The 144,179-nt window shown below is 36.6% G+C and overlaps 4 protein-coding genes and 2 long non-coding RNA genes across 11 annotated transcripts in view; 4 read left to right on the top strand and 2 right to left on the bottom strand.

Annotated features, from left to right (window-relative positions):
• Positions 1-600, top strand: part of LOC128236964 (BTB/POZ domain-containing protein 6-B-like) — a 26,197-nt gene extending 25,597 nt beyond the window's left edge. For both annotated transcript variants that reach the window (XM_052952106.1, XM_052952108.1), the window contains exon 5: positions 1-600. This exon is cut by the window's left edge and continues 718 nt beyond it. In XM_052952106.1, coding sequence (XP_052808066.1) covers positions 1-375 — 375 coding nt within the window. In that variant the 3' untranslated portion in view covers positions 376-600.
• Positions 601-6,742: 6,142 nt separating this feature from the next.
• Positions 6,743-8,559, top strand: LOC128236598 (uncharacterized). 2 transcript variants are annotated; one of them, XM_052951570.1, is made up of 3 exons: positions 6,743-6,859; positions 7,529-7,681; positions 8,313-8,559. In XM_052951570.1, the coding sequence occupies exons 1-3, from the start codon at positions 6,810-6,812 to the stop codon at positions 8,416-8,418; spliced, it is 309 nt and encodes a 102-aa protein (XP_052807530.1). In that variant the 5' UTR covers positions 6,743-6,809; the 3' UTR covers positions 8,419-8,559. The 2 variants fall into 2 exon arrangements, with proteins under 2 accessions (XP_052807530.1, XP_052807529.1); XM_052951569.1 differs by lacking the exon at positions 6,743-6,859 and adding an exon at positions 6,922-7,116.
• On the bottom strand, positions 7,818-9,557 carry LOC128236600 (uncharacterized). The gene is made up of 3 exons (XR_008261388.1): positions 9,362-9,557; positions 8,650-9,019; positions 7,818-8,409 (listed from the first exon to the last, which is right to left on the bottom strand). It is a non-coding gene; the product is annotated as an uncharacterized LOC128236600 (long non-coding RNA).
• Positions 9,558-27,176: 17,619 nt separating this feature from the next.
• LOC128237368 (homogentisate 1,2-dioxygenase-like) lies at positions 27,177-115,943 on the bottom strand. Of its 4 annotated transcripts, none has more exons than XM_052952834.1 (17): positions 115,886-115,911; positions 113,205-113,677; positions 105,968-106,039; positions 94,629-94,717; positions 78,833-78,938; positions 69,458-69,517; positions 69,026-69,117; positions 57,430-57,464; positions 56,398-56,477; positions 56,210-56,309; positions 55,731-55,852; positions 49,956-50,060; positions 48,739-48,865; positions 40,123-40,175; positions 39,796-39,924; positions 33,339-33,483; positions 27,177-29,960 (listed from the first exon to the last, which is right to left on the bottom strand). In XM_052952834.1, exons 2-17 carry the CDS (start codon positions 113,235-113,237, stop codon positions 29,932-29,934), a joined length of 1,377 nt encoding a protein of 458 aa, XP_052808794.1. In that variant the 5' UTR covers positions 113,238-113,677; positions 115,886-115,911; the 3' UTR covers positions 27,177-29,931. The 4 variants fall into 4 exon arrangements, with proteins under 4 accessions (XP_052808794.1, XP_052808796.1, XP_052808795.1 ...); XM_052952836.1 differs by lacking the exon at positions 113,205-113,677 and adding an exon at positions 115,050-115,133 and having other exon boundaries at positions 115,886-115,899; XM_052952835.1 differs by lacking the exon at positions 113,205-113,677 and having other exon boundaries at positions 115,886-115,943.
• An 11,437-nt stretch (positions 115,944-127,380) lies between these two features.
• LOC128239397 (uncharacterized) lies at positions 127,381-129,297 on the top strand. The gene is made up of 4 exons (XR_008261871.1): positions 127,381-127,433; positions 127,789-127,884; positions 128,482-128,630; positions 128,868-129,297. It is a non-coding gene; the product is annotated as an uncharacterized LOC128239397 (long non-coding RNA).
• Positions 129,298-129,855: 558 nt separating this feature from the next.
• On the top strand, positions 129,856-134,675 carry LOC128237837 (uncharacterized). The gene is made up of 3 exons (XM_052953418.1): positions 129,856-129,940; positions 133,530-134,456; positions 134,494-134,675. Exons 1-3 carry the CDS (start codon positions 129,856-129,858, stop codon positions 134,673-134,675), a joined length of 1,194 nt encoding a protein of 397 aa, XP_052809378.1.
• Positions 134,676-144,179: the final 9,504 nt, after the last annotated feature.

Genomic DNA, 144,179 nt, shown 5'->3' with positions numbered 1-144,179 from the left:
TCTCAGCCTATCGTTCTTTACGGTATCGAGGTCTATGGCGCTGCCTCCGGAAAGGAAACTTACAAGTTGAAAATATTAGTGTATGACGACATAACTCGTGAAGAAATTCGTAAAAACGACTCTACCATATTCACAAACAACATGAGAGATACGTATGACGTATTTTTGTCCCGCCCGTTACGCATTCCGCCCAAGCGCGTGTTTACGGTGGTCGTGTGTCTGCGAGGGCAGCCAACACACAAGGGTGTTGACGGAGAAAAGACGGAAATCGTTGACGGCGTAACATTCGAGTTTTCCGAAAGTAACCGGAGCTCGAACGGAACAGGCGTTAACGTCGGCCAAATACCGGCACTGTTGTTTAACAAGACACAATAATAACTTTTATTTCAAAGCTTTAATTGGAAATATGTATAACAAGTGGCTAATGCCGACACCGTATTAAAGCCGGATTCTTCATTTTGACAATTGTGATTTTGCAGCAGGAAAAAGTATATGCTGCTGAGCCATAACAATTCACTGTTCAGACCCAAATGTTTTTCTGACCCAATATGATCCAAATTCACACTGGTTCTAAATAATTAAATGCTGAGAAAAATTCTGACAAACACTGTTACATTTATGAAAGAATAAATTTTGTTTGACTTAGTGACCCAGTTTTTGACCCGAGATAACCCGTATTCGCGCATTTTTTATTTGACAAAAGGACCAAGTTTTTGACCCGAGAAATGAAAGAAATACTCACACTGGTCCTAATGATCATGCTGAGAAATATTTTGACTGAATTTCTTGAAGAGTTGATAAACACTTCTGGGAATAGGAATCTTTAGCACCAAAATATGTCTTAATATTTAACCTAGTGACCTTGGCAGTGATAAGAAATGACCTATATTCAAACTTGTACTATCCTGACAAGCCCCATATCCACTGCGTCAATAGTTTGTCAATGAAACATCTGGCTAAATATGTATGCAGTTTGCATGCCGACATAAATTGACAGTATCCGTCCAAAATAACTTTTTGGCCCTTGACTTAATAGTTGTATATGTGCTTGTCTTTGGTTCGAACAGAGCATGTATTAAAGTGACACTCTTATTCAAAATCAATCGATACACGTGTATAACAAACATAATTTTGAGTGATACACATTTATAACTCCTTACTAAACAATTCATGTGTGGAAAATATTAATAACTGATAACAAGATTGTAACCGTGTATTTCATAGCTGAAAACGAAAAATAAAATTAAATGAATCGTGAGAACTAAAAGATTTACTGTGATCTACTATAGTCTCATACACAGGAATTTGAACGCCGGTCCTTTCTTTAATGATAGTATAAGTGACCAGTTCTTCGTCCGAAATCGTTGTTTTGGTCATATAATGAAATATATCATTTTAGACCAAACACTGAGTCAAATTCCTGTGGTCTCATAAGGTAGAAATACCATGTTTTCTGCACCTTTCTTTTCAATTAAATCTCGTATCCTTCATAAGGACCATCCAATCGGAACTCCTCGGCTAGTATCAAGATATGGCCTCGGATATAATACGGGTCGTAAGAAAATAGTCCATCATGACCGACCAAGAAGATGTTCAAACAACCAAGAGATATGTTAGACCAAAGACAGAATGAGGAGCGTAGTTTTTACCATTTATTTGTGTGTAAGTGTTATTTTTTATACTTATTGTATTTTATCAAAAATATAAAAATGGTTTTAAAAGAGCCCTAATGAGAAACTAAATGGAAATGTCATTAATTCTTAGTGGGTGGGGTAAAGTCTTCTTCCATTTGACAGATTCTAAGATATACCGAAATTCATTTCATTAACTTGATTTTTGATTAAAATTAACATTCTTTTAACCAAGGATGTATGGTTTATATGTCCGTGAGTGTTTGTATCGAACAGCTTAATGTAATGGCACAATGATGCCTGTTCACTAATATAGCTCTCTAAATAAATTAGATCTTCATTCAAGTGGTTTAGCAGAATGAGTTTGAACGCATAAACCAGCACACATTTCTTTCTAGCTTGGAGTAAGATTACTATTATTGGTCCCAGTTTCAACTTCATGGTTAAATTCTATAATATCCACCGGTGGTGGTGATGCAGAAACATTGAAAAATGCTTACATTTTTACTGTGCCAATGAAATGCAGACATCATTTGAAAAACATGTAAATTCTCCATTTAAATCGCTCGGGAATCTACCATTTAGAATATGAACGTCAAAAATGCAGCAAAAATTAACTAATGTTAATCTTCAAAAGGCGTTTGATACCGTAGATCACAAAATTCTATGTCAGAAGTTAAAAGAAATTGGTGTGGATTCAATTGATTGGTTTCAATCATATTTATCTGGACGTAAACAAGTTGTCAATGTAAATAATACAACGTCTGAATTCATGAACATCTCTTGTGGCGTTCCTCAAGGAAGCATACTTGGACCGTTGCTGTTTTTATGCTATGTCAATGATATGAGTATAAGCATAAGTGAAAAATGTAAATTAATATTATATGCAGATGATAGTGCTATCCTTTTCTCACACAAAGATCCGTCTGTTATTAGTAATGTACTCGGCAAGGAACTTGAAAACTGTAGTAAGTGGTTAGTTGACAACAAACTGTCTTTGCATCTTGGAAAAAAAGAATGTATTTTATTTGGGTCTAAAAGAAAACTAACAAAAGTTGATAGCTTTAATGTAAACTGCAATGGCCATATCATAAAACCTAAACAATCTGTTAAATATCTTGGAAATATACTGGACAATGATCTCAGTGCTGCATCTATTGTTAACAATATTGTCAGTAAAGTTAATTCTAGGCTAAAAATTTTATATAGACAAAATCGTTTTTTAGATATGAATCTAAGAAGATTGTTATGTAACTCCTTAATACAATGCCATTTTGACTATGCATCGACATCTTGGTACAGTGGTATATGTAAACAATTCAAGAACAGATTACAGGTCACTCAGAACAAAGTTGTCAGATTTATTTATGGCTATGATTGTAGAACTTCCCTGAAAGTCTCGGCTTTCAGTGATATTGGATGGCTTAATATAGAAAATAGGATAAAGCAACTACGACTAAACCATGTACATAAAATCTTTAATAGCAAATGCCCATCATACTTACATGAACATTTTACTTTAGTCTCATCCACACATTCTTACAACAGTAGACATAGTGCTGGAAATTTTAAAGTGCCACAGGCTGACAGTTTTATATTAAATACTTTCTTTTATCAAGCAATCCAGGACTGGAACAGTCTTCCAATAAAGTTAAAAGAATTGAAAAATAAGAATACTTTTAAAAAAGAAGTGAAATCACATCTCATTGTTGGTATGAAATGTGCAGAAATGGAAGATTTCCTTTTTTATTGTTATTCATTTAATCTTGCATATCAGTCCAAAGATTTTTGTCATATTATGCTAAAGTGTCATATGGTTTTAACAGTCGGTTGCATTATAACTGTAAAAGTTCGATATCAAACATTTAATCATTCTTTAACTGGTCAAGAGTACATGCATGTTATTTTTGTATAAGTAAACCTAATTTAAACAGCTTATAACTGAGATCTTGGCAAATAATTATATTTGTCATAAGGACCCCATTGGAAATAAGTTGAATAACTTTAATGGGTTATCCTGTGTTATATATTTGTCACATTGAATTAAATCTTTGTTAACGCACGTATGTATCCAAAGCATTCTAATGATGTTGTGCTTTAGTATAGATACCGGGAGCGTCTTATCAACGGTCGTAGCGTAAATCGTAATCGTAAACGCATCGTAACACCATGTTACGATTTTCCGAGCGTCTTACTAAGAATCGTAAGTAATAGTAACGTTACGATTTCGTAACTTGCGATTGTAACTTTACGATTGGGTTAGCCTTGTCGTAAGTATATTAAAAATGGCCGCCCTGTTCGTTGCGAGGAGACAAAATGCCCGACGACCGCGAGTTTTTAAGGAAAGGGTGGTCGCTATCGCCGATGTGCCCGATTGGGAATGCGTTGGGCGTTACAGGTTGACGAAAGACGCCATTTTACGGCTGGAGGCAGCACTGCACGCTGATTTGGAGCCTTCCACGAATAGAACTATGTCAGTGTCATCAATGACGAAGGTATATTATAATTTAAAAAATGTTTGTTTTTTAACAAACGGGTCTTCCAACTGTATATAGTGGTATCTCTCCGTTATATTATTATGTAAAAGTATAATGTAACCTTTTTATCTTTTTACTGTACCATCCAGTGACCTTGACCTAACTTGTCAGTGAAAAGAAAGTAAACATCACAAGTTCAACAAGTTTAACGTTGGGCGGTTTAACATTAAATATGTTTATACCTGAAATGATGTGCTTATTCAAGAAGGAATTAAAATATTTCTTGTCATCGTACTAAAAATTTACTACAGTAACATACGTTTGAGTTAATATGTCACAGTTCACTGTCTTCAGATCAAGAGTTGAAACATGAAAGTTTAATATTAAACACTGTTAAATATTCTTGGTCGAATATTCTGATAATTATTAAGTGTATGTGTTTGATGGATATTGATAAACGCCTATGCATTTATCTTATGGACATATCATGACACCAAGATGGAGGCAAACACAGGAAAAAATGGCGTTATTGAACAAAATACTGTGCTGAAAGTGGAAATTCTGTGGAGTAGATCTAAAAGCTTTTCCACGAAAAAACATGTTTTACTATGAACATGATTTCTCATGGTTATGCATGTACTACAGATGGAACATAAAACTATGTCATAACAGAAAGGAAAGTGATAACTGTTTTCAATTAAAGTAATTTACCAGTCAATTGTAACCACGCCCCCCCCCCCCCCAGGTCCGGGGTATACATCGGGGAAATGAACCGTGTTTTTACCTTTCAGGTGGCCCCACATGTGTTGACATTATTGACATTACCGGTAAGTTGCATGTGTTACTTACAGATCATACAACTTATCTACTACATAGAAATGTATCTTTCATTAAACTACACAATAAATAGTTGTTGTAGTTAATAGCAATAGAAAAACACAATACCTCAACATTTTCTCATCATAGAGGTTTTAAGTCACTTAACCCTTGGTTAATTATAGAGTATTATACATGCATGAGCATCTGCATACTGGCATTATTTGAGAAAATAAAAACTCAAACATGCAATTTACTCATGTATCTATAGTGCCCTCAATTTTAAATAAACAGATTGTGTACCTTATTCAAGCGGTTGTTAGGAATTATATTTAAGGATTAAAATTTGACATGTTGCATTTTATTGGGGTATGGTATGCAATGGGGCTGTTCAAAATGGACAGAGTCCGAAGGATGACAGGACAAAAGTAACAAACAAACGCATGTGATTTTGATGGGAAATTCCATAGCACTTTATACAGAAATAATGTGAAATTGATAAACAACAACCATCATTTAGGAATGAAGTGTTAATGTAAATATTGTACCTTCAAGTCGATCCATTTTTTCTTCACTTCTCCAGCGTCCCGGCCATGCCCACCAACACTGTTTACACTATAAAGGTATAACAATTTCCTTAGCAGTGGTCAAAATTAACACAAGCCTGCAAGCCCTGCACTGGTAAAATGGTATTGGGCTTGCTCAAATTCTGAATTGTAAATAGCAGGGCTTGTTAAAAAAATGATGCCAAGCAATAGTATAATAATTCGGGTTTGTTGATCCCAAGGTCCAATTTCGATGACTGCCTTAGTTCAAATAATTGTACGTTGGCAGATTTTTATATTTTTTTTATATGGCAATGTTTTTTTATATTGGAATTATATATCAATTACTCTCATTTAATTTTAAATGTGATAGAAATATCATCGAGACTTCAGTTGACATTTCCACTATTTGTCCTCGAACATCACATATTAAGTTTACCTATCACTTTGAATTCACTTTACATGAAAAGGACTTACATTTCAGCCGCTTCCTTCCATGATACCGACTGCGTAGTCTTCGCGGACATAATCATGTCGATTAAAGCATTTCGCTCTAATTCAGTCCAATTCTGTGACCTTTTTCTTGATGTCGCCATTGGGATTGTTTACAGACGATAACGATTTTGCTGTAAAACCTCCTTTTTGAAGATCAAAACAACTACAGTGCGCATGCGTACTATTCTGTTTACGACATAGTAGGTTACGATCTACTATCGAATTTACGATGCGCTTGATAAGACAGTCGCAACTTAAAATCGCAAGTTTCGTAACTTGTGTTTACGATCGTTAAATACGATACGATTAACTATTGTTGATAAGACGCTCACACCATCACTAATACTTTGTTAATCAGTCTGTGTTATAACTTTATGAGATATTTGGTTTGTTACAATGACATATATATGCACGAATAAATCTATCTATCTATCTATCTATCTATCTATCTATCTATCTATCTATCTATCTATCTATAATGTTTTTCCAAAATTATTCCCCCGAATCATGTGAGCGTCTTATCAACAATAGTTAATCGTATCGTATTTAACGATCGTAAACACAAGTTACGAAACTTGCGATTTTAAGTTGCGACTGTCTTATCAAGCGCATCGTAAATTCGATAGTAGATCGTAACCTACGATGTCGTAAACAGAATAGTACGCATGCGCACTGTAGTTGTTTTGATCTTCAAAAAGGAGGTTTTACAGCAAAATCGTTATCGTCTGTAAACAATCCCAATGGCGACATCAAGAAAAAGGTCACAGAATTGACCTTACGACAGGATTTGTTGAAAATCACTAAGGGGCCGAAACGTCTCGAGTCATTTTAATTAAGGGGACGAAATGGCAGGGCCGAAACGTCTTAGGGGCCGATTTGGTAGTAGGCCGATTTGGTAAGGGGCCGATTTGTCTTGATCCCGCAATTCCTCGCCTTTTTAAGTATTATGGTAAAATGTGTTGTCATGGCACTTGTAATTCGGTTACAAGGTAGCCAGGCCGTCTAAAGATGGCTTCTAATTCGTTCCGTATTCGAAACCAGCGAGTTATTTAGAAAAATGCAAGTGCTGAATCAGACTCGGTGGAAGACCTCATCAACAGCTGAACTTGGAAATTTTGAAAGATCGTTCAAAGGCGAAACATCTATACGTCTGTACAAAAGTATTTTTTGGAACAAAACTACTTATTTCAATCCACTCAAAATTTATTTAATACTGAAATTGTCCGTGCATGACCTAAATAAGTATTACTATTTTTAAACTATAAACATCGTACATTTATGCTTTGGCTTGTGTTGTCAAATCGGCATTAATGGCCATTTAATATCAGGTTCAACATGGACACGATTGATTTCATTCAAGATAGAGGTATTTTTGTTGATACCGTTATGTAGTTTTTATAAACTGCTTTGCTTTCAAAGTAAATCAGGAAATATCGTACAACTAAATTTTTGTCCGAACCATCGCATGCTTCCGAATCTCATCTGCTCGTATGGTTCCTATGTAAACAAGGGCTTTTTAGCTGTCATTCCGACACATTTCATAGATTTTTTATTTTCATATCAGCACTTTGTCGACGGGAAATCCAATCAAGAAAACCCTGACCCTCAAGCAGCTACTGTATTTGACCAGCTCACATCAGCTAGGCCTCCTCCAAAATTCAGATAAATATTTGAGCCACCAAAACAAAACGAGAACAGATCGGTCTGAATCGTTAAGGTATTATTTTCTGTATAAAACAATTTATTTCATTGTATATATTTAAATCAATTATTATGTTCATAAGAACTTGATTCTGCCAAACATGTGCTGTAAAGACTTAGACTTATTATGAATAAAGAACAAGTCAAACATGTACATATTTTCATTGTTATTCTTATATTTTGGGCCATTTACGTAAATCTACAATATTTAATGATAGTTCATCCAATGTTCAGAGTCCGGATCACATGCACACTCGATTAACAGTATTCTTAAAGTTGCACTCTCACAGAATTCTAGTTTGACACTTTTTGTCTCAGAATCGGCTTATTTTGGCATTCTTTAAATTAAGACCTAATATATAAATCACAAAGCAAACTTCTCCGAGCCAAAATATGATAAATGCAATCGAATCCTGTGTAAGTTGTCAAAGTGATCAATCTGTGAAAGTGCAGCTTTAACAGTGAAAAATAACTTCTGCTAATGCTATATATTTTAAAATATATTTGCCATTGCAATAAAGAGATATTCACCTACAATATCATACATAAACACCAAAGAAATATCAAAGTTTAAGTAATGTTTGCAAAACAACAATGTATTTAATAAATCTGATATTAAATATGCAACAACTGGTGTTATATTCCAGAACTGGAGCTAACATCATAGAGGTACATCCTTCCAAGAATCCGTCAAAACAACATGCTGAACAACTTCAAGAACTCTCTTCAAAAGACCACACTTTCCTGAAATAAATAAAAGATGCCAATATTAAAATAAATCAGTTACATGTATTGTTAAATATTTTAATACTAGCTGTAAATGCTACTGCCTTTGATGTTTGCTTCCTACATGTATATCATAATGAAATATTGACAAGATAATAGCTAATGTTTTGTGGTTGTTTTTCCCTGGACAAATAGTCCATTACTTTTGTACAGCAAAGTAAAACTAAATGTAATAAAAAGCTTTAAAATAGGTCCTACCGATTATTTGTAAAACTTGTCATCACTGGTTTTCTCTTGCGGTTGACATTGCCTGGACTGGCAAATATCGTGTGTGTGTGTGGGGGGGGGGGGGGGGGGGGGGCTAGGTCTCCTGTGGCGGTAGGCTTGTTGAAGACAATCAGAATACTTTAATGGTGTCAACGGTAAATAGCAGGAGACCCTCCACCAGCCTTAACCGGTAAATGGGGGCAGGGTAGTGTGTGTGGGTTAGAACCAGCTGCCCGGTCAGCTTAGTTGGTTAGAGTGCCGGGCTAGTGTTCTGGTGGTTGTGAGTTCGAGCCCCACACTGGGGGCACTTTTCCTCCCAGGTCTACTTTTACAGCCAGTGTGTGAACATGTTCCACAATTTCTGTAAGAACAAAAATCAAAGCATGTGAATGTTTGAGCAATGCAAAAGTTACAGATTGGTATCACCCACGATTGTCACTTGTCAACTATTACATTATTATTCATTAGGGAGAGTGTTCAATCGCTTAGAACTGAAACTTTTTATGCATAACCCCAATAAACCATTTCTGCTCATACTATAGAATACAAGGTTATACTGTATAGCTGGCATGTAACTGTTATTTAATGTCACTTCCGGGTTCCCCATTCGGGCCGTTTATGATTTACTCATATTGTGCGATGATTTAATCTTTGTTTCAACAATACTGTAAGAAGGACCGGTGTTATTAAAAGTTAAACTTACCCTTGTTTGCATTTACAGTATGCGTCACACACACGCTTTTCCTTTGTATCGATGTCAATATTGACAACATGGCGGCTATCCGATTTTCTCTGACTTGGATAGATTTCACCCCGTAAATGTTAGATATCGTCATTTTCTAAAGATATATCGAGCCTTCCGATGTAGCAGCCAGTTACAAATTCCTTTGACTTCTATTTTTTTCGCATTGTAATGTCACATTTATGATAATTTGTCAGGAATATCGGAAAGCGAAACGACGCGAGACGCCATTACTTCCTCGTTTGTTTGACGGACATAGACAGAGTTCGCTCCCTTGATATCAGGGGGCGTGGCTTAGAAGCCGCTGTCGTAAGGACTGAATAAGAGCGAAATGCTTTAATCGACATGATTATGTCCGCGAAGACTACCCAGTCTGTATCATGGAAGGAAGCGGCTGAAATGTAAGTCCTTTTCATGTAAAGTGAATTCAAAGTGATAGGTAAACTTAATATGTGATGTTCGAGGACAAATAGTGGAAATGTCAACTGAAGTCTCGATGATATTTCTATCACATTTAAAATTAAATGAGAGTAATTGATATATAATTCCAATATACACAGGGATGATAAAATTCCGGATTAATCCGGAATTCCGGATTTAAGGCCTCACGGATCGATTTTGAGATTAATGTAAATCCGTTGAGTTTTTTCTAGGGGGGAGGGAAACAGGGAGCGATTCGAGCTCAGTTCGAACAATATGGGTACGAAAGGTGAGTTTTACGGAAGTGTAAATCCGGAAATTAACGAACCTAATTACGTCTTGGCAATCGAGCTTTATGATTGGTTAAGATAGCATCCGGTGATTACGGAAATTACCGATGGGACTAGAAGACAGTATCCGGATGGTCGTATCCGGATATGACAGACGACGAAGACGAATAAACGGGTATTGGAAAATAGAAAAAAAAAACGACCACCACCAACTTCTAAAAACATCGATTCGTCGATTTTAAGGGTATATTTGCCATTTATTTTTAAGAAAAAAACCCCGAAACGTTTCTCTTTGAGTTAATTGAAATTGATCAAACTGAGAATGAATTTTGCGCATGTAGCATTATTTCGGACATCCCGATTCGGATTGTGTCATAATAATTGATTTTTATTTTACAAATTTTATTTAGCCGATTGAAGTTTACGCTGTAAACCGTTTTTTTTTATTATTCTCATAATGTTTGAAGCATTGTTGACCGTAATGGGAGGTTCAAATGAAAATTGGTTTGGTTCAAATTTAAAAAAAAATGAATAAATATTTTGTAGTAGTAATATTTATTACGTAGAGGCAGTCATTTTAATATCTATTTGAGAAAGTTCAACAAAACTTCTTGAGGACCCAGTTTGAGTGAGATTTAAATCCTTTTGTTGTAATTTGTATTTCCAGGTATGTTTACAAAAGTCAGGGATGAACAGACACCTCAGCCAGTGCATCCAGTTGTTCCTGTCAATGACTGACAATTCATTCCAGAGGCCATGATACTTGGATTTATGGCTGAACATGCTCCCTGGCACCACAGTAGTGTGTCTTATTTAAGACACTTGCCAAAGATACAAAAGCTCTCAGCGAATTTAAATTCAAAGGTGTACAGCATCATACAAGATGACTTACGGAGTGGCTAGCCATTTCAATGATGAACATGTGGAGGAGTAAATGGATCTCGGTTTTGTTTCAACTAAGACAAGTCAACAAACACAAACACTGAGAAAACTGTTGCAGCTATTTTTCTGGCATAGAATAAGAAATAGTGTTGAGACATTTGGCCTCCTTAAAAATCACAACTTGAACTGCTGTGGGACAATCTAGTTTGTGTGCTATTGGACTCATGTAATACCATGAGGGGAAAAAATCTGGCTTGGGGACCAGAATACGTCAAAGTCCACCATGTCCACAACGGCTAAGCTGCCAAAGCATTTAAGTTCCGTTTGGATATTACTTGTAATAATATATATAATAATTCATAACATTATATTCTCATCAAATGTACAGAAAATGGAATAAATACTCTTATGATACATAAAAATTGAATAAATAACACTTCAATAAACATTTGCAAGCATGATAATTGATATGTTGTTCATTATTATAAATCAAACATCCCACAGTGTAGACTGTTCATACACAGGCATTTGATCATAGCCAGTTGAGTTTTATGGGAAGTGGACAACTGAACAAAAATGTCAGGTACACGTCTAATGCCTGTGACTTCAGGTAAAAAAAGAGTAAATTTAACTTTGTTTAAAGACAACTGTGTTAAACTTCACTGCTAAGATTCCTGATAATTGTTCTGATTGTAGATGTCTCGTGTTGAACATAATTTTATCTACCAAACCGAAAGATGTACTCCTTGAACACTATTCTAAGGCAAAAAAGGGTATTAGAATCCCTGAAATACGGAAAGCTTCAGGGGGCTTCGCCCCCCATTTCCCCCCACCAGGGCTTTGCCCTGGACCCATCGGGGGCCTTAAGCGGCCCCCTGAACCCCACGCAGACATTTTCAGGATTGGCAACTTGGCTCTGTTATCATCCCTGTATACAAAAACATTGCCATATAAAAAAAATATAGAAATCTGCCAACGTACAATTATTTGAACTAAGGCAGTCATCGAAATTAGACCTTGGGATCAACAAACCCGAATTATTATGCTTGGCATCAAATTTTTTAACAAGCCCTGCTATTTACAATTCAGAATTTGAGCAAGCCCAATACCATTTTACCAGTGCAGGGCTTGCAGGCTTGTGTTAATTTTGACCACTGCTAAGGAAATTGTTATACCTTTATAGTGTAAACAGTGTTGGTGGGCATGGCCGGGACGCTGGAGAAGTGAAGAAAAAATGGATCGACTTGAAGGTACAATATTTACATTAACACTTCATTCCTAAATGATGGTTGTTGTTTATCAATTTCACATTATTTCTGTATAAAGTGCTAAGGAATTTCCCATCAAAATCACATGCGTTTGTTTGTTACTTTTGTCCTGTCATCCTTCGGACTCCGTCCATTTTGAACAGCCCCATTGCATACCATACCCCAATAAAATGCAACATGTCAAATTTTAATCCTTAAATATAATTCCTAACAACCGCTTGAATAAGGTACACAATCTGTTCTGTTTATTTAAAATTGAGGGCACTATAGATACATGAGTAAATTGCATGTTTGAGTTTTTATTTTCTCAAATAATGCCAGTATGCAGATGCTCAAGGGTTAAGTGACTTAAAACTTCTATGATGAGAAAATGTTGAGGTATTGTGTTTTTCTATTGCTATTAACTACAACAACTATTTATTGTGTAGTTTAATGAAAGATACATTTCTATGCAGTAGATAAGTTGTATGATCTGTAAGTAACACATGCAACTTACCGGTAATGTCAATAATGTCAACACATTTTTTCTTTATGCAGTCTGTAGTGAAAAAGAAGGTCATGGGGCAGCTTCACGGCCACAAACAAACTGGAGGTGGCGAGCCCATTGAGATGAACATTCAGGATTGGGAGGAGAAGGTAAGACATGTTCATGATTGTACTCTTCTGTATTGTATAAAAAACTTTAAACAGGGCTTACTAAACACAAAATGAAGCAAGCAAGTGATAGCCTTCTATTTTTCAGTTAATGGAAATCATTGCCCTTTATTTCTTGACTTCTTGTTGAAGTTTTGTTTTCCCAACAAGATGTGAATGGGTCCCTTTTAAGCAAACATTATAGTATCAGTATCATAATTGTTTCTTACTAAATATTTTAGTGAAATAGTTTCATTTTGAAAAACAGATTTCTCCTTTCCAGGTCCTTGCAACCATACCAAAGGTGTCTGTTTCGGGGATAGAAGGGGGGGATCGACACTAGTGGTAAGTTTGTGTTACAAAATAAACAGCATGCCCTGAACTGATAAGTACCTCAATGAAAAACGGAAATATATTAACATGTATTTGTTATTGTGACAACATAAATATGGGTTAATTGTAGGGTACAGACATGACAGCATTAGCCTGTTTTGTATTTTAATACATTTATTACTACAAATAACTGACAACCACTTGTAATTCACCATACATAACAATTGAATGGCATCATGTCTTCAGAGGTCCCGGCAACTTCACTTGAGGTCAAGACAGGAGAGGTCTCATCACGAGAAGGAACAGTGAGTGGTAGGTTGAACAGTTCCAATAAATGAATTCAAATCCAAAAAGCATATGACTTAAGAAATACCAGTCGAACATCAGTATCTTGTTTACTTGTACATGTACAATTGACTCATCTCTCTGTATTCACTTGCAATATGTTTTGTTAACACTTTAAGAAATTAGAACTGGAACTTTCATTGTTTAAAAAAGAGATGTTTCATGATAGGAAATAGGAAGACTTAAGGAATTCGATTCCTTATGACAAATTCAACAATATTTAAAGTTGCACTCTCACAGATTGGCCATAGTGACAAAAAAGTACTATTGATATCATGAAAATACTATATGGTTATGCACCAGTCAATTGTAACCACGCACCCCCCCCCCCCCCCCCCCCCAGGTCCGGCGAATAGCAAGGACTTTGACTTTTGGTCCAGCCAACCCGGCTAAAAACAGAGGGTCAAACAGATGGTAAAATTCCCCCCAAATGCCCCTGCACCCCAGGGACACTAGGTAAGGCCCATTCCCCGCTATATTTAAAGCGAATACAAACTACCGCATTCACCCGGCATTGCGGGGCCACCTGAAAGGTAAAAACACGGTTCATTTCCCCGATGTATACCCCGGACCTGGGGGGGGGGGGGGGGGGCGTGGTTACAATTGACTGGTGCTTTACTTTAATTGAAAACAGTTATCACTTTCCTTTCAGTTATGACATAGTTTTATGTTCCATCTGTAGCACATGCATAACCATGAGAAATCATGTTCATAGTAAAACATGTTTTTTCGTGGAAAAGCTTTTAGATCTACTCCACAGAATTTCCACTTTCAGCATAGTATTTTGTTCAATAACGCCATTTTTTCCTGTGTTTGCCTCCATCTTGGTGTCATGATATGTCCATAAGATAAATGCATAGGCGTTTATCAATATCCATCAAACACATACACTTAATAATTATCAGAATATTCGACCAAGAATATTTAACAGTGTTTAATATTAAACTTTCATGTTTCAACTCTTGATATGAAGACAGTGAACTGTGACATATTAACTCAAACGTATGTTACTGTAGTAAATTTTTAGTACGATGACAAGAAATATTTTAATTCCTTCTTGAATAAGCACATCATTTCAGGTATAAACATATTTAATGTTAAACCGCCCAACGTTAAACTAGTTGAACTTGTGATGTTTACTGTCTTTTCACTGACAAGTTAGGTCAAGGTCACTGGATGGTACAGTAAAAAGATAAAAAGGTTACATTATACTTTTACATAATAATATAACGGAGAGATACCACTATATACAGTTGGAAGACCCGTTTGTTAAAAAACAAACATTTTTTAAATTATAATATACCTTCGTCATTGATGACACTGACATAGTTCTATTCGTGGAAGGCTCCAAATCAGCGTGCAGTGCTGCCTCCAGCCGTAAAATGGCGTCTTTCGTCAACCTGTAACGCCCAACGCATTCCCAATCGGGCACATCGGCGATAGCGACCACCCTTTCCTTAAAAACTCGCGGTCGTCGGGCATTTTGTCTCCTCGCAACGAACAGGGCGGCCATTTTTAATATACTTACGACAAGGCTAACCCAATCGTAAAGTTACAAGCGCAAGTTACGAAATCGTAACGTTACTATTACTTACGATTCTTAGTAAGACGCTCGGAAAATCGTAACATGGTGTTACGATGCGTTTACGATTACGATTTACGCTACGACCGTTGATAAGACGCTCCCCATATCCTTATTGTTTCGTGGCATTTCAAAATAACTCCCCTCATATTCTACATCGCCAAATACATAGTTAAGATTATCATTGGGTATAAAATCTAAGAAGTCTTTAGTACGAGAATTAAAGTCACCTGACAATAATAATAAAGTATCTGCATAATCGTGTCTAATAATTTCGAAATGCTCAAACAACTGTAATATGCCATTTTTATCAGTTTTCCTATCGTAATATGTGGAACCCTCTGGCGAAACATATGCGAAATACATAATAATATCATTACATTGATATAATGACGATAAGTTGACATGTAAAACAACACAATCTTCAAAATGCTTAAATAAGCGTTTGAATATGTTCAATGTATACAGAGAATGCTTAATAAATACACTTATTCCCCCGCTATTACGTTAAGCATTACCTATCATACATCTAACGCTATCAAAATGAAAATATGAATCTAAAAAACTATCGAATTCGCCTGTTATCATGCTCCATGTTTCACATTAACAAATGCTATCAAATGAACTTAAAAACCGCTTTACACTAATTTTATCATTATATTTCTTTAGTCCACCAATGTTCCACGTGACAATGTTTACATGTGTGGTTCCACTTGAGTACGTATTCAATGTGCCTCGGCCTAATTCCTAGTCCGTGGTCGAATCGGAGAAAATATCATCATCGGTATGACTAAGTAGAAGGCATTTATACCAAATTTTCAATCTTGAATATGAAAGACTGTGATCTGATATTATGTCAGCAGTCTAATATCACTGGTTTCCATACATTTGCACAATAATCGCCAATTGGCTCGTTAAAAGACAAAAATAAAAAGGTGGCAGAACAGTAAAACTGTGAGGATGCAGCTTTAAATTGGTGTTGCACTAAGTCTTAATAGTTTGTGAATACTTTTCTGTTGTTGTACAGGCTTTTAAAATAATTGATCTGAAAATATAATTCCTATTATTTCTGTTGTATTTTATGTTTTCTATTTCAGGCACTGGAATCCGAATGAAATCAAAAATGCCATTGTATGAGGATTGACCTTCAATGCATGGAAATCATCTAACACAACTGCAACGCATCTTGTCATCTCAAATATTTGATGACTCAATACTGATGTGAAGTTGCAGATAAAAGTCACCTGTTGGCCCGTGATTATTAGATACACCCAGACACATATTTTAAAAGGGTTATATGGTAAAGGATTTATCTACGCTTAAAGTGGTTTTCCTATAGTAAGGAGGGAAGATAACTACAAAAACAGAAACAGATGGCATTGGCAGACCAAATACAGGAGAACAATTTTGTTCAGTTAAATTTTTAAGACTTTAGAAAAGCCTTTAATAGGGTACATCCTTGCCAATGCCATATTGAAAACTGGGCTCTTTAAAATGTGAAAAGGTGAAAGTGGTCTAGAGGATATGCCTCAAATCCAAGGTTGCGGGTTCAAGCCCCTACAAGATACTTTCTCATGACCTCAGGAAAAGGATGTCCGTACTTGTTTCTACTTTGGCAACAGACTTAAGAGTGCTTCTGTAAGCTTCCAGCTTGCATAGCAATCTGATAAGGCATAAAATAAGATACAAGCTGAATTGCAAACAGTTTTTTCCATTTGTGTTGATTTGTTTTTCAGTCTGTTAGAATGTTTATTAGAAGTGATGAGCATTGCTTACCGCAACCAATATTTTATTTCTTTATTAATTTGAATTTAACAAACACTTAACATGACTTGTGATTTTACAGATGCATATTTATTTTGTTGATTGTAGGAGTTTATTTTCTCAAATGATGTAATAAAAGTTATTCTGAATGTCCTTTTTTTGTTTGAAGAAAATGTATTGAGACTTTGGCATAGCATAGTGTCATCATCATCATCATCATTGTTGTGTGCAAATAAAACATTCAAAACAATGAATTAAAAACCAAACCGTCAAGCCAAGTACTCAAAGAGGCACAAGATTATTGCTAAAGAGACCGGTTATATATTTAGACAAATAAAATGCATAGAAAGATCTATACCTCTGACACATGGTAATGCTTTAGTCCTCTCATTGTGTGTTTATGGTTAAGACTGAGACTTACAGTATCTTTTATAATGAAGACTTAAATTTGTATGGCAACTTAAAGCCATATATATATATGGGGATTAAATGCCAGAAAGATTGTGAAGTCTCCCAAAATACTCGATGCACTTAAAAAGGCTGGGCACAGAAATGAAAGTAAAAATGGGAGCAAAAACTAATTTTTCATTAATTTTACATTGGATTGCATACTGATGGCTCTGTTTTTGCTTGACTTATATTAAAAATAAAATTAAGGAACATGTTGATCAAAATTGTAATTATTCTTGTTGGCATTTTATGGAGTTGGACATTAAAGAGTCATTGTGTGAAGAGTGATCTAAAGGCTTATTATTCGAAATTGATTAAGTATTAATGGTATACATTGCTGAAAAGCTTAGTAACAAGGCTAAAAAAATCAATTCAGTATCTTATCAGCAACTGTTTTGGTGTTGTTGTTTTTAATAAAAATGACAATTTACTCAAAGATATTGAGACTTACAATTATTGATTAAGACAAATAGAATGTGTAAAGAAACTTTTAACGAGTGCCTAGGAGGTAAAGTGAAGCATGACCTGCCGTGAACAAATACTATTTGAAGACAAGTTCTGTCAACTTAGTGCACCAGTCAATTGTACCCTCCCCCCCCCGACCCCAGGTCCGGGGGTATACTGGGGTTAAACGAGGAAATGGGCCGTGTTTTTACCTATCAGGTGGCCCTGCAGTGCTGGGTGAATGCGGTGGGTGTGTCTTCGCTTAAAATATAGAGGGGAATGGGCCTTAACTTGAGTCCCTGGGGTGTGTGGGCATTTTGCAGGAATTTTACCATTTTATCATCAGCGCATTGGGGGGATTTTAGCCGGGGTTGGCTGTACTGAAAGTCAAAGTCCCCACTATTCACCGGACCGGGGGTGTGTGGCTACAATTGACTGGTGCATAGCCTCATGACCATTGTATGGTACTACCAATTGAGCTTACTGGGTGGCTATAGTCACCGCCCCACCCCAACCCCACACTGGCCACAGAACTGCTTAGACAAAAACATTCACTTTGTAGCCCAAACCAAATTATGCTGAAGTAAAGGCATGCATGGCTATCAGCTGGTAAAGCTGACTGGGTGCAAAGCTCAGAATAGTAATGTTGTTAGAATGGCAAAGCATGGTGTGAAAAATAACACAAGCAAAGTATGACTTAAAACTTACATTTCATAGGGTAATCGTATGGCTGTTGTGAAAATGCTGACATTTAGTCCATGCATGCATTTAATCCGATGTAATGATTCATGCATGCCATGAACCGTATGATCATTTCAATTACTGTCAAGTACATTTTCTGTGTGCTCAAGATTTTTCTAGTGGAAACAGAGTGCTTCATGTATAAGGAAACATCTAAATATTCATAAAACGAACATTGTTTGAGGTTACAATTAATATTTTCTCTTAAACAAGCACATTTGATTTAACACAATCCATTTCCTTGTTGTTACAATGGGCCTTCTTTACGCGGATTGAAAACGGTGTTAATTGCCGATAGCCGCATCGCACTTTCTTATATCCTAACTACTATTTACGAGGTCTATCTCGAAGCTTGCCGGAGATGGCCGAGTTGTTACGATTGAAGAACCATCGTTTTCGACATTAATTCTGATTGTTGGTATATCAAAACAATTACATACTAATTGTGGTAAATCTTATTTCGGAGTTAAATTGCATCTTAAATTACGTTGCGAAATAGGCGCACGTGCGACGTTGTTTACTGACGTTGTGAAGCGTAGTTACTTAAGTAGTAACTATATATACTATTGACGTCAAAGAATCACGTTTTAGATGACGGCATAATGTACTTTTCCTTAACCATACAACAAAAGAAATAAGTGGCGCGTTGTTGTGCCTGACTTATCTTACAGCACTGATCACATAACCCGGAAACAAACACATCCTTAATTTCACTATTTTTTGTGCATTCGCCAAAATGTTATTCGAAAAATACTTACGGGTATGATTTCTTTACATGTAAACCTTTTAAAAATAAAAAAAGACAAAATCTGAATCCCCAACTACTAAATAGTTGGATATTCGAGCACAAACCAACCGAAAATGTTCAAATAAGCAATAATTAAGCTATGTTTTAAAACACAATTTTATATTGTTGCATATACGGAACGAAATATACGGAACGAAATATAGAAGCGTCAATAAAACAGAAGTCCTATAGCTACTACTAGAAGCACGGATAGCTCATAAGAATTACTAAAATCTACTTAATTTGAGGTACTTAAAACATAACTAGATTTAAAAAAAATAACAAATCGACAAAAATGTTGACAAATTAAAAAATGGATTTTAATCTTTGCAACGGTTAAGAAAATGTGTATGAAAAGTGAATTGAGTTAGTAGGTGAAGTAGCATATTGTCTACGTGTTTAAGAATGTTTTTAATAAAATATTATAAGCAGTAGGAAAAGATGTATTTCATACCAGAAAATATTATATAAATATACATGTATGACACAGTATTAAATGGAATATCAAAGTGACGGAATAATAGCCACATGAATACAGGGTGAGGAATCACTTGACTTCAACGGGTTCACCATTTTTATTATAAAATAAGCATGTTAGGATAAATTTGTAAAGCCTGCAGATTAAATATAGATAGCCTTATTCAAGTGAGAAGAAGTTCACGTTAAAGACAGCATATATAAAATTCTCGTTAACAACAGCGTTTCTAATAAATTTGATATTTATTGAAAGAACTAAAAGATATTTTACGAAGAATTCGTTTTAGGTAAGTAATGAACAAAACTAAAATTTCAACGCATGTCTGACTTCTTAAATATTACTTATAACTAAGAAATGCGTACACAACAAAGAATCACGACGCATACAGCGTTGTTGCATCGTTCTACAATATTCCGTCAAGTTGAAATTTTGGCCAATGATTGCATCGTTAAAATACAACCAAATCTAAAATATTCCACGTGTAGAAGCAGAAATTAGCATAGTCTTTCATAGACTAAGAAATAGTTTTATATCTTTTCTCTCAAAAAAGTCATTTAGGAATTAATGTCACTTTCTTGCTTGTTTACATCGGTTTTGAACCGTGATTATTATTGAATAACTTGACATTTATTTTGTTTGACATATTTATTCATGGTGCAGTGAAAACATGTTTTTTTTCCTCATGGTTATTTAAATTTAGAATTGATAGGAGGGAACATCATTACGTAGTTTCATGTTCATAGTCAGATCAAAACCCATGTACATGTATAAATGAGCATTCAAAAATATCAAAATGGAACTTGTTGTATGTAGTGTAAGTTAATTAACATAATAAACAAAAATATTTAATAAATTTCAATTTATTATGCCCCCTTCAAAGAAGAGGAGTATATTGCTTTGCACATGTTGGCTGCTACGTCCGTCTGTCTGACAGTAGACCAAAGCTTTTCCTGGTTGATAACTCTACAATTCCTAGACCTATTGTCAAACTTGACATGAAAGTTTGGTTTAACCAGTAGATGACGCCTTTTGATTTTAGGGGTAATATGGTCAAAGGTCACAGTGACCTTGAACAGGAAGATGTCAAAGAATGTCTGACTGATAAGTTGACAATGCCTGCACCTATGGCCCTGAAACTCAACATGGAGGCTTAGCCTGACTATTAGATGATCCTATTGATTTAAGGGGTCATTGGGTCAAAAGACAAGGTCACAGTGACCTTGAATGCTTAAAGGTTGTACTAATAATGACTGGACAAAGCCTGCACCCATGGCCCTTCAAAAACTTGACTTTGGGGTTTGGCCTGACAAGTAGCAGTAGGTGAGCCCTATTTACAGAGACATTGAACGCAAAAAGCTTGCCTGTGTGACAACTCGACAAAGTCTGCACCCATGGCCTTCAAACTTGAAATTTAGGTTTGGGGTGACCAGCAGATGACCCCTTTGAATTTGGAGGTCAAGGTCACAACTCCAATATTGGTCATTAAAACTATGTCATTTACTTATTCCCTGCTGCTAAGAGGATACATGTTTATCAGCAAATATCAGCCATCATCTGAATATGATTGAAAACTTTACCAACTACCCTCATACTTTGAATAGCATAATCTTAAAACTGCTTCTAAGGCATCTTTAGTCAATGAAAAACCAGCTGTCATTTCGGTCAATGCATATTTCATTCAATTGTCCAGACATTCTTGACAGCATGGCGCTAATTAATGCTGCAGGTTTAAAATTTAAGACATTAGTTTTTTTTCTTCAGTACCATGCAGATTTATTAACACTTTTATAACAAGAGGGCCAAATGGCCCTGAATCGCTCACCTGTCATATACTGCACATTCTTCCATTATATACAAATATTGAAAACCTAAGCCTATGAAAACGGGGCGTGGCCAATTTTGACCACAGGGCTAAAGTTTGAACAATCTTAATAGTGGTCCGATGCTTCATACCAAATATCTAAGGCCTTCGCCTTTTGGTTTCGGAGAAGAAGATTTTTTAAGTTTTCATCATATACATATATAAGGAAACCCATGACCGCCCGGGTGGGGCCATTTTTTGACCCCAGGGCCAAAGATAGAACAATATTGGTACAAGTCAACTAGATGATATATCATGCCAAATATCTAAGCTCTTGTCACTACTTGATTTTACGTGTGTATCTATATATGTATATTTGTTATTAATTGTTGTATGTGGCCCATATTGAAAACTGGTATGTGTACTAAATATGTTATCCAGTTTAAATTAAGACGTTACTTGTCTTTGTGAGTTCGGAGAAGATTTTTTAAGTTTTCACTATAACACATATAGAGAAAACCCATCAGCCCCGGGGTGTGGGCAATTTTGACCCCAGGGCCATAATTTGAACAAACTTTGTAGAGGTCCACTAGACGATGAATCATGCCAAATATCTAAGCTCTAAGCAACGTAAGTTAAGAGGAAATGATTTTTTAAAGTTTTCACTATAAACATATAGAGAAAACCCATGACCCCCCAAGGGGGCGGGGCCAATTTTGACCCCAAGGCCATAATTTGAACAATCTTTGTAGAGGTCCTATAGACGATGAACCATGCCAAATATCTAAGCTCTAGTCCAAGTAAGTTCAGAGGAGAAGATTTTTTAAGTTTTAACTATAAACATATAGAGAATACCCATGACCCCCGGGGCGGGGCCAATTTTGACCCCAGGGCCATAATTTGAACAAAATTTGTAGAGGTCCACTAGACGATGAATCATGCCAAATATCTAAGCTCTAGGCCAAGTAAGTTCAGAGGAGAAGATTTTTTAAGTTTTCACTATAAACATATAGAGAAAACCCATGATCCCCCGGGGCGGGGCCAATTTTGACCCCAGGGCCATAATTTGAACAATCTTGGTAGAGGACCATTTGGTGATCCTACCTACCATATATCAACGGCCTAAGCCTTGTGGTTTGGGAGAAGAAGATTTTTAAAGTTTTTCCTTTTGTTTGCCATGGCAACCAGAGTTCTGCATGGAATTGAATTCTTTGAACAACTTTGATAGAAGACCACCCAAGGAACATCCCTATGAAGTTTTATTAATATTGGCCCAGCGGTTAAGGAGGAGATGTCTTTTAAGTAAATTGTTGACGGACGCTGCACGATGCACGCCGCACGACGCATGCCGGACGCCGGACGCCGGACAAAAGGCGATCACAAAAGCTCACCATGTCACAAAGTCAAGATATTGTTTTTTTTCATGGTATGATGCCACAGCACCATGCAGATTTGTTTTCACTTTTATATCAAAGAAAGTAACTCAAGCACAAAATTAATTTTGTAGATATGTGGATTCTGTTGATAGAAATTCTGGGAGGCATTTTTAGGCTTGAAAGAGCATCATTTTAAAGTTATATTTTTATTTTGTCCCTTGAATCTTGGGTATAGTTTGTATTGTATTTGCATTTTAAAGACATTGGCTTCAACAGACCCTAATGAAATGAAGGAATGTAATTGCTTACTGAAACTGTTAAAAGCGACGTCATAAATTGAAGCAATTTTAACATAAGGAATATGCATTTAACTAATTTAAAGCGGTTAAAACTTAGGAAACTTGAATTAAGAACCTTGTAGGCCATTGGATACATGATTAAGTAGGGCCAATATATTTGTGCTTATTATAATCACATTTATCCTTCTTCATCTTCCTTAAAGAGTGTTCATCATTTGTATAAAATCATTTGATCACGTTTCATTTGAAAGAACTTTGCGGTAGTGTTTGCTTGCGTCAGATACATCACCGACAGTCTTGCAGCGCTTTGATTATTTTAATCACTTAAAGCATTATGGGTATACCATACTAATAATGATAATAATATTTATTTATTATTATTATTATTATTATTATTATTAAAACACGTATAAACTTCATTTCTTTTTATAATAATAATTCAACCTTTTTCTTATTCCCCAGAACAATCAAGGATGAAAGTTGAAGTATTTCGTTATCATTTTGCACTAAAATAGATATTTGGGTTTGAGAATGATATTTAAAATGGCTAAACGTTTACACTTCTTGGTACCTGTTCAAGATGAAAAAGTGTGAAATGGCGATCTAAATGATTTCTTTAGGCATGAAAACCAAAGTTATCCTCCTTCAATATCAGATTTTGGCAAACTAAGGACGGGAAACAAGGCAGATCTACTTCACTTTATTGAAAAATTAAATACCACTGTGAACTTGCAAGAACCACCTCAGTAAATGCGATTGTCATTGATCGACCAGCAGCTATCAATATGATGAAACCATTAGGATGCAAGACATTTGATGATTATTCAAAATCAGTATTTCAACCATACATTAAAGGGCAATTGGAATCAGTGGATAGAGTTGATGTATACAGATCTGATAGCTTTAAATCCACGACAAGGATAAAATAAGGAAAGGGAATTCGTAGATTTTTGTTATATTAGATTGTCTCATCACATTTCTGATCCTTAAATGTTATTATACGTGAAAAGTAGCTGTGTTCCAAAAACAGAATATCTTAGCAAACTGTATAAGCTTGGGACTCAGCATGTAGCGGCAATATTGGATTTAGGAATCATATTAATACATCCATAGTGGGCCCTAACCCTAGCCCTTGAATAAACAACTTATTGACGATTTCATAAAAAGTAAGCTGGTGTAAAGGAACATACAATTTGAAATTATGTCCTGCTATTCTGGACACAAATACATTTGAATTACCATTATATACAAGAAAAGTATACAGAAAATCTCAAATGTTGTTGCATTTTTATACTTTGACCTTGAGATGACCTTGACCTTCACCTTGAAGTTGTCAAGGATAAGTAATGTTAAAGGTACATTAAGGAATTAAGCAATATATTGTAATCTGAATCCCAATCTTTTCGAATGTCTGTCATGTTTATGCATTAAAAATAATGCATATTTTTTCACGGAGGCCATCTTGAACGCCATCTTGGTGTTCTTGTTTTATTACACCAAGGTAACACCAAAATTAGGTTCAGAAATCTGTTGAAAATCGCAAAGACGTTTTACTGATGTTGCATTTCATTTTCTCCTTTGATATTTAAATAAACATATTGATATATATTGTTATTTGCTCCCTAAAACAGTAAATTTATAAATTTCAAGGAAATTATGGTTGCCATGGCAACATCAAATAAAGTTTTCGTGGATTTTTTTTAATGAATTTTGAAATAATTCACCTTAATATATTAAAATTCAGTAATGACAACAAAATTATGCATTTATTCAGGTCACAGTAGATACTACAAATTATATATTAACATAAGTAGCGTTATGGCGGCCATCTTGGATTTTGGCGGTCATTTTGGATCGATCCTGAGTGGGTCCTGAGCTTTTTTTAATCATATTCATATTTTCTTCAAATGTACCAAGTTTCAAAATTTTAACGCAAAGTGCACTATTTTTTCACGATATGACTGGACTATTAGGAATATTATTGCTAGATTAAGATTGTCCTCTCATATGTTAAATGTTGGAAGAGGCAGATATGTTAATATTGAAAGAAATCAACGTAATTGTGTTTTATGTGTTCATAATGATATCGAAGATTAATATCACTTTGTTTTGATTTGTCAAAAATATAATGACATTAGGAAAAAATACATAACCAAATTTTACTATGCAAGACCAAGCATGTTTAAATTCATTCAATTATTAAACTCGGAAATGATGCATGCCTACGAAAACTAACATGCTTTTAAGCTACGATATACTGCTTTGAATAATAATGCTTAACTTTTAACATGTTGAAATCATTGATAGTTTATATATGTATATATGTATAATGCACTCTCGCATTTATCAACTATTGCCATGCCATGTGTTATGTTATTGTAACAACGATGAACTGTTTATGTTCAAGTTAACAATAAATGTTCTGTTCTGTTCTGTTATTCATAATTGATTAATCATGTTTTGACTTCCTGTTTAATCAATATTTTTATCACCTTTCTTTGCATGGTATAGTCTGACACCTAGACCTTCAAGTTTTTAGAGTAATTAACAAGTCTTACATACTAATAATATATATTGTAAGTTATAATTGGCCATAGGACCCTTCCCATATTTTGTTTAAGGACTTTTTATTGGTCAAGTTTAATTATGTCCCCTCCTACTAATTTCTTATTGAAGAAGACTTTTTATAAAGGGGTACTTATGGAGAATATACAGCAGGGAGACCATCTCCCTGGCCTAGTGGTTAAGGCATCCGCCAAGGGAGCGGGAAGTCGTGGGTTCGATCCCTGGCCGTGTCATACCGAAAGATGTTAAAAGTTGCTCCCTTGCCTTGCGCTCGGCATATAAAGGGTATTGCTTGGAAAAGTGATGTACTCAGTTCTGGTTCAACCCAGGAAAGTTGTATACCGTGTATCGGTGCTTTACACCGAGCACTTTAAAGAACCAAGAGGTCTCTTCGCAAAGAGCTAGGGTATTGCACATAGATCTCTTGTATCTCACTCTGTTTCTTCAAGTCTTCCAGTGTCTGGATTTGACAGTGAATTGCTGTCACTTCTATCTCCTGTCACTTATGGCATTTAAATCCAATTTAAGTTGTGATGGAGTCACAACGGGGTCAAGCCATAATGCAGCCAATGGGTCGGGCAGACCTTGATAAACTAAAATAAACATATACAGGAGGGGTCTTTTGAATTTCAATTGGGAAACACGGAAATCCATTTAAGTGGCATAACCGTAGCCACAGTGGTAATACATAAGACTAAATAGTCCAGCCACATACATGTATGAGATTTTATATGACTAAACATGAAAAAAAAACATACTGGATTTGCAATCAGGTTGATGTTATTTCTTATTTGAAATCTCTGATTTGAAAGGAACGTTATTCATAAAATAAAGGAATGGAAACCTTGAACTAATCTCTGTGTTAAAAAAACTACATCAGCCAAACTCAATTACTCTAAGGCTGACCAACGGTGTCTGTCAGCAGAAACCGACAAGGAGGCACAGGGGCTACCGAGCTATTCCCCAATCATTCGAAGTACCCCCTGTGACCGCATCAGCAGGTTTGCACCCAAGTCTTTGCTAAGGACTGTGCATGAGTGTAACCCTCCCCTACTAGCAAGATCGGCTGCCACAGAACCTGACTGGCGACCTGCCCTGTGACAGGAGGTAACAGCTTGCATATACATGCCACTGTAAATGCCATTGACTTATATTTATTTCGAAAAAGCCACTGGCACATGCAAAGATTATGTTCAAGTTTATTCTGTGTTTCATTTTTTTTCTTCTTTCCAAATACTGCACTATGGCTGTTATTTTATGTGTGCTATTTCACACGCAAAATTAAGCACATGTATACTTAAGCATAAATCAATTATTTTCATTTCATTTTATTTATACACATATATATATATCCATGTATATAAAAATATTCATAATTGCCATACACCATTACCATTACCACGTATATCTTATGTAAAGGAAGCAATAAAGTATTTAAGTGGAGTTGAGTTGAGTTCTAAGAGCTATTCTTAGAGCTACTTAGAATTACTAGCACTACCGTATTATTGTAAATATTCTAAAGAGTAAGACAGAATCGTAAGTTTTGAGTAATAGCCCTTTAATTGTTAGAATTGCTTTCTGTCTAAGCCAATCATTTTTCATCCAATCATCACCAAATGTTGAGATATGTTACAATGTTTATGGTTGTAATATCTTGGACAAGTTTGATAACAGTTCTGATTGTGCCGACACAGAAGTCAAACTGCCTTCCATCAACTGTGCCACAGATGGTACATAATGTTACAGAGTTTACCATCAACTGTGTGCCACAGGTGGTACATAATGTTACAGAGTTTACCATCAACTGTGCCACAGGTGGTACATAATGTTACAGAGTTTACCATCAACTGTGCCACAGGTGGTACATAATGTTACAGAGTTTACCATCAACTGTGTGCCACAGGTGGTACATAATGTTACAGAGTTTACCATCAACTGTGCCACAGGTGGTACATAATGTTACAGAGTTTACCATCAACTGTGTGCCACAGGTGGTACATAATGTTACAGAGTTTACCATCAACTGTGCCACAGGTGGTACATAATGTTACAGAGTTTACCATCAACTGTGCCACAGGTGGTACAGAATGTTACAGAGTTTACCATCAACTGTGTGCCACAGGTGGTACATAATGTTACAGAGTTTACCATCAACTGTGTGCCACAGGTGGTACATAATGTTACAGAGTTTACCATCAACTGTGTGCCACAGGTGGTACAGAATGTTACAGAGTTTACCATCAACTGTGTGCCACAGGTGGTACATAATGTTACAGAGTTTACCATCAACTGTGCCACAGGTGGTACATAATGTTACAGAGTTTACCATCAACTGTGTGCCACAGGTGGTACAGAATGTTACAGAGTTTACCATCAACTGTGTGCCACAGGTGGTACATAATGTTACAGAGTTAACTGTCTTTCCATTCTCTATAGCCAGTCACTGATACATCCTCACATACACATGGAACAACTAATCACAAAAGGCACACTGGCATTTAAACATTGAACTCCACATTCAAATTCCAGTGCACCTATGAATTCAATCTTCATGTACAAAAGTAGCAAAGTTGAATTAACAGTGATAGTAAAAGGCAATAAACCAATGAATTGATTTTTGAGATTTCAGATATTTTATGCATAGATATAACTCAAAAGATACCATATCAACTTTAAGGTACTGCCAGTTTGGACACTTGCTCTAGCAAGGGTCCTGTCTAGCTACATGTACCTGTAAACACCTACACCTATCTTAGCGCTTTACAAGCATGTTTTGAGCCCCAACTTACTGGTAATGACACCTGAGTGTCACCATATCAACAAGAGCTGTCACAGAGACAGCGCGCTTGACTATTCCGCCGCTTTTCAATGTAAGGATTGAAACATTTTGGCGAAACATGCATGGATCACTGTTAAATTAGATTTCAATGCAATACATGGTGTGCTGAGATATTAACATAAATGTGGTTCCATGCAACATTTAACGAGAATTTCTAAGTCTAATAATAAGAGCCATTATTTGCAAAATACAGTTATCTAACTTGGTTATTCAATTAAGTTGGGTGGTTGACTACCATTGTATCAAGTATCAATGCAATACCTCCAGTAGTTGCTGAGATATTAACCTATGTGTGCTTACACGCAAAACCTTAACCAGAATTTCTAAGTCGAATAATAATGGCCTATTATTTGCATTATATTCAAATAATTGTTATCTAACCTCATTAATTTAGTATATAAGATAGTTGAGAATACATATCCAAAGTTTCAATGCAATAACTGATGTATTTACTGAGATAATGACTTAAAGGTGCTTACATGCAAAACCTTAACCAAGGTGTGACGCCAACGCCGACGCCTCCGCCGCCGACGCCAGGGTAAGTAGTATAGCTCTCCTTATTCTTCAAATAGTCGAGCTAAAAATATTCTTACAAGATGACACCATCGTGTCTACCAGATATATATGTATATGATATTTTCAGAATTTAAGAGAACTTACATGTATTGCAATAAAATTAGGAATGAATGTGGGTTATTTGTGCTAGGGCACAGCATTGGTAAGAAAGACACACCTCACCAAATCTTGAATCTTACAAATCACATAATGCAAATCCAGACAAAACCCTATTCCAATGATAATGTACATTTTTCAAACTGACACAAATTAATACTACAATTACTCTTAAGAAAAAAAAATGGAAAAATATTGTTGTCAGTTTCCTGACATTTTTAACATTAAACAATATACAATACTGTACAGGGATATATCACAAAAGAAGCACATGTACAATGCATTCTCATGTCCTTTAAATGGTGAGCCAAGCAAGTATTTTAAACAATATAAGACATACAGTATATTCCCTAAATGTTATATTGTTCAGTATTGTTTTTGCATGTAGTACATGTATTTAAAATATATCAATACAAAATGGCAAGATAAGAAGATCTATTTTTGAGCAATATATAGTCTTTGATTCTACCCCAGTTTTCCACACTTACATAACATTTCACAAAGATAACCTTGACACAACATCTTGAATGTGGAGCATCTCTAGGCTGTTCATCAAACTTTTCTACTTTTTCAGCTTCTTCTTTGAAGGCCCTAAAACAGGTAAAACTATGCTTACAACAACTTCATTAATTGGCATAATAGCATAACAGAAAAATGGGGTACTTTAGACAATTTTTGCATGGCTACTTTACTTCATTCTTCTTACATTTGCTTTGATGATTTGTCAGACATTAGCTTAATGATATAGATGTATAAAAACAGTTTAAATATTTTTTTAGTTTGTTTAAGTGCAAAATCGCCTTCAAAATGGTGTCCACTAAGAGTGAAAAATATCCTCTTATTGATGGGCAATTTAGACCATACAAAGTTCAACATTTCATTAAAAATTGTCACCCAAATATATATATTACTTCTAAATATGCATGTTTCCAATGGTATAAGAACTAATTGAATGAAGGGTATAGAAGTTATTAATAAATATCCCAACCTGCCCTAAAACTAAACCTAAGTTCCAAAGTCAATCAGAGGCCATAATTTATACAAAGGATAATATGGAGTTATTTAACCTCATTATGTGATGGCCATTAACAACTATGTAAAGTATTAAGGGAATTGAATGAAGGGTATTGAACTTATAAGTGAAAATCCCAACCTGCCCTAAAACTTTAACCGGAAGCCGACGATGGGGCGAGTAGTAAAGCCCTCCTTATTCTTCTTAAAGTCGAGCTAAAAATAAAACATGAACAATGTGGACAGACAGACAGATATCTGGACAGACCAAGGGAATAATGGACAGACGGAATAATGGACAGACAGACAGAGCATTACTATAGGGCACCTGAAAACTTTTGCGGGGGCCCTAAAAAATAAAGGTCTATAATATGCATTTAATTGGAAATATTGTTATATTTCTTCATTTATTAAGTAGGTTGGATATTATATTATTATTATTAGACCAGATTTGTTGAGCGCCCTTTTCATAAAAAAATACGCTCAAGGGCGCTTTACAATTAAAAATGTGACATATCGCAGATATGTGGAAATCACCAAAAGTGACATATTTTAACATATTAAACCAATTCAAGTGAAACTCATATGTTGTAAAACAACACACACACATAAAGTGTCTTAAAATGCTATATGCAATAAAATAAGCATAAAAAAGTAAAATAATAATAAGAAATCAACAACATGAAACCAAATATATATATACATATAGTTACTGTAGTTCTGTATCGTAAAAATAAGTAGGGATAAAAACAGTCACAGTTGTTATCTATACGTTGTAGGAAGTTTTGAAAAGTTGTGTTTTGAGAGCTCTTTTGAATGAATTAAGTGATGATTCTTTTCTGAGAGTGTCCGGGAGAGAATTCCATAGTTTTGCGGCAGCAACTTTGAAACTCCTATCACCGTAAGAGACCAGTCAACATTTTTGTGGCACAAGGGTGGTTGCTGCACTTGCTGATCTCAGGTTTCTAGTTGGCACGTAAACCTCTACTAAGTCGCTCATGTAAACCGGTGACTGACCATGCAAGGTCTTGAAAGTTTGAATGATAATTTTATATTTAATTCTATCTTGTATTTGAAGCCAGTGAAGGTCTTTAAGGATTGGTGTTATGTGTTTGCAGTTTGCTCGTTGTTGATTTCGGCACGCCATACAAGAGAGCATTGCAATAATCTAACCGTGATGTCACAAGCGAGTTTATGAGAGTCTTGGTGGCATCAGCGGTCAAATATGGCCGAATGTGACCAATCTGTCGTATCTGACCATAGCATGTTCGAGTCACCGAATTAACATGCTGGTCCATGTGCATGTTCGAATCAGGGGTAACACCAAGGTTTCGAACAGTTTTTGATGGTTTTATGCTCGTATCGCCAATTTCCAGTTCTAGATTTTCAACAAGTTTGGAGTGTTTTTGACTTGAAAAAAGAATTAATTCAGTTATGTCTGCATTCAATTTTAACATGTTTGAATTCATCCATGATATGATTTCTTTTAGGCATTGTTCAACTTGCGTGATTGTGACTACCTTTGATGCTTGGTCTGTTGGTTTAAACGAAAGATAGAGTTGCGAGTCATCTGCATAAAAATGGTGGTTTAGACGATGGTTTTTACAGATAGACCCGACCGGCTTAGTGTACATCGTGTAGAATTTTGGGCCCAGTACCGATCCTTGAGGAACACTGAATTTCATAAGGACCGGTTCAGAGAGTTTGCCGTCGATGCATACCGTTTGGTAGCGGTCTGTTAGGTATGATGCAACCCATTGACGAGGTTTATCTGCAAATCCAAAGTCAGATTCGAGTCTTTGAAGAAGGGTGTTATGGTCAATGGTGTCAAATGCAGCCGTCAGGTCCAGCATCACGAGTACTGTTACATCACCTGTGTCTAATGATTCAAGAATGTCGTTTTGAACTTTTACCAATGCCGTTTCAGTTGAATGAAATTTCCTGTATGCTGACTGGTTTGTTTCATGTAATTGATTGTTTGTCAAATGTTCCTCAATTCTTCTGTTTACCACTTTTTCGAGGATTTTTGAGAGATATGGCAAATTTGATACTGGTCTGTAATTCTTGAGTATGTTTTTGTCAAGACTAGGCTTTTTTAACAATGGCCTTATTCGTGATGCTTTAAATGATTTAGGCACGATTGAACTTTGAAGCGAGCTGTTAACAATTTTCAGCAAAATTGGTAGAAGTTAATTTATACACGATTTTAAGAGCCATGTAGGGAGAGGGTCTAGTTCACAAGACTTGTTAGCTGACTGTTGAACAAGCTTTTTCACCTCCTCCTCTGTTGCTGGAATGAAATTATCCATTTGCGCAATATTACGTACTTCTGTGCATCGATCTTCTGGTACTGATTCACTCTGATGCTGAGATGAAATGTTCGTTCTGATTGTTTCTATTTTATCTATAAAGAAATCGCTGAACTCCTGTGCTAGAACTTCTGGTTTCTTACCTGGTGGAAGTGCAACTTCGCTGGGGCCATTCAATAAATGTTTCGTTAATTTGAACAAACTGGATAGCAGTGAGCACATATCTAAAGGTTCAATACAATACATGATGTATTTGCTGATCATGCAAAACCTTAACCAAGGTGTGATGACAGCGCCAGGGTGAGAAGTAAAGCCCTCCTTATGTTTGAATAGTCTACCCAAAATACTGAAGCCAGAGTTATTGTTCTCTTGCAATGCACTTCTCCAAAATGAGATCTATCTGTACATGAAATTTGAAGTAAATACATCAAATACTTTTCGTGTTGTGCTCTGGACAATAAAAACAACCCAAGTATAAAAATGAACAAAGAGCAATGTCTAAAAAGATACAGCAGCCAGTGTTATGGTTCCTGTGCACTGCGCATCTCAACATACACCATTACTATATCATCTTTGCTTTCTGCAGGGGATAGCAACAAGCTGAAACAAATCTAGGAATCATAAAGACCTGCATTGAGACAACACTCACCTTCTTGAGCCTGCACTGCGGAGCTGGTGGGTTGGGTAAAGTGTTTCTTTAGCGGCTGCCAACATGTATAGTAGTTCTCGTCCACCTTTGTCTTGTTCGCCCAATCCGTCACACGGAAACTCAATGACGACTCAAACATAAATGCCTGGGAAAAAAATCTTTTTTTTTTTATTCATGGCCATGATTATTCACAGCTTAAATTAACCTATTTAACTGACACAGTGAAATTTAAAAAGACCTTAAATATTGTTTTGCTACCATAAACTGATCAAACCAGTGCTTTAACCCAGACAGTGTGCTTGACTATTTCACAGATTTTACCAGTATTACATTGTCAAATAATAAGGAACATCATTTTAATTACATGCAAGATAAGTATCTGACTTAATAGTAAGTTGAGCTAAGAAGGTTGGGAGCCCTTGTACGAAGTTTAACTGCAATAATGCAAGAAGTTGTGGAGATATTGACTAATACATGCAAAATATAAAGAAACAAGAGATGTTTGTCAAACATTATGCCCCCGTCCCCCTGAGCACCATGTTGTCAGGATTATATATATGTTGTCAGAATTATATGGACAATTGAATGAAATATGCATGGACCTAAATGACAGTTGATTTGTCACTGACATTGGATGCCGTTGGGGCAGTTTTAAGATTATGACCATTCAAAGTGTGAGGATAGGGTGTGTTATGACCATGACCTTTGACTCTATGACCTCAAAATCCATAGGATTCATCAGCTGGTCACCAAAAACCTAAATATGAAGTTTGAGGGCCATGGGTGCAAGCATTGTCAGGTTGTCGCACAGACACGCTTTTTTCTTTCAAGGTCACTGTGACCTTGACCTTTGACCCCTAATACAAGAGCTGTCACAGTATGTGACGAATGCCCCCGAATGTGACATTGATCTATGAACAAGGTCAGTACATGAAAAGTTATAGATCAAACAAATACATATGGCAAGTTATTTTAAATTGCCTCTGATCATAAAAAAATACCATCCATACTTGACAACCTACATTTTTATGTCCTTATATTCAGCATTACTATGTGAATAAACACAAAGTGTATCTTTCACCTTAGAGGTAGGGACACGGGTCTTGCACGTGACACGTCGTCATGGTATGTCGAACACATGTGGCAAGTAATTTTAAAATCTGTCCATACAAGAAAAAGTTACAGCCCAGACATAACAACCAATACTCTGTATCCTTATATGCAGCACTCCATTGTGAATAAACACCTAAGTGTGACCTTGACCTTGGAGATAGGGACACGGTTCTTGCACGCGACACATTGTCTTGGTATGCCGAACACATGTGGCAAGTTATTTTAAAATCTGTCCATACAAGGGAAAGTTACAGCCCGGACACGACAACCTATACTCTATGTCCTTATATGCAGCATGCCATTGTGAATAAACACTAAGTGTGACTTTAACCTTAGAGGTAGGGACACGGTTATTGCACGCGACATGCCGTCATGGTATGCCGGACACATGTGGCAAGTTATTTTAAAATCTGTCCATACAAGGGAAAGTTACAGCCCGGACACGACAACCTATACTCTATGTCCTTATATGCAGCATGCCATTGTGAATAAACACTTAGTGTGACCTTAACCTTAGAGGTAGGGACACAGTTCTTGCACGCGACACGCCGTCATGGTATGCCGAACACATGTGGTAAGTTATTTCAAAATCTGTCCATAATATTCTGAGTTATTGAGTCGGACGGACGGACGGTGCGATTTTAATATGCCCACCTTCGGGGGCATAATAAAAAGGGTCGGGTCATCTACAGGTCAGACGCAACCCCATGTCAAGTTTGAGGGCCATGGGTGCAGGCATTGTTGAGTTAACACTCAAACCAGTTTTCGCATTCAAGGTCACTGTGACCTTGACCTTTGACCCCTAAAATCAATAGGGGTCATCTACTTGTCAGGCCTAATCTCCAAGTCAGGTTTGAGGGCCATGGGTGTAGGCATTGTTGAGTTATCACTCGGACAACCTTTTATCATTCAAGGTCACTGTGACCTTGACCTTTGGCCCAATGACCGCTTAAATCAATAGGGGTCGTCTACTAGTCTGGCCCTACCTCCAAGCCAAGGCATTGTCGAGTTATCACTTGAACAATCTTTAACCAATTAAGGTCACTGTGACCTTGACTTTTGGCCTGATGACCCCCCAAAACAATAGGGGTCATCTTCTGGTCAGGCCCAACTTCCATATCAACTTTGATGACCATAGGTCTAGGCATTGTTGAGTTATCACTCGGACAAGTTTTAAAATTATTTAAAGGTTATTGTGACCTTGACCTTTGACCCGATGAGCCCTAAAATCAATAGGGGTCATCTGCTTGTTAGGCCCAACCTTCATGTTAAGTTTGATGACCATACGTCTAGGAATTGTTGAGTTATCACTCGGACAAGCTTTGGTCTACCGATGGACCGGCCAACCGACCTACCTTTTTCGAAGAGGGGCATAATAAGAAAGGGTCATAATTTATATCATATGCAATTGAAAGTTATCTTACTTGATTATTGAAGTGGGTCGGATTATTGAAAACACCTGTCTAAAGTTTCATACCAAAACATATTTGCTGTGATATTTATGTATGTGTGCTTACATGCAAAACTTTAAAGGGATTGTACTCTGTATGATGAAATAGCGAAAAAAAAGAAAATTGTTGAACACTGACATAAACTCGGTATGGATGTGTACAATGCATTGAAACTGAAGTACAGTAAAACTGCGATCGCTCGAGGTCACCAGGGACCGAGCCAAAACCTCGAGGGAACCGATGTTTCGAACGACCCGATTTTCAATTTTCCAGTTTGATATGAAATATCTTTCAGTGTATTTTAAGTTTGAAGTCGTCAAACAGACTGTTTACTAATACACTGATTATGTGTTGCGTTGTGGAAATCGCTAATATGTTGACGTAAACTAAATGTAAAACGCAAAAGAAAAAAACAATAAATGACTAAATAGAAATTTTTATTTTAACAAAAAAGCACATTTTCGTAACAAGCAACATTTGATTGACAGAACATATTGTGGCATTAGTCAGATTTAAGTTTCGCAAAATCAAGGATTGTTGATTGGCGCATCTTGTCGGTTTCGCGAAACTGTTCAATCGTAATGTGACGTGACAGCGTACAGAGCATCTGAAAATCATGGTCAGCATCGGCAGTGAATTCAAAGAACCTTCTGACCACATCTTAAGCGTTAACTTCTCATAATTAACTTCTCATAATTATCATCTCAAATGCCCATATCAACTTATATCGGTCATGCGTTAACAGTGAAAAACGGTTTTTCACACCTTATCAACTGTCATTGCAATTTTTCCTACTTGCGAAAATTTTAACACCTAGCAATTGTTTGTTTATTTTGGAACATGCGTTCGGGAAAAAGTGTGAAATTATGTCCTCGAGGGAGCCATAAGGTTTTGTGCACGATTTGTGTACTTGGGACAAAGGATATTGCTCGACTGCTCGACATAATTAGGTTTCGATGCAGCGTGGGTATATTTTATATGAAAATAGAAGGAAAAAAGTTCGGGACCAAGCTCCCATCTCGAGGGAACGCCGGTTCTCGAACGACCGCTTCTTTGAGGGAACGCAGTTTCACTGTACCACATAGTATACAATTATTTTTTTTTTCACATTTTTTTCGTATTTTTCCATTAAAAAGATTACTAGTTATGCCTACCTAGTAAAATTCATTCCTTATGCGTGATTGGCTAGTCGATGTTATCACCTGATATAACCAAGTTAGCTATATAGCTTAAATATTCCAACTATTTAGGGCAAGCCTTCGTAGCACAGTGGATACAACACTGAACTGCAATTTTGGCGACACTGGTTCAAACCCAGTCTCCGACTCAATTTTTTGTTTTTTTACAATTTTGATATCAAAGAGTAAAACATTTTATTAAATAATTGTCCTGAGATCCGTTACAGAAAAAAACGTTTTTGGTGCCAATCTGGTGTACAGTCCCTTTAAACAGAATTAGAAGTTGAATAGTATAGGAATAAAATTATATAACATGCAAAATAGAGTTATCTAACTTGATTAATTAGTAGGTTGAAATAATTTGGAACATATGTGTGAAGCCTCAATGCAATACATGGTATATTTGCTGAGATATTGACTTAAATATGGTAGCATGCAAAAACCTTAACTAAAATTCCTAAGTTAGACAAAAGAGGGCCAAAATAAGCATTATATGCAAGAGTTATGTACTTAATTAACTGGAGCTACCACAAAAGGTGACTAAAAACTGACGAAATGCCAAATAATCTTAAAAGCTGAACTTGTATGATAAAAAGAAAAGGACTGATCATTATATTATGCAAAATAGCGTTTACCTTAATCATTCAATAAAGTCATTAAGTAGGTTGAATGTGCCATCAGCAATTCACCCACCTGTATGCCATCACCAATGCATCCACCTGTATGCCATCACCAATTCACCCCCCTGTGTGCCATCAGCAATGCACCCACCAGTGTGCCATCAGCAATGCACCTACCTGTGTGCCATCACCAATGTGCCTACCAGTGTGCCATCAACAATTCATCCACCTGTGTGCCATAACCAATGCACCCACCTGTGTGCCATCAGCAATGCACCCACCTGTGTGCCATCACCAATGCACACACCAATGTGCCATCACCGATGCACCCATCTGTGAGCTATCAGCAATTCACCCACCTGTGTGCCATCACCGATGCACCCACCTGTGAGCCATCAGCAATGTTCCTACCTGTGTGCCCTCACCAATGTGACCACTTGTGTGCCATCAGTAATGCACCCAACTGTGTGCCATCACCAATGCACCCATCTGTGTGCCAACACCAATGCACCCACCTGTGTGCCATCACCAATGTGACCACCTGTGTGCCATCAGCAATGCACCTAGCTGTGTGCCATCACCAATGCACCCACCTGTGTGCCATCACCAATGTTCCTACCTGTGGGCCATCAGCAATGCACCCACCTGTGTGCCATCACCAATGCACCCACCTGTGTGCCATCACCAATGTGACCACCTATGTGCCATCACCAATGTAACCACTGTGTGCCATCACCAATGTGACCACCTGTGTGCAATCACCAATGTTCTTACCTGTGTGCCATCACCAATGCACCCACCTGTGTGCCATCACCAATGTGACCACTGTGTGCCATCACCAATGTGACCACCGTTGTGCCATCAGCAATGTACCCATCTGTGTGCCATCACCAATGCACCCACCTGTGTGCTATCACCAATGCACCCACCTGTGTGCCATTAGCAATGCACCCACATGTGTGCCATCAGCAATGCACCCACCTGTGTGCCATCACCAATGCATCCACCAATGTGCCATCACCAATGCACCCATCTGTGAGCCATCAGTAATTCACCCACCTGTGTGCCATCACCAATGCACCCACCTGTGAGCCATCAACAATGTTCCTACCTGTGTGCCATCGCCAATGTGACCACCTGTGTGCCACCAGCAATGCACCGAACTGTGTGCCATAACCAATGCACCCACCTGTGTGCCATCAGCAATGCACCCACCTGTGTGCCATCAGCAATGCACCCAACTGTGTGCCATCAGCAATGCACCCACCTGTGTGCCATCAGCAATGCACCCACCTGTGTGCCATCACCAATGCACCCACCAATGTGCCATCACCAATGCACCCATCTGTGAGCTATCAGCAATTCACCCACCTGTGTGCCATCACCAATGCACCCACCTGTGAGCCATCAGCAATGTTCCTACCTGTGTGACCTCACCAATGTGACCACTTGTGTGCCATCAGCAATGCACCCAACTGTGTGCCATCACCAATGCACCCATCTGTGTGCCAACACCAATGCACCCACCTGTGTGCCATCACCAATGTGACCACCTGTGTGCCATCAGCAATGTTCCTACCTGTGTGCCATCACCAATGTTCCTACCTGTGTGCCATCACCAATGTGACCACCTGTGTGCCATCAGCAATGTTCCTACCTGTGTGCCATCACCAATGTTCCTACCTGTGGGCCATCACCAATGTTCTTACCTGTGGGCCATCACCAATGTTCTTACCTGTGTGCCATCACCAATGCACCCACCTATGTGCCATCACCAATGTGACCACCGTTGTGCCATCAGCAATGTGACCACCTGTGTGCCATCACCAATGTTCTTACCTGTGTGCCATCACTAATGCACCCACCTATGTGCCATCACCAATGTTTTTACCTGTGTGCCATCAGAAATGCACCTACCTGTGTGCCATCACCAATGTGCATACCTGTATGCCATCAACAATTAGTCTACCTGTATGCCATCACCAATGGGCATACCTGTATGCCATCAACAATTAGTCTACCTGTATGCCATCACCAATGGGCATACCTGTATGCCATCAACAATTAGTCTACCTGTAAGCAGCAATGTTCTTACTTGTGTGCCATCAGCTACCCGAACAGGTGCAAGGGGTTCCTTGGAGGCTTTCTCAAAGCACTCAGCATCCGGACCATGCGGTGTCATCATACTGTGAAGGGTACAGCCACCCGGCATAAATCCACTCTCCTAGTTTAAAACATGTTCATTTGATAAGTCAACATCCATGTAAACATCATCAAGGAAGGTTGTTGTTTTTCAAAGAAAAACACCTCCATGTGAAAAATTATGCTCGAACTTTAACTATCATTGAAGTTTTTGGAAGTTCACAATGCCTTAATAAAAAATTAATCTCTTTCATAATTGGAGCAAAACTGAGACACATACCTTAGCCTCATACTTTCCTAGAATCAGGCCCATGAATTCACTCATACAGTTTCCTGGAAAAAAAACACCCAGCTAAAATACTTGACATCATACTGGTTTATAAAAACTTTTTTTTCAACTGTGTCATAAGTTTATGGCTGGATTTAAATTCCTTTCAATATTTGAAGAATAATACCAAAGACAATACTAATTTGAACAAAATCGAAATACAAGCAAAAAAACTTTGCAAAAATAGGTCCAAGGCCTATAACTCTTGTTCAGTTAACAATTAAATATGGGGAGGAGAGTGATGTCCCCTGTGTGGCAGCTGTTTACTTTTTTGGACTCGAGAATTTGTAAAATAAAAGGTGTATAAATGCATAACAAGAGTGACACTCACAAAATACGCCCATCAATAATTTCTTGGATTCTAAGACAACTAACTGTCACATTGGCCCTTTGAGAAGCAAGCTTTTCAAGAAGCAAATGATTTGGCACAATATGGCATTAACAGTAGAAAAAAAAAAAATTTAATTCGAGGGTTTCGAGTCAAAAGGTGCTAAAATGTCTATAATTTTCATAGGCACTTAGAACCTTTGGGGACCAAGCCCTTGATATTTACTGAGGGTTTTATGGCATCAAAATAAGGTGGAAGCAAAAAGTATCCCTTGTAAACTGTGTATCCAAATTCCGAAATTCCGTGATGCGAAATTCAGTACCTTAATCTGTCAAAGTCAGAAAAGGCTCCTGAAAATCGTGTCTATAGATATAGACGATTAATCCCAAATCATGCCCAAAGACGATCAACGTGTTCGGGATTTGAAAAACAACATTCATGTAAAAATCGTCTCCAAGAGATGATTCATCCTTAATCGTACCCAAGAGACAATCAGTGTGTACTTGGCAAAGCATTTATACCGGCAAACATTCTTGGTAAAGATTTTATAGCTACAAACATTTTCAGCAAGTTTGGTGAAGGTCAGATGAGAATTGTTCAAGTTAGAGAGTAGACAAAGCTTAAATGGCAAGGGCAGTAATCCTGAAGTGCTTCGGGGCATTTGGCTGATTATCATACTTGACCGATTTATTTTACCAACAAATATTTTCAGCAAGTTTGGTGAAGATCAGATGATAACTGTTCAAATTAGACAGTGGACAAAGCAAAAATGGCAAATTTTGACCAATTCAAGGGCCATAATCCTGAAGAGCCTGGCTGGTTATAGAACTTTGCCAAGAATATATACCAACAAACATTTATAGTAGCAAGTTTGGTGAAATTCGGATAAAAACTGTTCAAGTTTGAGAGTAGACAAAGCTAAAATGGCCAATTTTGATAAATTCAGGGGGCCATAACTCTGGAGTGCCTAAAGCAATTAGGCTGGTTATCGAACTTGACCTAGATATTTCACCAACAAACACTTTCATGAAGTTTGGTGGAAATTGGATGAGAAATGTTCAAGTTAGAGAGCGGACAAAGCTAAAATGGACAATTTTGACAAATTCAGGGGGCCATAACTCTGGAGTGCCTAAAGCGATTTGGCTGGTTATTGAACTTGACCGAGATATTTCACCAACAAACACTTTCATGACGTTTGGTGGAAATTGGATGAGAAATGATCAAGTTAGAGAGCGGACAAAGCTAAAATGGCCAATTTTGACAAATTCAGGGGGCCATAACTCTGGAGTGCCTAAAGCGATTTGGCTGGTTATCGAACTTGACCTAGATATTTCACCAACAAACACTTTCATGAAGTTTGGTGGAAATTGGATGAGAAATGTTCAAGTTAGAGAGCGGACAACATTGTGGAGCCGCCCGCCCGCCGCCCGCCCGCCATGGGTGTTCCCATAATACGGCCATCGTAAGATAGGCGTATAAAAATGTAAATTAAAAGAGTTGAATAAGGATATAAACTGTAAGTTAAAGAGAAAATATCATTACACTTCGGGTGATAATAGAAAATCATGAGTTTATAAACTTTTTCTATTGGCAAACCATTGGGTCATAAATGTATGCATTAGTGCTAAAAATATGTAAACTGTGTATAAGAGGTATATAGATAACTCTGTTTCAGCTCAAACGCTATACCCCATTTCCACGCAGAATGAATTTTAAAATACACTGCGCAACAAAAATAAGGTATGGAAAATGTTGATATGTGAAAACGGGAAAGGGAGAGTGTAAGCAGTGTAAGTAGCATTGGGGAATTTGATGCGAGTGTTGAAGTGGCAAAGTGTAGCACTAGCAAACAAAAGAAAAAAAGGGGAGAAAAGATAACCAGGACATAAACAAAAAAAACTTCGTTACAGTGGAAGAAGAAACCACACTCCAACCCGAATCAGAAGAAGATATTGCTTTTTTAGAATCTTCGGACAGCAATATGACTAAAATCCAAATAGCACTAAAAGAAATAAACCTGAAATTAAATCAAGCAGAACATTCAAAAGAAGAGTATCTCAAAACAATTGTTCCTGAAATTGTCAAAATAGTAAAAGAGGAGATGACAAAAGCGTTTGACATCAAAATCGACAAGCAAAATCGACAAGCTAGAATCTAGAATTTTTGAGATAGGAAAATCAAACGAGGGCTAAAGAAAACTATTAAGGATCAAGAAGTAAGGACGGAAAGGGAAGCAGACCAAACAAAGTAGGTGAATGTTGATCTGGAAGGAACAATTGTCACACAAGCAGGTTATATCAATGAATTAGATCAATATGGGAGAAGAAGCAATTTAATAATATCTGGGATCAAGGAAGGGTCAGGATCAAATGCAGAAACACAAGAGGAAACAGCACAAACGGTAATAAAAACATTGAACAACAAAATTAAGGGCCTAGATATATCAATGAAGGATATAGACATGTGCCACAGACTCAGGCGCCCTAGTGACAGAGCTAGGCCAATTATCGTAAGATATATTTCCAGGATGGACAGAAACACCTTATTAAAACTTAGGAAAGAGCTTAAAGGAACAAATATTTATGTAAATGAGGACCTATCAAAGCTGAACAGACTGGTGTTAAGTCACGCGAGAAGGCAACTCTCCGAAAATGAAACTGTGTGGGCAAAAGAAGGCAAACTATACTACAAAAACAATACAGGCAAAATTTGCAACATCTGCTTCCGCGAATATAGAGACTGGACCGGAATCCCATGGCCTCGACTTGTGCACACATCGGCAAGCAACGTGTGACGCTATCTTTAGACAGCATGTATACTTACAGCAAGTTCTACTTTGTGAAAACCGTGATGTGTCATAACAATTGGTATGCGTAGCCCAGTAATATTTAAATCGAAGACTGTACACATATACCAATATAGTTATTAAGCTTGTAATGTGCCTGATATTATCTCCCTTTGATATTGTTAAAATGTTTTGTTTTCTTTGCGATTTTTGTAAATGTCTTTTTTGGTATGATATATTGTCCAAAATAATATTTTTGCGATTTGTAATTCAATTTATAGATATTTAAAAAATACTTATATTGAACACTGTAATCACCTTTCGATAAGACATGCTATGAATGTCAACTAAAAATTGTAAAATATGCTTTGTCATAAAACAGTAAGGTTTTATTTATCAGTTTATAATTATATAAGTGGTAAGGTGTTTTTTCAGGTTTGAACTATCATCATACAGAAGTGTTCGTCATTTAATTCTGTTAGATGAAACTTTATATGTATCGTTAAATTGTTGAAAACTAAATTATTGAAAACGTTTTTTTAACAGCTAAAACGTTGCTATTGTAGTAAGTACATGTTTAAGTAAAGCAGCAAATATTTGTATACACTATTACTTCCCTTTGCAATTGTTTCGTAAGTACATGTTTAAGTAAAGCAGCAAATATTTAACACAAACGTATACACTATTACTTCCCTTTGCAATTGTTTCGTAAGTACATGTTTAAGTAAAGCAGCAAATATTTAACACAAACGTATACACTATTACTTCCCTTTGCAATTGTTTCGGATGGTATCTGCGTTAAGACTGATCATTGCTTATAATCAAGTTGTTTTCTTACAGAACGGTAAATATCATAACTCATCAGAAAAAAACAACAAAATACTTTGCAAACCTTGAGAAAAAACATGCAGAGAAAAAAACAGTTTATAAATTAAAGGTAAACAATGAAATAGTCACAGGCGTAACAAATACACTAAAAGAAGAAGTCAAATTTTATAAAAAAAAACTATATAAAAAAGACACAACCTTAGATGAGAATATCAGAGCCTTATTCCTTAACGATAATAATAACAAACTTTCCGAAACTAACAGCAACTCCTGCGAAGGCTTACTTACAGTATATGAATGTGGAAATGCCCTAAAAGACATGAAAAATAATAAAAGCACCGGTTCGGATGGTTTCATTTTAATAGACTCTTTAAATTACTCCTTCAGAAATGGTCATTAAACACCACTTCAAAAACAAACTTCAACCAACAAACTGCTTTTTAAATTGAAACTTGTCGATTGTAGCTTATGTACATTCTGTACATTCAGGTATTGAATCTATTGAACATTTATACTGGGAATGTTACAAGACACAACAATTATGGAATAAATTAAACAACTTCATAGCTTCAACAACAATTAACATAATTATAGGTAAATGCGAAGCTTTATTGGGAACAGTGACAATCAGAGCGCGAGGCGCTGAAAGACTATCTGCGGGCAAATATGTGAGAGATGCAAATTTTATTTGAACTATGGGAATGGGTGAAGAGCACATAAATAAAAGTGAAAAATGTGCCGACAGCGCTTGTGCCCACACTGGGCGAAGAAACAAACATATCTATATCTTTATGGCGTCTTGTGGCATTTTGTTTTTGTAAATGTCACTTCAATCGTCGTAATCCCCCATCCCCATGTATTTAGTGTAACAATGCATGCCCCATTTCAATCGTTTCTAAAGGTTTTTCGTTGCTTTGATTAGATATTATACGATAGGAAAATACAATACATCATAATATAAAATACATCATATATATATATATATTAGGGATGGCAACGAGTACCTGAGTACTCGAGTACTCGATCGAACGTCCGAGTACTCGAGTACCAAATCTTTACTCGAGTACTCGGGAAAAAAATCTATAAAAATCACCAAATACACCATTTACAGACAAAATATCAGATCTGGTTAGTTGCCAATAGGACAATTTACGGTCCCTCTAATCCCCGCTGTGTACACAATTGACCTCAATCAATTAGTTGACAGTTGTTGTGATAGTTGCAAACTGTCAACAAAGGACCCCTATTTCAAATTAGCACTGATGTCAATTAGCGAAGTTTTGATAGCGGTACTTTCACCTACATAATCCTATTGTATACCAATTAGAGACCTTTCACCAAACAGTGGACGCTTACGAGCGAAAGAGTATCGTGAATTGATTTCTTAAATGGCGTATTTTAACTATTTTTGCAATGATTATCACAATTGATTGGTTGATATTTTAAATAAAGAATTAGGAATATTGATGAGGTAAACAAGAATTACACAGTACGAAAAACTATCAATTTAAAAAAAAAAAAATGTAGAGTGAACAACTGAACTTTGTACACTTTTTTATGTATACTGTTAATGTTCGTTCATTGTAATTTCGATTGTTGTTCATTTCTGCAGTCCAAACTTGTATAAAATGAAACGAATAAGACAAATTAAAAGCCTGAAACAACATTTGTTTTCTTTTTATAGCATTTTTTGTTTAAATACGTAATGAAAGTTTACTTTAAAGGTGAAAATGACCAATAATACGACCAACGCACAATATACGTCATTAACGATACATGTATACACAATCTTGTCTTTGCGAACATAAATCAATTTTTCCGAGTAATCGAGTACCCGAGTACTCGATCGAACGATTGTCCGAGTACTCGAGTATTAATTTTACTACTCGTTGCCATCCCTAATATATATATATATTATTTGCTTTTATTAACATACACATTTTGTTTAGGGAAAACCATTTTTTTACAAACAACTTCAACAATAATTCCATTCAAAATGCACAGTTTTATATCAATTCAGTCGACGTATCCCCATGTATTTGAAGTTACAGTAAATGCTCTTTTCAATCGCGTCTAAAGGTTTTTTGGTCCTTTGATTAGATAGCATACGTTAGACAAATTCTATGAACTTACATGTTTTAATTGTTTAAGGAAAATGATTTTATTTTACGAACAACTTTAGCAATAATTCCTTTCAAAATGCAGAGCTTATCAGATGGTCGTTTTCTCGCGGTGAGGACAAACATGTGGTCAGTTAATGTATGTAGAAACTATATTTAGAATATAGGTCAGTTAATGAAGTTGAAACTATTTTTAGATTATCGAAAATTGTCTGTTCTAAGAATGAGAATATGATTGTGCTTTTTCAAGTTTTATTGATAATATGTTATTTATGTTTTATGTAAGTATCTTTGAAGAAATAGTACTAGTGCTGTTATGAATGCATCGCACTCTTTGGATGTTTTACAGGGTTTATTTTCCGAACTACTTTGCTTCACCAAACGTATGCATAACTCACTGTCGTATCAGGGCATGTGTGCTAATATAAATTAAAAGCCTAATGTCTAAAGCTATGCCAAGAATACACCGGAACAAAGGTTTTATGCAAAAAAAATCATCATATTATCATATTGATAATATAAACGCCTAAAAATCATAGAATGAATAGTATTTTGTTATTGTGTACCAGGTAAATCATAGTATTTGAAGCATTAGCAACGCGAAAACCTGAGATACAACTGTTTTGACACTAAGACGATCATTTTTGTTTCTTATCTCATAAAAGTAATATAAGAAATGCACCGTTACAAATTAGCGTGCTTCAGGGTCACGTCAGGTTAAAATAACAAACCCTGCAGGCGATTGGACACTTGCGGTCGGTAATAATATTTGGAACATCTTGGGCTAAACACAGAGTGAATATCATTATGTAGCCTTCCTACCAGAGCCTCCATTATTTTGACCCACATTAATCTGATAAATATAGCAATCTAAAAATAGATATTCTGCTAAAGATAAAACGCCGAGATACAGAAATACAGCTCGGAAATAGCGAACAAGCAAGAACTCATACTCGGACTGCAATACAACTAATCTATTTTTATGGTTTCGACGTCATCCTGCTAAACATAGAGCACATTGAGACAAAAAATGGGTTAAAACGACATGAATAGAAGTAGTTCTTTGGAGTTTGGAGTATTAAGACTACCTGTGCGCATGCGCAGATAGTCTAAAAATCAAAGGGCCATAACATTGAAAAATTACCCCAGCAGACCATGCCACTGTAACTTCTAAAGTAGACTTGGTAAATATCATTCCTGTGAGGAGAAACAAATGAATTTATGACATAGAGAAAATATTTTCTAAGATTTGACCTATTGACCTAGTTTTTGAACCGAGAACCCCAAAACACAAATTTCTAAAACAACATAAAGAGTAACTGACAAAGTTTCATAACAATTGGATAAAAACTATTGACTTAAATGATTTGGAAGAAAATTTCCTAACATTAGACCTATTGAACTAGTTTTTGAGGTGACCCATATTCACAAATGTCAAGACAAAATGTAGAAAATTATTCTGACAAAGTTTCATAACAATTGGATAAAAACTACTGACTTTATGACATGGAATAAAAACATCCTAAGATTTGACCTAGTGACCTAGTTTTTGACCTTAGGTGACCCACATTGAAAAATGTCTAATAAAACATGAATAAAGGTGTTGGTACTTTATGACATGGAATCAAAACTTAAACATGGAATTGTAAATGCCAGCCCAGCTACTGTTTTTCTTCATTCTATAACCCGTAATTTTTCGTTGAACAAGAGCGGTCACAGACAGCTATATCCCCCGCCTCATGGGGGCATTGTTTGTAATGAAAGCCAATCAATGGTAAGGGTGGTTTCTCAGGAACATAAGAAATGCATAAAATTAAGAAAGGGCAATAACTCTTCCTAAAATAATCCCTTCATGAAATAAAGAAAGGGCAATAACTCTTTCAAAAAAGGCCGAATCGCAAAAGGCAGACAATATGCGCTGCTTCACTTTATGATCATCAATCTGTGAAAGTTTGGTAGAAATCGCATGAAAAAGATAAGAGGAGTTGCGAAGAAACCAATTTTATAAAAAAAATAAGCAAAGGGCAATAACTTTCAAAAATGGTCGAGTCGGGAAAGCCTGACAATATGTGCTGCTTCACTTTATGATCATCAATCTGTGATTTTGGTAGAAATCGCATGAGAAATGTAAGAGGAGATGCAAAGAAATGAATGTGGGACGGACAGACGCATGCACGCACGCACAGACGCATGGAATCGCGTCTACCATTACTATATCCCCTCGCCATTTCAAGGCGGTGGATAAAAATCCAGCTCAAATAAATGGCTATAATTCTATAAAAATTACCTGAGCAGAACAAGCTGATTCTAGTGCACAACTAGGTTTTCTATACAGAGTACAAACAAAATATCAAAATGTCTATGCCCAAGGGAGAGAGCATACAACATGTGTCTGCCATGAGTGATCACATATCATGTCTAATTTTTTATACAAGTATTATACGAAAAGGTATCTATAACCTGCTATGATACAGATATAGATAGTGCTATATAACATTAATACATACTGTGGTAGTATGGGGGGCGGAAAGTGTTGTCTGTCACTCCCCATCGGGGAGGGAAGATGACAAAGTCAGCGATGGCAACACCTGGCCTTGTTGATTGGCAGGTCAGGACTGTAAAGATCGATGGGTCCTGAAGTAGCACATTAAATTCAGTTGACATGAGCTTATTTTTCTTGATTGTTCAAAATCCAGCTAGGCTTGAGGCTCCCACACAAGTGAGTTTCCAGGGTAGAAACCAGCACTGGTGGTTAGTACAACTGGCAGCTAGAAGGGTGAGGAGCCTAGAGCAGCAGACAATTGTATCAGTAGACCTATTCAAATGCAGTACTTGGGTTTACTTTCTACATTATGTAACTGACAGGTAACCTTTGATGTATAAATGTGTTACAGTTAATAAACTAAAAAATATTGTACCTTTATGTGTTCTTTATTTATGTATGAAAAGTGCTCTTCTGTTTTTTTCTTTAGGCCTATAATAATTAATTTTCAATGAATAACTAATACTACAACGTACGGCAGATACTTGAACATACATGCGTTTTGCTATGTTAAAGTATATATCAAATATATATCTTTAATAAGAATGTTCTACAAAATCCAATCACTGTTGAAAAATCAATCTCAATATAAAAATGAGTTTCTTTTTTTAATGAAATGTATGAGTGTGAAAATATTTCGTCCAAAAACATAACATATCTGTTGAGATTTTGACCAGATCTACTTTATAATCAATTAGTGTTGCATGTATTAAATATAAATGCCAGGGTTTTAATAGGCATTGAATAATTGCCTCATGGTTTTTATGAGGCAGTGCCGTAATTAAAACATGTTTATAACATAAACGAAGGAAAATTGACAGACAAATAAAGCAGCATATCAGTACCGTATATCAAAACAATGTGTTTTTTTTCACGCATATTTCTATAATGGTTTTTTCTCATCAAAAGTGGTGTCCCTTCTCCTTCATTATACCAATGACTGTATCCCTCTAGGATTTAAATCATTGCAAAAATAGGATTTAAATCATTGCAAAAAATGAACAACAGCAAAAGGTACCAATATCTGATGTAATGTAAAATAATATTATGACAAATTCAAATGTTGAAAAATTGGCTTTGATTTCTAAAATAACATAAATCTAAATGTGCATGGAGTCTAAGCCATATAATATTTAATCACTTCTGAGTATATATGTTCTTGTTGCTAGTATTGCAACTCACAGCATGGTCAAAGGCAACTGCGTTGATAACCATGAAGTTTTTCAGGTTGTACTTATATGGTGTGTAGTTTCCATGCCAGGCCACAACATCAAATGGTGAATGGTCCTGAAATAACAAGACAGTTAGTTGAACTTTACTGAAGGCCTTATTGATAACTAATCAGTTAAGTCCTTGTCCTAGCCTAGTGTTCTATGTAGTTCAGTCCTTGCCTTACTGTAGTGCACTATGTAGTTCAGTCCTTGCCTAACTGTAGTTCACTATGTAGCTCGGTTCTTACCTTATGCAAGTGTACTATGTAGTTCAGTAATTGCCGTACTGTTGTTCACTATGTAGTTCAGTCCTTGCCTTACTTTTGTGCAGTCCTTGTCTTACCATACTGCACTATGTAGTTCAGTCCTAGTCTTATCATGGTGCACTATGTAGTTCAGTCCTTGCCTTACACTAGTGCACTATGTAGTTCAGTCCTAGTCTTATCATGGTGCACTATGTAGTTCAGTCCTTGCCTTACAATAGTGTACTATGTAGTTCAGTCCTTGCCCTACAATAGTGCACTATTTAGTTCAGTCCTTGCCTTACCCTTGTGTACTATGTAGTTCCAGTCTTTGCCTTACCCTAGTGCCCTATGTAGTTCAGTCCTTGCCTTACCCTAGTGCAGTTCGTAGTTCAGTCCTTGTCTTACCCTAGTGCATCATGTAGTTCAGCCCTTGCCTTACCCATGTGCCCTATGTAGTTCAGCCCTTGTTTTACTGTATGGCACTATGTAGTTCAGTCCTTGTCTTACCCTAGTGCATCATGTAGTTCAGTCCTTGTCTTATCCTAGTACACTATGTAGTTCAGTCCTTGCCTTACCCTAGTGCACTATGTAGTTCAGTTCTTGTCTTCACTAGTGCACTATGTAGTTCAGTCCTTGTGTTACCATAGTGCACTACGTTGTTCAGTCCTTGTCTTACTGTAGTGCACTATGTAGTTCAGTCCTTGTCTTACCCTAGTGCACTATGTAGTTCAGTCCTTGTCTTACCCTAGTGCACTATGTAGTTCAGTCCTTGTCTTACCCTTGTGCACTATGTAGTTAAGTCCTTGTTTTACTGTATGGCACTATATAGTTCAATCCTTGTCTTACCCTAGTGCATCATGTAGTTCAGTCCTTGTCTTATCCTAGTACAATATGTAGTTCAGTCCTTGCCTTACCCTAGTGCACTATGTAGTTCAGTCCTTGTCTTACCCTAGTGCACTATGTAGTTCAGTCCTTGTCTTACCCTAGTGCACTATGTAGTTCAGTCCTTGCCTTACCCTAGTGCACTATGTAGTTCAGTCCTTGTCTTACCCTAGTGCACTATATAGTTCAGTCCTTGTCTTACCCTAGTGCACTATGTAGTTCAGTCCTTGTCTTACCCTAGTGCACTATGTAGTTCAGTCCTTGCCTTACCCTAGTGCACTATGTAGTTCAGTCCTTGTCTTACCCTAGTGCACTATGTAGTTCAGTCCTTGTCTTACCCTAGTGCACTATGTAGTTCAGTCCTTGCCTTACCCTAGTGCACTTTGTAGTTCAATCCTTACCTTACCATAGTGCACTATATAGTTTAGTCTTTATCTTACCCTAATACACTACCTAGTTCAGACCTTGCCTTACTGTAGTGCACTATAGAGTTCAGTCCTTGCATTACTGTAATGTACTATGTATTTCAGTCCCAGTGTAGTTTACTATGTAGTTAAGTCCTTGCCTTACCCTAGTGTACTATGTAGTTCAGTCCTTGTCTTACCCTAGTGCACTATGTAGTTCAGTCCTTGCCTTACCCTAGTGCACTATGTAGTTTAGTCCTTGTCTTACCCTAGTGCACTATGTAGTTCAGTCCTTGTCTTACCCTAGTGCACTATGTAGTTCAATCCTTACCTTACCATAGTGCACTATATAGTTTAGTCTTTATCTTACCCTAATACACTACCTAGTTCAGTCCTTGCCTTACTGTTGTGCACTATAGAGTTCAGTCCTTGCATTACTGTAATGTACTATGTATTTCAGTCCTTGTCTTACTGTAGTGCACTATGGAGGTTAGTCCTTGCCTTACCCTAGTGCACAATGTAGTCCAGTCCTGTTCTTACTGTAGTTTACTATGTAGTAAAGTCCTTGCCTTACCCTAGTGCACTACGTAATGCAGGCGTTGCCTTACCCTAGTGCACTATATAGTTCAGTCCTTGCCTTACCCTACTGCACAATGTAGTTCAGTCCTTTTCTTACTGCAGTTTACTATGTAGTACAGTCCTTGCCTTACCCTAGTGTACTATGTAGTTCAGTCTTTGTCTTACCATAAAGCACTAAGTAGTTCAGTCCTTGCCTAACCGTAGTCAAATATGTAGTTCAGTCCTTGTCATACTGTAGTTCACTATGTAGTTCAGTCCCTGTCTTACCCTAATGTACTATGTAGTTCAGTCTTTGTCTTACTGTAGTGCACTTTATAGTTCAGTCATTGTCATACTGTGGTACTATGTAGTTCTGTCCTTGTCATACTGAAGTGCACTATGTAGTTCAGTTCTTGTCTTCACTAGTGCACTATGTAGTTCAGTTCTTGTCTTCACTAGTGCACTATGTAGTTCAGTCCTTGTGTTACCATAGTGCACTACGTTGTTCAGTCCTTGTCTTACTGTAGTGCACTATGTAGTTCAGTCCTTGTATAACTGTAGTTAACTATGTAGTTCATTCCTTTCCTTACTGTATAGCAAAATAGAGTTAAGTCCTTGCCTTACCCTAGTGTACTATGAAGTTCAGTCATTGCCTTACCCTATTGCACAATGTAGTTCAGTCCTTGTCTTACTGTAGTGTACTATGTAGTTCAGTCCTTGCCTTACCCTAGTGTACTTTGTAGTTCAGTCCTTGTCTTACCCTAGTGCACTAGGTAGTTTAGTCCCTTGTCTTACACTAGTGCAGTACGTAGTTCAGTCCTTGTCTTATCCTAGTACAATATGTAGTTCAGTCCTTGCCTTACCCTAGTGCACTTTGTAGTTCAGTCCTTGTCTTACCCTAGTGCACAATGTAGTTCAGTCCTTGTCTTACTGTAGTTTACTATGTAGTTCAGTCCTTGCCTTACTCTAGTGAACCATGTAATTCAGTCCTTGCCTTACCCTAGTGTACTATGTAGTTCCGTCCTTGCCTTACCCTAGTGCAGTACGTAGTTCAATCCTTGTCTTACTGTAGTGCAGTATGTAGTTCAGTCCTTGTCTTACTGTAGTGCAGTACGTAGTTCAGTTCTTGCCTTACTGTAGTGCAGTATGTAGTTCAGTCCTTGCCTTACCCTAGTGCAGTATGTAGTTCAGTCCTTGTCTTACCCTTGTGCAGTACGTAGTTCAGTCCTTGCCTTACTGTAGTGCAGTATGTAGTTCAGTCCTTGCCTTACTGTAGTGCAGTATGTAGTTCAGTCCTTGCCTTACCCTAGTGCAGTATGTAGTTCAGTCCTTGCCTTACCCTAGTGCAGTACGTAGTTCAGTCCTTGCCTTACTGTAGTGCAGTATGTAGTTCAGTCCTTGCCTTACTGTAGTGCAGTATGTAGTTCAGTCCTTGCCTTACCCTAGTGCAGTATGTAGTTCAGTCCTTGCCTTACTGTAGTGCAGTATGTAGTTCAGTCCTTGCCTTACCCTAGTGCAGTACGTAGTTCAGTCCTTGCCTTACACTAGTGCACTATGTTGTTCAGTCCCTGTCAAACCACAGTGCACTATGTTGTTCAGTCCCAAGGAACCGCAGTGCACTATGTAGTTCAGTCCTTGTCTGACCCAAGTGCACTTTCTAGTGAAGTTCCTTGTCAAGTTCAGTCATAGCAGCACTGTACATCTTGAAATATATTGGACTTTGAAGTATGGCCAATAAGAAAAGTATGTGTACATGAACCAGACTTTCACTTAACTTTGTCAGTCTTCATGAAAATATATGTTCAATCTTGATTCCCATTTTGGCAAGAAAAACATTCAAAACAAGAGTATTGCTGGAAGTGATGGATGCTGCCCAAAGACCTACAATAAAACTGTGTTGTTCAAATAGGCCGTTTGAGAACCTTCAGTCCCTCGAAGTTGGAGCTTGATCCCAAACATTTTTTCTTCTAGAAAGTTCTGAAAATGCAATGAAAGTTGAAAGGAAATTTCATAAGGTGTGAAAAACCATTTATCACAGTTGATGCATGGCCACTATTAGTTGATAAGGGCAACTGAGAAGACAAACATGAGTTTGAACAGTTTCCAGAGACAAACAAGATGCACCAATTATCAATCCTTGATTTTGCAAAACTTAAATCTGACTAATGCCATAATATGTACTGTCATATTTAAATGTTGCTTGTTTATAAAATGTGCTTTTTCTAAAAATAAACATACTAATAACTAATTATTCTTTTATATTTTTTCTCTCTTATATTTAGTATACGACAACCTTTGAAGCCTTTGAACATATGAGCGATTTCCACAACGCAACAGTAGTAAACTTAAACTACACTGATAGATATTTCATAATAGACTGGAAAATTGAAACTCGGGTTGTTCGAAACATCAAATCCCTTGAGGTTACAGCTTGGACCACGGCGTCCTCGAGCGATCGCCGTTTTACTGTACTTTCTATGAAAAGGCAGAAATTGTAATGCAATGTGCTGGTAGAAGTTGAATGGTTGTAGCATTATTATTAGGGATACAAACAGATATTCGAATATTCGATCAAATGTTTGGTATTCTAATGTCAAAATCGGTATTTGAATATTCAAATTTTGGATGTTGAATAAATAGAATAATAAACATTTTGCATTTTTGCATTTTCCATTGTCATGTTTTTACAGCAAATGGCTCACATTGCCAGAGGTGTGAATGTGATGACAATACACTAAACAGGTACTATAAAAAGTCCCTGTAATATTAAAATAACTGGCTGTTAGACAAGTGACATCCACGATTTCGATCATTTGGGATCAATTAAATGCCTTTGCCAATTTAGGATTGAAGGAAGAGGCCATCACAATGCTGTAATAACAAGAGCTGTCACAGAGACAGCACCCTCAACTATTCGGCCGCTTTTCAGTGTAAGGATTGAAAAGTTTTGGCGAAACATGCATGGATCACTGTTAGATTAGATTTCAATGAAATACATGTTTTACATGGAACATTTTAACCAGAATTTTTTAGTCTAATAATAAAGGGCCATTATTTGCAAAATACTGTTATCTAACTTGGTTATTCAATTACATTGGGTGGTTGAATACCATTGTATAAAGTATCAATGCAATACATCAAGTAATTGCTGAGATATTATCCTATGTGTGCTAAAATGCAAGACCTTAACCAGAATTTTATCGCATAATAAGAGGCAAAAATTATATAATATAAAAGATAGAGTTATCTTACTTGATTAAAGAAGAAGGTTAAATGGTTGGGAGCATGTGTGTAAAGTTTCAATGCAATACATGATGTATTCGCAGAGGTAATGACTTAAAAGTGGTAACAAGCAAAACCTTAACCAGAATTGCTATGTCTAAAAAAGGGGCCATTATTTGAATTTAATGCAAACTAGAGTTATCTAACTTGGTTAATTAAGTAGGTTGGATGGTTGAGTACCACTGTATGAAGTCTCAATGCAATACCCCAAGTAGTTGCTGAGATATTAACCTATGTGTGCCTGCATGCAAAACCTTAACCAAGGTCCAGCCAACGCCGACGCTTGGGTGAGTAGTAAAGCTCTCCATATTCTGCGAATAGTCGAGCTAAAAATGAGACTATATAAAGAATGCAATAACAACAACAGCAACTGACCTGTACTGCCTTGAAGAGGTGACCCTGATACTTGTTGATCACCTCATAACCTTTCACCTCTCGATCTTCATACCATGCCACAGGTGACAGGAAGTCACGCGGGTTTGCCAACCCATTCGCACCTAACAAATAACATTCTTGTTTACTAAAGATTAAATCCTATTTTTCTTGGGTTAATGTTTATGAATTTCATTGATTTTCAAGTTATATTTAAGATATGAATCAGTAATTGGAGTTTCATGTCTGTGAAACGCCATGGCGGATATTTGAAATGTAGTTTTCAATGTCCCTTAGTTGAATATGTTATGGTTGTCCAATCAGGGAGCAGCATTAAAATAAACAATGATGTCATAATGCCAACCATGTCATGCAGATTAAAATATTCTTTTCTCTATAAAAAAAAAAGACTACAGGGCAAGAAATATATTTAAAAAAATGCTGCTGATGATGATGTAGATGATAATGAATTTAAGCTTTACCTATGGGTCCCAGGTCTGGAAGGATGAAATGACTGTCAAAGACCTCCAGCACATAGCCTCGTGACTCGCCCATCACAGACACATTAAACCGCATCCCAAGCTGAAAAATAAACAATAAGGAACTATAACAAATATCCTTAATATTAAGTCCAATATACAAGCATTCCTAAATTAAGTGAGAAGTTTACCTGAATGACGCAGATTTCATTTGGTTCTACTAGCATCTTGCCGAACTCTGTCGTTACCAGCAAACTGCCCTGCTGGGGAACTGCAAACAAGGTGTAGTTCAATAAAAACAAGGCAGTCCAAAGGACAGCTATATCCCCCGCTGTTGTTTTTTAGTATATTTTGTTTTTCTCGCAACCTGACTGGTACGTTGAATCTGTCCAAAAATTGTACACAACCACTGGTCAAGAATTGGAATATAGGAAATACAAGTTGTTTAATCGGGTAACCTAAATATTCTTATGAACATTTTATAAAAGGATGTTTGTTAAAGTTATTCATATTGTGTATAGTGTTGGACCTTTAATTGTCAGATGTGACCTTGACCATTGAGGTATGGACCCAGGTCAAAGTCACTGCACATTGTCTCAATGAGAACAACATTTGTACCAAGTAATATGGTAATCCATTACTGCATAATTAAATTATAGCATGGACACGAGCATGTGTACTCTGACCTTTAAATGTCTCGTGTGACATTGACCTTTGAGATATGGACCTGGGTCAAGGTCACTGCACATCGTCTCAATGAGGATAACATTTTTACCAAGAAATATGGTAATCCATCACTGCATAAGTAAGTTATAGCGCAGACACGAGCATGTGTACTCTGACCTTTAAATGTCTTGTGTGACCTTGACCTTAGAGATATGGACCCGGGTCAAGTTCACTGAACATCGTCTTAATGAGGACAACATTTGTACCAAGTAATATGGTAGTCCATCAATGCATAAGTAAGTAAAAGCGAACACTAAATGTTACGGACAAACAGACAGACTGACAGACGGTCAAAGTGCATTCCTATAATCCCCTCCCCACTCCGTGGCGGGGGATTAAAAATCCTTACTGTTTAGCAGGTTTGTGAATTAATTTATAACCACATGTCATGTAGCTTTCATTTCTATTTAAAACACCATTTTCTACTTAATTCAGAACAACTCGGAGAAAATATTAAATAAATAACATTTGAAAAAGCAAACATGCTATTTTATTACCTATGAGAAAATCCCCATCAGAGCTGTATACACACCTGAAAATGAAGTGTAAGGCATTGATATGAAAATTAAAGGCTGTAAGAAGTTTAAGTGCTTGACATTAAATGATGTCAAACAGACTGGGAGAAGTTTAAGTGCTTGACATTGAATGATGTCACACAGGCTGCAAGAAGTTTAAGTGCTTGACATTGAATGATGTCAAACAGGCTGGGAGAGGTTAAAGTGCTTGACAGAGATAAGTTGTCCTACAAGCTGCAATAAATTAAGTGCATAGCAGAGAGATGAAGTCCTTCAGGCGAAACACCTTAGTGCATCTCCATGTTTATTGATCAAAGCTCCGCGGTATGGCATGATTTTTTAAAAGCATTTTATTTATGTCTTTTAAACTTCACTTTACCTCTAATTTAACTAAATTGTATGAGATAAACATAACAAACACAACAGTAATCGTAAATTAAATGAACTGTACCAGGACAGATGGACTTGTGGCAGCCAAATGGAAATAGAACCTATGTGGTGGACGAGTATCGGACGGAATAATTTTGGATGGAAAATCAACAAACTGAAAAATGGTTTCATGGACCTTCTGGTAATTATTCGATGAATTATTGCAGTGTAAAAATGCTTAAAAATGTACACAAAGATCATCAAATTTTACTTTGCTCTACCTGTCGTCACTGGATTCATAAAAAGTGTTCTCAACTCAAGGAAAGAAACTATCAAGTTTTTAAATCAGTATTAAAGATTAATCCATCTGATACCTCATTCACATGTCCTCTGTGTGCCATATCCCCTGAACTTTATCATTGCTTTCATTTTTCAGACTCATTTTTTATCTCCACCCCCAAGAAAATAACATCAAAGCAACCAGATGGACCAGGATCATCTGCAACTGACAGTGTAACCAGTTTTTAGATATAAATGACTCATTTCATCCTATTCCAGATTCCGAAGACTGGCTTCAACCTGTCGAGGACACCACAGCGGACACCACAACCCCTATGACTAATGATTCTGTTTTATCTTGCAGCACAAACAGTGACTCCTCAGATTTATTTGACAATCTTAAAGCTCTCAGAAATGACAATAAACGTCTGGTGCTAAGCTACCTTAATATTAACAGCATACAGTTCAAATTCCATGAAATTTGTACAATCCTTGATGATAAACTTTCAGATCTGCTCGTAATTACTGAAACCAAACTGGATGAGAGTTTCAACAACAGCCTCTTCACTGCAGACGGATATAAGTTAGAAATACGAGATCGCAACTGCCATGGTGGAGGACCAACAGCCTTCACACCGGCTGATCTCCTCTTCAAATGCCGCAGGGACCTGCAAAATGATCACCTTGAGTGCCTGTGCTACGAGTTGTCGTTCCAGAAGCGGAAATGGGGTATTCTGTGCTTGTATAGCAAACCGTCAATGTCAGATCCAGACTTTGAAAAATATTCTTCTAAGTGTTTGGACAAAATGTTGATAACTTTTGAACATATCATCTGCATAGGAGATTGAATTATGACATTTAGGAAAAAGAAGGTCACTTTCAGGTCATACAAGAACTTTGACAACAAATCATTTAATGAACATTCTTTCCATGTACCATTCCATCTGGCCCATATCTTTGAGGACATGGTCGATATATAAAGGGGCTCACAAACACCTCAAAGCAAGTCGTTGACGAGCATGCCCCAGTAAAACAGAAAACCCAAAAAAGGAATCCACCACCTTACATGAAGGTACCGTAAACTTATTTACAAGGCTTGTCAAGCAAAAAAAACATCTATGACAGAAATCAGAACATGGCTAACTAGTTAAACTACACTAAGGCCACACCAAATTAATGTTTCGTTCCTCAGATTGTTGCAAAAAAGAATTGGAGCGAGCGAGCTAAAAAAAAATTTAAAAAAAATTGTCAGTTTTCATAAAAACCGAAGCGAGCGAAGAGCGAAAAATATATTTTTCCTTATATTCAATATAAATAAGAAAGATTGTTCAATATAATTGCTCTTAAACCCATTTTAATGCCATCTTGAACTGAACCTCTAATGGAAATTGGGAAAATGTCGGAATACATACTATTTATTCATCCGTGTTTAGTACAAACATTATATGGATAAATCTAATTTCTTATATAATTAAAACGTACTTTAATATGATGATCATTCATAATAAGAAATAACCCTGCTTTTAATAAAAAGTTTGAAACCACTGATATAAATCTACCTGAATCATTTTAACATCATATGCAACTGTATTTAGACATACTTAGGATTGATTTTGGATATGTAAAAAATGATCACTTACACAGGCATCATCAAACATCAGACTCCATATAACATAGACTAATTTTTGTTTTTATTATCACAGGAAATGCAATGACATGTGCTTATTACAACAAAAAGAACAAGGGTATTTTTCAGAGTACTTTTTTTGGTTATTTAGATGTTTTTATGCACCAGCCAATTGAATATGCCCCCCCCCCCACTTAGTCGGGAATAGCGGGGACTTTGACTTCCGGTCTCTCAAAACCCGGGTAAAATACCCGACCTGCAGGGACACACTGCTGGTAAAATCCCCGCCAAATGGCCCCGCAACCCCGGATACCTATGCGAGGCCCATTCCCGACTATTTTCAATATGAAGACAAAACCACATTCACTAGGCACTGCGGGGCCACCTGAAAGGTAAAAACACAACCCGTTGCCTCCGCTGTCCCCGGTATACCCCTGGAATGAGGGCGAGGGGTGGGCGGGGCAGTGTTTTCAATTAAGAAGCATTAGTATGATTACAATCCCGGATTATGCTGCAAATAAAAACAAAATATAAGATGATAAACTTAGGCTTACTTATGTTGAGGTATATCCATTGCTTATATGGCTATTTGTGAAAAGATATTTGTTCAAAACTGTTGTTTTTGTCAGAATTTGATCAAACATGAGCTTGATACATCAATTTGGACCAAACAATGACTAATATGTTAATATGTTAATATGACCTGTCATCTTCAGCATCGTCGTAACGAGGTAAAATGTTGGTCCCTTGTATTATGACTTGAATAAAATAGTACTAAGTTGATCACTCCTCTTTCCATTCAAATCGAGTCACTAATTACGCAATATAATCGCTAACAGTCTCAGATACACATGCTTTATTGCATAGTGATTGCTTTAATTAATGATCCTTTAGTGCATGAGACGATCAACAATGACTTCAAGCATGCTCAAAACATATTTATTGTCAAAAATACAATTTAATTTCCAAACTATGAGCCACATTGTTTCTACCGGAAGCCACCATTTTGATTGAATTTATTGAAACCCATGCTTAAACCGATCGATATACAGTATAAAACACTACGCATCGGAAACTTCCCTTTACAAAAACAAGAAAACTAGCGTAGAAAAATTATACTTGATTATTTTTAGCCTTTTAATAAATTATTACCTGAAAAAAATCTGCTTGGCGATCAAAATGGAGGAGTGGGTGCACAAAAAAAAAATAAAAAAATTATAAATAGGAGCGGTAAATCCGCGGAACGAAATATCAATTTGGTGTGGCCTAAGTTCAGAAATAATAAAACCAAAAGTCAAAAGAGAATATATAGCTGTTTATTTCCAAGAACGGTGTAGTGGAGGACCCAAATCTATAAACTTGAGACTGGCCAACAATCAAACCTTTTCTCTCACAGAAACCCACAAATAAATCAGATAACCCAATAATACTCAAAGACAACATTAAAAATTGTTTCTGATCAAAAGCTGGTGACAACTAAAATGAACTCATTTTACATCGATATAGCAGAAAATATTGGAATATCTGGAACTCAGCTTAAAGATAAATACCATAGTATACCTTGATAAAAAAACAGGAAAATTGCCAAATGACACCTTACTTTCATTTTATCCCTGTCACCGATAACTGGTATAGATTTGATTACTCCCAAAATCATCATTGCTAGCAAAGATATTTTAAAAGCTCCCATCAGAAACAATGGCCAATGAAATCATAAGCCAAGGATCATTCCCAAAAGCTAGCACAAGCTACTGGTCCCCTATTTTCAAGAAAGGGGACACCTTTATTGAAAAGAACTATAGACCATTCAGTTTTTACCCTCAATGTCCAAATTATATGAACAGGTCATAAGTGAGCAACTGATTAGTCATTTTTATAACATTTTTCATCCTTTCCTGGCCATTTTCAGAACAACATTCGGATTTTAAACTACCCCTGCTAGTGAAAGACTGGAAAATAAGCCCTTGATGAGAACCAATATGAAGGTGCAGTTCTAATGGACCTCACAGAAGCATTCAACTTCCTGCCCCTTGATCTCATCTTAGACAAGCTTAATGCATATGGTCTCAGCCCCAGCATGTAAACTTATGCACAGCTATCTAACAAACAGAAAGCAACATGTCAAACTTGGTCAAATTGCCAGTGAGTGGGACTCCATCCTGAAAGGCATGCCACATGGATCATTATTAGAGTCTATAGTATTCAACATCTTCCTCAATGACATCTTCTATTTTATCAATAATGCAGCTTTGTATGATTATGCAGATGACCATATTCTCTCCATGTGTGGTAAAAATCCTGATGTTATTAAGACCACTCTTGAAGAAAAAAGTAACATTTTGATAAACTGGTTTACTTCCACTGGAGTTCCAGTCAAATGCAGGCTAATCCTGACAAATTTCAAGCCTTTTCAGTTGGCTCAAAGTCTTTTAAAGAAATAAAGGAATTCAATATACTTAATCACACTATTGTTTGTGAAGAGCAAGTGAAACTTTTAGGCATTGAGGTAGATAGTTTATTAAATTTTGTGCCCTGATTTCTTAAATATGCAAAAAAGCAACTAAGCAATTGGATATCCTTCAAAAACAAAGCAAATTTTTGACACAAAATACTAAGCTTATTATCTTTAAATCTCTAATCAGATCCAATTACAACTACTGTCAAATTGTTTGGCATTTTTGTAGCAAGCCCAACACAGAACAAGAGGGCCATGATGGCCCTAAAACGCTCACCTAAGCAAAGGGCCACAACTAAAGCAAAACAGGAAGTTGGCCAGATGGTTGTTGTTGTTGATCAATGTGACCCCTTGTTGTATTTTTGTAGAAGGTTACCTAAGGAAGCTTCCTGTAAAGTTTCATTGATTTTAAACTGGTAGTTTTAGAGGAGATGTTTTTTAAAGCAAAACAGGAAGTTGGCCATTTTGTTGATGTTGTTGTTGATCAATCGTGACCCCTTGTTGTATTTTTGTAGAGGGTCACCTAAGGAAACTTCCTGTAAAGTTTCATTGAATTTGGACTGGTAGTTTTAGAGGAGATGTTTTATTAAAGCAAAACAGGAATTCAGCCATTTTGTTGTTGTTGCTGTTGTTGTTGTTGCTGATCAATCGTGACCCCTTGTTGTCTTTTTGTAGGTCACCCAAGGAAACTTCCTGTAAAGTTGCATTGAATTTGGAGTGGTAGTTTCAGAGGAAATGTTTTTTTAAAGCAAAACAGGAAGTCGGCCATGTTGTTGTTGTTGCTGTTGTTGTTGTTGTTAATCAATTGTGACCCCTTGTTGTATTTTTGTAGAGGGTCACCCAAGGAAGCTTCCTGTAATGTTTCATTGAATTTGGTCTGGTAGTTTAAGAGGAGATGTTTTTTAGAGCAAAACAGGAAGTCGGCCATTTTGTTGTTGTTGATCAATCATGACCCCTTGTTGTATTTTTGTAGAGGGTCACCCAAGGAAGCTTCCTGTGAGTTTGATTGAATTTGGCCAGGACAGACGCCGGACAAAGACCGATCACAATGGCTCACCTTGAGCTCTTTGTGCTCTGGTGAGCTAAAATTGGAAAAGATGCAATCCAGAGCTTTAAAAATTGATTACAACTCAACTTACGAAAATCTTCTTCATAGTGTTCAATTGCCAACATTACATCTGAGCAGGGTAAGATCTCTATTGAAACTTAAAAATGTCTGACCAGAATCTCACCAGAATATGTTCACAACCTTGTAGCTTTTAAGACATGTAATTTTTATCTCAGATATGAAAACTGTGTAGAGATGTTCCATCTGTAAGAAGAACTAAATATGGCAAGAACTCTTTCTGCTTTGAGGCCTGTCAGGTACAGCCTTCCAAAGGAAATAAGCTGCTCTCAAAACTACCTGGAATTTAGAAGGCTGATGTGCACCTGAAAAGGTCCCTCTTGTAAATGCTCAATGTTCAAATAATACCTTATTGCTTTAAAAAAATTTTTTGTAGAAATTGTGAATTATAAAATGTTTATCCTTTGTCTTAATCGAAAATGAGTTTTGTTTTCATTGGGATAGCCTACACCCAGCAGACAAGATATGGCATTCAAATACCAGAAAAGTTTTTAGCAGACAATTTGAATAAAAATAAGAAATAATCAAATTAAATGATATGGGCTAATACCTATTTATGATTGTTTCATATTTATGTATATGTATTCATGTATACATCTGTCGAACACATCATTATCAGCAAAATCTAGTAGTAAATTAGTCCAAATTACATGATAAATTACCTCCTCTAAGCAATATTTTCCAAAGATTTTTCCTATCAAGCTAGATTAATAATAACTTTTTTTACTACACTACACATCAATGTACCATACTGTTATTCCCATGAATATAATGCTACTTACAATTTTGTTTTTTCAATGTTTATGATTATCCTTTAAGTAATACTAACCATTTCAGAGGTATGTCATCTAGCGGAACTGTGCTCGTGTGGATTGCCCGTACAGCCGGGAAAACTTGTTGATGTTATCACTGTTTTCAATGCTCTAAACCAACTTACTTTTTATAATTGTATGCATCAATATGATTACGAATAGCTTTTGTAAATACTTGTTCCAATATCTTTTCATTTTAACCAATATGCTTTTATTTCCAGGTCACAAGCTCATTGTTATCATTTTGATCTGTACGAAGGCTGTTCATAAAGTTCATGGACAATATTTAAATATAATTAGTATGTTTAGAGAAAATAAAAAATACAGTAAAAAATACATTTAATTCTGCACTGGAGACACGAACATGTGTCAAAATACATAGAACATAAACAGTTTTACAGCGGCTTTACAGAATACCCTATTACAGCCACGGAGCTCTTTGACATAAAAAACGCCAACATTTAACGTCACGTCACATTTTTTCAAAATATTCTCCCTTGCAGTTCATGCACTTGTTGTGACAATCTACCCATTTCTTGTAAATGTCACGGTACCATGACTTGTCATAAGTAGCAACTGTAGATCGTACCAACAGGGCAAGCTCCTGCATATCAGTGTCCACGTAAATCCCCTTTAAGGCATGGAAAAACAGCAAAGTCCATTGGGGCGCAATCGGGACTATAGGGCGCATGCTCAAAGCTAAGGAAATCGATAGACATCAGTGTATCAGCTGCTTTGTGTGAAGGTGCGTTGTCCTGGTGATATAAGATATCATCGATATTCTCATGAGGCAGCTTCAGGCATTTAAGAAGTCCGTGCGTATTACCTGAAAATAAACAAATTAATGTGAAACCATAGGAAACGTTTTTTTTGTGGCGGAAATGACCCTTGTTAAATAATTAATTGTGTAATGTTGTTCGAAACTTTTTTTTACTTAATTCATTTAATTTGATATAAATTGGTTTAAAAAAATAAAATCTTTAAAAACCTTCTGATAATATGGGGCATTGACAGTTTTTCCTTCTGGTACTAGGTGCTGTAGGATCATACCTTCAGAATCAATGAAGAAAATATACATTAATTTCTTAGCAGTCTTGCAGACTTTTGCCTTCTTTGGTTGTGGTGAGGTCAGGTGTTTCCATACCATGGATTGCTGTTTGGATTCAGGCTCATATAAATAAAGCCAGGTCTCATCCATTGTCACTATACGTTTCAGGAAAGCATCACCCTGGCATTGAAACGGTCCAAAAAGGCACTTGAAATACTAATTCTTTTTTCTTTCTGCTCATTGTTAAGTAGCCGGGCAACCAATCGTGCACATACTTTCCACATACCTAGGTCCTGTATTATGGTCCGTTACACAACATTTGTACATATTACACATTTCCTGAACAGTTTTTCTGGGATCAGTTTGCACAATATCTCGGACCCATGCTATGTCGCATTTAGACCTAGATGGCCGGCCCGCTCTTGGAGAATCATCCACGCTGATTTAAACATCTCTGAAACGCTTATGCCATTTAAACACAAGACTTCTGCACAACTTTGTTCTGTCCTTAATGTCATATCCATTTATTATGGCTGAGCGCACTCACTACCTATGTGTATGGATAATGTCGTTAAAAATTCCAATGTCGAGTAATGACATCAATATTTCTGATGAATACTGATATGACATCATAAAATATACATTCAACACGTTGATATAATTTGGAGCCAAGTTCTCGTTTAATTACATTTAAAGTGAGTGCTCTTGTTTTGCGTTATGTTTAGACACCAAAGCGCTCCGTACCGACTATTCTACATTTCTTTAAAATAAATTTATTTCGGAAATGTTTATATCTTTATACATTGTTTGATGTTTTCCTTTTGATTGGAATGTATATTTAAAATGATATGCATTTTATTAAAATTGTTGTTGATTTAAAAACATTATACCACTTGGCCACAAACTTTTTATCTTCACCCATGGGCAAGATTATAAGTATCTTCCATGGCCAAGAGTGTAAGATGGGTTCATTCAGACCCGAGTGTTTCCGCAAAACACCCTGCGCGAGGTTCGGGATGAACCTATCTGACACGAGCGGCTATGGTAGATGCTTTTTCTCCCACCTCAGTTAAACAAAATTAAGTATAACAAGAGATGTTTGTCAAACATTATGCCCCCTGAGCGCCAAGTTGCCAGAAATATTTGGACAATTGAATGAAATATGCATGGACTGAAATGACAGCTGATTTGTCATTGGATGCATATGAGGCAGGTCATCTACTGGTCATACCTAATCTTCATGTCAAGTTTGATGACCATAGGTCCGGGAATTGTTGAGTTATCACTCGGACAAGCTTTGGTCTTCTAACAGACCGACCGACATGTGCAAAGCAATTATATAACCCCTCTGCTTCGAAGGGGGGCATAATTAAACTAGATGTTCACTGAAAACTGATACTTCAACTCATGCATTTAGTGACATATAAATTTCTACTGTCTACTATATAAGAAAATAAAATATGGACAATCAGAAAACCTTTTTTCAGCTTACAGTCACACTGACCTTGACCTTTGACCCACTGACCTCAAAATCAATAGGGTTCATCTGCTGGTCATGACCAATAAGCCTACCTAGTATGAGGTCCCTGGGTCAAAGCGTTCTCAAGTTATTGATCGGAAACCGTTTTTCATGTTAAGGTCACACTGACCTTGACCTTTGACCCACTGACCTCAAAATCAATAGGGTTCATCTGCTGGTGATGACCAATACACCTACCAAGTATGAGGTTCCTGGGTCAAAGCGTTCTCAAGTTATTGATCGGAAACCGTTTTTCATGTAAAGGTCACACTGACCTTGACCTTTGACCCACTGACCTCAAAATCAATAGGGTTCATCTGCTGGTGATGACCAATACACATACCAAGTATGAGGTTCCTGGGTCAAAGCGTTCTCAAGTTATTGATCGGAAACCGTTTTTCATGTAAAGGTCACACTGACCTTGACCTTTGACCCACTGACCTCAAATCAATAGGGTTCATCTGCTGGTGATGACCAATACACATACCAAGTATGAGGTCCCTCGGTCAAAGCGTTCTCAAGTTATTGATCGGAAACCATTTGGTATTCCGACCGACCGACAGACAGACAGACAGACAGACAGACAGACCGACCGACATGTGCAAAACAATATACCCCACTTTTTTCAAAAGGGGGCATAAATATATTTTTTGCCGGAACTCTTTTGTGCTTAGTGAAAATAATTGCGTATGGATATGCGATAGCACGTGGTTGTCATGGATATGCCCGTAGTGATCCAGTTAATGTTAATAGTCAAATCGGTCTTTTTAAATAGTTCTAAGGAGAATGAAGCATTATTTCTTGAATGGTGCGTGAAAACTGTTTTATGGTGACATTTGATGCGAGAAATAATTAATTAGCATTCTAAATATTACCATAAGACAAGATTTCCTTGATGCTAATGACGACAGTCTTTAACAAGCTAGGTAGTTACAATCATGTGGTGACCATTAAAAAGAAGGCTGGTTATAGAACTTTGCCAAGAATATATACCAACAAACATTAATAGTAGCAAGTTTGGTGGAAATTGGATGAGAAATGTTCAAGTTAGAGAGCGGACAAAGCTAAAATGGACAATTTAGACAAATTCAGGGGGCCATAACTCTGGAGTGCCTAAAGCGATTTAGCTGGTTATTGAACTTGACCGAGATATTTCACCAACAAACACTTTCATGACGTTTGGTGGAAATTGGATGAGAAATGATCAAGTTAGAGAGCGGACAAAGCTAAAATGGCCAATTTTGACAAATTCAGGGGGCCATAACTCTGGAGTGCCTTAAGCGATTTGGCTGGTTATCGAACTTGACCTAGATATTTCACCAACAAACACTTTCATGAAGTTTGGTGGAAATTGGATGAGAAATGTTCAAGTTAGAGAGCGGACAACATTGTGGAGCCGCCCGCCCCCCCGCCCGCCCAATTTTGACAAATTCAGGGGGCCATAACTCTGGAGTGCCTAGAGCGATTTGGCTGGTTATCGAACTTGACCTAGATATTTCACCAACAAACACTTTCATGAAGTTTGGTGGAAATTGGATGAGAAATGTTCAAGTTAGAGAGCGGACAACATTGTGGAGACGCCCGCCCGCCCGCCGCCCGCCCGCTATGGGTGTTCCCATAATACGGCCATCGTAAGATGGGCGTATAAAAAGGAGTTCCATACGGGCATTTTATCTTCGCCCGTGGGCAAGATAAGAATATCTAGCATGGTTGAATATCTAGCATGGTTAAATTATTGGATCTACTTATCTGAGGTGGGAGAAAAGAATTTCTAGCATGGTTAAATTAATGGACCTACTTATCTGAGGTGGGAGAAAAAGTCTTACAGGCTACAAAAAGATATAAGTGTTTTACAGAAAGATGAAGTCCTACAGGCCGTAAGAAGTTTAAGTGCTGGACAGGGAGAGGAGGTCTTACAGGCTGCAAGAAGTTTAAGTGCTGGACAGGGAGAGGAAGTCCTACAGGCTGCAAGAAGTTTAAGTGCTGGACAGGGAGAGGAGACTTACAGGCTGCAAGAAATTAAAGTACTGGAAGAGCATAAATTTTGGACTTCATGAACAAGACTTTATTATCAGCTCATAGCTTACACAGGCTAACAATAGCACAATACATATTTACAAGTATGAAAACTACTTCAGAAACAACTAATTATGTTGGCATTATTTAAATAGATCTCTGACATGATTATTAAATCATATGGTTAACACCATTAAATAATGGTCAAAATAACCAAAACAATGACGATCACAATTAAATGCACTTAATTATATCTATTATGGAAAAGAAAGAGAGATACTAAATAAAATAGTACAAATGTAATGGTCTATAGAGGGTATTATGTACCTGTCTCCCATAGGCGAGTTGCAGGTGTAGATGTAGATAGCAGCTCCATGTCTGGACATTGGGTCTCCTGCCCCACACACCGTGGACAAGCCCTGACATACAGGGAACACACAAAGTGAACACTCATTGTATCATCAGAATGTTGGAATACTGAATACATAGCATGTTAACCAATATCATTTGTAGTTTATTTACATAACACATATAATATTGACATAGTAAATGCCCCCCAACCCAACTTTATTCAGCATCAAGTACATTGTTGAGAGGATTACAAACTTTCCACAAGAGGCTAACTAACATGCTAGTGATGGACGCAGGTGTGTTATAATCAAACAAATTACACATAGTCTACACAGAACATTCATTCTGTGACCTTTGTTGTCTATATTAGGCTATTAAAACCAACGTGTATTTTTTAATTACATGTACCTGTACAAAGTCTTGTTTCTTATTCTTCTTGTTTGGAATGTCAAAAGGCAGCCACCTCATCTACAAGAATCAAACAGAAACATTATTAAACCCAGAACAATGTATGGTACATTTGTAAGTGTAAGAAGTTTAGAGCAGCTGTGTTGCTGTAGGGTAATAAAAATACTTCAAATGGTATTTATTTTCCAGTCAAATTTATAATCCGTATTCACTTATAAAAACAAGAGGCCTAAAGGGCCTATGCTCTACTGACATGGCTCTTGTGGTCATTTTCAATCCAGAGCATGTACGTTTGAGTAATAGGCAACAAATATATAGTTCACTTTTAGTGTTTGGGTTAGCTGAACATGCTGCACGTTCAACATCTGAGGACAGGAAGTGTTGTAAGCAGATTAGTTGCATGAACTATTTTAATATGTGCCAAGTAAAGGTAATCTGAGGGTAAAAAATATTTGCTTTCAAAACTGTACTCATCAAAATTTCATTTCTGTAGCTTTAAAAATAAAAAGTCGGCCAAAGGTCAAAGTCAAGGAGATCCGAGGACAACATTAATACTTGTTTGCAAAACTGTTCACATGGTCAAAATTTCATTACTGTAGCTTTAAAACTTAATAAGTAAGTCAAAAGGGGTTGGGCCAGCTTTTGCCCAAGGGGCATTATTTCAAATGTTTTTAATTGCATCATATGATGCTCCACAACAAATATCAAAGATATGGGGGCTTGTGGTTTGAAACAAGAAGATTTTGATTTTTTTTTAAATAAGTCTCTAGGAAAATTGTGACACCCAGGGCAGTGCCAGGAGTAATGACCCCAGGGGCTTAATTTGAACAAACCTTCACAAGCAATTGTGACTTTACATGTAAACTTGGCTAAAAATAGACTTTGCTCATGTGGACTTGGCTCAAAATAGACTTGGCTTAAAATATAACTTTTTAATACTTTCAAGACCCATAATCCAGGCATGCATGGGCAGATCTGGCTGGTTTTCGAAAGGAACCGAGCTCTAATGGTACTGTACAAGTTTCATCGAGATACAATAAAAAATGAAGACTGTATCGTGTTCACAAGCAATTGTTTACAGACGCACGGACAAGACTGTATCATGTTCACAAGCAATTGTTTACAGTCGCAGGGACGCACGAACGCACATACTACGTACACATTACCATCACATAAGCTCTTCTGGCCTTTGGCCAGTAGAACTAAAAACAGAAGTGGTGTAAGTCTGACCCTTGAAGCAACATGTACTTATTTTAAGCTGTAATTCACAGTCGACATTTAGACATTCTGAACCATGACCAGTGACATCATGCGCATGATCCAAAGCATACAATCATATGATAACTATCACTGATAGTTAAAAATAACTAGTGACAGTTTGGGGACTTTTCCACTGAAAACAAGGCAAGACATCCTTCAACCCAAGGCTGAAAGGATTGTTACAGTTTAGGCCACTAACTAACCATAGTATTGGGGGATTGTTCCAGTGTAGGCCACTATCTAACCATAGTATTGGGGGATTGTTCCAGTGTAGGCCACTAACTAACCGTAGTATTGGGGGATTGTTCCAGTGTGGGCCACTATCTAACCATAGTATTGGGGGATTGTTCCAGTGTAGGCCACTAACTAACCATAGTATTGGGGGATTGTTCCAGTGTAGGCCACTATCTAACCATAGTATTGGGGGATTGTTCCAGTGTAGGCCACTATCTAACCATAGTATTGGGGGATTGTTCCAGTGTGGGCCACTAACTAACCGTAGTATTGGGGGATTGTTCCAGTGTAGGCCACTAACTAACCGTAGTATTGGGGGATTGTTCCAGTGTAGGCCACTAACTAACCATAGTATTGGGGGATTGTTCCAGTGTAGGCCACTAACTAACCGTAGTATTTGGGGATTGTTCCAGTGTAGGCCACTAACTAACCGTAGTATTGGGGGATTGTTCCAGTGTAGGCCACTAACTAACCGTAGTATTGGGGGATTGTTCCAGTGCAGGCCACTAACTAACCATAGTATTGGGGGATTGTTCCAGTGCAGGCCACTAACTAACCATAGTATTGAGGGATTGTTCCAGTGCAGGCCACTAACTAACCATAGTATTGGGGGATTGTTCCAGTGCAAGCCACTAACTAACCATAGTATTGGGGGATTGTTCCAGTGCAGGCCACTAACTAACCATAGTATTGGGGGATTGTTCCAGTGCAGGCCACTAACTAACCATAGTATTGGGGGATTGTTCCAGTGCAGGCCACTAACTAACCATAGTATTGGGGGATTGTTCCAGTGCAGGCCACTAACTAACCATAGTATTGGGGCATTGTTCCAGTGCAGGCCACTAACTAACCATAGTATTGGGGCATTGTTCCAGTGCAGGCCACTAACTAACCATAGTATTGGGGGATTGTTCCAGTGCGGGCCACTATCTAACCGTAGTATTGGGGGATTGTTCCAGTGCGGGCCACTAACTAACCGTAGAATTGGGGGATTGTTCCAGTGCGGGCCACTAACTAACCGTAGTATTGGGGGATTGTTCCAGTGCGGGCCACTAACTAACCGTAGTATTGGGGGATTGTTCCAGTGCGGGCCACTAACTAACCGTAGTATTGGGGGATTGTTCCAGTGTAGGCCACTAACTAACCGTAGTATTGGGGGATTGTTCCAGTGAAGTTCACTAACTAACCATAGTATTGGGGGATTGTTCCAGTGAAGTTCACTAACTAACCGTAGTATTGGGGGATTGTTCCAGTGTAGGCCACTAACTAACCATAATATTGGGGGATTGTTCCAGTGTAGGCCACTAACTAACCGTAGTATTGGGGGATTGTTCCAGTGTAGGCCACTATCTAACCGTAGTATTGGGGGATTGTTCCAGTGTAGGCCACTAACTAACCGTAGTATTGGGGGATTGTTCCAGTGTAGGCCACTAACTAACCATAGTATTGGGGGATTGTTCCAGTGTAGGCCACTAACTAACCTTAGTATTAGGGGGATTGTTCCAGTGTAGGCCACTAACTAACCATAGTATTGGTGGATTGTTCCAGTGTAGGCCACTAACTAACCATAGTATTGGTGGATTGTTCCAGTGTAGGCCACTAACTAACCATAGTATTGGGGAATTGTTCCAGTATAGGCCACTAACTAACCATAGTATTGGGGAATTGTTCCAGTGTAGGCCACTAACTAACCGTAGTATTGGGGGATTGTTCCAGTGTAGGCCACTAACTAACCATAGTATTGGGGGATTGTTCCAGTGTAGGCCACTAACTAACCATAGTATTGGGGGATTGTTCCAGTGTAGGCCACTAACTAACCGTAGTATTGGGGGATTGTTCCAGTGTAGGCCACTAACTAACCATAGTATTGGGGGATTGTTCCAGTGAAGTTCACTAACTAACCATAGTATTGGGGGATTGTTTCAGTGTAGGCCACTAACTAACCGTAGTATTGGGGGATTGTTCCAGTGTAGGCCACTAACTAACCATAGTATTGGGGGATTGTTCCAGTGTAGGCCTTAAACTAACCACAGTGTTGAGTATTGTTCCAGTGAAGTTCACTAACTATCCATAGTGTTAGGGGATTCTTCTAAAGTAGGCCACTAACTAACCGTAGTATTGGGGGATTGTTTGAGTGTAGGCCACTTACTAACCATTTAGGGGCTTGTTCCAGTGTAGGCCACTTACTACCTATAGTATTAGGGGATTGTTCCAGTGTAGGCCGTAAACTAACCACAGTGTTGAGTATTGTTCCAGTGAAGTTCACTAACTATCCGTAGTGTTAGGGGCTTGTTCCAGTGTAGGCCACTAACTAACCATAGTATTGGGGGATTGTTCCAGTGTCGGCCACTAACTAACCGTAGTATTGGGGGATTGTTCGAGTGTAGGCCACTTACTATCTGTAGTATTAGGGGCTTGTTCCAGTGTAGGCCACTAACTACCCATAGTATTAGGGGATTGTTCCAGTGTAGGCCACAAACTAACCACAGTGTTGAGTATTGTTCCAGTGAAGTTCACTAACTATCCATAGTGTTAGGGGCTTGTTCCAGTGTAGGCCACTAACTAACCATAGTATTGGAGGATTGTTCCAGTGTAGGCCATAAACTAACCACAGTGTTGAGTATTGTTCCAGTGAAGTTCACTAACTATCCATAGTGTTAGGGGATTCTTCCAGTGTAGGCCACTAACTAACCGTAGTATTGGGGGATTGTTCGAGTGTAGGCCACTTACTAACCATAGTATTGGAGGATTGTTCCAGTGTAGGCCATAAACTAACCACAGTGTTGAGTATTGTTCCAGTGAAGTTCACTAACTATCCATAGTGTTAGGGGATTCTTCCAGTGTAGGCCACTAACTAATCGTAGTATTGGGGGATTGTTCGAGTGTAGGCCACTAACTAACCGTAGTATTGGGGGATTGTTCCAGTGTAGGCCACTAACTAACCATAGTATTGGGGGATTGTTCCAGTGTAGGCCACTAACTAACCATAGTATTGGGGGATTGTTCCAGTGAAGTTCACTAACTAACCATAGTATTGAGGGATTGTTTCAGTGTAGGCCACTATCTAACCATAGTATTGGGGGATTGTTCCAGTGCAGGCCACTAACTAACCATAGTATTGGGGGATTGTTCCAGTGTAGGCCTTAAACTAACCACAGTGTTGAGTATTGTTCCAGTGAAGTTCACTAACTATCCATAGTGTTAGGGGATTCTTCTAAAGTAGGCCACTAACTATCCGTAGTGTTAGTGGCTTGTTCCAGTGTAGGCCACTAACTAACCATAGTATTAGGGGCTCGTTCCAGTGTAGGCCACTAACTAACCGTAGTATTGGGGGATTGTTCGAGTGTAGGCCACTTACTATCTGTAGTATTAGGGGCTTCTTCCAGTGTAGGCCACTAACTACCCATAGTATTAGGGGCTTGTTCCAGTGTAGGCCACTAACTACCCATAGTATTAGGGGATTGTTCCAGCGTAGGCCACAAACTAACCACAGTGTTGAGTATTGTTCCAGTGAAGTTCACTAACTATCCATAGTGTTAGGGGCTTGTTCCAGTGTAGGCCACTAACTAACCATAGTATTGGAGGGTTGTTCCAGTGTAGGCCATAAACTAACCACAGTGTTGAGTATTGTTCCAGTGAAGTTCACTAACTATCCATAGTGTTAGGGGATTGTTCCAGTGTAGGCCACTAACTAACCATAGTATTAGGGGCTCGTTCCAGTGTAGGCCACTAACTAACCGTAGTATTGGGGGATTGTTCGAGTGTAGGCCACTTACTATCTGTAGTATTAGGGGCTTGTTCCAGTGTAGGCCACTAACTACCCATAGTATTAGGGGCTTGTTCCAGTGTAGGCCACTAACTACCCATAGTATTAGGGGATTGTTCCAGCGTAGGCCACAAACTAACCACAGTGTTGAGTATTCTTCCAGTGAAGTTCACTAACTATCCATAGTGTTAGGGGCTTGTTCCAGTGTAGGCCACTAACTAACCATAGTATTGGAGGATTGTTCCAGTAAAGGCCATAAACTAACCACAGTGTTGAGTATTGTTCCAGTGAAGTTCACTAACTATCCATAGTGTTAGGGGATTCTTCTAAAGTAGGCCACTAACTATCCGTGGTGTTAGGGGCTTGTTCCAGTGTAGGCCACTAACTAACCATAGTATTAGGGGCTCGTTCCAGTGTAGGCCACTAACTAACCGTAGTATTGGGGGATTGTTCGAGTGTAGGCCACTTACTATCTGTAGTATTAGGGGCTTGTTCCAGTGTAGGCCACTAACTACCCATAGTATTAGGGGCTTGTTCCAGTGTAGGCCACTAACTACCCATAGTATTAGGGGATTGTTCCAGCGTAGGCCACAAACTAACCACAGTGTTGAGTATTGTTCCAGTGAAGTTCACTAACTATCCATAGTGTTAGGGGCTTGTTCCAGTGTAGGCCACTAACTAACCATAGTATTGGAGGATTGTTCCAGTGTAGGCCATAAACTAACCACAGTGTTGAGTATTGTTCCAGTGAAGTTCACTAACTATCCATAGTGTTAGGGGATTGTTCCAGTGTAGGCCACTAACTAACCGTAGTATTGGGGGATTGTTCGAGTGTAGGCCACTTACTAACCGTAGTATTAGGGGCTTGTTCCAGTGTAGGCCACTAACTACCCATAGTATTGGGGGCTTGTTCCAGTGTAGGCCACTAACTACCCATAGTATTAGGGGATTATTCCAGTGTAGGCCACTAACTAACCATAGTATTGGGGGATTATTCCAGTGTAGGCCACTTACTAACTGTAGTATTGGGGGATTATTCCAGTGTAGGCCACTAACTAACCGTAGTATTGGGGGATTGTTCGAGTGTAGGCCACTAACTAACTGTAGTATTGGGGGATTGTTCCAGTGTAGGCCACTAACTAACCGTAGTATTGGGGGATTGTTCCAGTGTAGGCCACTAACTAACCGTAGTATTGGGGGATTGTTCCAGTGTAGGCCACTAACTAACCGTAGTATTGGGGGCTTGTTCCAGTGTAGGCCACTAACTACCCATAGTATTAGGGGATTGTTCCAGCGTAGGCCACAAACTAACCACAGTGTTGAGTATTGTTCCAGTGAAGTTGACTAACTATCCATAGTGTTAGGGGCTTGTTCCAGTGTAGGCCACTAACTAACCATAGTATTGGAGGATTGTTCCAGTGTAGGCCATAAACTAACCACAGTGTTGAGTATTGTTCCAGTGAAGTTCACTAACTATCCATAGTGTTAGGGGATTGTTCCAGTGTAGGCCACTAACTAACCGTAGTATTGGGGGATTGTTCGAGTGTAGGCCACTTACTAACCGTAGTATTAGGGGCTTGTTCCAGTGTAGGCCACTAACTACCCATAGTATTGGGGGCTTGTTCCAGTGTAGGCCACTAACTACCCATAGTATTAGGGGATTATTCCAGTGTAGGCCACTAACTAACCATAGTATTGGGGGATTATTCCAGTGTAGGCCACTTACTAACTGTAGTATTGGGGGATTATTCCAGTGTAGGCCACTAACTAACCGTAGTATTGGGGGATTGTTCGAGTGTAGGCCACTAACTAACTGTAGTATTGGGGGATTGTTCCAGTGTAGGCCACTAACTAACCGTAGTATTGGGGGATTGTTCCAGTGTAGGCCACTAACTAACCGTAGTATTGGGGGATTGTTCCAGTGTAGGCCACTAACTAACCGTAGTATTGGGGGATTGTTCCAGTGTAGGCCACTAACTACCCATAGTATTGGGGGATTGTTCCAGCGTAGGCCACAAACTAACCACAGTGTTGAGTATTGTTCCAGTGAAGTTGACTAACTATCCATAGTGTTAGGGGCTTGTTCCAGTGTAGGCCACTAACTAACCATAGTATTGGAGGATTGTTCCAGTGTAGGCCATAAACTAACCACAGTGTTGAGTATTGTTCCAGTGAAGTTCACTAACTATCCATAGTGTTAGGGGATTGTTCCAGTGTAGGCCACTAACTAACCGTAGTATTGGGGGATTGTTCGAGTGTAGGCCACTTACTAACCGTAGTATTAGGGGCTTGTTCCAGTGTAGGCCACTAACTACCCATAGTATTGGGGGCTTGTTCCAGTGTAGGCCACTAACTACCCATAGTATTAGGGGATTATTCCAGTGTAGGCCACTAACTAACCATAGTATTGGGGGATTATTCCAGTGTAGGCCACTTACTAACTGTAGTATTGGGGGATTATTCCAGTGTAGGCCACTAACTAACCGTAGTATTGGGGGATTGTTCGAGTGTAGGCCACTAACTAACTGTAGTATTGGGGGATTATTCCAGTGTAGGCCACTAACTAACCGTAGTATTGGGGGATTGTTCCAGTGTAGGCCACTAACTAACCGTAGTATTGGGGGATTGTTCCAGTGTAGGCCACTAACTAACCGTAGTATTGGGGGATTATTCCAGTGTAGGCCACTAACTAACTGTAGTATTGGGGGATTGTTCCAGTGTAGGCCACTAACTAACCGTAGTATTGGGGGATTGTTCCAGTGTAGGCCACTAACTAACCGTAGTATTGGGGGATTATTCCAGTGTAGGCCACTAACTAACTGTAGTATTGGGGGATTGTTCCAGTGTAGGCCACTAACTAACTGTAGTATTGGGGGATTATTCCAGTGTAGGCCACTAAGTATACATGGTGTTGGGGGCTTGTTCCAGTGTAGTTCACTAACTAACCGTTGTATTTAGGGATTTTTCCATTGAAGACCTGGTTAGAGATTGGGTGGGGGTTGTTCAAATGTAAGTAACTTACCTGGTTAGGGGTTTTTTTTGTTTTTTTTTGTTGGGGGGGGGGGTCGTTCAAGTGTAAGCAACTTACCTGGTTAGGGTTTTGGTGGGGGTTGTTCAAGTGTAGACCACTTAAGGGTTTGGATGGGCGTTGTTCAAGTGGCCCTGGTTAAGATTGGGGTGGGTGTTATTCCACTGTGGCCCACTAAGCTTGTTAGGGCTAAGGAACCTGGTTCCAGTGTAGGGCTTGTAAGGGTTGGGAAAGGTGTTGTTTCAGTGTTGACCTTGTTAGAGTTGGGATGGGCAATGTGCCAGTGTAGATAACTCAGCTGGTTATGGCTAGGGGATGTGGTTCCAGTTAAGACCTTGTTATGGTTTGAATGGGTGTTGTTCCAGAGTAGGCCACATAGCTTGTTATGCCTAGGGGCCATGTTCCAGTGTAGACCTTATGAAAAATTAAGGACTGGTGTTGTTCCAGTGTAGACCACACAGCCTAAGAAACCATGTAATGTTCCAGTGTAGACCTGGTTAGATTTATAACTGGTGTTGTTTGAGTGTAGGCCACATAGCTGGTTATGCCTAAGAAACCATGTTCCAGTGCAGACCTGGTTATGTTTAGGACTGGTGTTGTTCCAGTGTAGGCCATATAGCTGGTAAGGCCTAAGAAACCATGTTCCAGTGTAGACCTGGTTATGTTTAGGACTGGTGTTGTTCCAGTGTAGGCCACATATCTGGTAAAGCCTAAGAAACCATGTTCCAGTGCAGACTTAGTTATGTTTAGGACTGGTGTTGTTCCAGTGTAGGCTACATAGCTGGTTAGGCCTAAGAAACCATGTTCCAGTGTAAACCTGGTTAGATTAAGGATTGGTGATGTTCAAGTTAAGGTCACTTAGACTTGTGCTCCATTAGGCATAGGGAGCCTTGTTACAGTCCAATCCTGGCTAGATTTAGGACTGGTGTTGTTCCAGTATAGGCCACTTAGCTTGTTCAGGCTAGAGGGCCTTTTTCCAGTGTAGACTCTGGTAATGGTAAGGATCGTATTGGGTTAAGCATCATCCCAGTAAAGGCCACCAGCCTCAGCATTATATGGGGGGGGGGGGGGGGGGGCGGGCACTTGCCTGGTTAGGGTTAGGATGTGCCTTGTTCCAGTCATCTGTCATATTACCTCGGTCAGTCTTCTCAAATGGAGTGTGCACGGCAGATGGACGAATCCTGTATAACCAACTGGAATAAAAGTAAATCAACTGTAAACAAATGCCAATTTTGGTTGGATATGAAATGATAGCCCCGATAGTAAATTATTTAAATGTATACTTGGCTATCTTCATTTATAGATTTGTAATTACAGTAAAAATAATAATCTTGTTTTCTTTTCCGAATATGACTGATAGCCTCTGGTTTGAACACAATAGCCAGTTATTTCCACATGTCATGATTTTTGGACGGTGCCCCTCAGGGCCCGTCCTAAGTAGGCACATCAGCCGATCAAACTACAAGCCAAAGCACGCCAGTGCGCTCAGTAAATAGTTTGCATCATTGTTTTGAATACACAGCTGATTTAAAGTGGCTGTTACATAGTTTTTTTCTAAAATATCTTGGGGAATAGTGAGAGAAGTGGGTCATGTATAATTTATTGACCATTGGTTCTGAAATCAAATATTTATATTGATAAACCATTTCGCCAATATTGACTACTTCATGGAAATAGTTCCACTACATAACTACAAAACTGCATTCGGAACTCCTCGGCCATTTTACTGTATCGATAAAAATAAATCCGTCAATGTTTCGAACTGAATACTGAAGTACATTGTTACTAAACATATTTAATTCAATACTTTGAACTATCGAAATATTTTAAAATATATATCATACTGTAGACTCTTTAAGTAGAATCATCAAAATATGATGCGTTAATGGCATGACCCAAAATGACCCGGTTTATCCAAGATGGCGGACGAATCAACACATGTCCGTGGAATTTCCGATGTCAAATCGGATTTAAGGCATCACACTTGAGTTTTACAATGGATTGTTAGTGCTAAAAAGGAGAATTAAAAATAATTAATTAAATAAAATCATCAGCTTATGGTCAATTTGGCTGAATTTAACGCAATACAATTAATGACTGATATACATCTGGTGAAAGGTCACCAACTGCTAAAAGTAAGTTGCAGTAAATACGGAAATACAAACTTAGTAAAAATCCAAAAAAACAATGACGTCGTTTTGCTTCGTGCCATTAGTAGATGTTAATAATTGTTGCAAATATTGATTGGTTTTGAATACAGCGGGTAATTGGCCTTGCAGGGACTTTGGTGGGGATTTTACCAACTGTTCGTCTCCGCATGGCATGGAATTTAGCTGGTGTTGGCTGTACTGAAAGTCCAAGTCGCGGCTATTCCCAAGATCTTGGGGTGGGGGGGGGGGGGGGATGGGCGTGGTTCTACAATTGACTGACTAGTGCATAATTTGGTTCCCTTTATGCCATGTTGATCTGATTCATACCATAGTAGAATATTTTCTTCAACTGTAACAACACTTCGATATTAAACATTGCATTGCAAAATAGGAACACGAAAGTTTCACATAATTTATCTTGAGCCAATATCATTGTTTAATCACACAAGTGTGTATAATTACACAAGTGTTTCATTAAACACTTAAATTCTGATCAGCTTCTGTCAACATAGCATTGCCATTTTGGACCTATCTAGCTGATGCGCGTCATCTTGAAGCTCAATATACATCAAGTCGAAAATTATAGATGTGTTCACTATGTGACGTGCCATATCAAAAATGGTAAAAAATCATTCAATGTACAATTATTTGAACTAAATAAACTTAGTGCTTGAAATGTCATTCTTGGCTAGGAGAAAAAGTTGGATGTGGACATGAAGACTCGCCAAAACAAAACTTGTCCAAGACTCTGAAGTTGCTGTTTATTTGGACTAGTCAAGTATTAAACTTTTCAACAAGATAAAGTTACTATAAATGATCCTGGCATTAGGACACGGAGCTAGCCTGTTTGTATTATCTGGATGGTGCTAAGCCCCTGGTGAGCCTTAAATGCCTTGATTTGAAATCTGCCACTTATTATTCACCATCATTGACTACACATTTTTCAGGTAAGTGTAAATTACAGTATTTTCTTGTATGTTAAAATTAACAATGGTAAAAGATAATGCATAACTTAATTGTGCATGCTGGGGATATCAATATTGTATACATGCATATAGCTTTACGGATATTTACAGTGTCTAAATAGCTCAAAAGGGTCTTACTCAATGAAAACAAAAAATCAAAATACTAGAATGTAGACAGGATTTTGACATTTTTTGGCAATTAATTAAATTCAAGGGTGTAGCCAGGCTGTACTAAATGTGAGGGGCTATGGGATGGGGAATCCCTGTAACCGTAGGAGGTTAAGGGGGGGGGGGGCTGCTCCCCACAGAAATTTTTTGATTTTTAAAGCTGTGTTAGCTATCTACCACAGAGAAACAATGCTTTTTATAGCTGATCTTCCCTTTAAGGATTTATTCTGATGTCAAAACATAACCCTCGACTTTGATGCCATGTTTGACCATTTTTTTACGCATGTGCGTAAGTGTGTAACACTGGCTACGCCCCTGAAATTGTTCTGTTCAAATCATTCTCATTGGTATGCCTATCAAGCATCAAACATGTATGTCTAAAAAAGATCAATAAAAACAAGCCATATTACTGAAATGTTCAAGGCCAACAGATCCCTTCAGAGAAAATCATGCATAACCCTTTTATATACATATATTCTCCCTCCAAACAGAGACCTGGTATGTTAATTTGCATATTTAATCCAGGACATCCACATACTATGAATGCACTTCCCCCTTTGGCAGAATGTTACATTACCCTTATTCGTTATTTCAATTTATTTCTGAAGACAGCATGAACTTTTATAGAAAAGGAGTGTCAGTAATTTAGTCTGACAGCTTGTGATTTTTTTTTCAATCAGAAGGAAATTTTGCAATTTTAACATGGCCATGTTTTGACATGCTTGCACAGTGTGTGAATTGTGATCAAAATTGTGCTTGGTTAATTTTGTGCTAATGTATATCTTGGACTTGACATATTTCTTAGTTACCACATGGCTTGTTCCAATGGGTAAAGCATTTGGAAATGTCAGTTCAAACCTGATAAATATGAAATTCTTTTGCTTAATTCAATTTCAATATTTTCAAAACACCCTCTTTTTTAAAAACTTGTTTTAATAGATGTTTATGGATAAGAAGACTCTTAATTTGAACATCAACTTGTTTAGACTAAGAAATAATGAGCCCTTAAATCTGCACTCCCACAGATTGACTATTTTAACAGCTTCTTTTATTTTTTGTTTTGGAAAGAGCATATTATTGCGTAAATATATATGTGCAAACCAATAATAAGATATCTGACAAAATATCAGATCTTAGATTTTCATATTTATGTTCAAAAATTGATGCTTAATGGCTTAAACTGATACTAACGGTTAAAGAAAAAATGCATAAAACATCAATTTTTGAACTTAAGTATAAGAATCTATGATCTGATTTTTTGTCAGCAGTCTTATATTACTGGTTTCCATGGATTTTCGCAAAAAAAATGGCTCATTCCAAAACAAAAAATAAAGAAGTTGTTAATACTTTCAATCTGTGAGAGTGCAGCTTTAACAACAAAAATAGAATAAACCTACAATTAAGCAAATGAAATTTCAGATAGGCATAAATGAAGTGCTATCCTTAATCATTAACAATTTCATTCTTCAAGTTTGGTTTTTCCTCAGCCTACTGTCACTCTCCTGCTGCACAATCCCTGCATAAGATTTTACGTCGACAATGAATTAGACAATGAGGTTGTATTCTAAGTCAATTTAATGACCTAAAGTAACTAGCTTAATGATTAAGAAGGGCTCATTATCAGCAATCACTCCTCCCATTCTTAATAAAAAAAATTCATAAAGATTTTTTTTCTTGTTTTTTTTTATTTACTTGTATACTTTATATCCAGTTAAATACAGCCATCACACATTTTTTCTCTCCTAAATACACATGGGGATATCAATATAACATTGGTCTATTTCTATTGGTCAAAAAAATGTCACGACTCCAATATTTATGAAACACCGCTGCTGGTCAAGGTCAGGTCACGCGGTGACACCACATTTTTCCATTTTCCAAATTTAAATTACACCAAAATGGCGTCTTTATTCGAATTTGATGAACATTTCAATGAATAAATAAAACATTTAAACAGGATAACAGGTTGTCAACGTTATACTTACATTACAAGGTTAGTAGGTGACATAGTATTGGAAATACGAGGGGGCAAGAATCCATATTTAGGTTCGAGCTTCACTCCACTGCAATATGGTTTCCTTTACATTGAATATCCCATATCGCGGGTTACCTACTGACCAAGGAACTTATAGTATCCTTCCACATGTTTTTAAACAAATTCATAGACAAGAATGTTTTTTTCAAATGACAATTTGTCATTTTGTATTCATTGTGATGAAAAAATGTAAAATTAAATTTCCAACCAATTCTTAAGAGGAAAAAAATGTGATATTTATCTTATCTCCTGATAAAAACTTTCAATCAAGTTGGGTACTGAATGGGGTACAATATTGGTTTAAATAGGAAATGACATCATGAACACATAGTAATCTATGACTTCATCTTACCGGTGACCATTATGATGTCACAATTAAAAAGAGTTTAGTTTTTTGTTGTTATTCCTTTCTGCTGTACTTGATATTGTAGGGGGCTCGCCCTAGTTTCACGTTAGTGAATGTACTCGACGCAAATTTATATCACAACTTCGCTTCAACTTATTGTAGGCCGTGTGAACAAGCTCAGCTTGGCTCTCAAGTAACCAACTCAACTCTGATATTACGCAGACATTCTGTAGTTCGTACCAATTGTCAACCACGTATTGAAAACAGTTTAAAAGTTTTAACAGTTTTATTGCATTAATAAAGGTGAAACATCACTCGAACTTGATACAAATGTTTATACAGAAATATTATGTATTTATATCATAATATTCATTAAAAGTCACTAGTTTTCGCTGGTGCGCACGTTCCGAAAAACTTGTATTATATAATATAATTTATTTGTTATATTATTTATTAATCTAGCGGTGTTATTTCTGTAGTTCAACGCGATTTCAATATTGTTCTGGTAATGCAATCTAAGCGAGATAACTCACAAAAGTCACCCTACTTGCTTATAAAAGTTGTCTGTGCATTATATCTTCAATATGTATACTGCACTAGTAGGACTTTGTCAATGAACATTTGTAAAACTACTTATAAATGTTCAATTCATACAAAGTCACATAAGTTATACGTTTGCTGAGTGATTATTTTATCAAGTAGTTCTTTAATGTAACTATTGTAATTATTTCAGTTGAAACTCAGATTTATTACTTTAGCAAACGTAACGTGGTTCTGCACTGAACAAATGCTTGACTCAGACTGCCTGCCAACGAAAATCGTGGCACTTTTATACTCTCACAGTTGGCAAAACGCTACTACCAATAAGAATGACGGCAATGCCACCCAAAACGTTGGCAGTGCCAAGAAAAATTATGGCAGTGACAACGATTTGAATGGCAGTCATGTGACTGCCACAAAATAGAACGTTTATCAAAGGCAGCCATCTTGGAAAAATATGTAACTGATACAAAGAAAGGCTCCGGACATAGCCTTAAGTTTTGGAATGTAAACATAAACAAATCAAAAAGATGAGTCACCTTATACATGACTGCACTTGACCTTAAACGAGCGGAAGTTGCGCAGAAAAACAAAATGGCTGACATTGTGTGAGTACAGAAACTTTACGATAAATAATGCAAGATATATGGATATAACGTCGCACCAGCGGTGAGGAAAACAAATGCATCTTAACACCAAAATATTGAGGAAAGCTATTGTTGAACGATTTAAATTTAAAAGCATGCATCTGTTGAAAACGTTCACTAAATGCTTACAATTACCGGGTGGGGTAAAGTTTATCTGAAATGCACTTTTGGCAAATATAAATACAGAGTCAGTTCATGATACTTTTACCCCTCCGAATATCATCATGTTCTGAATAAAATCGGGTAAGTGTTAAATAAGATAGCTTTAAAAAGTATAGGTTACATTTATAATGTATTTATGTTAATAACAAGAACAAGTTTAACTTTAAATTAATGTCTTGTGTCCCAAAATCCGGGCACAACAATATCACCTTTATATGTATTCTTCTTACAAACAGTGTGAGAATGATCGCATGATTCTTTGGTTTGAAATTTTTCCTAATACAAATTTTTGTATAGAATAGCATCGCTTTAATGGTACATGTATCCTGTTTTTAGCTCGACTATTTGAAGAATATGGAGAGCTATACTACTCACCCAAGCGTCGGTGTCACACCTTGGTTAAGGTTTTGCATGTAAGCACCTTTAAGTCATTATCTCAGCAAATACATCATGTATTGCATTGAAACTTTAGATATGTATTCCCAACTATCTAACCTACTAAATTAATGAAGTTAGATAACACTGATTTGAATTTAATGCAAAAAATGGGCCTTTATTATTTGACTTAGAAATTCTGGTTAAGGTATTGCATGTAAGCACACATAGGTTGATATCTCAGCAACTACTTGATGTATTGCATTAAGATTTTATACAATGGTACTAAACCATCCAACCTTCCTAATTAACCAAGTAAGATAACTCTAGTTTGCATTTAATGCAAATAATGACCCTTTATTATTCGACTTAAAAATTCTGGCTAAGGTTTTGCTTTATTATTTGACATATAAATTCAAATACATCATGTATTGCATTGAAACTTTATACACAGGATCCCCCCTATTCAACCTTCTTAAATAATCAGGAAAGATAACTCTATCTTTTATATTTTATCATTTTTGCCCCTTTATTATGCAACTTAGAAATACTGTTTAAAGTTTCAAGTATTGGACTTAAAATTTTCCATGTAACCACATTCATGTTAATATCTCAACAAATACATAATGTATTGCATTGAAATCTAATCTAATTTTACAGTGATCCATGTTTCGCCAAAACTTTTTAATCCTTACACTGAACAGCTGTGTAATAGTCGAGCGTGCAGTCTCTGTGACAGCTCTTGTTTACTAGAGAAGTAAAACAGGTAAGTTGTTTTTGTTGTCTTTACTTAAAGAATATTTTGATAAAAAGTTATGAAGACTCGTCATCATATAATAGACTGTATTAAACAACTCGTCAAGGATATATGTTAGTAAGATCGACAAAGGCTAAGTTATTTACACATTTCCTGAAATTGTTGAATATGTTTTTTAAAGCTTCATCAATGAAAACTTGACATCAGTACTGTTTTGAAAACAAACATATACTTATATATGTCGTTCTCGGATGACCCTGACTGGGACCTTTTTGACCTAATTATTTTTTAGAGCTATAGCATTTTAGACAGTTTTGAAAACAATATTTAATGTTGTCTTTTGATGACCTAGATTGTGGCCTTTTGAACATATTAAAATTTGAAGCTTCAGCCATGAAATTAAGACCATTGATTCGAAATCAAAAATCAAAATTGTGCTTTGATAACGTTATCCTTTCGACATACTTTCCTATTTTTAAGCTACTTCAATGAAAGTTTTTTAGTACAGTTTTCAAAACAAAAAGCAATGTTGTGCTTTGATGACATAGAATATGATTTTTGACATACATTCTATTTTTGAAGCAACAGCAAAGAAATTAAGACCATGTGTATAACTTTTAAAACAAATATCAATATTGTACTTGGATAACCTCGATAATTACTGTTTGACCATCTTTTCTATTTTAAGGTACTGCAACGAAAGTTCAGTAAGTTTTGCAAAACAATTATCAATGTTGTCCTCAGATCTTCTTTACTGTGACCTTTTGACCCTCTTTCATAAAATGTACTGCTTTAAGAATAATTATAAATGTTGTGTTTGGCTAACCATGATTGTGACATTTTCACTTACTTTTTTATTTTTGTGGCCTCTGCAATAAAATGTTGCTATGTTCGGAAAACAATTCATCATTGTTGTTCTCGGGTTACTTTAAAGGGACTGTACACCAGATTGGTACCAAATTTTTTTTTCCTGTAACGCAACTCAGAACAATTATTTAATAGAATGTGTTAAGCTTTGAATCATAATTATAGAGAAAAGACCAAAATGTAAAAAAATAGCAGTCCAGTGTTGTATCCACTGTGCTACAAAGGCTTACTCCAAACGGGTGGTATATTTAAGCTATATACCTTCTTAGACATACCCAGTAATATTTTTAATGGAAAAATACAAAATCACTGCTTAGCTAAAATAAATTTTAAACTATGTGGTACTTAAGTCAGTAAGATTCAATGCATTGTACACATTAATACCAAGTTTATGTCAGTTTTCGACAATTGTTTTTCTTGCAAATTGATCATCTTGTGCACAGTTGCTTCAGCTAAGGCCTACGTTTTTAATTTTGAGTACAACATTGAACTTTGGACCATGTATACTGTTTTAAAAAACATCTGTTAATGTTATGCTTCAGTTATCTTGATTGTGTCCTTTTGGCGTATTTGTTATGCAACTGGAATGAAATTTTGACTATGAGGTAGTTCTGCAAACAAACATTAACGATGATATTGCCAGGTGACCTTTTCATCAACTTTTCAAAGTTACAGCAGTAAGATGAATAATTATGTTTGGAAAATAAATATCAAGCTTAGATATTTGGTTTGAAGCATTGTCTAATTGTCCTCACCTAAGAGTGTTCAAATTATGCTTCTACCATAATTCACCTAAGAGTTCGGACACTCTAAATATTCGGACACCCATAATTATTTTCCAAAATAATTTATTTTGCGTACCTAATTTTCGGACACCCAAAGGACATCAATCATAACTTTCACAGTTACCAAGTTTCACAGACGAAGATTATTGATTTTTATCTTTACAATGCCTGGCTAGATTACCTAACCGTTGACACCACTATGACAATTTAATTAGTTACTACCCATCCTAAATGATTTATTGCCTGTTGAAAAGGAAGTGTGATATATTTATTGGACGATTAAAGAAACAACAAGGGCAATCAAGGGATTAAGAAAACATAGACATGACATGTTTGTAAAACGATCTGCCAATAAACTTTCAGACTTGTACAACACTTACAGACTGTAAGAATCAATAATCGTACAGTTATACATTAATCCTGCATAGCAATGTCCATGCTCTCCACGAGATCCTCATGGGTATAACTGTAAGTTATGTGATGTCACACAGTGTGACTCTTTGATCTGAAGCCGATAGAATGTGTTTATTCAGTTCAATGCATGTATAAAATGGTGTTTTAATTAACTTGATGAAGGATTTACACTTATAGGCGTAATAAATAAGTTTATGACCATTGATTACTACGGATAAATTAATAAGTGGTAAAATGCAAACATGAAAAAAAAGGCAGGTTAAACAAACATGTAAATAAAATGTAAAAATGGTAATTTTCTATGTTTTCGGACAGCGAAAAAAATAATTAATTTAAGGTGTCCGAACTCTTAGGTGAATTACGAGTATATTCAAGATTAGGTTCCGATGATTTTCTGTGTTTATAAGAGAAAGGACTTAGTTCTATACTTGCAGCAGACCGAACAATGTCACCGTCCATCAGCACTTTCAGTGCTTTGATTGCATGCCTAGCTTTTGCATGATCAAACAAGAGGTATCTTAGAATGTGATTATTATCCTTGCACACCCATGTGTCTGAAATGCTGTCTGGATAGAACAACTTAAGAAAATCAGGACTACAGGAACATGTTTCACTGAAGTAAAATGTGCCACAGAAAATATATTTTGCTTTTTAGGCCTTACTGATGATAGATTGTGTCACATAAGTGCAGAAGGATGCTGTGCCTTCACATTGATGGTAGCAACATAGGTCTTTTGTTCAAAACATCCATATCCTATGGTGGTCACTTCTGCCATACAATTTTAAAATCCAACAGTATGTGACAAAGATATGTACCGGACACAAACTATTATCAGTAAGGCTTATATAGCAAAAAGTACTAAATTCCGAAGGTTGCTGTGATCTTGACCTTAAAGGTGAGGACTTGAGGACATGAGCAACCACTTCATGGATGGTCAGTAGCAATTCCCTGTGTCTTGGAACCATGCGTACCACTTTTACATTGCCATTTTCCTTATAGCATTCTTTCCATTGCATTCAGGCCTAACTCAACTTATCCATGATTTTTTTTTGATTTTTTATGAAGCACACAAAGCTGTCCTCTGTTCAATGCTCGTTTACATGCATCTTTGAAAACAATAAGGTAGCAAGACAATAAAATGATGTCAGAAATTAACATGACTTTACAAAAAGCACGTAAAGTTATGGTGCCCTAATGAAGTAAAGTTTGTTATGTATCAGTCACATTATCCAGCAATGGGCAACCAATGCGTTCTTTGATAAAAATGGCGTGGTTGCCAGCCGGACACCCATAGTAATCGGACGGTGACTGAGGCCATCAGGCGAATCGGTGGGGGTCATGGGGAGAAAATAAATTGTAGTTGAAATTCAGCGATCTCTCCACCGATGCCCCACATCGCTCCTCATCGGCAACCCATCATTAACACATCTTTCAAGGATCGGCCGATGTATGGCCGAGCATCGTCCAGTGTCCTTTGAATCTGAGGTCATCGGGGGGTGAGTGGTGGGCAAAACAACCATTGGCCCATAGTCAACCGATGAACGACCGATGTACGAACGATGTTCACCAATGTATGAGCGATGTAATATACATCGGCCGGTTACCGCTCGAACATGTACAACATTCATTCAGCAGACTACAACAATGCCAAGACCAAAGAAAGACAGCAAGGAACCACCAAAGGGGAGTGACAAGGGCAAGGGCAAGGTAAGTGGCAAGGGCAAGGCGAGTGACAAGGGTAAGGCGCTGAAGAAGCCAACCCAAGCACCGACCAGGACCTCACCCCGCAAGAGACCGGAACAGGATCCAGAGAGCACAGACACTGACCACACCATCGAACATGAAGAAGATTTCGATGAAAGGGCTCCAAGAAGAGACAGCGTGTGGGGATGCCACTAGAAGAAATATCCATGGACACCATGAAGAGGATAGCCAGCTGGTTCGAGGGCATGCCCATGTTCTTTGACCTGGCCGACCCAAAGTACAAAAACACTCAACTACGAGACTTGAAGTCTGATGAATGCTCCGCCTCAAGCTCCCTCATAAGAGTTTCGTACTGCCCAAACAGGGCTCTTCTCAAGATCCAGTCTCGGACCCACCACCTTCTTCTTCGTCTACGGGCTCTTTGTCGCTCTCGTTCTGCTTCTTCTAACAACGCCACCAAGATAACGTCATGTTCAAGCCGGTCTTGTGCGAGTTGTTGCTGCAGCATGGCTAATATCAGGTGTCTTGGTGCCAAAGCCATTGTGGTTGATTGACCATGCTAGGTAGGGTGGTCATTTTATACTAATTGTCCGAAAGAATCGCCATCGGCCACGGGAGTTCAAGTTACATCGGCCAACCATCACCCGGGCATCCTACAATGTCTGTAAGATGGCCGGCCAATAATCGTACCATGTCCGATTCACAGTCCGGTCACTGGCCGAGCATTGTAGGATGATCGGTGAAGACTGTCCGATGTTGGGTCGATGTCTGGCCGGTAATCGGTGCCACGCTGGAGTCACTCGCCGAAAGATCATCTGCGAGGGTATGCACAGCCTCAGTATGATGCCTGTTGCTGTGACAGATGTGTTAAGGATTACTTGACCAATGAGGACCGATGTTGGGGCATCGCTCACACCACCTATTACCACTGGTTACCACCAGTCTACGGCCACCGGTCAGGAAATCTGACTGAGGCATTAATGTCATGTGACACTGCTGAATACATGTTTGGCAAAAGAAATTGTAACATAAATGCAATATACACAAATCTACAAGTTTTGTTGCATTTTGCATATTTAAAAAAAATAAGAGCACTTTCCGCAAACTTTTTGAACACCTCTCGTAATTTAAAAATCCGATCATGAATGAGAAAGATATGGAATGGAAAAGGGTAGGACCGTTTGACAAACTGATGGATGGATAGACGTTACACATGTGAGATTCCTATATAGCCCCATATTGACTTTGTAAAGCAGGAGTATAACAGTATTCAAAATAAATACATTAACCATACACAAATAATTATGTAGAACCTGAAATAAAAGACATGTTTTTTAATGTTATGAATGAATGCCATTCTGAATAAATATCCTTTGATGAATGGAATGTTCCTTGAGGTCTGCATGTTGGATATAATGCCATTACTAGGTATGATTTGTGTACCATGTCTAGTTGAAAACAATCTTTTTTAAAAACTGCCCCTTTGTTATTTGGGTATTGCATATACAGTAAATCTGCGGTCGTTCGAACAAGCGGTCGTTCGAGAACCGGCGGTCCCTAGAGGTCGGAGCTTGGTCCCTAACATTTTTCCTTCTATTTTCATATAAAATATACCTACCCTGCATTGAAACCTAAATATGTCAAGGAGTCGAGCAATATAGCCCAAGTACACAAATCATGCACAAAACCTTATGGCTCCCTCGAGGTCATAATTTCACACTTTTTCCCGAACGCATGTTCCAACATAAACAAACAATTGCTAGGTGTTAATTTTTCGTAAGTTCTAAAAATTGCAATGACATTTGAAAGGCAATTTGATAAGGTGTGAAAAACCGTTAATCACTGTTTATGTATGACCGATAGAAGTTGATAAGGGCATTTGAAAAGATAAAGAATTCCTTCTTGTCACTTTGCTTTGCAATATGGCAATTTTGTAAAAATAAGCATAAAACTATCTATTTATTCATTTTTTGATATTTCTTTTACATTTTACATTTGGTATACATTTAGTATACGACCTCCTTTGAACATATGAGCGATTTCGACAAACCAACACATAATTGGTGCCTACTTAAAAAAGTCGGTTTGACGACTTCAAACTTAAAATACACTGAAATATATTTCATAACAGACTGGAAAAAAAATTTCGGGTCGTTCGAAACATAGGTTACCTTGAGGTTTTGGCTCGGTCCCCAGCGTCCTCGAGCGATCACAGTTTTACTGTATATATATATATATAACACCTTAATTTAAAAGGATAACTAGATGATTGTTTTTGTAATCGAAAACAGATGCCTCTCCCTCTGAACATCGTTTCAATATGGTGAACATTTTTGGCAAGTTATTGCATAATCCTTCAAGCGGTTTATGAGATATGGAGCGGACATGAAATGTAGTCATATTATAGTCATATGATCTTAGGTCTCTAAGCGTGATCTTGCCCTTAGAACCGTGCTGGTTGTAACATGTGCTCTCCATATGGTGAACATTTGTGGCTAGTAATTTTAAAATCCTTTAAGCGGTACACAACATATTGAGATATAGTCATATGACCTTTGACCTCTAAGTAGTGTTGGGAATTGGATCCAGTTTGACTATCAGTAATCAGTTCCACTCAAGTGACTGATTATAGATAGTACAATCAGTTTTTGACAATACCTTTATTGTACTTTTATTCTTGTACATTACCCATAATTGTTTACTAAGCTTATGTTATGCGTATGTTTAGTAATTTAGTGTTGCTGTTGCTTTGGGTCATATTGTTAAAGAAACAACTGAACATTACTGAATGCAAAAATACAGCAAGCAGAAAATTGGCGGAAGTTAACCAAATGCAAATAACTAGAGGAAAGAAGAAAAGCAACTCACTGGTTGGATTGATGATCAATTATGACCAAATACAATCGATTGTCACCAATTTCAGACCCAACCAAACATTTTTTTATCATAATTTATCATCAAAACATCACTTCCTCCTAGCATTACATTGTTGAATCCAGCTGGTTGTTACATGCGCTCTGCACTTAGTCTCAATATGGTGAAAATTTGAGTTATTTCAAAACCTTCACGTGGTTCAAGAGATATGGAGTGGACACTACAGTGACAAACAGATTGACGGACGGACTAGAGCAAAAACTATAGGTCTCCCCATTTATGGAGGGACTGACAAAATTATACAATTGAAAAATATGGTGTTTGACTTGACTTTATAGTACAAGAAAATGCTTAACAATTGCAATATTTTTAACACAATATGTGCATATTCTCTTTTCTGAAGGCTGAAAATTGGTTACAGCTTTTGAAAAATAATTATAAGTTGGTTTATGGAAAGAGCTCAAACACTGTAACACAAAGTCTCAGCTGATCTTGGCATTGGATTTCGAATTTAGAATAAGTACCGTAAATGACTGGGTATAAGACGATAGGGGGTATTAGACGCAGGGAAAAAAAATCTGTGAAAAGTCCGAGAAAAAACTTTTAATCTATGTTTTTGGTTAAAAGACGCATAGAAAAAATGTCAAAATCGTCCGGCATTTTCAGCCACCATGTTTGTTGACAGTGACAAAAAAATTTTTTTCGTGAAAATGGCGATGGTTATCTTTAAAACCATACTGTCGAGAATGAAAAGTTATGTTATGCAAAAAAATATTTTGACAGTGCCCAACTTTGCTTTTTTATATGTAAGTTTGATTATTGTTTAATTCAATTTATTATTCAAAATAATATTGAATACCGTAATTCACAAGAGTTCGGACACCATAAATTAATTATTTTTTTCGCTCTCCGAATACATAGAAAATTATTTTATTTACATGTTTGTTTAACAAAGTGTAAATCCTTCATCAAGTTAATTAAAACACCATTTTATACATGCACTGAGCTGAATAAACACATTCTATCGGCTTCAGATCAAAGAGTCACACACTGTGTGACGTCACATAACTTAGTTATACCCACGAGGATCTCGTGGAGAGCATGGACATTGCTATGCAGGATTAATGTATAACTGTACAATTATTGCTTCATATAGTCTGTAAGTGTGGTACAAGTTTGAAAGCTTATTGGCAGATCGTTTTACAAACATGCCATGTCGATGTTTTCTTAATCCCTTGATTGCCCTTGTTGTTTGTTTAATCCTCAAATAAATATATCACACTTCCTTTTCAACAGGCAATAAATCGTTTAGGATGGGTAGTAACTAATTAAATTGTCACAGTGGTGTATACGGTTAGGTAATCTAGCCAGGCATTGTAAAGATAAAAATCAATAATCTTCGTCTGTGAAACTTTGTAACTATGAAAGTTATGATTGATGTCCTTTGGGTGTCCGAAAATTAGGTACGCAAAATAAATTATTTTGGGAAATAATTATGGGTGTCCAAATATTTAGAGTGTCCGAACTCTTAGGTGAATTAAGGTAACTTTAATCGAAAAATATTTTTGTTGAAATTATAAACGTCTTACGATATACCGTATCCCGATCTTCAACTGCCGTTTTAACCCGTATATACTCGATCAATATGACGTGAGTAACATCCCTTTCTACATAAATCTAAACAAACTCTCAGCTTGAAATTGACCTCAGAAAAAAAGTTCAAAAAATTGTTACTGGGTATTATACGCAGGCATTTTTTTGCATCAAAATCTGAGGGAAAAAAGTGCGTCTAATACCCAGTCATTTACGGTATTTGGGAATGTTTGTGAAACCTAGGCCGGGGCCAGGTCTATTTTGTTTGAATAAAATAAAACTGCACAAAAGTATTTAACTGCTTGAAATGACAGCATTACTTTATTGCCCTAACTCTTGGTTCTGCTTGATCATGTTCCCAATTTAAATCTCAAACATGATTTAATCAGAATAAAGCATGCATGATTATGCTTGCATTTATAATACAGGCTAGAGTTTATTTCTTATAAGATTAACAGTAAAACTGTCCATCCCAGATCAGTTGAAAGTGAGTAGTGTACCTCCTCATGTTAGAGTTCCTAGGAGCAGTAAATGCTGACCCAGACAGCTGTTCAGCATACAGGCCATATTCACATTTCTGTGGGTTGTTCTGAAACAAAGAATTCAAACATCATAGTTTAAATTATTTATATAAGTGTATAATAAAATTTGGTCTTGGCAAGAAAAAGTAGAAAATCAGGAAATGACATCAAAATTAAACCATGCTACAAATTTTTGTTTTTAAATAAGCTCTTGTTACATGCGCTCTGGCTGTCATACTATCACAGGAATGTGACATTGGACCCCAAAAGGCTTTGTTAGACAGTGTTAGTGTTAAGGCCTATATGGACAGATAACCTTCAGTATTACACATATTTTCATATTGGCCATCCCTATGTTCCAATGAAGTTTGGAAATATTAATCGCTTACATTTTTAAAGAGCGAAGTATGAGAAATGGGAAGTCACTGCAAGATTGAGTGAATGTCAATTCGTGTCTGTTATACTTTTAAATGTGATTGTTGCGCATTATTGAACACGTATGATAATGATAGAGATATGTTTGCCAGGATTAATATTTTAATGAAAACATTGAATTGAAAAAAATGAACTTTTATGTTAAAGAGAATGAAGAAAAAAATAACTAGCACTGAAGAACGATTACGATAAGTGAATGATGAAGGAAAATAGCTTGATCTTGTTCACCATTTCAAATTCAAATTCTAGTAGTCATTATCAATAGAAGTCATCTGCTGGTAGTATTCAAACTGCCTGAAAAATATAAGGTTAATGGACACAAGTGTTTATCAATTCTTGTTCTTAAAGTGACTGGCTCACACTGTGGAAAATGGGTAAATATACGTGTACTAACCCATACATCAATGTTATAATAAAAACATGAATTCTGTAATCAAATTAGGTCTCTTCATGTTTACTTTGACAACATGTATAAAATAAACAACATTTATACCATTGACTTAAAAAAAATCACTGTATTTAGGAAAATTGGAAGGTGTTAGTAAAAATCACATTTGTAGAAAATTTAATGTATAATCGGTGTTGACTGCTTTTTGTGGAATAAGAAAGAGGTCTGAATATTAAAAAATAATTAAATACGACAATGCTGAGTGATTTGACTAACGACTGGTACTTCTACTATTTTGATGGATGTACGGTACCGTACATCTCCGTATACCTTGAGTGTACGGGCATGTACGGTCTCCGTACACTTTGAAAATACAGGATTATACCATTCCCGTACACGATGAATATACAGGCGTGTACAATTCCCATATATTATGGATGTACTGAAATATACCAGTTCCCGTACACGGTGAGTGTACGGAAAAGTAACAATTCCCGTACACTATTGATATACGGAAATGTACTTTTTCCCGTACACCCATGTTGCAAAAAAGTTTGGAAATTTGTTATCATTTGACAGCATATATTGTACGAACAACATTTATACCATTGACGTGTATACATTTTTCCGTGTTACTTTGAGAAACAAGAATATCATTATGATACAGAAGAATAAGATTTGACAATGCTGAGTGGTGTTTCATTTGACAGCTATGTGATACGATCAACATGTATTACATATACCATTGACTTATTCGTTTTTCCGTGTTTCAGAGTAACAGGAGTCGCGTTTTGTAGAAATATTAATGCTTTTATGTGTTTACTTTTAACAGCCATTGAAGAAATTACAATGACATCAATATGATACAAAATAATTGAATTTGACAATGCTGGGTGGATAATTTCACGGTTAGGGCCCGGGAATGTTTAGTTCCCCGTACATGATGAATATACTGGCGTGTACAAATCCCGTATATTATGGATGTTCGGAAATCTACAAGTAACATTACCCGTACAAAACGGATACACGGACATGTTGTGTTTCCCGTACATGCTTAGTGTTTAGTTTCCCCGTATATGCTGAATATACCAATGGGGCATATAGGTTATGAGTGGAGGGGTTCACTCCTAAATGTTAGGACTTACAGTGAAACTGCGTTCCCTCGAACAAGCGGTCGTTCGAGAACCGGCGTTCCCTCAAGGTCGGAGCTTGGTCCCGGACTTTTTTCCTTCTATTTTCATATAGAATATACCCACGCTGCATCGAAACCTAATTATGTCGAGCAGTCGAGCAATATCCTCGGTCCCAAGTATACAAATCGTGCACATAACCTTATGGCTCCCTCGAGGTCTTAATTTCACACTTTTTCCTGAACACGTGTTTCAAAATAAACAAACATTTGCTAGGTGTTAAAATTTTTGCAAGTTGTAAAAATTGCAATGACAGTTGAAACTCAATTTGATAAGGTGTGCAAAACCGTTAATTACTGTTAACGCATGACCGATATTAGTTGATATGGGCATTTGAGATGATAATTATGAGAAGTTAATGACGAGAAGTTAATTGTGAGAAATGTAAATGAGTAATAAGATTATGAATAAACACTACCATGTCGATCCAACATCAGAATCTATGAAAATAATTCCTACTTGTTACTTTGCTTTGCAATATGGCAATTTTGTAAAAATAAAATTTCTATTTATTAATTTATTGATATTTCTTTTAAAATTTATATTTAGTTTACATATAGTATACGACAGCCTTTGAAAATATAAGCGATTTCCACAACGCAACACATAAACGGTGTCTTAGTATACAGACGACTTCAAACTTAAAATACACTGAAATATATTTCATAACAGACTGGAGAATTGAAAATTGGGTCGTTCGAAACATCGGTTCCCTCGTATTATATAAACACATAAGGCTATATCACTTCTAGTAAATCGTAGGAATTAACTAATACATTTTTCAGATAAGTCCACAGTCGACTGTTTCAATTTATGGGTGACCGAAGAAATTGGGTGCATAACTAATATATGTTGTTTTTATATTGAAAGGTGGCACCTAATATAATTAAGAAGTGTCATCACTGTCTTTTTCTCGGGTACTTTTATGGCCTTTTCAATAAGTGCATGTCGCGCGGATATCATTTGTTTTCATAACCACATCGCCAGTGGGTCATAAATCTACGAAACATGAATTATTAAAATTATTAATTCATTTCATCGACAAGCTGCGGAAAATATTATTATCATATTATGCATGAATTGAATAATGGTAAATAAATAAATGAATAAAATAAGTAATAAATATCCAGCAGGTTTATCTCACTTAAAATTGTATTCAAACGATTTTATATTATCTGTGACATCTGCTTTGATGAATGCTGATAAAAGAAGATCATATCTAAGATAAGGCGTCAAAAGAGACCGATTACTTATTAAACACAACAAAAATATTCATCAATTTCAAGTTTTCTAATTGCATTTTATTAAAATTGCATTAAGTTATAATTTTGAAAACCAGATTTGTTTTGATCTAAATTTTATTGAAAATGGCTCTAATTGTTAGCTTACTTTCTTCATAGTTTGATTCCTATTATGAACTTCCTTTTCATTAAAAGCAGCCTACCCTAATCCTCCCATTGGTATGAGGGAGTATGAGGGAGCTGAAATAAAGATGCTCTTTAAAGATTGACAATTGTAACATTTTTTTAAGTTTGGTCTCATCTGATGAATTTGGCATCAATGCCCTCATTTCAGTCATATAAGACACCTCACAGTATAACAGATCTCAACTGTTTTGAAAACTGCCGAAATATTTAGTTTTTTTAAAAAGTTAGTATTATTGTAACGCTTTTAGCCATAAAACATCAATTTTCAAACCTAAATATGAACAATTGTGATCTGGTATTTTGTCAGCAGTCTTATATCATTGAATTCCAGAATATTACGCAAAATTGGCTCATTCCATTAGACAAAAAAGTAGTCAAAACGGTCAATCTGTGAGAGTGCAGTTTTAATACTCATTTATTATTATGTATGTAAAAGAAATTCAGAGGAAGTCAAAATCACTGCAACTGTGTTAATGTCAGTGTTTTTGGCTCTCGTTATTTGTTTAATCTTTCTCTCAATCATAAAGAACTCATTTGTAATAAATATTTAGAAAGTATTATACTACTGAAGTGCAGATTGTCGGAGGTCATGGCGGATAACAAAGGGCGACTGATAAGCCACGCCTTATTTGGACGCTGATTGGTCGGTCTGGTATTGGCCGGCTAGTTTGACTGACAGCGCGCGTTATGTCAATTAGTGACATGATCATTTGCTTTGAAAAACCACATGGCCAGTGTGTCATAAAACTATACGAAATACAACTAAAACACACAAATTCTAAATCTTATTAATTAATTCGACAGACTGCGGGAAATTTAATAACCGAATAAAATATAAATAGAAATAAATACATATGAAAAATAAATACATATATAAATAGCCAGCTTCCTTATCTCACTAATTATTGTATTTAAACAATTGTGACAACTGACTTGAAGAATGCTGATAAAATCCGCTCTGATGTCATATATAAAATAAGAGGCATCTGTTTTTGAAGAAATTAGACTGAATACTTATTAAAATCAAGAACAATAATTATTAATTTCAAGTTTGCATGATTTTCATTGATAGCGGTTGACTCTGATCCATCCATTGGTATGAGGGAGTTGCAATAAAGATGCCCTATCTTTAAAGTTGCACTCTCTTAAGTTTGACAATTTTTACTTATTTACGTTTTGTCTTAGAATCAGCTTAATTTGGCTTTTAGCCATACAACATCAATTTTTCTTTTTTGTTATGCATATTTATGTGACTATAATAATTTCAATTTACGCTGATATAATAATAATAATAATAGTAAATAAAACCATTTTAATATTTAGTTTAAATTTTCAAGAAATGCGTAAGTTTCAGCCAATATTTAGCTGCTGGTCATTAAACCAATCAAGAGCGTATAATCAATAGCCAATCGTAACAGCGGGATGCAGAAAGCGCGAGAATCAATATCATCTGTGTCATTACATGAGCCAAATAGCAACAAGGAAGAATACCCAACAATAATGAGGTAAGACTACGAGCTAGCATATCATAAGATATAATTGTTATTTATTTTTTGATGGGACACCGATTATTAGTTAGTTAATATGTCTGTGAACCGTGCATATGTATTTATAATTTGAACGTGAACCATTGAACAACCGGATAAACTTTAATTCTGATGAAATGTGGGTTTGGTATTTTAATTAAGGAACAGCACTGTGAGCTTAAAATATCTTTTAATTAGAATAAATGCACATCAGAATAAAGATGGCAATCTAAAAGGTTTGACATTAGATAATTTTTGGCTCGCTGGTACAATTTTGAGGCGAAACAAAATAATGTATGCCTTTACAAATTAATACAAGCTATGTATTGAATTTACTTTGATTAAATATCAGTTGGCAAACATTGACAATTTTTCATAGAAATGTCATGTACAACACAGATTTATGTTTATGTATTATCATCACATCTGGGAATGGACTGGTTGAATTTTTTAGAGCTGCACTCTCTCAGATTGACCGTTTGACATAAAATATTTTGTCTCAGATTTAGCTAACTTTTGTATATTACCTGTGCAGAAATTACCAAGACATTCCTGAGAATTTCCTGGGAATTTCCTGAGAAAAAATCCTGAGAAAATCCCAGGAAATTCCTGGTTTCCTGGGACCCAGGCACGGTATTGGAACAGGAATTTTCCAGGAACTCCAGGAATGAAATTTCTTCAAAAAAATCCTGGGTCCAGGATTTTCTTAGGAATTACCTCGGATCTCAGGAAATTCCTGGAACCAGGAAATTCCTGAGAATTTCTGGAGACCAGGAAATTCCTGAGAATTTCTTGGGACCAGGAAATTCCTGGGAAATTCTTGAGGACCAGGAATTTCTTTTGAGAAGGTAGTTTTTTTCTTGTCCAAGAAAAATACAGGACCATATTTTATTAAAAGTAAACCACAACTTTAATTTCATTCCACTTCTCATTGATTTACTATTTACAAACAAACGATGATTTTTCAATTTTGTTATTCGCTGGGTAAGTTCCTTTGGCATATGATCTCAAGGCATAAGCCAGTCTCAATTTAGATGACACTTGTGTTCACACCGAACCTTTTGTGCATCACATCTGAAAAAAGTATGAAAATTTGTATATATTTTATAATTTCTTTAAATAGGCCACATCAGGTTAGAGCAATTGATCAAAGGTCATTGTTAGATTCTGAATTAAATTTCATGTATGTTATATCCAATTCAATTTATGCAGATAAATAAAAGGTAATGACTTAAGACAAAGGTTTAAACTACATATTTACATAAAAATGGTTCCTAGAATTCGATATTAACAATATTAATGCTCAAACTTTGGTAGTGATAAACTGCATTTTACATGCACAAACTTTCAATTTGCAATTGCCTTAAAGTGTTGCCCTAATATATGCTTATTGCCATGATCTATAGCTAATTACATCAGGAATGTAATTGTTATTATATAATTAATAGTTCTACTTTATGCTTCACATTCATGTTTATAAAAATAAAATAAAGTTTGAAAACTAAAAACTAAATTAAATAACAGATATTCAGCAACCTACCATGTGGTTGAGCAGGGATTGCCATTAATGTTCTTTAGCTTTCCAACTTTCCCATCAATTTTTTATCTTGTTTGGTCACAGGATCCTCATCTTTGCCACAGACACAACAATGGTCATCTATAGTATTAAAATAGTAAGGTAATGCATATACACACCCACATGATCATTAATAATAAGTTAATGATAGCTCAATTCTAAAATTGTAAAACTAACATAAAAAAGAGAATATAAAGTTAAATGCAGCTTATACTTTCATGTAATTAAGCACTTGTGCATATATTCATATAATTACACACAATGTTTTACAGTCATGAGACTTCAAAACATCCCAACATTGTGTTAATGGAGGTAAAAGAGAGCATAACACAGAATCTTTAAATGCTGTCAGATAAAGAATTGCAAAAACTTTAACTTTATCACTAACCATATTGTATTTATGTTCTTTTTACTGTGTAATGGTATTAAAGTTACATGTTGAAACTGTTCTTACCTTTTAAATGATTAGGAAAAAGGTTAATCCATCCAAAATATGAAAAGCTTCAGAAACCACCATGTTTACTTTCTTCTCCATACATTTGAATTTCCTAAACAAATGAATGTTAACCTGATGCCGATTGGCTCAGATAAATCTCTGCCGGAAGCTTTCTGCCTGACCTTTCAATGGGCTGATAAGCCCAGGATGTGAAACACCTGGACTCATGAAGAGTGAAAAAATTCTTGAACATGAGCAATAATAAACCTTTCAGCAGTATACTTTCTGTTCATTTAAATATAAGTGTTAATTGCCATAAATGTATGATAGAACAAAATATAACATGGTTTTATTTAGGAATAATACAATAAAAAACAGTTACTTGTATTTTATTTATATAGATATATATATTATAGTTTGAAATGATTTTGACAGTATTCTAAATTAGTTATTAGTTATATATTAAAGTTAATTGTATTCATGAGAATGAAGATTAAGTTATTCTGAACAAAACCTTCTTTTTGAAATATGCCTGCTATTGCAGGAAAAACAGGAATTTTACTTTTGAATGTTTCCTAGCTACCAGGATAAACAAGGAATTTTGTTTTGTTGCTGAATTTTTGAGAATTTAACTAAATTCCTGACTTTCAGGATAGTTTGAATGTAAAATTCCTGGTGTTGACTGATAAATTCCTGGTTATCTTATTTGCTAAAAGAAAAGTCCTGGAGTATCTTGGAATTGTCCTGGTCCTTGTCTCTGGGTTACTAAAAAATCCTGGTGTGCCTGGAATACCAGGATACCTGCTCCAGGAATCACGAGGTTCTCAGGAAATTCCCAGGATTTTGGGAAGACCAGGATAAATTTCTGCACGGGAAATTCCTTCAATTCAAGCACAAAGATCACAGTCAATTGCTAAAAAACTGCCAAAAATTACAGTTTTTAATGCTTTGAGAGTGCATTTTTAACAAGTCTAGACTTAGACATATATAGGTTGTGTCACATTTTCTAATGGTTTTTCTATCACGGGGTTTTCTAACTTCATGGTGATGAATTTGCCATATTGCTGTATTATATCAAATCTGCATTTCAAATGTCTGTACGCCACAAGCTTGTTGTGTCTTTCTTATAATTTCTTTTTTCAGTGACCTGATGTCTGTGCGCAATTTGACCTAATGCCTGAAGCCAAGAAATCACGGAATGGAACTCATATTAGTTGTGTTATGTTTTCTGGACGTTTGTTTTAACAGCCTGTATAAATTGTTGTTTGACAAGGCAGTGGAATTTTAATCATACAACATTTTGTTTGAGCAAATGCCACAATGAAATGATTATGTTAAGGCAGATCTAGAATGACATTAAACATTGATTACTCAAACATGATATTTTTAAATCTTATGAATTTATATAAATAGTAGTTTTTCTTATGTCTATAAATAATGTTTTATAAAAAACAGCATGTATTTGTTATTTCTTATCATTTGTGTCTAACACGGTCAAACCCTTTCTTTGTCCATCCCGTATAAGGTCCGTACATTCATCCGTGTACGGAGTCCGTATTCCAATCCCGTACATGTTGCGTGTACGGGTCCGTATATCCATCCCGTACACGTTGCATGTACGGAGTCCTATATCCTTCCCGTACACGTTGCGTGTACGGGCTCCCTATATTCATCCCGTACATGTTCCGTGTAAGGGTCCGTATATCCATCCCGTACACGGTGCGTGTACAGAGTTCTATATCCATCCCGTACACATTGCCTGTACGGGGTCCGTATATTCATCCCGTACACGTTGCATGTACAGGGTCCGTATATTCATCCCGTACACGTTGCATGTACGGGGTCCGTATATTCATCCCGTACCCGTTGCATGTACAGGGTCCGTATATCCATCCCGTACACGTTGAATGTACGGGGTCCGTACATCAATCCCGTACACGTTGCATCTACGGGGTCCGTATATCCATCCCGTACACGTTGCATGTACGGGGTCCGTATATCCATATATATTTTGTCAAAACATTCTATGGATAAAATGTGTATTTCTTCAAAAACACGCTTAATAACATAAAAAGATTGCACATTTTTTTTTTCGAAATTAAAATATCTAAAACTATCCGTAATTCCAAAGATACGGGAATGGATATACGGAAGTCCGTACACGTGGTGTTCCTTATACGTATTAATATAGGGGGTCCGTACATGTGGATATACGGGTCCGAACACGCCCGTATATTCAAGATGTACGGGACTTTTCTTTCCCGTATATTCAACCATTTTCCGCAGTGTCATGGTTTGTAAAATGCACTCTTTTTTAAAGTATGAAATAAAGTGTGGCAAATCATTAGGAGTATTAAAACAAAACTACCAAAAGCTGGAACTCTTCAGGAAATGTTAATATTTGCTCAAATATGGTCTTTGAAGACCAATATTTTCGTTCGCGTTTATAGCACGATTGAAAATTAATTACGGCTGTGGTGTTGCGTGATTGGTTGATTGACATTATCACATGATGTTATCAACGTATCCTTGATGAGTCAGCAAATCCACCACTTTTGTTAAAGTCCCGGTGGCTGTGTGGACTAGCTGGCTGTTTTCTATTTTTAGCTCTATTGGCCAAAGGCCAGAAGAGCTTATGCGATGGTAATGTGTAGGTGGTATGTGCGTCAGTGCGTCTGTAAACAATTCCTTGTTAACAAAATACAGCCTTCAGTTTTGATTGTATCTTGATGAAACTTGTACAGTATCTACATATCCATTAGAGATTGGTTCCTTTCGAAAACCAGCCAGATCCGCCCATGCATGCCTAGATTATGGGCCTTGAAAGTATAAAAAATCAGTGCGCCTGTAAACAATTCCTTGTTAACATGATATAGCCTTCAGTTTTGATTGTATCTCGATGAAACTAGTACAGTATATAGACATCCATTAGAGCTTGGTTCCTTGCGAAAACAAACCAGATCCGCCTATGCATTCCTAGTTTATGGGCCTTGATAGTATAAAAAAATGCTATTGTGTAAACAATTGCTTGATAACACGATACAGTCTTCAGTTTTGATTGTATCTCGATGAAACTTGTACAGTATTTGGATATCCATTAGAGCTCGGTTCCTTTCGAAAACCAGCTAGATCTGCCCATTGCATGCGTAGATTATGGGCCTTGAAAAAAGTCTTCAGTTTTGAGTGTATCTCGATGAAACTTGTACAGTATTCAGATATCCATAAGAGGTTGGTTCTTTTCGAAAACAGTAATGTTGACCACACAAACCCAGCCAGTAGAGCATAGGCCCTTTTGGGCCTCTTGTTTTCTTGACTTTACCGCCGCTGGTTCGAACCACACTAAAACTAAAATACTTTTTTATTCTATAACTGTATTTTAATCTGAAATTTCGTAAAGAGTAGAGTAAAATAATGATAAAATAAGTGTTTTCAGATGCTTTACCTGGAAAACTAATTTTTGGTCCAAAAACATGAGCGAGTCACTTTAATCTTTACACACTGACCTAAAAATGAATAGGGTTCATCTTCTGGTCATGACCGACCTGTCTGCAAAGTCTGAGGTCACTTTACCCAAGCTTTCTTCAGTAATTGATTGAAAACATTTTATTTAAGCTGAAGGTCACCATGACCTTGGACCAACTGACCAAAGATCAATAGGATTTACCTTCCTGGTCATGATCAACCTATCTACTAAGTTTGAGGTCCCTATGAGCGAGCTTTTTTCAGTTATTCAGCCAAAACAAATTATCAGCTCAAGATTACCACGACCTTGACCTTTGACTCACTTACCTCAAAATATATAGGGTTTATCTGCTGGTCATAACCAACATGCCTACCAAGTTTGAGATCCCTGGGTCCAATTTTTATTCACTTAATAATTGGAAACAATATTTCAGCTGCAGGTCATCACATCCTTGAACATTTACCCACTGACCACGGAATTAATAAGATTATCTACTGGTCATGACTAACAATATTAATAAGATTATCTTGACCAGCATGTCTACCACCTTTGAGGTCCCTTGGCCAAAGTGTTTCACAGTTAATCGGAAACAGATTTTCAGCTCTCTGTCACCACAAACTTGAACTTTGATTCACAAACCTCAAAATCAATAAGATTCATCTGCTGGCCATGAACAACCTGCCTACCAGGTTTAAGGTCCCTCTGCTTAAGCAGATGTACAGACAGACAGACAGATGGACTGTCCAGTTACTATATGCCACAGTTCGGGAACATAAAAATAAAATAGCCCAACTGCCCCATTAATTTCAAGACCATTGTGAGGATATGAAATCTAGCTTTAAGTGTTTTGTGTATGCTTGTTACTGCATGTACAGACCTGCCCATCAGGTAGAGCTCCTGGACATCTGGCATCCTCCGTAGCAAACTCGTTACCAAACCCAGAAAGGTACTGCAGGAAAAAATAAAATAACATGCACTTGAAAGAAAAATCATGTCAACGAAGTAAACTGAATGAAATGAAGTAATGTTTTTGTTTTTATAAGAACACTAATAAATGCCTTGAGGTAAAAAAGCATATAGATATCTCAGAAAATAATATATTTAAATTACATCATTTAGAATTATGCTAACTACCGGCCTAATGCAAATTGATTACATTAGAAATATTATGGTGCTGAATTTCAAAGTGAGTGAATTTTCTTATGAAAAATATGACATATTACTTCTTATTACTTAAACCAATAGGGTTTTATCTGAATGAATACTATTCTTTATGATATTATTGTTCACTTTTACCTAATTGGTTGAGTTTTCCCTGTGACTCTGGTCAGTCACATTCAATTCAGTCAGTAGGTTGAACATTTAGGCACTACATAAAGTTAAAGGTCACGTACGCAACACTTAGCATTAAGTAGGAATTTCATAACGGCAAAGTTTAAGGACTTAGTTTCTACCCTTACAATTTTAAAGCTGCACTATTACAGATGGACCGTTTTGACAACTTCTTTTGAGCAAGTTTTGTGTAAATGTATGAACCAGTGATATAAGACTTCTGACAAAGGATCAAATTGCAATCTTTCATATTTAACGGTACTTTCGAAAATTGATGTTTTATGACAAACAAGAGCTGTCACAGTATGTGACGAATGGCCCCGAATGTGACATTGACCTACGAACAAGGTCAGTACATGAAAAGTTGATCTTGCCTATACGTGTCAAATACATATGGCAAGTTATTTTAAATTGCCTCTGAACATAAAAAAATACCACCCATACTTGACAACCTACACTGTTATGTCCTTATATTCAGAATTCCCTTGTGAATAAACACTTAGTGTATCTTTCACCTTAGAGGTAGGGACATGGGTCTTGCACACGACACGTTGTCTTCGTATGTGGAACACATGTAGCAAGTGATTTTAAAATCTGTCCATACAAGGGAAAGTAACAGCCCTGACACAACAACCTATACTCTATGTCCTTATATGCAGCACTCCATTGTGAATAAACACTAAGTGTGACTTTGACCTTTGAGGTAGGGACACGGGTCTTGCACGCGACACGTCGTCTTGGTATGTGGAACACATGTGGCAAGTTTTCTTAAAATCTGTCCATACAAGGGAAAGTTACAGCCCGGACACGACAACCTATACTCTATGTCCTTATATGCAGCACTCCATTGTGAATAAACACTATGTGTGACCTTGACCTTTGAGGCAGGGACACGGGTTTTGCACACGACACGTCGTCTTGGTATGTGGAACACATGTGGCAAGTTATTTTAAAATCTGTCCATACAAGAGAAAGTAACAGCCCGGACACGACAACCTATACTCTATGTCCTTATATGCAGCACTCCATTGTGAATAAACACTAAGTGTGACTTTGACCTTTGAGGTAGGGACACGGGTCTTGCACGCGACACGTCGTCTTGGTATGTGGAACACATGTGGCAAGTTATTTTAAAATCTGTCCATACAAGGGAAAGTTACAGGCCGGACACGACAACCTATACTCTGTCGTTATATGCAGCACTCCATTGTAAATAAACTCTAAGTGTGACCTTGACCTTTGAGGTAGGGACACGGGTCTTGCACGCGACACGTCGTCTTGGTATGTGAAACACATGTGGCAAGTTATTTTAAAATCTGTCCATACAAGGGAAAGTAACAGCCCTGACACAACAACCTATACTCTATGTCCTTATATGCAGCACTCCATTGTGAATAAACACTAAGTGTGACTTTGACCTTTGAGGTAGGGACACGGGTCTTGCACACGACACGTCGTCTTGGTATGTGGAACACATGTGGCAAGTTTTTTTAAAATCTGTCCATACAAGGGAAAGTTACAGCCCGGACACGACAACCTATACTCTATGTCCTTATATGCAGCACTCCATTGTGAATAAACACTATGTGTGACCTTGACCTTTGAGGCAGGGACACGGGTCTTGCACACGACACGTCGTCTTGGTATGTGGAACACATGTGGCAAGTTATTTTAAAATCTGTCCATACAAGAGAAAGTTACAGCCCGGACACGACAACCTATACTCTATGTCCTTATATGCAGCACTCCATTGTGAATAAACACTAAGTGTGACCTTGACCTTTGAGGTAGGGACACTGGTCTTGCAGGCGACACGTCGTCTTGGTATGTGGAACACATGTGGCAAGTTATTTTAAAATCTGTCCATACAAGGGAAAGTTACAGGCCGGACACGACAACCTATACTCTGTCGTTATATGCAGCACTCCATTGTAAATAAACTCTAAGTGTGACCTTGACCTTTGAGGTAGGGACACGGGTTTTGCAAGCGACACTTGGATCAAATCTTCCTCACAATTCAAACTTTTGAAATTACCTCATGTTTTGTGATATAAAAGCAACTAGAATATTAAGGTTGTGCTTTTATAAACATTGGAATACCAAGTAATTTAAAGTTGACATGCAAGCCTACATTTTGTAGATGTGAAAAGGAGTTTTATTAGAATTAATAGTGAATTTCATCATTGGTAAGTTTAAAGATACAAATTAGACAGTGAGTCACTGTTTCTTCTGTGTCCATTCAATCTTCATAATAATTGTGTTTATATATCTAAAGAATATATCATACTGTAAAATATTTATCAAAACACAACTCAGTATAATGTATTGATTGACTTTTTAAGGAACTGTGTATGACACAACATAAACTTAAAATTGAATGGAAATATAATTTGCTGTTACATTTGTTTTTATTTAAAGATAATTAAAGATGGACTGTTGTGTTTGTATTTCTGTGCATGTACTTTTTTAAGAAAGAAAAATCATAATGTGAGACCTAAGTCAAGCTTCCACTGCCAACCTACTGAGTTGAAATAAAAACGGTCAAGAATCTCAAGAGGTTTACAAAAAAAAATATAGTTTCCTGTTTGTGACCTACAGAGGTTTGTTAAAATAAGTTCGTATCTGCCTATTTCTTAATTTATAACTGAATATCAGGAATTAAAATTATTTACTTGGTCAGATATCTGGAAATGGTAATTTTTTTTTTAAATGTTTGATTTCCTTGACATGCTTTAGGATGCTAAGTTGATGTTATTAAAGTAATGTTTCAAGTAAAGTTATGCCCCTTGTTCATTTGAGTGAAAGCTCATATAAAAAATTGTCTTCAGCTGTAATGAGGCCAGTCGAATGTGAAGTACTACCTGAGGCCTGTCCTGGATCCTACCTTACCAAAATGGACATACTATATGGTACTTATCTTATATTGAATTGCCATAGCAGTGTTTTTTATCAGAAAGGAAATTTCCATATATGTATATTTGTATGGGTAATAATTTGATTAGCTCTCATAGAAAAAAATACTGCAGTTTTGACCTTAAATTGTTGTTGGTTGTATCATTCATTGATATTGTGTAAAAATCCTTTATTGTCAGCTAACCTTATTATAAAATAGGTCATAATGTGTTAATAGTGTTTTTACATTTAACTTTGTAAACCTTTAACTTTTAATAGTACATAATATTAATAAATATTAAACCTTACATAAATGAGTCCCTTCTTTGTATGTATGAAGTCTGCTGAACTGTATAATTATCGGTATGTTATAATCAAAATCCAGTTTAATGACGTCAGCTGTCCATGTCATATTTTTTGCGGTCCGGATCTCGTCAAAAATATCATATGGACCGCTGATGTCATAAAAAAGGTGAGTACTACTTTGCTTTGTTCAATTAAACTCATCAAAAGCAAAAATATATTAAATGGCAATATAAAACATTTGGTATTATATAAGAAAAATGACACACAAATGTGGGCCATATGGCATTATAAGTCAGCCAGTCAGCACCACCCCTTTTTACCAGATTTCATCACAGAGAAATACAGTGTTTCAACAAGGGGAATGGCCAAATTTGGGAGATTCTAAGCCAAAAAGAGTGGTGAGAATGTCATATTGAAGACTTAAACATAAATTTGCTGGTTGTGCACCTGAGGTTTGTTTGTAGATATCTCAAGTAAAAGCAGTGTTGGGCCCTTGAATTACTGAAAATTGACATTTTTGAACCTGTGTTACTCCCTTTTGTGGGCCAATGTGAGAGCATTTGTGTCCTATGGATACAATTCTAGTTATATATTGTTATATTTCTAATTGTTTTGAAAGAGAAAAGTAAAATTTAGAACAATATGAGATTTGTATTGTCTACTATTTCAGATTCATTTGGATTTTTTCCTTAAAAAAGAATAGACAGGACTATGGAAAGTCTACAAAAGTTCCATGGAATCTCCGCAAGTTTCCACACTTTTTCCACAACGGTATTTCAGGGAGAACTCTGGAAATCAGTCTGAATACTCCAGATATTCCGCAGTCCTGAGAAATTTTCCATGGAATGTCCAGGGTGTTTTGGGGGTTTGAACTTATATCAAGTTCAGGAAATTCTGGGGGATCATCTAGACTGGTTCCCCGGATGTTAACATTGCTTTCTACTGTAAGTGAATTATCTCTGGTGAATGAATCTTATCATTATCAGAAATCAATGGAGTTTGTGGGGTTTCATTTGTTTTCATTAAATGAGCTCTATTTCTCCTATATTCACCACCATTTGGAGTTTGAACAGTAAATGACCTTTCACTATGTTTGGCAATGCATGTTGCCGGTTTCCACAGTTTACCTAGCCTTATTCTGAGTGAATCACCAACTTGAATTGGCTGTCAAGTCTTCGCATTCTTATCATACAACCTCTTGTCTTTCTGTTACTGTTCAGATAGAAACTGTTTGACATAATCATGGTCAGGTATTTTGGGTGTTACATATTCCTTGATAGTGGGTATAACTGATCTCAGCTGTCTGCCCATTAACAACTGTGCTGGTGAGTAACCACATTCCAATGGTGTTGCTCTGTATTCCAGAATACCTGTCATAGGATCTTGACCATCAGACATTGATTTTGACAAAATGCGTTTAACAATACCAACATATTTCTCAGCTAATCCATTTGACTGGCTGTGATATGGATCAGTCAAAATATGCTCAAAATTCCAATCACTTGCAAATTTCTTGAATTCATGACTTGCATAGCATGGACCATTGTCAGAGACAACTTGATATGGTATACCAAATCTACCAAATATGCCTTTTATTCTATCTACGACAGTTTGACTTTTTGCATTGGGTAACTGTTTTACTTCAAAGTAATGACTATAATAGTCCACCAAAAATGAGATAGTCTTTTCCTTTTCCTTAAACCAAGGATGTTCAGGGACATAATGTGGTTCTAAAGGCTGTTTTGCATTAGTGTACCTTTCCTCTAAGCAAGTTGGGCACAATGAAATCATTTCTTTGATCGCAGAAGTTAACCTAGGCCAGAAAAATAAATTTCGGGCTCTTTGCAAACATTTTTCTACGCCCATATGTCCAACATGGACATTTTTCAACATTTCCTGCCAAAGGGATTTGGGTATGACGATCCTATCACCTTTCATTATAAGACCATCAATATATGTCATTTCGTCTCTGAAATTCCATTACTCTGTAACCTCTGCAGGACAATGTGCTTTTTTGTTAGGCCAGCCAACCATTATTGTATCTTTAAGGACGCTAAGACCTTTGTCTAGTTTTGTTTCCATTCTTATCTCATTTGACTTCCTATCAGTTATAGGTAAGTTTGTCATGACCAAATGCACTTGGAGGTCCATACCTTCCGAGTAACCAGGGAAAGTGTCCTTTACGGAGCATCAGCCAACGGCACATTCTTTCCGTTCTTGAACTCCAATTTGATGTTATACCTTTGCAGTTGTAACATCATTCTTTGTAACCTAGCTGGGGCCTGGTATAATGTTTTTTTCATGATAGAAACCAATAGGAGATGATCATTTTGAACTATGACCTCTCTGCCGTAGATGTATTGCTCAAATCTACGACAATCAAACAAAATGGAATACATTTCCTTTTTAATTTGAGCATAGTTTTGCTCGCTTTTCATCAATGATTTTGACACGTATGCCACTGGACGTTCATTTTGTAACAATGTGGCACCTAACTGTACTTTGCTGTTGCACTGCAAAGTACAAGGCTTCTTTGGATCATAATATGCAAGTACAGGAGAACTTGTCGTTATGTCCTTCACCTTTTGAAAAGCTTCCTAATGTTCCTTTTCCCAATGGAAGTGAACATTCTTCGCACAAAGCTGCCTTAAAGGACTTGTGACTGTTGCCAAGTTTGGCGCAAACTTCGATAAGTGATTGACCATACCCAAAATTGTTTCTAAAATTGCTTTGCTTTGTGGAGGGCTCATTTCTGCTACAGCAGATATTTTCGATTTGTCTGCTTTTAGACTATCACATGTTAAAACATGACCAAAATATGAAACTTCACTAACACTAACATGAAGCTTATCTTGGTTAAACTTGATTCCCATTTCTCTTGACCTTTTCATGACCAATCTCAAATTTGCATCATGCTCCTGTTTGGTCTTTCCAAAAAAACAAAATATCATCAACAATAGCTACGATGCCTGGAAAACCCTCAAAACATTCGTCAATTTTCCTTTGAAACTAATCTTGTGACAGACAAAGACCAAACAGTAATCTTTTAAATCTGTATCTTCCATTTATGCTGTTGAAAGTAGTCAAAAACGAGGACTTATTGGACAATTTCAAATTCCAATATCCTGACCAGGCATCAAGTTTAGTGGAAAACTTCGCTCCACTTAGCTTGGGTAACACATCATCAAGTGTTTTCATTGGGTAATGAGCACTGTCACCTACTGTGTATACGAATTTGACCAAACCTACATCTTGACATGCTTGTAAACCTAGTATTGCAGGAGATCTAGTTTTCACAATGAAAAATTCTAGGGTCTGCTTGAACTTTCCATACTGACATGAAAGAGAACATACACCAGCAACATTCAATCGACCACCATTATAGTCTAGTAACTGATGTTTGGACTTTTGCATGGGATGGTACATCCTAAATTTATCATACAAATGCTTTGGAATGATGTTGACATGGCTACCAGTGTCTAACTTGAACTCAATCAGAAATTTCTGAGGACCAACATTAACATTTACAAAAGCCTGGCCTTTCTTTACATTCGCTCTAATATGGTCTACAAATTTTTCATTACCTTGGCAGTGATCATGTTCGAAATTAACTTCATGCACGTTTTGCGATTTAAAATGATTCAGCTTTTTACACTTGAAACAGGTTTTTCCTTTTGCCGGACACGGCTCACTGCGAGAGTGTTCAATATCACCACACTTTGCACATTTCCTACACTGGCTGCTGGATTAGGTCTGAGCTTAGCTGGGCCTTTCCTTTTCAGTCTCGCTCCCTGGAATTCCTTATGCCGGAACCCTTTCTGCTTTACACCGTGGACTGGGGCCTCCGGTGGAGTCGCGGACATGGACTTTAATTGCTCCTGCGCATATTCGATGTTCTGCGCGATTTGAATGGCTTTGTCCATCGCAAGTTCTGCACTAGTGTTTATCAGTTTTTCTCTGATCTTTGATGAGGTGATACCGAATACTATTCGATCTCGGATCATTTCCTCTGCATTGGTGAAATTGCAGTCCTTTGCCATAGCGGGTTGTGGAACACCTGTTAAGTCCATGGTTCTTTGTTAAAGTAAGTCCAGTTTGATCAAAGAATTAATATAGATATCTTTTTACAATTCCATAAATTATTTTATATATATATATATCTAAAGTAACACTCTGACACCATGTTTTGGGTTCTTTAATGAAGTATAACAACAGAGATGTTTCTGTACTGAGTTTATTATAGCGACTGAATACATATGGCTACAGGTGGAGTATATATCTCTCGAGCATGCAGAACATATTACAATTACAGCTTTAGACATATACCAGAACACAGAGTATTATCCATACGAATTCCAGAGGTTTTCAGCAATACATGTTCCACAGCTTTTCCCCATAAAATTATGTTTTCCCTTTTTCCAGTGTATTTCCAGGAAAATGACTTTGGAAAGTCAGTCCGAATACTCGGGTTATTCTGCAGTCAGTTTTTCCATGGAATTTCCATGGATATACCATGGACACGAAGGAAAATGTACAGACGTGAAGTTTCATTAACTTGGCCTGATGGTTTTAGAGAAGTTGTCTTTCAAGCAATTGTTAACAGCCAGCTGGACTTACGGACCCTTATAGCTCATAATAAGCATGTGTGCTAAGGTGAGCTAAAAATAAAGCTACAAGTATATATAATCTCTAATCTTCATTTATCCAAATGTAATGCCCTCATTGCACTGAAGCCTTCTTATGGATATTGTTAAAGAAGTGTCAGATGAAAAGTGGATTTTTATTGGTTCAATGAATCAAAAAAATATCCAACCAGAGAGCTTGTAACATAATGATATTTCTTCATATAGTGTTCACATATTTATTGTACTTAAAAACTCATGTCAATTTTAAACAAAATGATTAATATAGATGAAGGTGACAGTAAAATATTTCCTATAGATTAAAATACCTTATAGACAAGGTTGTTAATTGTCAAAATTGTAAAAATACTATGTTTTAACATACATTGGTTGATTGACATTATCATGTGATGCTACCTATTTATACTGGTTAAGGTCAAAAATCCAAACACTTTTTAAGGTTTTTCACAATTATCTTGGAGAGATTTTGTTACAGTAAGTTAAAATTGCATATGAAACATCTTTGGTTAATGTGACAACATCTGTCAAAGTACAGATTCACGATCTCATCAATTTTATGTCGAAATCGTTCATTTTATGGACAGTAAATCACCCTTAAATTTATGCTATAGATGGAGAGCACAAATACCGAACACTTGCAAAGCGAAAATACATGGTCAGTACAATTATAATTAATAAGTATGCTATATTAAATAAACACTTAGCTGTAAAGTAATTTATTGTTTCCAATGTTTTCCAAAACATGCAATTCAAATGTATTTAAGCGTGATTTCTATTTATAAATACCTTGAATGTAGGTCAACATAACTGCAAAACCTAAAGATGTGCGTGCGCCCTCTGACGTCATTCCCCCATGTGCTACATTTTGATCTTTAAGGTAAAAACATTAAATGGCATTTTTAAGAAAGATACTTAACAAAACAAGATGAAACTTCGCAAGTGTGACCATGGCAAGCCTCCGTATTGATCTAGATCATCGAATAATCATTCACGATAAACAAACACGTGTTTTAGCCGGTGTTCGGGATTTGTGCCCTGTTCGGAAATGCACTGTCAACAAGTATATATGTATTCAATAATAAAAATATTTGCCAGTTTCTGTACTAGTCCTTGTGGGCGAGTGGATATGGCATCTTTGTACAGGCATAGATAAGCTCCTCACTACACGCAGGATTTTTTTTAAATACTCACATTGGATTTTTTTTTCTGAAATTTTGGTTTCAATTAGAGTTAAATAATTATTAAATTGTTGTTGTTTTTAGGTGCATTACCACGAAAACTCATTTTTGATGCCAAAACATGAGCATGTCTCTTTAAATATTTATAAATGGAATTTTCGAATTAAAATTACTTATATATATAGGTGTGTTACATTCAATTTACTTCCATGAACAAGCAAAAGAAATCCATTTAATATTAGTTGACCGGAGTTTGACAATGACATTGACATCAACAGTTTAAAATGAGGTCAGTGTTATAAACATGTTTACTACTGAAATATGGACTGACATTAAATAATACAAGTAAAAATATATAGAAAAATAAGTCAATTAATGTTAAAAAGCAAACATGCGACATGCCATTTCTTTTTTACTCTGAAATGTTAATTTGTTATCAAATACCTTGAGATCTTTTGACATGTTTACAACCGTTTACAATAAAAAGTATTTTCAGAAGTTGGTCAAAACGGCTCTTTATCAAAACGGGGGAGTTGTAGAATTACGGAGACTTCGTACCATTCGGCTGGAGAGATCGTACCGGATATATATATATATATATATATATATATATATATATATATATATATATATATTGTATAGTTATATAAGTTTTTGATAATTTTTGTGTTTATAAATGTATAGACAATTAAGAGAATATATATATATATATATATACGAAATATAGTATGCTGGTTCAAGTTCTAAACACAGTGTGTATTTTGGTAATTGTTTTTAATGGTCCATTTAGTGAAAATAAACTTTAAATGTAAATTTCTTGTTTGAAATAAATTTAAAGAAAACATATAAAACCAACGTTTGCATTTAAAAGTAAAACCAAATATGAAATTATCTTCACACTATTAGCAAATTAAATAATTGCCGACGGTTATTCACATATTTGTTAATCAATTTTAATTGTTCAATTAAGGGACTTTTACTGTGATTAATTATTTGGAATGTGGCATGAGCTGCTCACAATTAAGTTCGCGGAATGTAGTAAACACAAGCCGTGCTGCATATATATTTTCACTGATTTGACTTTATCATTCAGTCAAACATGGACAACAATAAATGTATTAAGTGTAATAAAGAAGCGCGTCAACGTCAGCAGGCTCTTGAATGCGAGTCTTGCTTGGGTTGGCAGCACAGAGTATGTGGAACTGGCATTAGCCAAGACACATGCAGGAGGGTGACATTTGCATTTCATTATTGTATATGTAATGTGCTGTTTTAATGTTTGGTTTGTATGATTATTTGTGCTATAATTTGAAAAATTTCCATGAACTTGAATAAATCTACATAATCGTATAACAATCAATATTATACCTGTTTTTCTCACCATTCTTAACCTCAAGTATCCCAAATGTCTCCTTTAACGACCATGTTAGTACCTACTTATCGCCTGAGAAAACCCTTATATAGTGCATATGTGGTACGATGTCTCCAAGAGTGGTACGATATTGAAGTGGTACGAAGTCTCCGACATCCGGAGTTGATATGCCGAGGCAATCGGAACTCCTCGGCTAGTATCAAGATTCTATCTCGAAGCTTGCCGGAGATGGCCGAGTTGTTACGATTGATGCCGAGGCTGGCTGGCTGGCTGTCAGTTAGATCATCCGACAAAACATCAACTTGAACTAGTAATGAAAGGACAGTTTATGCCCTTGATTTATATAGTGCAATAAAGAAGGCACCGAGAAGTACGCGTAAAAACGTTGACAAATATCCAGTTGGTGAAAAAGCTATACAAGAACTTAAAAGTTAATTTGTTCGGTGTGAGCCAGGTGGGTCATGTCTCAAATATAGCTTAAGCAACTTGTGTTGCACAACTCGCGTTTACGTAAATCAGGTCTCTCCTCGCTCGAGCTGTGGACACATATTTATATTTATCTCGTTTAACGCACGACCAAATTCGAGTGTCAAATAGGGACATCATTCTCCAACAGCATGATTCCTGTATATAGCAAAAAAGTCAAAGCCTTCTGGGGAGTCTACAAGCCAAGCTGATTATGTTCGTGTCGGTGACCTAATGTATATTTATTCAGACAAAAGCAAAGTTACAGTAAAGCTAGAAAAAGATAGATCGTGATACCGTGTGATAGTGAGTGGTGTCTCATTAAACAATCGTCGCAAATCAGCTTCGCGCTACTTCGTATAAAGTGAAGCAAAGTGAGTGCTACCGCGTACCGTCAGTGATATAAACTCTACAGATCGACCAAAAATTCCTGAAGATTCTGATATTGTTCGGACTTTGAACCTCAGAGCTGTGACTACCAACCACCAGCGCCGGATGAAATTCCACAAAAGTTGACTAACCCAGAACTTAATTCCTATTGATCATTCAGATCTCATTCTAATCGTCATTAGTCGGCGTAATATGACAACATAATCTGATGTTGAGGAACCTCTGTCTTCTCCGCAGGAAATAGATGCATCCCTATCAGGTTCTGATATCAGTTCTAGACATACTAGTAAACGCCCATGTAGGTTTTTTTGCTGACGGCTCTGTGATATGGGGTTGTGTCAAAACTGTTTAGACAGACAGACGTCCACTTCATTTATCATGAAACGTTGCTGTTCCTGGGAATACTCGAGGTTCTGTGCAGTTTGTATGGTTCTGTTTAATGTTAGATCGGATACAATGATGATGAGTTTTTCTCGTAACTGTGTTGAGTTTATCCCAAACACTGTTCTGCCTCGAACAATGTCGTCTCTATTTGAAATAAATTAAATTACAATCACTTGCGCCCATCCTCAAGCGAGTTATAACGGAATCAACTGTGTAGTGTCTTGTGTTTGAGTAAAAAATATAGTTTGCAAAAAAATGGAATTCAGTTTCGGCTGTACATGCGCCCTGACTCTGTCATAAACTGTTCTGAGATGTTTTTGCATCTGCTTCCGAAGTGTTTTCCAAGTGCAGTAAATTGTTCTTCCTTTCGCGCCTAACAGGACATACGACACATGTTCAACTTCTGTTTTTGTCTTCAATGGTCCAGAGAACATCAGCTTCGCGTGGTGCTCAAACTTTTCGACGAATGCTTCTGGTAGATTTGTCGAGTCCACTTACATGACCATGTTTACCTTGTTTAAAGTATTCAGATAAAAAATAAAGTTAATCCACCAGATAACTTCTGACACCATGTTATGTTTTCAGTGTCTCAGTGTTCAGTGATCTGATAAATAAAAAATACAAGCGTGCTCTATCTATTTCTTAGCCTGGGGGAATACCCCAGTCTTTAGGAATTACCACGTATGTCCGTAGAAAGTTTGTGGTTGTCGAAAGGTGAAATCGAATTATTATTATGAAGAGAAAACAGTGGTTTTAAGTTCATATTGTGTTTTTTCAGGAAATGTTTATTTAATTAACCCATAATTTCATCTGATTTGGTTAACATTTCGAAAATGCCTGGCGTCGAATTTGGTACTGCAAATTCCGTAATATTATTGAAGATTGCATGGTGATGGACTGTGAGCTAGTGTAATGGAAACATCAATTTTTGCTAACGACGTGGTTATGCATTGTGATGGAATGTATCTTTATATCATGAATCTTTAATATGAACAATCTTTAATATGAACTTAAAGGCACTTGATAAGCAATATTGGAAGTAGAGTTAGGTGTAAATAAGCGAGAAATCGACTATGAGTTTTGAAGTTGAGGTATTTCTTAACTGATATTCCAACCCCTGACTCCTTTGTGGAAAGTTAAAGTTAGTAGCATAATACGCGTTTGCATTACTGAAGTTACTCAAATAGGTACGACGATCATGCTAACACCTAGCACCGCATAATAACTTATATTTTGGAGTCGGCTTGAACAAAATTTACCACTCCCCCCCCCCCCCAACATCTAGGTTCTCCTATGGGAAAAGCAAGCACACTGACATACTGTGGGTGGCTGGTGGTACGACCAGAAGGAGGCGATGTGACCCTGGAAGTTCGGATACTGGTATGGAAGGGACATCCAGGGCTATCACCTTCCACCGCCAAAATACTTCCATCTTGGAGTCATCTTGTCAGGGTTCAGTGTGATATTGTGTTTTTTTAGCTGGTGTATAATTATTTTCATGTTCTCGTGATTTCATTGACTACTATATCAATTCCTTCAACATGTATTATTTCGTTGTAAAAGAGTAAGGAATTTATTGTTTATTGGCTGCTTATTGGCTTAAAGTGTTTTTCTATTAAGATTTCAAGTTCCATATTTCATATAGCATCATACCTTTACACTTCTATCAGAATAGTTATATATCTCTTGGCAGTTCAAATCTGGCAACACAAACTTACATCCAATATGGCCGTCGTTTTCATGCAAAAAAACGTCTGGCAATCGGAACAACTCGGCCATACAACAGAATTGACCTCGAACGTTTTAGGGATTTATAGACAATAGTCCATCATGGCTGACCAAGGAGATGTTCAAACAACAAAGCTATATACTAGATCAAAATACAAAATGATGGGTTAACTATTACGACTTATTTGAGTGTAAGTGTACTTTTATACTAATAATTTATTGAAATATAGAAATGGTGTAAAAACAGCCCAAATGAATAACGAAATGGAAACGTTTTTTTTTTCGGTGGGTGGGTTAATTCTGCAAATGCTGAGATAGTTAAAAAATAATAATTTTTCCGTTTAGTGGCAAATATTAAGAACACAAATGCTTTATCTTATTTCTTTTAAATACAAATAAGTCTAAATTTAACTGCATACATAGATTGTAAATATGTGAGACTTCCTTTACTCAATATATATATAATGCTGAATATATATATCAACTTCAGCATTTATAGCTTAATTAGATGGTTTACATGTCCTTGCTGAAACATTCCTCATCTCCAAGTATAATTTTTGATTGTGATTGACATAATATATAAAGTAAAATATATGTAGTAATTAATATTGTAGTATGTGTGTCGGTAACAATCACATAACTACATGTACGAGGTTGGCACAATGGGGATGCTGGTTAACTAATATAGATCTCTAACTAATAGAGTGTCATGCTAATCGTTCGGCGGTATTAGTTTGTTCATCTGATACAATCAATTAGAACAAAGCTGGAATGGCTGCCTGACCTGGCTTAGAAATCCGATGGCGATACATCTGACTAGAAGATAGTATTGAGATGGACAAAATGACAAAAAGGGAAGTTTAGCTAGGACGGAAAACGTGAGCCTACTGAAGCTGATACGATTGCACAAGAAACACTTGAATGCAGCTATTTGCTGGGATATTGTAATTATCTTTTGATATTTGTAATTCACTAAGGAAGATCAGTTCAAACCAGATGGAAAAACAACAACAGAGGTATATATAATTCTAATTCAGGCTGCGATCCAGCACAGTTGGTAAATTGCTGTTAGCATTCTTATATCATCGTTTTCTAGACATTTACGAAAAAGGGGCTTATTCCAAGGGGAAAAGGTTATAAAAACTGCTAATCTCTGAGATTTTTTAACAACATTACCTGTATATGTAAAATTTGTTCTTAAATTTGTAATCCACATCGGAAGCTTCATTCTCTTTCTGGAATGTGGAAAAAAGGCGTGTTACATACTGTTATCACCGCCATTACAATCAAAGCGCGAGGTGCTGAAAGACTATCTGCGGGCAAATATGTGAGAGTTGCAAATTTTATTTGAACTATGGGAATGGGTGAAGAGCACATTAATAAAAGTGGAAAATGTGCCGACAGCGCTTGTGCCCACATTGGGCGAAGAAACAAACATATCTATATCTTTAAAGCGTCTTGTGTCATTTTGTTTTTGTAAATGTCACTTCAATCGTCGTAATCCCATGTATTAAGTGTTACAATGCATGCCCCATTTCAATCGTTTTTAAGGTTTTTCGTTGCTTGATTAGATATCATACGATAGGAAAATACAATACAAAATATATACAAGTTTACAGCATAAGTTTAAGGGGAAATGGGGTCATTTTGCCCCACCCACTTTGAGCAAGCCAATGTCGTATAAAATTGCATAACTTACAACAAATTTTAGAAACAATAACTAAATTTTGGAAAACTTAATGTTATTCAATAATTTAAATGTCTGTTTACTTAAAAATATTTCTAAAACAAAATATAAATGGATAGGGTATGGTAAAAATGGGTATTTTTAGTCATTTTTATGCAAGTTCATGCTAATTATTTGGAAGTTTGCAAAAGTTATCAAAAAACTCTTAATTATCATATTTTCAAATATAATATAACTGAATTACTCTTTACATAAAAACATTTTTGGTAGATATTATTTGTATGGGACTTTTCACAATTTTGGCGGCCATCTTGGCCGCCATGTTGGATTTAGACTTTATGCAAGAGACATATACGTTCACTGTGCATATTTCAAAGACTGAGCTGCTATTTCATACTTCATGTTGATATTTTTTTTCTAATATTGACAATAGTGCTTGCTTAAATCACTTAACCCTTTGTAAAACTTATTGAAGAACGATGGATAATGCTAACATATATATGTATTTTTTGTTAATCTTATTGCTGTTTATATTTTTCCTTACTCATCATGCCATTAGTGTTTGCAAATAACTCATTTTTTTATCAGTCGCTGTTTCATACTGATACTTTTATGCAACAATGGTATATAAACTTCTTTATGGAATAATTGTACAAAACACATTGTATCTGATTGTATTAATGATACTTATCTACAATTCTGCTTGGTATATCTTGATCATGTAAATACATGTTACTTGATGACAGATTTTTGTCACCCTCATCAAAAACATACAGTTTCCTCACTTACTTTTTTCTACACAGACAATTGCTGAATTTATTTCATTACTCAGGTTGATTTTGAATTGTAAATAAAACATAATACTACACAAAGTTTTATACAAGAGGCTTTTCATTTGCTATGTTGTTCATTTTTATGTTCTGCTTGCTTACATTATTATGTCATTTTCATATCAATCTCTGACCTTTTACATGATAATCATTTCTTAGTGAAACTTATCACTTAAACACTAATGTACAACACCTTATGGAATAAATGTTTCAATGTGTTTCGGATGGATGACTATCTTATGCTTACTACTGAATATTTTACACAACTTACTTTTAACTAACACTGTATCAACTTTGTGTTTGTATCATTCCTAATAAATACTGGTTTGATAGCATGTTTCTGCCAAGCATTTTCCGCAATTGCATTTTGTCATTACTTATCAGTAAACTTCAACAAAAATGCCAGTGCTGAATTTCACCAGTTACATTCTGTAGTTATTATTGAACCACTTGAAAGAAAAGGGGGTACATTGCTTTGGACATATAGGTCGGTCGGACCATTGGTAGACCAAATCTTGTCCTGTGATAACTCGACAATTCGTGGACTTTTAGTCATAAAACTTGCCATGAAGGTTAAGCCTGACCAGTAGATGACCCCTATTGAACTAAGGGGTCATTGGGTCAAGGTCAAAGTAAAGTTTTAACGTGAAAATGTTGTTAACGCTTGTCCGAGTTTTAACTCATTACTACATGTGTTACTATATATAGTAACATATTTGTACAAGGATTTCGCGATTATTTGAATGACTTAGCGATTATCAGTATTGCGGCCCGGGCCGATTTTCGATTATTATTTTGCGGCCCGTAGAACGTTCGCACGTGGATTCAATTTTCGCCTTAAAATCAATTTTGGCGACTGCAAAATAATGTCTCGACTAAATAAATAAAATTTTATTGATCTGCTTGAACATGTTCAAACATGTTGACATCAATAATACGAGGTATTGGTTTATTTAAGTACAACCAGTCGTTCTACTTGCTAAGTGTTCATGTTTATTGATTTGAATTCAGTTATTCAGGACATGAACAGACAGATGACAGTGATTCGTACATAAAAATTCGGATAGACGTGTTGTGGAATTTTCAAAGTGATCAATTAAAATTGGAATTGGAAAATAAAAGTGACAACAAAATGCTGTATGCCTGTTTGGCTCACTCTCAAAAACTAAATAAAAATAAAAAGTAACTTTAATTTGAGAGTGAGTTAACTCATCGTAGTTAAGCGAGAGCGAAATGAGAATGCACAATGGATAGCAGGTAAACTTTAAACTTGCAAAATAAGAAAAACAAACATATGTATTAAAGAGGTTAATACACGGCGTAGACGGACTATTGATTGAAAATTGGCCTTCATGCTCTTAATGTCCCTCGACTACGTCTCGGGCCATTATGAGTCACTCAGGCCAATTATCACTCAACGGCCTGGCTACGCCGTGTATTAACCTCTAAATACATGGACCTATGGTTATCACACTCTTCATGGAGGTTGGGCCTGACTAGTAGATGTTTCCTATTGATTTTAGGGGTCATCAGGTCAAAGGTCACAGTGACTTTGAAGGCAAACATTTTGATCGTACGGTACTCGACAATGCAAGCATACATGGCCCTCAATCTTTACTTTGAGATATGATGATTTTGGCCTGTCCACTAGATGACCCTATTGATTTTAGGGATCATCATGTCAAAGGTGACAGTGACTTCCAAATGCAAACATTTTGTCCGTGTGTTGACTCGACAATGCCTACATTCATGGCCCTCAAACTTGACATTTAAGTGTGTGTGTAGGTCTGAGGGTTGGTGACCAGAAGATGATCCCTATGGATTTAGAAGCCAAAGGTCGAGGTCACAAATTATATATGTCTTATAATCTACATCATATTTACGTATTCCCTGATGCTAAAAGGATGCATGTCTGCTGCAAATAGCAGTCATCATCCTAACATGATTAAAAACTGTACCTGCTACCCAAACATCTTATGCTAAAAATGATGCTCAAGTGATATTCTCATTGAAAAAGGAAAACAATATAACTGAAGTCATCAAACTCGGACACTTGTTTGTCGTGAAAGATATGAATCCTACCCCTCCGGTTCGCAAGTTTGTTCCTATCAAATCATACGCGTGTATTTAAAATCTTTAACTATTGTAAGTTTGGTATTTTTTAAAGGATGAGCAAGACTCGCGGACAGTTCATTGTCAAGAAAGTGTTCTGAGATCAGAACGTTTCGTCCAGTCTGTATCATGTGACATATATAATTATCTGAACCGACCTCTTTGTTGTCGAATTCCGAGTTGCCTCACTATTTAAATTCTAAAACTTCTCCAAGACCAAAGAATGCGTTGCCATTTTTTTAAATTGACTTATTTGTTTTCTCAAATGTTCATGTAAATAAATATGTGTGTTTGTTAATTGTTGTTGTTGTTTTTTGTTTCTTTTTCCACCGGCCCGAGCCCGATTTTTTTCCATTTTAAGATGCATGTGCGGGATAATTATCATCCATACTGGACTATCTAGACATTAACATGGGCCCTGGCCTAGTGTATGCTGTTTTTCACGTATATATAATTTAATTTCTCAATTTGAATATCTTTTATTGAATGAATTAGGCGTGGGTCAAAAACCGTTTTTCCTACAATGTACCTGGACCAGAAGCGTATTACTTAAACGGAGAATTATTCGTGCTTATAAATGCCACCTTGCGGTTATTACATTATAACAAGAGAAATAATTACTCAAACATAGAAGGGAGAACACACGTGACCTATTGGCCAAGTCTATGGCAAAAGTTGTAAACAAAAGGTCTTATTTCAGATAACTTTTTTTTAATACTGGGAGAATTTCGACCATAAACCCCGCAATAGAGAGCCCTCCACGGTTATGCAGAACATTCTATAAAATTCTAAACTTTTTCTGAAAAAATCTTGGCCAACTGATTTCTCGGAGTTGAACAATTCGGCAAAGTACACAAATATATTAGTATAATTGGGATTGGCCGTAGAAGTTTTATGCATTTTGAAGGTTTCAGAGCCTATGGTTTAATTATTAATAGTTATTTAAAAGGTAAAAATGAGCAAAAAATGAAATTGCTGAAGTGCACGGACATTTTTGATTTGATTAAGTACACGAACGTTTTTCATCCTTCAGTACATATCTTTATTATTTCACTGACGGGTGATAAAATGCTTTTTTTTATAAATAAAATGTACGCAAAGCCTCGTTTTTATCGTTTTAAAGTGAACTCGCTTAATAAATTTAATATAGAATAAACACTCGTTTGAGATCATCTATTTAAAATATAAATTTATATCTATAGACATATATTGAAAGAGAGTTAAGTTTAAGATAAACAAGTTTTTTTTTGAGTGAAGAGTTACATTTAAACACTCAGTGTTGTATATATTAATAAATTAAACATTTTTTTTGTTTATTTTTGCTCAAAATACTCAAATTATTTTCGCCAAAAATTGTCTTGAAAAAAAATAAACATTCTTTAAAAAACTTATTAACAATCATCTTTATAACCGGATATTAAATCCGAAATTTATATATTTCATTTTTACTCCCGGAATTAACTCCTATGAAAATAAGATTGTCAGTTTTGTTGACAACACATCGGCAACACAATCCTTAGCCTGAAGCAGTGGCCGATCTATCTGAGGGACGACAACGGAGGGCTCGTGCTCTCCCAGTAATGTTTTTGGGGCACATCTTTATTGATAATCTTAATTGATTAAACTGTACAGATAAGTTGATGTATATGTATTATAAGTGACATACAATATAGTTACATATAATTGTGTTTAACTTATGTATAATAATGTGGTCCGTGTTTCAATGGACAATGTCATTTCTGTACTTTAGTTTTATGATGCTATAAAAAAAGGAGAAACGTGTTACACGCTCAGGGACTCACTGTATGGCAGTTATATAGACTACGTGTCATTTAAATTTTCGAGTTTTTTTTTTATAAATTTTATTCGAGTAACGCATTGCGGGCATTCCTCACTTACTTGTAAAATGAGATTCCATTTTTACAGGTGCAGCAAACACGGCATGACGAAATCGCACGTTTGTGCAACATGCTGCAAATCATTTGCTCTTCCATTGGACTCGAAAAGCCACGAACGTGGTCAATTGGAAGCTGACCCGTGATGTTTGTTGATTCAAATTTGTATAAATAACCAAAATGTATGTCTATCCAATTAAAACTTTGCTGCAGGTGTTCTTTTAAACTATGTTTGTTAGACTGTCGGATGCCGACAGTCGTTAGAAAGTGGTATTTCAAAACGCGACTAGTAGCCTGTCTCGTCAAATTGAACATTCAAATATTTTTACACACCTATGTATCAACAGAACTAATTACTTGAATGTGGTGGTCAAGTGCATGCTTATGGGTATTTCAAGCGCTAGTGCAAGTTTTCGCATGATAAAACATCGCTTGCTATTTATAGAATAGTTGTACATGTAAATGAATGAGTTTAATTAAAAAATAATGTAAATATCGCATTAACATACGAAGACATTTTACTATACGTTGGTTTACAGTTGAATTCAAATCTGGTAGAAGAGATTTGTTCCGTGACAGTTCAGGCTTTTACAATATCAGCTGCCCAGCAAACATGACCATATCGGACCGATGTCGGCTGAATATCGGCATATCGGCCAGTGTTTGCCGATATCGGCCCGACATCGGCCCGATATGGGCATATTGACTGAAACATTGTATTTGTAATAATACTATATGATTTTAATTCGAATGTTTAAACATTATAACATAAACAATAGCTTTTGTTTTTTTTATTGACAAAAAACATTTTATAAATATCGCGATATCGGTCCGATATTGGCCCGATGTATACTCTGTATTGATTCAAGGGAGAGCAATGCATATGCTGCAACTTCCATTAGCAGTTCATTCCCCTGGCGATTAATAAATATTTAAATTCATTATCATTAAATAATAAAACCAATTTAAGTTTATATGGTTATTTTTAATTAATTCTGTAATTAATAGATTCAGTTCATGTTTATTTGATTTTTATCTACGAAATTATTTTGTTTTATATTTACTGCGGTATTTGTGCCATTTCAAAAAGATGATGCAAGTCAAATCATACTTTTGGTATTGATCAATGGTAAGTAATCTTTGAATCGTTGTTGAACGTATGAATATAAGGAATTATTATAGTACTATTCTGTTAATATATTGTTTTATTCTCAAAAGTGATATAAATACTTTTATTTCGAGTAAATATGTTGAAAAGGAATTCGTGTAACATATTTTCGTGACTAGTTCTCTTTGTAAGTTTGTTGTTTTATGAGTTTGATTATAATCTACATTTAGGTAGCATGTGCACACAAAAGCAAAGTATTACATTGATGATTTGGTTGGGTTTGAACGATTAATTTATCTGCTTCCATTGTAGACAAATTTAAAAAGAACATTTTGTTATCAATTATGAATCATAATTGAGACATTGTAATTTACAGTATCGTATATTGTGGAAAGATCGATCAAAGTTGCAGAGAGCGGACAACTGCAAATCGAGACACTGAAATAGAGGAATAAAGGCAATCATAGGGGAGGTATGTCTTTACGTCCCAATTGTAATGCACCAGTCAATTGTAACCACGCCCCCCCCCACCCCCAGGTCTAGGGAATAGCCGGGACTTTGACTTTCGGTCCAGCCAACCTAGGATAAAATCCCCGCCCTGCTGTGACGAACTGATGGTTAAACCCCGGTCAAATGCCCCCACTCCCCAGAGACTCTATATAAAGCCCAATCCCCGCCAAATTTGGCACTATGACAAAACCACCGCAGTCACCCGGCCCTTTTCCCCGGCTATCCCCGGTATACCCCCGGATCTGGGGGGCCGTGGATACGATTGACTAGTGCATTACCATTTATATTGAACGTGTTCATATTCATAATATGTTAGTTACAATCAGTCTGTCAGGATGCATATGTATATTTTTTGTGAAGCAAGTTAATTTATGATACATCTGTTAATGAATTAAGATTGAAAGTACTGATAAAAAGCAGGTGATTTAGGGTATTTGACTATTTCACACTTAAGAAAAGCAGGTTGACTATACCAACCTTTAAATTTACCTAAAGGGGAGAATGATCAGGATAACAGACTAATGCATTTGTAACTGTAACAAAATGTGATGCATTTCAGAGGAAGCGTGTTTAATCAGATGAGGATGAATAAATGTCAGTGACAACACCACCAAGGCATTCGAAGATGACAGTGGCTATGGCAGGACTGTTCTGCAGGCATCACAACAGTTACTATAAGATCCTGTAACAGTTGCACCATCTCTACAGGTATATACCGCTATTAACCTTTGTTTCAAGCACAGTTCAATATATAATCCCATCAGAAATATGCGAAGGGATGTAGGCTAATTTTATACAAACAATACAAAAAAACCATTTCACATTTAACAAAAACCCAATTAAAATTAAGAATACCAACTTCCTTGAAAATTCATTATGTAAATACCCATATCCTGGAAAAGACCTATCTCGCCTATTTATTAACAGTACATGCAATTATTCCAGAGGGTGTCGCGAAATTCCGTCGTTTCTCGCAACAGAGGTGCGAGCGAAAAATGCCGCCTGGATGAAGACAGCATCGGACAGAGATGGTGGGAGGGGAATGAGGCAGACGCAAATATCTGAGTGCATCCTTGGAACACCGGGATGAAAAAACAAAACAATATTATGTTAAAAACGCTTAATGTTTAATGCAGTAGCGTTACCTTAAGTATTGTTCAATGAAATAACTTTTATTTCAAGTCTTATTTTGCTTGTTTATTTATACAGTAACAGCCTGTGTGTATTATGGCATGTTTTTTGTATTTTAACTTGATTTTGATAAACTGTTCAGGGGTATTATCCACATTCTGTGATAATTCAATTGTTTAAATATTTATAGCAATGATAATAATAATAAAAATTTATAAGATGAAATAGCTTATTTTATTATGTAGTAATTTGTGAGTATATAATATGCATGTAGGTTTACGGTTGATTTTCTCTGCATTATTATTTTTTCTCTCAGAAGATAAACCAGGACAAAATCTTGTGTTTTAACTATCTTGTTCTGTTGTCATTGAGCATGACAATCCATCTGTATAAGAATAGGGACGAAATAGGAAGGATATCGGCATCATGCTGGCTAAATGTCGGCTATTAAAAATATGCCGACATCGGCCCGATGTCGAGCCGTGTTGCGCATCCGACATCGGGCCGATGAAGTGTTCCATATCGGCCCGACGTCGGGCCGATATAAAATGTTTGCTGGGTGTCCATTAATTATTTTAAAAAAATACGAAAATCCCGCCCATCGACCGTACAAAATTGTCCTACTCGTTTAATAATCGATAAGGACCCGTTCTATAGGGTGCCGTTTTTAAAATCAAAATGGCGGCGTTCATGGCTTTTGAGGAAATGAAATTGATCTTTTTTCAATCACCATTGTCTACAAAGTAACCAAACCGTATGTTATGTTATTGCTTCATCATCAGTCGAAGCAAAAATAGCATGAATGTATATGCGCCTACAGATGATAAATCTTGATGAAGACACTCCAAAAATGACCTGTCAGGGAGTGATCTATTTCGGACACGAAGGTAAGAATAAGCATCTACATCTACAGGTTGCATCTTCGAAGTCACACTCTAAAATGTGCTATGCACTCGAACATTTTTAGTTGTTGTTAAATCTTAAATATCTCAACCATCCAAAAATTAACATTATTTTGTGCTTCAAGTGCCCAGCAAACATGACCATATCGGGTCAATGTCGGCTGAATATCGGCATATCGGCCAGTGTTTGCCGATATCGACCCGACATCGGCCCGATATGGGCATATTGACTGAAACATTGTATGCGTAATAATACTATAAGATTTAAATTTGAATGTTTAAACATAATTACGTAAACAATATCGTTTATTTTTTAAAGACAAAAACATTTTAGAAATATGTCAATATCGGGCCGATATTGGCTCGATGTATACGTGGTATTGCTTCAAGCTTCACTAGCAGTTCATTCCTCTGGCGATAAAAACCATTTAATATCATTATCATTAAATAATAAAACCAATTTGAGTTTGTATGGTTATTTTAAATTAGATCTGTAATTAAAAGAGTCAGTTCATGTTTATTTGATTATCATCTACAAAATTATTTAGTTTTATATTCACTACGGTATTTGTGGCATTTCAAAGAGAAGATGAAAGTCAAATCATATTTTTGGTTTTTATCAATGGTTATTACTGTTTGAATCGTTGTAGAGCGCATGAACATACGGATTTTTTTTAGTACTATTCTGTTAATCTATAGTTTTATTCTCGAAAGTAATAAAAACGTTTTATTCTAGTAAATATGTTGAAAAGGAATTCGTGTAATATATTTTCATGTCTTGTTCTTTTTGTTGTTTTATGAGTTATATTAAAATCAACATTTAGGTAGCATGTGCACCTAAAAGCAAAGTATTACATTAATGATTTGGTTGGGTTTGAACGATTATTTTATCTGCTTCAAGACAAATTTTAAAAGAATATTTTGTTATTAATTGTGAATCGTAATTGACACATTCTAATTCACAGTATCGTATATTGTGGAAAGATCAAAGTTGCAGAGAGCGGACAACTGCAATTTGAGACTCTAAAAATGAGGAATTAAGGCGATCATAGGGGAGGTATGTCTACGTCCCAATGTTACCATTTATATTGAACTAATTCATACTATGTTAGTTACATTCAGTCTGTCAGGATGGTGTGCATTTATATATTTTGTGTGCAGCATATTGATTTATGAAACATCTGTTCATGAATTAAGATGGAAATTATTGATAAAAAGCAGGTGATTTAGGCTATTCCACACTTAAGAAAAAGCAGGTTGACTATGCCAACCTTTAAATTTACATAAAGGGTAGAAATAACCAAGATAACCGATTAATGCATTTGTTACTGTAACAAATTGTGATGCATTTTCAGAAGAAAAGTGTTTTAATCAGATAGGGATGAATAAATATAATTTTATGCCGACATAAATGTTTTATGGATCTGCGGTTTGAACTGAATCACCCCTTGCTAAATGCGCGGGTTTAACCGTTTACATCTAAAGCGTGGCTTATCAACCTTCCACGCCGTGACCAGTGGTCACGTGGTGTGTGCTTGGCTTATCAGCGTTCCAAGCCGTGACCAGTGGTCACGTGGAGGGTGTCAGCCTATCGCTAGCCTCCCGCGTCAGCCATTCTAGAAAAATCTTCTGAGATACGTGCTTGCATATTTTTAGCAAAATATTTTGCATAATTTTACCGATATATTGTGTTCGAAGGTATATACTTTACGCATTATTAATATGAATTGCTTCGTCCTATTTCTGGATTAAAAATATAGTGGTGGCAACCTTCCGATGCCGTTTAACTTTGTGAAACATTGTACGGTTTGCGCTATTTAGAAAACGGATTACTCAGTCTGTGGATGTAAGGGTCTTTGACCTACATGTGTGTCGTAAGGACATAAGCGATTTAAAATGGCCACGCCTATGAAAGTGCATTTTTTGGACATTCTTTTGTATCTCGACTTCGAACTTTCATTCGAGGGGAGGATTCGCTTAATTTTCAATTCTGTGTACACGGACGGCCCATGATACAGTACTCTGGCTTTCCCGGGGCCTCGGCAGCGGTTCTCGAAACTAAAATTAGAACAGTGGCCGACTTTTCTCCGGATGTTCTCATATTACTGATTGGCACTAATGACGTATATAACTCTAAATTAACCGTGCAAGGCATTACAAATCAAATTTGTGATATAGTTGACAGTGCACTTCATATTTTGAACATTACACAGGTCATAGTTTGCCAAGTGTTACATCGATGTCCAGCATCTGTGCAAATCCGTTACCCAGTTGACATTGAGTGGTTCAATGATCGAGTGGATGCTTTGAGCATACAACTTCACATCAATCTGCATTCCCGTTTTCCTGGTCGTGCATATCTATGGCGATTCAAGGGATTTTGGTCGGCAGAGGCGAAGGCAAAACACTTCAGTTCGGATGGTTGCCACCTTTCCAGAGACGGGCAGTTCAAACTTTTGTCAAATCTTCGGGCAGCCATAGTTGCAGCCTTCCGTACCACAGTGAAGTGATACGCAAGTTACGTTTTTATGTTTCAATTACTAGCTTGGTACATTACGCAAAAGTTTGGAATATCTTTGTATTTCTTTAATTTATGAAGAATATTAAAACTTCGTCAATGAAATTCCATTACGATGAACTTTATGCTTGATATTTCAGTTTGATTAGTTGAAAATACATCTTTACAGATTTAAAATGTAAAATATTGCTTGTTACCACGGTCAGGCATGATTTAACTGTTTTCAGTGGGGTATGCACATGCTCTTTTCTGTGTGGTGCACAAGGTGTCCACAGGTGGCTTTGGAATGTGACCACGGTGTGGTCATTCTTATTTTTTGCAGTCTTCACATTTTAGACCTTGTGCGGTGCACAATGTGACCACGGTGTGGCGCGGATCAACCTCATTTAGTGCGATGCACATTTTTGACCTTGTGCGGTGCACATTGCGACCACGGTGTGGCGCGGGTCCACTTTTTTATATTGTGCGGTGCACATTTTTTTACCTTGTGCGGTGCACATTGCGACCACGGTGAAGCGCGGGTCAACTTTTTATTCAGTGCATTGTGCACATTTTTTGGCCTTGTGTGGTGCACATTGCGACCACGGTGTGGCGCGGGTCAACTTTTTTATTTTGTGCGGTGCACATTTTTTGATCTTGTGCGGTGCACATTGCGACAACGGTGTGGCGCGGGTCAACTTTTTTATTTTGTGCGGTGCACAATTTTTTACCTTGTGCGGTGCACATTGCGACCACGGTGTGGCGCGGGTCAACTTTTTATTTACTGCATTGTGCACATCTTTTGACTTTGTGCGGTGCACATTGCGATAACGTTGTGGCGCGGGTCAACCTTGTTTGGTGCAGCATGACATTTTTTTTCTTTTGCTTTGTGCGGTGCATAATACAACCACATTTTCTTTTCTATACGTTTTGATATTTTTCAGATGCAGCGTCAAAAACGTAAGGCTGGCACAGTATATAGTTGTCCTTGCTGCCCCGACTCAGACACTAACAAAGAAGCACCAATTCCACTACATTGAACAAGTCGAGACAACTCTCGTCATGCCCTGACTGCAGGTCGAAATAAGAAGGTGGCAACTGAGAGGCGGACTGGACGGCCTAGAAGTAAGAAAACGGCCAGCTTCACAGCTTTTCCGGATACCTCTCCAAACGTGTCAATTCGTACTAGGCTTGTGGTGTCACATGAAAATTCGGACTGTGAAGCGGAGGCGGAAGCCCCGGTTCTGGCAAATCCGTCTTTATCTTCTACTTCGATGAACTATCATCACTTCATATCATTGTCTCATGAAGATTCCGAAAGTGAAGCTGAGATAGTCATCCCAGCCCCTCCGAACCCTTACAGTTCACGTCTGAGAAGATCAACCATCCACACAATGTCTATCCCTCCTGGGGGTGTTCAGACTGTTCATATTCCTGGAAGCGACACTTCAGACTCAGATGAGTCTGTGGAAGACACAGACTACCCTTCTCGCCATCACTCGGAGTTAATAACAGGTAATGGCACACCAATTCAATATTCTGAGCCTATTAGCTCCCCAATCCTATCGCAAATAAAGAAGTCGGTCCAAAAAGCTATTTGGGAAAATAAATATATCGACATAGCTTCGCTTCTGCCGGCATCAACCAATCAACACCAATCTCCAACATTTTCTTTACATGTGGACAATCAATCCAGTATATCTATCTCACCATCACACGAAGCTAAGAAAATTGCTACCATTGAGTCATGGACATCGGCTTTTATTCGGTTTATCGCCGTTTACTCACACAGATATCCACTTGAAACTTCCCAGCTCATGAAGTATATGGAGATAGTTCGGGATATCGCTTCACGGCGCCCTGGTCTTCCATTTGCTTTCTACGACACCCGGTTTCGTATGGCTCGATCATCTGCACCTTTGCAATGGGACAGGTTGCACACAGAAATTTGGTTAATGGCGTGTACTTTTTTCAACACAGTATCTGCACAAACACAGCCATTTCGTCCCTATTCGTCCTGGAAAGTCGACTCCATTCAAAGTCAGACAATTCCTCGAGAACACATGTTGGAATCACAACAATGGCACTGGATGCCATAATCCCAAATGTTCACAGCCCCACGTGTGTGGGTTTTGCAGAGGACAACATACAGCATTCCATTGCACATACTCAAATAAACAATTCACGTCCCAGGCCGCTCAAAACTCATCCACGCCCAATTAATCCCAAGCCAAGTCTTTCAAACCGAGTGGTCACTCCAGTTAATATTGCCAATGTGACCCCTTTTCTATTCGGGTACCCTTTAGCCCAGTATATCATCCATGGGTTTACAAATGGTTTCAAATTGGGTTATTTAGGTCCTCGAAATAACTCTTCATGCTCAAATATAAAATCTTGTCTCCAAGACCCTTCTATGGTTGCTCGTAAGCTTCAGAAGGAGTTAGATGCTGGTCGCATTAAAGGTCCTTTTACAATTAAACCCTTTCCCAAATTGCATATTAGTTCTATAGGCTTAGACATGGTCAGACCAAATTCAACCTGAGGGCATAACGTTAAAAAAACTTTTTCTTATTGTTTTGGCTTTGAGGCTATGGGGTCAACAGTTACAAAATCGTTGCATTGTGTTACACACTGACAACATTTCTGTCACCCATATTATTAATAGACAAACGTCTAAAGTTTCGAATATTATGGTTTTGGTCCGTCGCATGGTACTAGCGTGTATAAAGTTCAATATTTTGGTGAAGTCGGAGTACATTCCAGGCAAACAAAATGTTTTAGCTGATCTACTTTCTCCTCTTCAGGTCGACAAGTTCCGTCAGTTAGCGCCCCACATGGACATAGACTCAACTCCGGTGCCAGAACACCTGACCATAATTTTCTGAACTACAGTGTGTGTACCATTCTAAACACGTCTCTGGCACCCTCCACGATGAATAGCTTTAAAAATGCTTGGAAGCATTACATGGCCTTTCACCAACTGTATTACCCACAATGCGCTTCTTTGCCCGTACTAGTAGTACATCTTACACAGTTTATTGCCACTTGCCAACATCGTCAGCTCAAACCTTCTACAGTCACATCATACGTATCTGCTATTGCATATGTTCATAAAATTCAAAACTTTCCGAATCCGACAGAAGCATTCATAGTACAAACATTGTTACGCGGTCTTCGGCGTGATGGTGCGAAAGACAAACGGCTCGCGTTCTGCCACAACGACCTAGAAAACATAATTTCTTATTTACCATCCGTCTGCGTGAACGGCTTTTATGCGGTGTTATATAAAGCTATGATACTGGTTGCCTTTATCGGTCTATTCCGCATCGGCGAATTGGCATTTTCAAAGTTAGGGCAAAACAATTTGATCCAAAAGGCAGGCATTCAGTTTGAATACGCAAACGGTAGAGTATCCGGTGTTCAGGTCGAGTTACAAGCTTATAAACACTCCGGGGGCCGGGGCGCCAGGATTCCCTAGTCCCGACAGCCTTTAAAATCACTCTGTCCGGTTCGCGCTTTAACTCGTTATCTACGCCGCTCATGCGCTTATCAGGGCCCCCTATTTCATCACCCCATGGCATTCCAATAACTAAATCTGCGTTTCGTCAGGTTTTAAGGCAATGCGTCATAAAATGTAATCTTGACCCAAAACGCTATACGAGTCATTCTCTGCGGATCGGAGGCACTACTCACGCCCATCTATTGCATATGCCTGAAACACAGATTCAACAACTTGGCCGCTGGCGTTCTAATGCATATCTAAAGTACATCCGTCCGAAACCAGTGCCTATTACCAGTAAGGGGCACGTAGTCGCCATTTTTCTCCCATACTTTCTATATGACTTTCAGTGTGTCATTACCTGTTCCTATTGTTTCTACAATTCTCAAACTATGTCTATTACTCACTGTGATAAAGCAGGGGTAAACATTTCAACATATTACCTACTGTGACAAAACGGGAGGTCCTATTTTAATATTTGTATTAACAGTGTTTCCTACCGTTACGAAGCGGAGGTCCTATTTCAATGTGTTTATTAACAGTGTTACCTACCGTGACAAAGCGGAGGTCCTAGTTCAATACGTTTATTAACAGTGTTACCTACCGTTACGAAGCGGAGGTTCTATTTCAATATGTTCATAAACTGTGGTTCCTACCGTTACAAAGCGGAGGTCCTAGATCAATATGTTTATTTGCTGTGTTACCTACCGTAACGAAGCGGAAGTTCTATTTCAATATGCTTATTAACAGTGTTACCTACCGTTACGAAGCGGAGATTCTATATAAATATGTTTATTAACAGTGTTACCTACCGTTACGAAGCGGAGGTCCAATTTTAACTGTGTTGCCCATCGTGAAAAGCGGGGGTTCTATTTTATTGTGTACTTACCGTGTAAGATCAAAGTGCTGAAAGCACTAATGGACTAGGGCTTCATTTAGGGGAATGTTGACAACCATGTTCTAAGCATTGACAAAATCGGCTCACATCACAAGGGGTCACTGTTTGATGGGCTAGCTTAAACTTTAGACTAAAACTGCTTGCAAGCTGCAAAGGAAATTTGAAAAATCTAGTTAAGTGTGCGTAGAGTGAGGGGGGGGGGGTGTATGTGGGGGGAGGGGCTAAAGCGTTAAATCAGATAAAGTCATAGTTCTTTTGAATTTCTCAAAGTCGTTAAATCAGACTTGTACAAATTAATTAACGTGGTTGGCACACATACCTCTTTAATTTGATGAAATCCTTTTATATCAAAGGTCTGTTATTTGCAGTTTCAGAGAAGATTTTCAATGATGTAATTATATACTATATAGAAAACCTGTCACCTCTTTTTCAGGGGAGCTTTAAACCACAGGGCCGTACTTTGAACAATCTTTGTAAAATACATCTACATTGTACACCTATGTCAGACTACACAATGCTATTAGGAAGTAGTTTTTATTTAAAAAGTGAAGAATTATTTTGTCCCTCTTAATTTGTGCTTGGTATTCAATTCATATAACATGTTACCATAAAACCATTGCCAAGGTTATAATTTGAAAAGACAAGAAATTATATCTGGTCAGGGTTTGACATAGTCTTTCTAGACAGCTGGACTTGTTTTGCAGTTACTTTGAAAATCTTCAAAAGCTAAACTGAACAAGACTGGAGCAAAAGAACTCACAATACCAAAAGTGGTTTTAAAGACTTACGACATCATTCTCATATCACCTATACCATTAGTTCTTATCTCTTCAAACTTATGTCAACATAATAATTAATGTTTTACATAAATATTGCAATGAATAAAACATATTGCAATAAGTGCCAATAACATAGCAATCAAGTATGATCACTTTAGGCCTAAACATGAGATTTCAACATTTTCCTGATAAACAATTAATAATTTTACTTAACAGTTTTCTCATTATTTACACAAGCTGAAAAAATGGTCTCTTTTGGAATACTTCACATATTTCATGGCTTTCATCATTCAAACTAACATTTTGCTTGTTATTTCAATATTCAATGATTTTGTAAACATTCATAAATGGTGGTTAAAATGAACATTCATGCTAATAATGCCTACCAAAAGCACCTGACTGACCAATCAGTGTCCAATTTTGGCAGGGCTTATTGGTGGTTCATTGAAATCAACCATGACCTCCCACAATCTGCACTGATCAACAGTAGTTAATGAATTGTTTCAATTGTTCTTATTTTCATTAATTTAGCAAATAACTGCAGGGAATAAAATTTATTCCTCATCACTGAGAGAAAGTTTAGAAAAATGAACGAAGCCGAGTTACAGTTAGTAGGATATCAAATCCTACAAATGTATTCATCATTTTATATAACCGTATTTAGTAATTGTTAATTTTTTGAAAGTCTAAAAAGTTTCATTTTTTTGTATATCAAAGAACATTTGTGTGTATAATTTTGATGATATTTTGTGATTCATTTAATTTCATTCTTGTTTCATTTAGTGTTCAATCCCAAGCTTTGACTTGTTCACATTTAAGTGCAAGAAAAGTCACTTAATTATGATCTGAATAAATTCATTATAATGTAAGGTCACATAAAGGATATATTGTGCTTTTTAAAAATAACAGTTTTTCATCTGTTTAAAATTATGTCAAATGCAGTGCATTGAAATTTTATTATGAGTTTAAAGCTGCACTCTCACACATTGAACGTTTTGACAACTTTTTTTTATTTTTTGTCTTGGAACGAGCCAATTTTTGCGAAAATCCATTGAAACCAGTTATATAAGACTGCTGACCAAAATTTAGATAGCAGATTTTTATATTAAAGTTAAAAAAATGATGTTTTAAGCATTATTCTTAAACTGTTAGTAACGGTGTAAGCCATAAAACATTAATTTTCGAAAGGAAATATGACAAACTACGAGCTGATTGTTTGTCAGCAATCTGATATCATTGTTTGAAGATGTTAACGCAAAAATTTGCTCTTCCCAAGACGAAATAAGTTGTAAAACGGTAAATCTGTGAGAGTGCAGCTTTAAACTATGACAGGAATAATTCAAGGGAATGTTTTTTTGTGATTTCTAGCATTAAAATTGTCTGAATCGCATGAAAATTTATAAATTATGTAAGGTATTCTCACATTAGTCACACTTTTTGAACTTTGAGCTATCATTTTTTGTTTGTCTCAAATTAATACAGCATTGGCTTCACTTGTTGTTTATGAAAGGGACTGTACACCAGATTGGCACCAAAAAAGTTTTTTTTTTCCTGTAACGAATATAAGGACACTTTTTTAATAAAATATTTTACTCTTTGATATCGTTATTGTAAATAAAATACCAAAATGAAATGCAGTGAAGTGTCGTATCTACTATGCTATGAAGACTTTTACTGGGTGGAATTTTCCAGATGTATTCCTAACACGCTAATATCATGTAATAACATCAACGACAGATCACGCATAAGGAATAAATTCTACTCGGTAGACACACCTAGTAATCTTTTTTAATGGAAAAACACGAAATAACTGCTATTAATAAATCATTTGTAAACTATTGGGATCATCAGTTAGTAAGTTTCAATGCATTAATTGTACACATCGATACCAAGTTTATGTCAATTTTCTACAATTTTCTTTACATTTTTGCTTTTTCATCATTAACTGAGTACAGCCCCTTTAAACTGTACCTTATAATGTCTGTGACTTATCAAATATTTAATAGTTATGGTCTTTAACCAAGATTTGTTTTAATTATCCAGGTTTCAAACTGCATTGTGTATGCGATTGGAAAAGTAATCTTGAAAGCTCACTTAGTATAATTTTAACAAATAACATTCACCCTGCAAGGTACTCATATTTGGATGATACATAAAGATTTGCACAGTCATTTATGTATACTTGCATTTATTGATACAGAATAGCTTTTTCAAATTTTTGATTTAGATTGCAAAGTATAACTTATATAAATAAATATATATTCTTAACTTTATCTGAATACACAAGCTAATGCATCCATCAATTGTAACCATGCCCCCCACTGGTCCCGGAATAGCGGGGACTTTTACTTTCGGTCCAGCCAACTCCAGCTAAAATCCCCGCCCTATGGAGATACTCTGATGGTAAAGTCCCCACCAAATACTCCCGCACCCAAGGGACATTAGGTTAAGCCCCATCCACACTGTATTTTCCGGGAAGATCCGGCACTGCGGGGCCACCTGATAGGTAAAAAAACATGGCCCATTTCGCCCGCTATCCCCCCCCCCCCCTCCGATGTAAGAGCCATATTTACAATTGACTGCATAATGATCCAATCTCATGCCAAGATGATTTCTGGTCTGACATCCCGAGGTTAGTTATTCTAAAGCATACAAAAACCTGGACAGCATTTGAGAAAGACTGTTGTGAGGTTAAATCTTCATTACTTCACTCTTCCACAACATTGGGTGATAAGGGAACTTTATTGAATATTTTGATTTTAATTTTCTTCCCTAAACCCTAAACGATAAATATTTTCAAAGGGAACGGTCACGTTTTTCTTTGCTCTGTTAAAAAGTAAATTTATTATAGTTGATGTAGATGTAAATGGACAAAATTTATATTGTGTTGAAGGATTTATGGAGCTCTATCTGATGGATAATATTTCGTGTTGGAATATAAAGAAGAAGAAGACTTTATTATGCAAACAAATCTGACAAGTTCCATAGCATAGCAGAATTAACAACAACGTATAATAATAATATACTGGTACAGATGTCATCTGGCATAGTAAGTTTACATAATATATTCAAAATAGCAATATGAAACTTATATACTTGAATGAAAAAAATTTCATGTCGGGAGAGACAACATGTATTCGATTCAATTTGTATTAGGTAAAAGCACGTCAGTCATATACTAAATGGCGTCTTATTTCAAAGGCCTTAAAAGTAAATGTGGCAAGATTTTTTAATTTGACTGAACTTTCACTATTTATCAATTGCATAAACTTGAAGAAACTTGGATTACGCCAAAAGTAGTTGTTTATATATTTTTTCTGATATCTTTTTAACTATCGCATTGCAGAACAAAATGAAATTCATCTTCCAATACCCCGCATTCCATACATTTGCGTTCGTGATATGGTAAACTTTCTGGTCTACGCCACCTTCCAGTTTCCACAGCTAACCTGTGTGACGACAAACGTAATCTAGATAAAGCTTTTCTGTATTTTGGTATGTTTACAAGGTTGAGGTACTCGCTAAACTTAAAATTGAAAATGTTTCTGTAAAACATTGACCTAGATGATTCATGTATAGTTGCATTTAGATTTTGGACGAAATTGTCTTGCAATCTTTGTTTAACTAGCAGTAAAAATAGTTTAGCACTCCCTACTCCTTGATTTAACCAAGCTTCGTAAAACCCTAACTGGGAAAGTAATACTTGCACTTTCGAAGCCCAATTTATTTGGTTAGGATTTACATCAAGTGAATTTTTTAACATATTATACGCGTGTTTAATGTATTTGTTATCTCCGCACATACACAGTTTTAACCAATACTTAATAATAGTATAATATCTTCCATTTATTACATTTAATCTTCCTGTTTCACCATAAATAAAGTGATTTTGCGTTGATATTTTAACGCCAAGCAACCTTTTGCACAATGCTAAATGAGTGCGCTCAACCTGAGATCCAGTATTGAATCCCCATACTTCACCTGAATAGTTGAGAATTGGAGTTATAAGTTTATCAAAAAGATCAAGAATGTGTTTTGGTGAAATATCGGTGAACTTATATAAGTATTTATTCATTTTAAAAATAGCCTTTAGTGCTTGGCCTCCTAGCATTTTATCAGTTTCATTGAATGAACCTCCTGTGGTGAATAAAATCCCGAGGTATTTGAATTTACTTACAATTTCTATTTCTTCATTCTTATATTTGAAAGACAAATTTTGTGGTAGTCTACCGCCTTTTTGAAAAACCATAACTTTAGTTTTTTTAATATTTACAGACAGCTTCCATCTATCACAATAATCAGCTAAAACATTTAATGAATTCTGTAGTTCCTGAGCGCTTTTTGCGAACAATATAATATCGTCTGCGTACAATAACACAAATAATTTCAAATCTCCTAGTTCGATACCTTGCACTCCTTGTAGAATAAATGTCTCTTCTATGTCATTAAGATACATACTAAATAAAAAGGGTGAAAGGCTTTCACCTTGACGTACCCCTAAATCACATGTGAAAGAATAACTTAGGTTATCGCACATTTTGACTTTTGACTTAACATTCTTATATATAGATTTGATTACATTCAGTATGTTACCCCTCACCCCATATTTAAGTAATTTAAACCATAACACATCTCTTACCACAAAATCAAAAGCCTTTTGGAAATCAACAAATGTGCAGAACAGCCTGCCGTTGTTACTTAAACAATTGCTAATTAAACAGTGCAGTATGAATATGTTGTCCACTGTGCTCATGCCTTTACGGAAACCTGCTTGAGCTTCTACATAAACTGAGTATTTTTCTGCCCATTCATTTAACCTGTTATTTAGAATTCGTGTGAATAATTTTCCTAATGTACTAAGTAATGTTATTCCTCTATAACTGCTTGGATCATTTTCATCACCATTTTTGAGTATCGGGACAATAATACCCTCAGACCAGATTTCTGGGAAATGTCCTCGTTTTAAACACGAATTAAATAAAGCATGAAAATAATGTATTAAATACTTTTCACCATATAAAAAACATCTCATTCAAATATAAATCTACCCCGCCGCTAGTGTTTTTTCGTAATTGTTTAATAGATTTATCTATTTCTTCTAATGTAATTTCTTTGTCTAACTCTGCAAACATAATCTGGAGTTCCCCATCCAAATATCTGTCATTAAAATTTAAAATGTCTTCGTCGGCTTGATAGAAATGATTTTCCGGATTATTAATAGCCTTGAAATACGCCGCAAAATTGTCTGCACTTAAGTTTGGACTTGACCTCTTAACTGAAGAATCCTTTAACATTTTCCAATATTGCTTAGCGTTCGTTAAACGCGCGTCTACTAATTTTTTGGTAACAGTTTTCCTACTTTCATACTTCTTTTTCTTAATCAACTTTTTGTATTCTGATCGCGACTCTGATAATCGAATTCGATTTACATCATTTTTATTACGTTTGTAATTTTTCAGATGATCGTTAAATTTATTCCGTTTTGTACGACAATCGGTATCAAACCATGACTGGTTGGAAGAATTCTTCGGAATATACTTTTTGCCGGAACATTTTCTAAACAATGGCTCACACACATTACCCATTATAGAAGAAAACTCTAAAACATTTTGGTCGATAAAAGTGCCGTCCGGCGCACAATTAACTGAATCGATTAAACTATGTAAAGTCCTCTGGAAATCTTCTTGTTCTAACTTTAATTTGTAGTCATCTGCTTTATCATTTTTTCCAGACATATTTAAAATCGCGTGTTTTGAAATCATCTTCATGTTTTGAATTATTTGAAGAACGTGTTTGCCCTAACAAGCTAAAATGCACTGCGCAATGGTCCGACAATATGTTCGGATCCCCGACAGAAAATGATGAGAACATATTTATTAAAGATTGGCTACAAATGACGTAATCAATTAAACTGCTTCCCAATTTTCCAACATAAGTGAATTTACCTATTTCTGCGTCTTGACCTTCACGCCCGTTCATTATTCTTAATTGACTCTCTTTGCAAAAATCGATTAAATATCTACCATATTGATTCACATGGCTATCCTGGGGTTTCCTTGGCAGTTCAATATCAGAAATGTACTCATCTGGCAAAACATTTACTTTAGGATCTGTAAAATCATATGGCACAAAATCGCTTAAATGCCCGACCCTGCTATTTAAATCCCCGATGACCATGAACGAGCATGTATCGTTTGTTTCGTTTGATATTTGCACCATATGTAATAATATCCGATCATATACACTGGCTTCGACAAAATGTTATCGACTACTGCCCTGTGGTATAACATAGCAAAGACATACAAATAAATCATGTTCCACATTCAGTAAACGCTTTGAAATTTTAAGCCACAAAATATCATCACTATCAGATAAATACAATTGCACATACTCAGAAATACTATTTTTCACATAACAACAATACCGCCGGATGACCTTTTTGAACCTTTCAATTTTTCCCATCTATGTAAAGAATAAACGGTAAAACCGTTGTAAGTCATGTCAATTAAGTCACTTGACCACGTCTCAGTTAGAAGAACTAAATCGTTTTG

The sequence above is a fragment of the Mya arenaria genome, chromosome 6 (genome assembly GCF_026914265.1).
Source record: "Mya arenaria isolate MELC-2E11 chromosome 6, ASM2691426v1".
Classification (NCBI taxonomy): Eukaryota; Metazoa; Mollusca; class Bivalvia; order Myida; family Myidae; genus Mya; species Mya arenaria.
Note: the sequence above shows the minus strand (reverse complement) of the source record. Positions and strands in the feature narration are given on the sequence as shown.

Coding starts and splice junctions, on each gene's coding strand:
- LOC128236598 (XM_052951569.1), top strand. CDS start 7,022: ATGCAAGTGCTGAATCAGACTCGGTGGAAGACCTCATCAACAGCTGAA. Junction 7,117..7,528: donor GGCGAAACATCTATACGTCT/GTACAAAAGTAT, acceptor TTTTCATATCAG/CACTTTGTCGACGGGAAATC. Junction 7,682..8,312: donor GATCGGTCTGAATCGTTAAG/GTATTATTTTCT, acceptor GTTATATTCCAG/AACTGGAGCTAACATCATAG.
- LOC128237368 (XM_052952834.1), bottom strand. CDS start 113,237: ATGAAGTTAATTTCGAACATGATCACTGCCAAG. Junction 106,040..113,204: donor CGAACATGATCACTGCCAAG/GTAATGAAAAAT, acceptor TTTTTCCTGCAG/TACCTTTCTGGGTTTGGTAA. Junction 69,518..78,832: donor CACATCCTAACCCTAACCAG/GCAAGTGCCCGC, acceptor TGATTCTTGTAG/ATGAGGTGGCTGCCTTTTGA.
- LOC128237837 (XM_052953418.1), top strand. CDS start 129,856: ATGTATATGCGCCTACAGATGATAAATCTTGATGAAGACACTCCAAAA. Junction 129,941..133,529: donor GATCTATTTCGGACACGAAG/GTAAGAATAAGC, acceptor CCCTGACTGCAG/GTCGAAATAAGAAGGTGGCA. Junction 134,457..134,493: donor TGCACAAACACAGCCATTTC/GTCCCTATTCGT, acceptor CTCCATTCAAAG/TCAGACAATTCCTCGAGAAC.